Here is a 144179-nt window from a genome sequence, read left to right on the forward strand (position 1 = left end):
CTCAGTAATACTAAGGAATGCATCGATCGCTTTGGGAAAGTCTACATTCTCAGTGAGGCAGATATTAAATTCCACTTCCTTGGAGCGAATTAAATTTCCAAGGAAGGACACTGGTTCCACTTTGTCCCATTTTAGAGTATAACCATTCTTCCTGGCAAGCTCTAATCTATAATTATATAGGTTCTGGACCGTAGAGTCAGTAGTACTCTTACCCATCGGTATAGCAAAGGACATACTAAGTGGTAAGTGGTCACTCATTGCTACCTCGCATAATTCAAACGCACAAATGTGGTGAGAATATCATTTAGATATTAGGAGGAAGTCAATGACTGAATTACAGCCCCTTCCTATAAAGGTAGAATTAAACGGAACTGGTGGTGAACAAAGTTCATTTGCGAAGCCTAAGTCCAGGGAAAAAAATATGTCATTTAAGTGGTTTCCCAGGAAGGTATGAGAAAAATGTGCTGAAGGAAGGCCTTCCCTCTCCCCCAAATCGCATATGTTTTGATCACTAAATGGACATAAAGTGTAATTAAAATCGCCAAGCCAAATCACACAGATATCTGAGGGTTAATTTTCATCTATATCGTATATATAGGGTCTCGTGTAGTTCTTTTAAGGTCGAGGCCCATAAGTCTTTTGGGATGTTATTATAGAAGTTTATCAAGTTTATGTGTTGTTTACTCCCAAACGTTATGTGCAAGACTTGATAAAAAGCAGAAACTGGTAGAAAGGATATCTTTGTTTCCATTAAACAATTTGAAACATAGGTGCATAAGCCCCCTTTGTTTCTCCCTCTTAGAGTGTGTATTGCTGGCGTATGATAAGTGCGATAACCATTCATATGAATGGGATCTACTGACCAGCATTCCTGAAGGCAGATGATCGAATACTTTTTTAGGAAAGAAGTTCAATTTATATCTCTTAGCCTAGAAGACAGGCCTGCAATGTTCCAAGACAAGAATGTAAGAACAGAACCTGTATCACCCTCTGGCAAAGAAGGAGCAGTAGTAGTTTCACGGGGGACGGCCCTTTCAGATGTTCCTCTGTTAGGCCGTGTGGAATTGTTTAGTATCTCTTCGCCCGCGGTGTTTATAGTGGTAATTTAAAAATTGTCCCTAGGGGAATCTAACAATTGCACAGGCCATTGATCAAACAGTGGTAGTAAAACGTCATCATTTGCAACCTCCCCTACAAAGTCAGGTACATGGGGTTTTAAGGGTAGTCAGTCGACCATATCTAGGCAGGTATACCTATTTGTTCTTGGGAAGGAGTCCAACCAGCCCTGTTCTGTTGGGACAAGCCCACCTCTTGCGCGGTTAATATTAGAATTGCCTCTCCCTACCTTAATCCACATATCGTTATTTGCTTGATAAGGGTAAAAATAAGCAAGGGGTAATGGAGTAATGTTGGTGTGATGCAGAGAAGGTCATGCCTGTAGGATGTATTTTACAGCCTGTATGTTATTAAAATTAACAACAATACAGTCCCCCGATGTATCTTTATTACTTCTGCCCACCCAGCTAACTCTCCGGACAAACAAAATCTTAGCATGGGTACAGGGAGGGAGTGGTCGGTTGGTATTGAGCCAATGCATTGTTTTGTTCTTTAACTCATGGTATGACTCAGTAATTTTTTCTTCAAGACTAGGTACCCCCGTCAGTACAACTACGTATGGTGCAGATTCTGGTGGAAGATCTATGGTGGGTAATTTATAAACGTTACCATGGGAGTAATCAGTTCTGTTCACCTTTACATTTATATTCTGTGCCATAACGTAGTCAGCTTTTGCATTGACATTAGAGGATTTCTGCGGGGGCATGACTCCTGTGTGTGGGTTTTGAGAACCGCTAGTATTTGTGATGTTTTCAATACAAGCAGTAGCCTCGCCTTTGTCCCGAGATGTTCCTGACAAGGGGGAGGAGATTTTCTCTTTAGGATTGCTTACAGTGTTAACAGGAGGAGGATGTTTACAATGCTCACTATATGAATCTGTTTTCATCAATTGATTAAGTTCGAGATTTGTTAGAGCAGTTTGTTCTAATTTCTTAAGACGCTCCTCTATCTTAGTGAGTCTATCCAAAATCGGACGGGTTGAATATTCAAAGACTTCCCTTATTTTTAGATAAAAACCATCATCTATTTGCCTAGATAGATCTGAAGTAGCTTCGGTCAAGGGTAGGTCAGCAACCCCCAGAATATGATTAGGTGGAAGTTTGACACTTTTTGGTTTAGACGATCTTGGCTGATTCCCCTTTTTCCCACGCGGGGCAGCCTTCTGTTTTGGCTTAGCCCCTAAGATTGGGGCAGGGGAGGATGAGATAACCTCAGAAGTTGCGTGTGTTTGAGCTCGAGTAAGTACACCTTCTGGTTGATTAGTTGCAACATCAGCAGAAATAGATTCAAACCTGATAGTGCTTCTAGTGCCTTTGTCCCTTTTCCTTTCCGAAGTTAAGACCATAGAAGAGTCAGTACTTTCCCCCTCACTAATCGTACAATTAGTTGAAATAGAATTTGTATTATTGGCCACAGGTGTAACAACTAGAGCAATTTTCCCTAAAGAGGAACGTTTGGCGTTAAGAGGATCCAACGAGAGACGACGCTCTGTAAGATCAATTTCACATTCTAATAAATTAGTAGCTCTTACGATGAAATTGTCCAAAGTTCCTGCCATAGAGGTGCCAGCAACGGTACTCCTGGTCCTAGGCATTCCTCCCGCAGTTTTCATCATGATTGCCTCTGTCAATTAAATTAGAAACATGCACGGGGGGAAGCCCAGCCCAGCGTCTCCAGTCTCGAACGGCCTCAAACGGCCCGCTCTTTGCCCGGTCTTCGCCCCGATCTTCGACCCGCACGCGTCCCGCTAACGCGTGTGGGCGGTAGTATAGTAATGAAGAAGAAGAAGGCGGAAATAGGGGAGGAGTCGGGAAGAGGGCCAGGTGTAGCTGATGTGCAGCGCGCACAGCACCCTGGTCCTCGCAGTCCCGAGTGCGTGATTATCCGATGACAAACTTTCCCCTTTGGCAGAAAGCAGCAAACAGCGTGGCGTCCTTCAAAACGTAATGGCCGGTATAGGAGAGAAGCCCCAGTGTTCAGCAACCAGGTCCAAATCCTCGAGCGGCACCCTGACTTGAAGTTCGACACAGCATTACCTTTAACTTAGTCAGATCATAAGGCTGTTGGTTTTCGTGTTAAAACTCTAGCTCTGAATACCACTATTGCTAGGACTACACTAGTCAATATGCTGGCATGGAATAAAGTGGCCACAAATGAATTTAGGAGTACTTTGGCCACCACACATCCTCACTTGACTATTAAATCCAATGTGGACACGACTGAGCATGTGAATTGGATTAGTTTAGCTGTATCTGAACTGGCACCTTGGCCCCTATGGGAAAAGTAAACAGTCACAGAATGAAACCAATGGCACATTGGTTCTCTCCTAATCTTAGAGAACTTAAACAAGAATACCGGAGACAAGAGCAAATTTGAAGAAATAGCTATAACCCTACGGAAAAGACTAAATACAAAGAATTTCTACAAGAATACAAAAAAAGTATTATTAAAGAGAAAACCAAGTATTTAATTGAGAAGATTAACCTAGCTAAAAACTCAATGAAAGAACTGTTTAAAACAGTGAAAAAGCTTTCTAGCCCCACTTTACCTTTTGCTGTTTTACCTAGCCAGCTGTTATGTGACAGCTTGGCTAGTTTCTTTAGGAACAAGGTTGAGGGTGTTGTTAATGGTTTTGACTTGAATGGCAGTAGTCATCACTATCCTTCCGGTGACGATACTTTTAAGCCCAGTAACCAAGAGTTTAGTGAGTTTCCGCTTCTTACTGTAGACAGGATGATCAAAATCATTGCCCTCATAAAATCAGGCACGCCTTCTGATCCTTGTCCTCCAAAATTTATACAGGACTTAGCTCAGACTGTTGTTCCTACTTTGACAAAACTAATGAATAGTGTTATCACTATGGGTCAATTCCCTAATGAATGGAAAAAGGCTCTGATACTCCCCCTTCTCAATAAACCTACTCTTAATCCCAATGAGGAGCAAAATTATCGCTATATCTGGCTCAAATTCTTGAAAGGCATCTTAACATCGTCCTTTTAGAATTCTTGAATAGGTATGACCTCCTAGATGAAGCTCAATATGGTTTTAGATCTAACCATAGTACTAAAACGTCTTTGGTGTTAGATTCAGAAGAGATCAGAACTATCATAGATACTGATTGAAAGGAGGCTGTGATTCTCCTTGATTTGTCTGCAGCTTTCGATATGGTGAGTCATGGTGTCCTCATCAATCGTTTAGCCCACATCGGGATTCGAGGAGGTCACCAAGAGTTTGTATGTGTAAGATGGCCAAGTGGATGAGGCTTCATTGTCTTAAGCTAAATTCTGACAAAACTGAGATTCTCCTCGTTGGAAAGGACACCTGGTTTTGGAACTCTTCTTGATGGCCTTCATTACCTTGGTAATCTCCCTAATCCAGTGCTGAAAGTCACGAATTTAGGGGTGATGTCTAATGCCTACCTTACTTTTAGAGACCAGTTTAGCAAAATTACCTCATCTTGCCTTTTCATTTAAAACATCTTAAGTACATTTCTTTCCAGAGCTCTGGCAATAACCAACTGTAACAAAGTCTCATGGGGAGGCAGGAACTTTGTGTACTCCACATGCAGGTTGTGGAACTCACTCACTCTGGAACTTAAACTTCAGTCGAAGTTTTAGAAAGCAACTTAAAACTTGCCTTTTTTCAGCCTCTTTTTAGGACCGTTTTTTCAGTGCAATCTACCTGTTCTGATGTCAGCACCAAGACGCCTTCGGGCATTTGTCACGCTTAATAGAACTATATCAATATCAATGCATGCATCAGGCAGAAAAACTGCTGAAATTAGTTACGCAGAGGACCTCAAGACCAAACCAAACACTGTGAACCACCACACAGAGACAACTCTCTGGACAATCCACATTCATACGGGTCAGGTAGCAAGGTGAAAGTCCAACCTCCTTTTACAGAACATCTCTTTCTAATTGCAGGCCTATCTCTTTGCTTTCACTGGAAGTTTAAATCACTGGTGGCATTTTAAATCTTCAACTGTCATTTTATTTGGGAAACCATCTTTTTTTATGCGCTTTTCAATCGTGAAGATCACTAATGGCATTGGTATGTTACTACATGCTGGTGGTGTGGCAGCTTTAACTATGTTAGACCTAACTGCTGCCTTTGACATGGTGTCCCACGAAATTCTTTTAAATCGACTCTGAGTCATTGGTGTCAGAGGCTCAGTTCACAACTTTTTCTGCTAACCGTGTGCATGCTGTGTCTCTTTCCAGCTTCAAATCCTCCTTCAAATCCATCAAGCCAGGGCTTCCAGAAGGATCTGCCCGAGGCCCTAAGCTTTTAAATCTTTATATAACTCCTAAGGCTGACCTCATTGACTCTTTTGGGGGACATTTTTTTGCACATGCAGCTGACACTCAGCTCCTTCTTAGATTTGGTCGTGGTCTGTGGTAGCCGCAAAATCACTTCAAGAACTGCCTTGGTGTTATTGCTAACTGAATGAGGTCAAAATAAGTAACTCAGAATGAAGATAAGAGAGAAGAGTTAGCCTTTGGCAGGCATCCTTTATCGGCCTCAGACTGGGGTTCTGCTATTTTTTAGGGCCTCTCCCAACTCCGACCTCGTCTGTTCCCTCCATCCACCATCATCTTCTATAAGAAGTTGTCCTGTGAGGTTCATATCAATAAAGTGACATCCACCTGCTTTCTTTCACTTAATATCATCAGGAAGATTTTGTCATTTTTGCCTAATTCTTCTAAGAAAGCTGTGATGTAGGCTATGATAACAAAAAGACTAGATCACTGTAACTCCTGATTTACGGCTTCTCACAGACTTCAGTTGGTGCAGAACGCATCACTCCATTTGGTCATGGGGCTTAATATAATCACACACATACCTTGTCTCACATAATTCGGCTGCACTGGCTGCCAGTACAAAATCATTTTTAGGTCGAGCATTTAAGACCTCTTGTATATACTTTAGTATATACTTATATGTGTATGTACTTTGTGGGCTCTAGAGATCAGCCCTAGGACTAGTCTCCATCCGCTTAGTGACTTTTTTTCTGTTCAACTGCCTCTATTTAACTCTCTTGATAGAAAACTACCAGCAGAGGTCAGTAAAATACCAGAATTGCTTTCTGCTGAGGGACTTTCTTTTTTAAATTTTTCTGGCAACTGCCTCTATTTAACTTTCTTGATAGAAAATGACCAGCAGAGGTCAGTAAAATACCAGAATCAGTTTAGCATCCTCTAGATTCTAGTCCATGGAAATTGTCTTCCATGAGCACCCGTAGACAATATTTTTTTCAAATCTTGTATTTTCAGTGATATTACCACCGAAGGCCCTGATTTTATATAAAAAACAGAGCTTTGGACTATACCATTTCCAGCTGAAAGGCAATATTTCTCTCCATGTGTTCCCATACCTGGCAGGTCACACAGTTTGGTGCTTACTTTCCATCCTTGTTAAAGAACAGTTGATGTTTCACCATCCAGGCTAATGTGCTGCATAGCTAAATACATATAAGGCCCCAAAGGCGAGACCGATTGCATTGCAAATGCTTGTTTAAGCTCTTTGTCTCCGTCATGAAGCCATTTATGATAATCCTTTGAGCAATTACATGTGTTTTCCCATTTATAACCCGTCAAGAACCGTTCAGGCTAGTTCAGTCTCTGTGCCTCGGTTTAGGGGCTCTCATTGCCTTGGTTATGGATAAGCCCTGGAATGTCCTCCCTCCTAGAACTCCAGCTGAAAGGTGCATCACCAAATTTCGTAAAGTTTTAAAAACTCCCTTATCTTATCTGCTGTTTCATTGTAAGGGTTTTTGAGGTAATCACACAAATTTCAAATTAAATCAACTCAAACATGTCTGTGAAAATAACACCCACCCTCCAAACCACACCCGACACCTTTGTGGCGCAGTAAAGAAATCCTTTGGTGAAGCAGCTCTATCGTATGCACCACAACCACAGGGCAAGGCCTGCAGAAAGCCACCACTGCACTATATAAATAGCTACTAACAACATAGCATTCATTTTTCCCAAAAACAAATCATAGTTATGTCAACAAAGTCTTTTATAAATATTATAAAGTGACATTTTGAAGTGAGATACTCAATTAAAATGGTTTCTTCTAGATACCTCTCGTTACCTCTTTAAATACATCGTTTTTTAAATAATAAAAATAATAACTAAATTGCATCAGAAAGTACTCATGTACCTTTCTTGACAGTCTAACAATGTTATGAAGCAACTTTTGCAACTACTTACATGTTTTCATTTCACCCATACTATTGCTCAAGCATGTTAATCCCCCACAGAGGCAACGAAAAAACCACAACTAAAGAACTCCTATATTTTTGCTGACTAGCATATTCAATAAAAGAAGATTAGTTTCTCCGACAACTAGCATATTATACAAAATCGGTCGCCTTCTAAAGTACGGTTTATCTGATTAGCTGAAACGCTGCTACACAATGTCAAAATGTCACCCGCTTAACGAACATGTTACTGATTAGTTCTTTTGATGTGCTGTCACTAGGTCCACATTTGAACTGCAATGTCTTTGTCTGTGACATGGATTTGTTAAAGCATTTTTCATTAGGTAGGCATGGTTCTTTTTTTGCTGAAAAGGGACCGCAGGAGTCAACTCAGTGCGTGGGGGTTGTCTCACGGTCATGCATCAGGGAATAAACATGTATGAGTCTGCACTGACCTTTCCGCCTCTTGGGAAATGTTGAAATCCGAGCCCAGCTTCTCAGTCACACCAGAGGACATTATGAAACCCCTCCCAGGTGGGCGAGTTTCCACTCCTCCCTGGCCATACCATGAACCTTCCCCCCTTCAAATCATTCAGGGGACCACAGTTTATGGTACATAAAGGCCGCGGTTTATTTAAAAAAACATGGATCATTTATTTTGCAAATTACTGGCTGGTCATTCGAGACCCATGTCAGTCAAAACGTTGTCCCAATGGTTTTACCCCAATTTCTGGCTGACAGCACTGACCCTGCTCGATGGCCCCTTTTCCAGGTGTGTCGGGTTCCGAAGATTCTAGGCTTCCTGCTCATGACCTTGTGGGTGGCCGTTCGACCCGGCCCAGTCTGCAAGTGCCATGTCCCTGCCGTGTGGCATCCCAAGGACACTGTTTGAGCATCTCTCCTACCTAGGATACTATTTCCTCTGGGTCTCTTTCTGTGCTGCCTCCACCTCGCTCTTCTCCACTGTCCCTACAGCTGCGGCTACTGCATTCTTTTGGTGTGGGTGGTCAATTGTGGTTCAAAAGGGGCCCATGCCCTCTTTTGACCTCCTTGGCCTCCCCGCCCACTTTTCTCTATTGGGCGGTTCGTGATTTCAAAAGACTTGTCCAATTGGCGTGCATTTTTTTTCACAGGCTTTTACTCACAGTGCTTTGGAGTTCCCACCGCGGGTAGGGGTTTCCTGCGGGCCCCTATCCAGTCCAGCTTTGCCTTTCCGGCCAGCATCACAAGTGGCCGCCATTGAAGATCCTGAATCCAAATTACAGGCCTGAGCTGCACCTTTAACTGCCAGAAGAATGAAATGGAAGGGGTATCATGTTTTTAGAACATACCACCGACTGAGGGTAGAATATTCTAAATCTAACAGGGAAAAATGTAAGAAAAGTGTTGAAATGTTGTAACTGAAGGCCTATACCAATTATCATTGATTATATTCAGAGGACCTCTCAACATTTTAACATTTCAGCGTTATAATTCATCCTTGTTGTCTGCTGTAGCGGACTATACCGGCTATTAAAGGCTCGCTCCTGCCTGTAGGCCCGAGCCGAAGGCTAATTGTAAACAATAAATAACAAGAAAACTTAACACTAATGTTGTAAATATCAGAGACCTCATCATTTTGCTCTCCACTGTGTGATCTTTGGCAACTGATTGTTGGACAGCAGTAGCCTCCACCTTCATGCTTCAACAAGAGATGTGGGTGATAAGTTGTGGGTCCTTGAGCAGAGATCTTGGAATGAAGTCATAGCCCCTCTCATAAAGAGACAGTGGGTCAGCAAACAGCGCCTAATGCCTGTGAACCGAAGCATGAGCACGAAAAACAATGAGCCATGCTCCTCTGACTTTGAAGGTGAGATGATCAATAGTTATGTTCAACTTAGGCAAAGGAGCACTTTGTTATCAACAGCCTACAGGTGGAAGTGCAGGAGGCAAATACAGCTCAGCTCCCTATGGTCACAGTGCATTGATAACTAGGTGACGATTGACCCTCGCGTGATCTAGCTAGGCTGCTAACAGGAAGCTGCCCAATCCCAGAGTACTGCGAATCATTTAGTCAAAATAGATGGATGGTGAAAAGTTCATCAAACTTTTCATTATTCTTCTGAACCATAAGGGACAGTACACATATATCGAGATGTAAGACAATCAAGGGTGCTGTCTATTCGTGGACCGTTTCCTTCTACTATCGGCAGTCAGCACACTTTAGGTAGAATGGCCACTGTCCCTGCTACAATGGCTAAGATGGCCTGAGTCAAGCTCATCTCTTTAAACCAGCTGTTGTCTGAATCAGAGTGCTGCCATGTGTTTATCCCAGTATACAGGGGTGTAGTGATCAATAGTGCAGTATGTGCAGCGTCACCGCGGCACATGGATGTGAGGAGCCCTCTGAACCCTAATCGTAGCTGGTTTGTACTACCAAGCGAGGGGGCGGACACACATTTCCTTGGTTGATTTTGAACCCTTGGCACCTCCTGTGGCACTGCCAATAGACCTCCTACACTGAATAATGATTTCAACAATTAAACATTATTAAGCAATAATGACCAGACTTAAAGCTACAAGAGGAGTAACTAATGCAGCCATCCATTTGGCGTTTCACAACTTCCTATGGTGTTAACCATGTGTTTGATGTCATCCAATTAGAGTTTAATGAGGTGTTTTGATGGACTCACTACTCACCAGTCTCCTTGACCTTACAGGCTCCAGCGATCTCTGTAATGGAAAGATTTCACAGAAGCCTGCTGTCATCTCTTTACTTACATGCACTATATTGTGTCATTAGTTTCAGTGCTGCTCAGATCTCACCAAAGACTACAGCCCAGCAAAGCTCACCCAGGAAACACAGATTCAAGTGAATATAAGACAAGAGCACAAATATCATATCCACACCCTGGCACCCTGCTCGGCTGAGTGCCGGACCAGAGTGTTCACCTTCTTTCTGACCTGTTTATAACCGGTCTGATCATTGCTGTATTAAAGTTCGGCTTTCTTTTTATTATGCGCTTAGTGCCAGATTGCTGCGATTGTGAGCTGTGCAATCAGGGCCAACAAGGTCCAAGTCTATTTCACAGTCAGTGTTGCCAGATTCTGCGATTTGTTTGAAGCACAAGAGGATGCAAAAATGAGGCACATGTAAGCCCAATGAAATACCACCCACTCAACACCAGGACAGTCGCACTGCTAGGAGGATCAGCTCCAAATATGAACCTTTATCTAAAACACCCCTTCATAGTTCAGCCCCACCCACATTCCTGGCGCATTTTCTTGGGGATATGATGGAGTCAGAGGGGTAATGGGGCAGGCTTCACTGAAGGAGAAAGGTCTCTAAGGTAGAGGTGAGGGTGCAAGTGTCTGGAGGGTGTAGATCACTGATGGGCGCAGAGCTCAGGAGTGTAGCAGTCAAATATATCGAGCAGGCCTTGTGGCAGGGCAGCAATCTCAGGAATTGTGGTGTTAGTCTCAGAAGTGGTTCAAGATCAGGAATATATACAACTCTCGGGGTTGCCAATTACAGATCAAAGGGTGTGGTGCAGATATAATCGCCAGTGCTGATCCAGGAAGTAAGGGGCGTATCTTGAGAGTGAGGTGCATATGTATGGGGTGGTTCTGCAAACCTTAGAAGTGGGGTGGCAATCTTACGGGTGGGTTACAGCCCTTGGCTGGGGTACAGGTCTCTATTGGGTTGAGGGTCTTAAATGGTGAAGCTGATCTCAGGGTAATGGAGCTAGTCTGTGGATGGGGCCCCATCTCTCCTTGAGGGCACCAGCACTAGGGTGTTGTATATATTTCATAGGGTGCTGGGGGCCTGAGGGCTCAGAGGCTAGGGGATAGGTGTCAGGGAGGCAAGAAGGGTGATTTGGGGCCACGTCCCAAGGCATCGGCATTCAACCAGCATTATTCATCACCCATGCCTAGAGCTGAATTGCTTTCACTGAATTGTCCAGCATAAGGTGCCTCCCTTGCCCTCCCCCTGTCTCCAGGGAACACTTCTGCCTTCCTATCTTGCTGTGGCCTCTGAGGTGCTGTCCAGGAACCACACTTTCCTGGTGGCCGAGTCCCTCATGATCGTGCCCCCCAAGAATATACATCCCATCCACCCCAAGTGAAGACGCTGGTGGGGTGATACATATGATTCGATGGTATTCTGCAATTAGCCGAGGTGATGTGTTGATTCTGTCCTCCGTCAAGTATCCAATAAAGTAACCCCAGCTCTGTTGCCCAGGATGGCATGAGTAAGAGAGGGGGAGAGAATGATTTGAGAGTACGAAACAGGGGGAATAAGAAAAAAAAAGGGAAGAGAAAGAAGAACAGTGGTTGGGAAGAGTCAGGGCAGAGAGGAGGACAGGTGGCAGGCTTGTGAGATACACATGAACAAGAAAGAGGAGGAAATTTGGCATGGGGGTGATGAGAAAGGGCAAAGGTGAGAAAGAGTGGAGGCAGGAAAGACATGCCAAGTATGAGAGGTGTTAGACGGCCCTCTCCGCAGGGTCACCCTCAAACATTTTGCCTTCACCCTCCTGTTTTCTGAAACCGTTTTTGTTGGCTTTTAGGACTCTATGCACTTTACCACTGCACACAGTGCTAAAATGTTTGTGGTCTCTTCTTTAAATATGATAACATTGACTTACACTCATTTGGCACATTTAATTTAATTGCAACTTCCTAGTAAAGTGGTACTACATGTAGCCAGGACCTGTAAATTAAATGTTACTAGCAGGCCTGCAGCACTTATTGTGACACCCACTTAAGTAGCTTTTTTAAACAGGTCTCAGGTCGGCCACTGCAGCCTGAATGTGCAGTTTTAAACTGGATTTCAACCAGGCAAAATAAACCTTTTGCCAGGCGTAAATCTCTAGTTTATAATACATATGCCACCCCTAGGGTAGGCTCTAAATAGCCCAAAGGGCAGGGTGCAGTGTATTTAAAAAGTTGGACATATACTTTTAACTTTTACATGGAAAAACTCTTACATTCGTTTTTCAATACTGCAGGGCCTGTCTCTCCCTTAGGATAACATTAGGTTATCTTATTACATTTAATAAGTGATAACTTTCAATTGGGAGGTGATGGGAATGTCTAATTTTGGCGTCTACACAATTGCAATTTAAAACTCTCTTTGATGGTAAAGTTAAATTTTAAGGCCCAATTCTGAAAATGCCACTTTTAGAAAGTTTGCATTTGTTTGTCCCAATCATTTGGTTCCTGTAGCCTGCCACCTGGGTAACATGACTAAGTAAAGCTGGCAGATTGTTTTTGTGTATTGCTACCAGAAAGTGCACATAACAAAGACTCACCCTCAGCACACTCACAAAGGGTTTCACAACAGTCTAGTGTGCTTTTAGACACGGGGCCAAGGCAGGGAGCCAGGAAATTCCAAACTCCTCCAGAACCTTCTCCTACTTCAAAGCTAGCACCATATATAAGCATTAGACCCTTAGACACAACTGGCACCTCTGGACCAGTGGAAGACTCCGAAGGACTGCTGTGCTTCTTTGCTGCAAGATGGACTACTTCCCTGCTGCACTGCTACTCTGCTGTCCTGCTGCCTGAGTGAAAAAGACTTGACCTGCATCGTGAACCCGGGACCACCAGAGAGATTCCAAGGGCTAGCTGGCTGACCTCATTTTCAGAGCCTCAGGGAGAGCAAAGTCTCCAACCACCTTGAACCCAGCACCTGAACTCTGTCTGCTGTGAGTCTTCTTCCCCAAGTGGTGCCACCCCAGTTCTGGACCCTTGGAAGTTGGCCTGATAGGGCTCTGCCAGCCCATCTGTGGTCTCTTGGGCACAACCGACGCAGAGTGGTGCATCTCTTTGCAGACCTGCATCAGAACCGCCGCTGCGTGACACATCTCCAAAGCAGGACTTTGCATCACAAGCCTTGTCATCAGCTTACTCGGATCCGCTGCTGCACGACGCAGCCTCAACGCAGGACTTCGCATCACAAGCTCTGTCAATGGTTTCTTCGAATCCACCGCTGTGCAATGCATCCTCAACGAGGGATCTTGTAACACTCCACAACCAGGATTTAAGGTACTTTGTTCAGCGGGGCTGACTTGATCCCCTTTTCCGGCCAGTTCTCCATTATAGTTGGCCTGAACTTGTGAATTTGTCCCAGTCTGGCGAAACCAGATAACCATAGTTGGAGCCTTGTGCTTCTAAGCACTTTATTTGTCTAAATCGTTGAAATTGTGTATCTTCAGTTTTACTGATTGTATTTTTGTTGTTTTAGTCTCAAATAATTTGTTAAAATGTATTCTATTCTTCTCAATTGATGTGGGATTTTACTTGTGTTTTTAATTTATTACTGTTTGAAGTGCTGTATAAATACTTTACACATTGCCTCTCAGTTAAGCCTGACTGCTTTTGTGCCAAGCTACCAGAGGGTTATGCCCAGGTTAATCTGGGGTTGCTTGTGACTTCACCCTGATAGGAATTGTGATTGCTTCTTGACTAGGCTTCAGCAGGGTGTCAGGCTGAGGTGAAGAGCAGATAGAACTAGAGGAGTCAGTAGTGTGGCGTGTGACTGACTGTGAGGTCCTGTCCTACTGCCCTACTGGACTATCAGGTGCATCAGCTTTTCACAGCAAGCTATTTTCAACCAATGGGTCAGTCTGTTGCTGATTCCCCCATTCCCTTGGTGCCCCTTCCACTCCTTTCCCCTCCTATCGCCACAGCCTTTTACAGTTTGACAATGATTTCGCTCACTCAGCTCATGTTTTTGCTCTTAGAGCCAAGCCAGTCCCCAGATTCTGCTCTTCTTTAAATTCTTAAGCTCACCCACCTCTACTATGCACATGTACTGTGTGAAGGCAGAAGGCAGGGTCACAGGTGCCTACTGCTTACCCTGCAGTAGAATGATGGGCCGGCTCTAGCCTTCCTTCTTCAACTCCACCTGGATTGTATTGGGATGGGAGCAAGCTAGCAGGTTACAGGAGAGCTGCCAATTGCATGTAAAGGCCTAATCAGTGAGGTGGGCTTGGCCAAAGAGTAAAACTGATTGACAGCCTATAGGCAGCTTGACAGGGAGCATAAACACGCTGCTCAGCAATCATCAAGAGCACAGAATCCAGTGTGTGTACTCCTTAAAAAAGCAATTACATGGGTCTAATTAAAGCCCAACCTTTAGACAGTCACTCAACTGAGTTTTTTATTCACACAAATGGGAAAAATATCACTCATTTCAGAGAGAAAAGGCACAATCTGGGACCACTGTTCACTTTGCAAATTGCAGTAGAGAACTACATCCCCCTGCTTGCAACTGCTGGCTCCTATTGCATAACACAGTTCATGTCATTGTTGAGTGACATGGCCCACTTAGGGGTCATTTAAGCAGCCAGTGCTGCTGCATAAGCCTATTTGTGCCTGGTAGGGATCAATTAGGGCACAGAGCAGAGCATGCTCCTAGAGGTATGGCATACAAGTCTCTCTCTGAGGTAGGATCCCTCTCTTGGTTGTACTCATCCTTCACTATGGAGTATATTTAGTTGATGGGACCGTGCCTCTATTAATTGTTGGCTACTGCACTGATTTACAGCTGTCTGCAGTACACAGCAGTGGCGGCACCTCCGCAAAGGCAGAGGGGCGTCGCCGAGTGATCGTTGAGCAGTGCAAAATAAAAATAAAATGATAATAACAAGAAGTTATTATCATTTTATTGTTCTTTGTGGTACTTCGACTCCAGCCAGGTCGGGCGGGGCCAGGACCCCCAACGTAAGAGGGAGCAGAAGTGGTTTGCATTCCCTCCCCAAGTGCGCATGATGGCTTGGTCATCCCTCTGGGGCCGTCCAAACAGTCATGGGCACTTGGCATGTTCTCCGCTGGGCTGTGTTGCACAGCCAAGTGGAGACCATGACCAGAATCCCAGCTACAGCCTGGACAACCGTTTCGGGCGCTCAGACCAATCACAACACTGCTCCTGCAATGTCGGGACTGGCTGGGAAAGGCCGGGAGACTGGGTGCTTCCGGTGCTCTGCGAGGACATACATGCGGTGGCGGCAACGGCGGCGGCAGTGGCAAAGAAGGTAAGTTATTTTTTTATTGTTATATCATGCCTTTCCCCCTCTGCGCCCCAGCCCACCCCAGTACAGAGGCAGCCACCACTGGTATACAGAGATCCAGGACATATTTGGTTTTAAACTTCCTAAATGAGAATTAAAAATAAAGACTTGCAGAGTAACCACTGTGTTAGAGAAATATTTATCTATAGCACAGGATGAAGAGAGAAATGTTTGCAATGCTCACCCAGTAAAGAGGCTGAACCTGGAAGGCTCCACTTCCACTAGTGACACAACATATGGTGCTAGTATCCATCTCAACCTTTCCCAGGGCTTGCTCCTCGATAATAACCTATCAAGAAAGATGGACCTGGAAAGTTCCATCACCCCAAGTGTCTATAAAGATGGTACAGTCACCCACCCTTCATGACCTCTGGTCCATTCCAAGATAATCAGGCTAATGGGTTTAGTGCTCAGGAAAATGCAATGGAACCAGAGGAACCATCTAACACTGCCCTTATGGAATTATGCTTCAATGGTCCAGTTGTCAGTTTTTACATTATTTCCGCAGCTTCCTGAACTGCAACACACTTTCAGGTTTTCAAATTTTGCTAATGATGATGATCTTGCCTTTCAGACAGCTTTCTCAGGAGACTATTGTTTTCCATAAAAATAGACATAATAGACATACATGAAGGGCATTTGGTCAGTAGGTTTCGTCCATTGGTCTATTGAGTTGTCATTCACTTTTTGCTTCCACCCACCGCAGGACCACTGGATCCTCTCACTTTGCTCCTTGTCTCCCAACACTATGCGTGACTGCACAAAGGTTGAGGACATTGTTAACACACACTTAAAAAGTGTTTCTCTTCAATCACAAAGCTCTTTCAAAGTGTGTCTATTTTTCTTTTTATTTGTATATTAACTTTACAAATGTCTCCTTATTTTGCTTGCACTTCAGGTGCCCTGTTCGATAGTGGTTTATTTCCTATCTCCTTTTTAAAGTTGCTGTTATAAAGTGTGTAAGTAAAACCAAAGGAAATGATGGACGGAGTGTTGAACATTGCAAGCACTCACCCCCAGTCAACTGATCTGGGTTTAATCCATCACCGTTCTTTAGCCCACTCTGCCACCCCAGTTCAGACATGGCCATATGCAAATCAGTCTGACCCTGTGCCTCATGGGTACAGTCCAGCCCGAACTGCCAAGCCATGTCTTCCCTGGACCGGAAACAAGCTTCCTAGGACCGGTTTCTGGCATTTCAGCCATCTTCAGCCAGGCTTGCTTGAATCCAGTGGCTAAGTGAGCAAGGGACTCACGTCTGAGCATACCCTGCCAACTTATGGCGAACAAAGCAAAACCAAAGGAAATGATGGATGGAGTGTTGAACATTGCAAGCACTCACCCCCAGTCAACTGATCTGGGTTTAATCCATCACCGTTCTTTAGCCCACTCTGCCACCCCAGTTCAGACATGGCCATATGCAAATCAGTCTGACCCTGTGCCTCATGGGTACAGTCCAGCCCGAACTGCCAAGCCATGTCTTCCCTGGACCGGAAACAAGCTTCCTAGGACCGGTTTCTGGCATTTCAGCCGTCTTCAGCCAGGCTTGCTTGAATCCAGTGGCAAAGTGAGCAAGGGACTCACGTCTGAGCATACCCTGCCAACTTATGGCGAACAAAGCAAAACCAAAGGAAATGATGGACGGAGTGTTGAACATTGCAAGCACTCACCCCCAGTCAACTGATCTGGGTTTAATCCATCACCGTTCTTTAGCCCACTCTGCCACCCCACTTCAGACATGGCCATATGTAAATCAGTCTGACCCTGTGCCTCATGGGTACAGTCCAGCCCGAACTGCCAAGCCATGTCTTCCCTGGACCGGAAACAAGCTTCCTAGGACCGGTCTCTGGCATTTCAGCCGTCTTCAACCAGGCTTGCTTGAATCCAGTGGCAAAGTGAGCAAGGGACTCACGTCTGAGCATACCCTGCCAACTTATGGCGAACAAAGCAAAACCAAAGGAAATGATGGACGGAGTGTTGAACATTGCAAGCACTCACCCCCAGTCAACTGATCTGGGTTTAATTCATCACCATTCTTTAGCCCACTCTGCCCCCCAGTTCAGGCATGGCCATATGCAAATCAGTCTGACCCTGTGCCTCATGGGTACAGTCCAGCCCGAACTGCCAAGCCATGTCTTCCCTGGACCGGAAACAAGCTTCCTAGGACCGGTTTCTGGCATTTCAGCCGTCTTCAGCCAGGCTTGCTTGAATCCAGTGGCAAAGTGAGCAAGGGACTCACGTCTGAGCATACCCTGCCAACTTATGGCGAACAAAGCAAAACCAAAGGAAATGATGGACGGAGTGTTGAACATTGCAAGCACTCACCCCCAGCTTTTCGCCCTAAGTGGGATGGGTATTCCCAGACGTGGGACCCGTGCTCACTACGCTACTGGAGTCAAGCTATCCTGGCTGATGACGGCTGATAGCCAGAAACCGGTCCTAGGATGCTTGATTCCGGTCCAGGGAAGACATGGCTTGGCAGTTCGGGCTGGACTGTTCCCATGAGGCACAGGGTCAAGACTGATTTGCATATGGCCATGTCTGAACTGGGGTGGCGTAGTGGGCAAAAGAACGATGGATTTAACCCAGATCTCTTGACTGGGGGAGAATGTCTGCATTGTCAGCATTCCGTCCATCATTTGTTTGTTGTAACGCTTTTCGCCCTAAGTGGGATGGGTATTCCCAGACGTGGGACCCGTGCTCACTACGCTACTGGAGTCAAGCTATCCTGGCTGATGACGGCTGATAGCCAGAAACCGGTCCTAGGATGCTTGATTCCGGTCCAGGGAAGACATGGCTTGGCAGTTCGGGCTGGACTGTTCCCATGAGGCACAGGGTCAAGACTGATTTGCATATGGCCATGTCTGAACTGGGGTGGCGGAGTGGGCAAAAGAACGATGGATTTAACCCAGATCTCTTGACTGGGGGAGAATGTCTGCATTGTCAGCATTCCGTCCATCATTTGTTTGTTGTAAATAAAGTGTGTAAGTAACATTGTAGCTGCCTGCAATTTTAGTGCATGGTTGAGTGATGATTTCTTGTTGTCGCCTTCACAATACATAATAGCATGGCACAGCTGAAGCCTTTTTACTAGTAAAACAGCTGTATGATTGAATATATAGTTTAGCATTGTTGTTGAAAGCACATCCTGGCCACTTTCAGGTGCTGGCGTATTCATTTTTTTCTTGTAAATTTTGTGGCATATTCTTGCATTAACAAAAGTAACAAGATACCCATCACACCAGCATGCGAAGGCCAGAATTGCTCGCTTTGCCAGCGCTTGTTTGATTTTGTTTTTGATTGCTAATATCTCACAAAGTAAAAATTCTTCCATTCAGAAAACTCTTGAGAAAGTTAGAGCAGTTGAATGTACAGAATTTAAATTTACATTAATATATTCGAATTTTAGTTATACACATTCCATGATCAGAAATATTCCTCTCAGAAAAATGTCTAGATTTGTTGTACATTATAGAAGTTTGTCTCACCAAAGCATCAGGTCCTGCCTTGTTACTCGAAATCGCAGGCAACTATGGGATACTTATGGGCAGATAAGACACAAGGGAAGGGCGTTAGGGTTGCAAATATCTACATAATGAGCCTAGCTGTATATCACGTACAAGTGAGGACACCTACTCCATCCAAACAACTTCAGAAAACCACCCACCTAGACAGAACAAGTGTGTCACCAGGCAATTCCTTGACCTTGGTCTACCAAATAAACATCAACAAACTCGAGTGCTAGATTTGGAGACCTAAACCTTTAGTTTAACATTTATAATGATGTGTATGCACAGGATTTATAGAACTCTCATGGGTACCACAGATTTCAGCAACATACAGGGGGGCCTCCACACAATCTAGGATGTACCCTAGACTGGTGTGTTTCTGGTGTGGGTGTTGTGGTCCACACAAACTAATCGACTTTATGTTAGTTTGAATTCACTCATCGAATAATATAAAAGCTGGGGAAAAAAAGCCTAAAATTCAGAATACTAAAGTAAATGTGAAGTAAATATGGGTCACAACTTGTTAGGAACGGTATCCTGAAAAATAATACTCCTCATGTACTTCACGCCCATGAATAAGTGAGTCAAAAAGAACTGAAAACGTTGAGGAAACTAGTAGGGCCAGGCAGAAAAATTCTAAAAATGAGAAGCTGAGCCATATTAAGGAATTAAGGTGCATGTACAAGAAGACAATGCAAAAAGGAGTAAAACCTCATGAAACTCCACATGAAAACTGTTTAACGCTTAAAAACGTCACTCATTTGGTTTTTGAGAGTAATCATTGTTCCCCCTCAGCTGAATGGTGCTGAAAGATATACATATAATGTTACTATAAAATCGCAAACACCTATCAGAACTTCATGAATGGATTCAGAACCACCAAGTGAGACACAGTGACACCTCAAGCAGTAAAGAGAAAAGAACAAGGGGACCCGTTCTGGTAGCCTAGGGACCTCGGGTAATAACTTATTTTAAAGAACAAAGGTCCTTGGCATAAGAGGAGATAGTTTGAATGTTTCAACATAGACTACAATGAGCACTATGGAGGTTCTTCCAATGTCCAGCCGGACAGAGGAATATTTATTCAAGTAAGATAACAGGATGGACAAAATACAAGGCACAACAGAGATGGCGAACGGCACAGTCCTGTACCGAGCGTTTGAAAAGAAGGTATAGGGAGTATAGACACAAGAAGGAAACAGCAGGCAAAAAAGGGGGGAAGAGCAAAAGGCGGCTTACATTTACATAATAATACTGTGTAAGCTCAAACCAACAAACAACGCACTCATTTTGTCACAATGGTTAAATAGTGGTGTTTGCTACAAAGGTCGACGTTTCGATCCCTAGCTCTCAATACTATGGGATCATCATCAGGACTAGAAATTGAACTGTTGCCTGATAGATAGTGTCAAGGAGCCTGTAGGGTAGTAAGACAGGAAACAAAGAAACAACAAAAATTGATAAATAAACAATAAAGCAAGTCCGCCTTACTTTGAGCATATCTAGTCAGGAGACCGTTAGAGGGGTGTAACAATTCGCTACGTGAAGAGGGTGAGTGCGTGTGAATGTGATGGTACACATGCGGAAGGAATTGGCAGCGTTGTTGGGTGCAGTGGCGCACATAGTGAAGACACGACCGAGGAGGTCAATGACGGTGAGGGAGCAACAAGAGACGTGAAGATTGCCCGTAGGGATCAGTGAGAAAGGATGTTAACGATGCGTGACCCAATAAGGAAGGAGGTTGCGGCCAGAAAATGATGTGTGTCATACCGAGAGAACCGAGGGTAAAACCACTAATGGTGGAACGAAAGGGGGTGGCGCAGTGCTGTAGGGAGCGAGTTGGTGCTGACGAGGAGGGATCCGTGTGAATTTAATGGACACGGCTCAAGTATGAAAGGGGTGGTCTATGCTAACCTGGGAAGCAGCTCGGAGTGGACCTGGGAAGGCTCGGTGGGTGCCAGGAGCAGCTCAATGGGTGCCTGGAGCTCGTCGGCAGTAAGCGAAAGCCCCACGAGGGCGTCTGGATGCTGGAATGAAGGAGTAAAGAAGGGGTGAGCCTGGTAAGGGCGTGGTCCGTAGGATAATGAGACCAGGGAGGTGTTTACCTTGATCGTAGTCCACAGTTGGTCGTATTATGGGACAGTGGGCGACGGATGAACCAAGCGTTCAGGAGGGCTGGAGCTGGGGAAGGCAAGGAAAGTGTTGGCGGGACCCCAACCAATTTCGGCTAGTAATTTCCGGGGCCGTCATAAGAACGGGCTTACCTTGTAGATACAAACAGGGCGCAAGGGGCCAGAACCGAGTGTTCAATGGCCAGAGGTAGAGAGTATATGCAGCGGGTAGGGCTGCCAGACAGCGCGGGACCGGAGCTGGGAGAAAATGAATTTAGAGTTATTACAGGGAGGAGCACACAATTTGCGCTCTAGCGGATGGCGTGTGGAGCAAGGCTTACCTCTCGATGAGTAGCTGGCGGCCGGAGGAAGCAAGGGTCTGCTTTTCCGTTCGGCGTGATAGCAAAGGGCAAGCGGGACTGTGGGTGTTTTAAGGCGGGCCAGGGGGGTGGGCGAAATCGAGGGAGGACTAAGATAGGGATCGAGAAAGGCCGGGGGCCATGATGGAATGGGAAGGAAAGGTGGTGAGGGGCTATGTGAGCATGCTTTTCGGAATAGCAAATTGTAACTGGAAGTTGATAGCTTGAACCAGTTGGAGAAAAGCCATAGAGCAAGGGAACACATAAAAGGTAATCACAGTTTACCTAGAGGTTAATTATAGCAATTGTCAACGGTCGGGTGCAATAGGGTTGCGGGGGGGAAAAAAAGACAGCTGAACATTGTTTGCATAAATTTACATTTTAGGTTTAGGCATGGAGTTCCAACAACGATAGTCAGGCTATCTTAGAGTGACTGGGGCGAGGAAAACAGGTGATTCACAAATTGCACTTGATTACAGTAAGGATGTCCAGTCTTCTGTCCTATTGAGTCCGGTGTTGATGGAGTTAAACAGAATGATTGTCTTTAGTTCCTCTCTGTTTAAAAGTTGAGCCATATTGCCACCTCTTGGAGGCAACTTCAGTGATTTGAGTACAGTCCAGCGCAAATCATCTTCATTGTGATTGGCCTCAGTGAAATGTTCGACCAGGGGGGCGTTCTGTGTCTTGCATCGGATACGGCTTCTGTGCTGACAGATTCTGGTCTTGATTCTTTGGGTGGTCTGTCCAATGTATATTTTCAAACAAGGGCATTGGATAAGGTAGATGACATTGCAGGAATTACAATTTGTGAAAGCTTGACAATGCACTGTAATGTTATCAAATGTGAAACTTTTTCCTTCAATGGTGAACACACAGACATTGCAAGAGCCGCATTTTGAATGACCAATGATGGGGGACAGACCCCAACTGGCAAGGAGAGTAGTATTGGGAGCGACAGGTAGTGCAGCCCTGACAAGATGGTCCTTCAGATTCTTGCTTTTTTTGAAGGCGAATAGTGGTTTATCAATAGTGAGATTCCCTGCATTTAGAATGGGCCAGTGGTGCAGTATCGCTTTTCTCAATTTGTTGGATACCAGAGAGAAAGTGGTCACACAGGCAATTCTCTGCAGCTCTTTTTTAGGTTTAGGAGTCAAAAGCACCTCCCGGGGACAATACCAGGCTCTTTTTGAAGCATTTTTTACGATTCTTTTTGGGAAGCCTCTGTCTTTTAGTTTGGACGCCAAAACAGCTGATTCTCTGAAATAGTCAGCCCTACAGGAGCAATTTCTCCTTATTCTCAAAAATTGAGAGTACGGCAATGAATCCCTTAGAGCCCTAGGGTGATTGCTGGTGTAATTTAAAAGGGTGTTGCGTTCTGTGGGCTTGCGGAAGAGGCGTGTGAGTAGTTCACCATTGTCATGAAAAATCGTAAGGTCTAAAAATGCTATGGAGGCGGTGTCAGTGGTGGTGGTAAAAGATAAACCAGAGCAGTTGTTGTTCAACCAATGTAAAAATTGGCGTAGAACATCGACGTGTTGTCTCCAAATGATGAAGATGTCGTCGATGTATCTACGCCAAAACACGATGCCTGGGAAGAACGGATTGGAGGCAGTCAGAATGACATTAGTCTCTAGTTGGTCCATGAAGAGTATTGCCAGATTTGGGGCAAAAATAGCCCCCATTGACGTGCCTTTGATTTGCTGATAGAAGGTGTTATTGAAGCTGAAAAAATTACGGGTTAAGCAAAGTTCAAGAAGCTGTAGTATGAAATTGCTGGGGACAGCATGTGGGCGTGGACGAGAATCTAGTGTTCTTTGGATTACTAGAAGGGCAGCAGTCTGAGGGATATTAGTGTACAATGACTCAACATCCATGGTACACAGAGTTTCAGTCAAAGGATCGAATGGATGATGCTCAATCATGTTAATCATTGCCATCGAGTCTCGGACAAAACATTGAGTGGTGGGGATAAAGTCTTTAATGAAGAAATCTACATAAGACCCCAGTGGTTCTAAGATTGAGCCGCAGGCAGAAACAATGGGACGGCCTGGAGGGTTTGAAATATTTTTGTGGACCTTGGGGAGCGTGTATATAACGGGTGTACGTGCTGACTTGACATTGAGAAAATTAAACTCCTTTTTTGAAAGGAAGCCAGCATGGAGACCCTCTGTGGTTGTCTTGAGGATCAAACCCTGAATCTCTTTAGTGGGATTCGATGCTAACTTCAGGTAGTGTTCTGTGTTGTCAAGTTGGCGTTGGATCACCTTAAAACACCCACAGTCCCGCTTGCCCTTTGCTATCACGCCGAACGGAAAAGCAGACCCTTGCTTCCTCCGGCCGCCAGCTACTCATCGAGAGGTAAGCCTTGCTCCACACGCCATCCGCTAGAGCGCAAATTGTGTGCTCCTCCCTGTAATCACTCTAAATTCATTTTCTCCCAGCTCCGGTCCCGCGCTGTCTGGCAGCCCTACCCGCTGCATATACTCTCTACCTCTGGCCATTGAACACTCGGTTCTGGCCCCTTGCGCCCTGTTTGTATCTACAAGGTAAGCCCGTTCTTATGACGGCCCCGGAAATTACTAGCCGAAATTGGTTGGGGTCCCGCCAACACTTTCCTTGCCTTCCCCAGCTCCAGCCCTCCTGAACGCTTGGTTCATCCGTCGCCCACTGTCCCATAATACGACCAACTGTGGACTACGATCAAGGTAAACACCTCCCTGGTCTCATTATCCTACGGACCACGCCCTTACCAGGCTCACCCCTTCTTTACTCCTTCATTCCAGCATCCAGACGCCCTCGTGGGGCTTTCGCTTACTGCCGACGAGCTCCAGGCACCCATTGAGCTGCTCCTGGCACCCACCGAGCCTTCCCAGGTCCACTCCGAGCTGCTTCCCAGGTTAGCATAGACCACCCCTTTCATACTTGAGCCGTGTCCATTAAATTCACACGGATCCCTCCTCGTCAGCACCAACTCGCTCCCTACAGCACTGCGCCACCCCCTTTCGTTCCACCATTAGTGGTTTTACCCTCGGTTCTCTCGGTATGACACACATCATTTTCTGGCCGCAACCTCCTTCCTTATTGGGTCACGCATCGTTAACATCCTTTCTCACTGATCCCTACGGGCAATCTTCACGTCTCTTGTTGCTCCCTCACCGTCATTGACCTCCTCGGTCGTGTCTTCACTATGTGCGCCACTGCACCCAACAACGCTGCCAATTCCTTCCGCATGTGTACCATCACATTCACACGCACTCACCCTCTTCACGTAGCGAATTGTTACACCCCTCTAACGGTCTCCTGACTAGATATGCTCAAAGTAAGGCGGACTTGCTTTATTGTTTATTTATCAATTTTTGTTGTTTCTTTGTTTCCTGTCTTACTACCCTACAGGCTCCTTGACACTATCTATCAGGCAACAGTTCAATTTCTAGTCCTGATGATGATCCCATAGTATTGAGAGCTAGGGATCGAAACGTCGACCTTTGTAGCAAACACCACTATTTAACCATTGTGACAAAATGAGTGCGTTGTTTGTTGGTTTGAGCTTACACAGTATTATTATGTAAATGTAAGCCGCCTTTTGCTCTTCCCCCCTTTTTTGCCTGCTGTTTCCTTCTTGTGTCTATACTCCCTATACCTTCTTTTCAAACGCTCGGTACAGGACTGTGCCGTTCGCCATCTCTGTTGTGCCTTGTATTTTGTCCATCCTGTTATCTTACTTGAATAAATATTCCTCTGTCCGGCTGGACATTGGAAGAACCTCCATAGTGCTCATTGTAGTCTATGTTGAAACATTCAAACTATCTCCTCTTATGCCAAGGACCTTTGTTCTTTAAAATAAGTTATTACCCGAGGTCCCTAGGCTACCAGAACGGGTCCCCTTGTTCTTTTCTCTACACTTAGCGCAATCGCTGGATTGCAAGGGTTTGATTCCCTCCCCACCAATCTCTTGGTTCGGCCATCCTAGTTTTTATGAGTGTCTTTCAATTTAACCTTCCATTTTTGTTTCGAGTCCCCTTCCTTACACCACAGTATGTCAGCTTTTGCACCGTTGTATACTGATGATTACATTAAACAACTTTGCTCAGGTCCATCGTTACTCTCAGATGCCCCCGAAATACCCACCCCTTCCAACTCCTCAGTCCCAGATCAATTGGAGAAACTCAGAAAGAAGCAGGTCCGTTTACAATTAATGATCCTCATGCTCACAGATTACCTCAAAGCAGAAGTCATCCCTCTAGGTCTTCAAGTACGTAATATCCCTGGGATCTTTACCGACAACCCTAAATATATTTCCAACTTCAGCTACATCGGAACCACATGTTCCCGCCACTGGCTAGTACTCGGAATAGATATCGCCACTGAAACTCTGAAAGAGCTAGAGACCGAGATCTCAGATATACTCAAACAAATTCAAGATTCTAACGCAACCTCTGATGCCAAAAAACTGTTGGAACAGATTGAGAAAACTGTTGCAGATTTCCATAGAATCGAACAGAACAAGAAAGCTAACAAAATAAAGAAAGACATAAAAACCTATAACATTGAGACTACCTACCCTTACTTGCAAAAAGACTTCTACACTAATAGGTCCTACTCTACACATCAAAACAACCGTCCGTGGGGCCGCTACAACAGACGCCACAACCTAGTAGGCTTTTCAGATACGTCAGCTGATTCATCCGACAACTCGGACCCAGGTGAGGGAACTAGTACCACCAGACGTGGAGGCTTAAATCAAAACACTTTTTTAGCCAGGGGCCAACAAGATCAACCCCAACGAGGCAGAGTGAAGAAAACTCAGCGGTGGTACAATCCACCGGGAGAGAGACGCACACGCAACAATTTTTACCAATGGTAATGACAGATACTTCTGCCAACCAACATACTGACGTGATTCCCATCTTCAATCTCTCTTCTCACTCATTGACCCCCGACGAACTTTCTCTCCTTAAAAAAGGTTTATCCTTTGTTCCTACAATTCCACCCAATTTCATGGACCTTCAAACTGAGCTTCTCAGATTTTTCCGGCGCATCCGCCTACAAGCATTTTTCCAACTGCACCCTATGCCAGATCAAGTGGCCAATACTCCCTTCCGGCCCCCATCCACTTTCTCACCATCAGCCAGTATGGTACCCCCAGAGGTAATCACCTTTGAGAAAATGTTATTGAAAGATCTCTCTAATCTACAGAATAACAAAAGGTTCATCCCATTTAACATTACACGCAAAGAGAAACAAGCTATCACCCAGTTAAAGAACACCGACTCCTTGATAATCAAAAGTGCAGATAAAGGTGGTGGAATAGTGCTCCAGGAAAAAACAGCGTACATATCGGAGATCCAACGCCAACTTGACAACACAGAACACTACCTGAAGTTAGCATCGAATCCCACTAAAGAGATTCAGGGTTTGATCCTCAAGACAACCACAGAGGGTCTCCATGCTGGCTTCCTTTCAAAAAAGGAGTTTAATTTTCTCAATGTCAAGTCAGCACGTACACCCGTTATATACACGCTCCCCAAGGTCCACAAAAATATTTCAAACCCTCCAGGCCGTCCCATTGTTTCTGCCTGCGGCTCAATCTTAGAACCACTGGGGTCTTATGTAGATTTCTTCATTAAAGACTTTATCCCCACCACTCAATGTTTTGTCCGAGACTCGATGGCAATGATTAACATGATTGAGCATCATCCATTCGATCCTTTGACTGAAACTCTGTGTACCATGGATGTTGAGTCATTGTACACTAATATCCCTCAGACTGCTGCCCTTCTAGTAATCCAAAGAACACTAGATTCTCGTCCACGCCCACATGCTGTCCCCAGCAATTTCATACTACAGCTTCTTGAACTTTGCTTAACCCGTAATTTTTTCAGCTTCAATAACACCTTCTATCAGCAAATCAAAGGCACGTCAATGGGGGCTATTTTTGCCCCAAATCTGGCAATACTCTTCATGGACCAACTAGAGACTAATGTCATTCTGACTGCCTCCAATCCGTTCTTCCCAGGCATCGTGTTTTGGCGTAGATACATCGACGACATCTTCATCATTTGGAGACAACACGTCGATGTTCTACGCCAATTTTTACATTGGTTGAACAACAACTGCTCTGGTTTATCTTTTACCACCACCACTGACACCGCCTCCATAGCATTTTTAGACCTTACGATTTTTCATGACAATGGTGAACTACTCACACGCCTCTTCCGCAAGCCCACAGAACGCAACACCCTTTTAAATTACACCAGCAATCACCCTAGGGCTCTAAGGGATTCATTGCCGTACTCTCAATTTTTGAGAATAAGGAGAAATTGCTCCTGTAGGGCTGACTATTTCAGAGAATCAGCTGTTTTGGCGTCCAAACTAAAAGACAGAGGCTACCCAAAAAGAATCGTAAAAAATGCTTCAAAAAGAGCCTGGTATTGTCCCCGGGAGGTGCTTTTGACTCCTAAACCTAAAAAAGAGCTGCAGAGAATTGCCTGTGTGACCACTTTCTCTCTGGTATCCAACAAATTGAGAAAAGCGATACTGCACCACTGGCCCATTCTAAATGCAGGGAATCTCACTATTGATAAACCACTATTCGCCTTCAAAAAAAGCAAGAATCTGAAGGACCATCTTGTCAGGGCTGCACTACCTGTCGCTCCCAATACTACTCTCCTTGCCAGTTGGGGTCTGTCCCCCATCATTGGTCATTCAAAATGCGGCTCTTGCAATGTCTGTGTGTTCACCATTGAAGGAAAAAGTTTCACATTTGATAACATTACAGTGCATTGTCAAGCTTTCACAAATTGTAATTCCTGCAATGTCATCTACCTTATCCAATGCCCTTGTTTGAAAATATACATTGGACAGACCACCCAAAGAATCAAGACCAGAATCTGTCAGCACAGAAGCCGTATCCGATGCAAGACACAGAACGCCCCCCTGGTCGAACATTTCACTGAGGCCAATCACAATGAAGATGATTTGCGCTGGACTGTACTCAAATCACTGAAGTTGCCTCCAAGAGGTGGCAATATGGCTCAACTTTTAAACAGAGAGGAACTAAAGACAATCATTCTGTTTAACTCCATCAACACCGGACTCAATAGGACAGAAGACTGGACATCCTTACTGTAATCAAGTGCAATTTGTGAATCACCTGTTTTCCTCGCCCCAGTCACTCTAAGATAGCCTGACTATCGTTGTTGGAACTCCATGCCTAAACCTAAAATGTAAATTTATGCAAACAATGTTCAGCTGTCTTTTTTTCCCCCCCGCAACCCTATTGCACCCGACCGTTGACAATTGCTATAATTAACCTCTAGGTAAACTGTGATTACCTTTTATGTGTTCCCTTGCTCTATGGCTTTTCTCCAACTGGTTCAAGCTATCAACTTCCAGTTACAATTCGCTATTCCGAAAAGCATGCTCACATAGCCCCTCACCACCTTTCCTTCCCATTCCATCATGGCCCCCGGCCTTTCTCGATCCCTATCTTAGTCCTCCCTCGATTTCGCCCACCCCCCTGGCCCGCCTTAAAACACCCACAGTCCCGCTGGCCCTTTGCTATCACGCCGAACGGAAAAGCAGACCCTTGCTTCCTCCGGCCGCCAGCTACTCATCGAGAGGTAAGCCTTGCTCCACACGCCATCCGCTAGAGCGCAAATTGTGTGCTCCTCCCTGTAATCACCTTAAATTCATTTTCTCCCAGCTCCGGTCCCGCGCTGTCTGGCAGCCCTACCCGCTGCATATACTCTCTACCTCTGGCCATTGAACACTCGGTTCTGGCCCCTTGCGCCCTGTTTGTATCTACAAGGTAAGCCCGTTCTTATGACGGCCCCGGAAATTACTAGCCGAAATTGGTTGGGGTCCCGCCAACACTTTCCTTGCCTTCCCCAGCTCCAGCCCTCCTGAACGCTTGGTTCATCCGTCGCCCACTGTCCCATAATACGACCAACTGTGGACTACGATCAAGGTAAACACCTCCCTGGTCTCATTATCCTACGGACCACGCCCTTACCAGGCTCACCCCTTCTTTACTCCTTCATTCCAGCATCCAGACGCCCTCGTGGGGCTTTCGCTTACTGCCGACGAGCTCCAGGCACCCATTGAGCTGCTCCTGGCACCCACCGAGCCTTCCCAGGTCCACTCCGAGCTGCTTCCCAGGTTAGCATAGACCACCCCTTTCATACTTGAGCCGTGTCCATTAAATTCACACGGATCCCTCCTCGTCAGCACCAACTCGCTCCCTACAGCACTGCGCCACCCCCTTTCGTTCCACCATTAGTGGTTTTACCCTCGGTTCTCTCGGTATGACACACATCATTTTCTGGCCGCAACCTCCTTCCTTATTGGGTCACGCATCGTTAACATCCTTTCTCACTGATCCCTACGGGCAATCTTCACGTCTCTTGTTGCTCCCTCACCGTCATTGACCTCCTCGGTCGTGTCTTCACTATGTGCGCCACTGCACCCAACAACGCTGCCAATTCCTTCCGCATGTGTACCATCACATTCACACGCACTCACCCTCTTCACGTAGCGAATTGTTACACCCCTCTAACGGTCTCCTGACTAGATATGCTCAAAGTAAGGCGGACTTGCTTTATTGTTTATTTATCAATTTTTGTTGTTTCTTTGTTTCCTGTCTTACTACCCTACAGGCTCCTTGACACTATCTATCAGGCAACAGTTCAATTTCTAGTCCTGATGATGATCCCATAGTATTGAGAGCTAGGGATCGAAACGTCGACCTTTGTAGCAAACACCACTATTTAACCATTGTGACAAAATGAGTGCGTTGTTTGTTGGTTTGAGCTTACACAGTATTATTATGTAAATGTAAGCCGCCTTTTGCTCTTCCCCCCTTTTTTGCCTGCTGTTTCCTTCTTGTGTCTATACTCCCTATACCTTCTTTTCAAACGCTCGGTACAGGACTGTGCCGTTCGCCATCTCTGTTGTGCCTTGTATTTTGTCCATCCTGTTATCTTACTTGAATAAATATTCCTCTGTCCGGCTGGACATTGGAAGAACCTCCATAGTGCTCATTGTAGTCTATGTTGAAACATTCAAACTATCTCCTCTTATGCCAAGGACCTTTGTTCTTTAAAATACCTCAAGCAGTAAGACATCTTTGAGTAAACAAAGATAAGTTTTCAATGGGGGACTTGAACGTTGCCAAATCAAGTAGGCCAGTAAAGCCCCCTTTATAGCACATTTTGTCAACGAGTGATTTATAATTGGGGTGAATTCTTTCTTATTCATCTGAATTAGAAATATTGTAGATAACACCTTTTAAAAACAATTTGGATCCATCTGACCCACAGAATTGTCAAATTATCCTTCATATTCAAGGAACTTGAGAAGGACGCCACAGTCCAAAGACAGGTATATCTGGGATCAGATCAAAGTTTGGGGCGGTGGAGTAAAGTTTCAGGCCAAACATAGGGTCAGGTACAGAGCTGTAGGATGCACAGAAAACCATGCTTAATATCATGGACTAGCACAAACCTACCTTGATAATGCTGCGAGACCGCTAGACATTTAGCATCCTCGACCACAGCAAACTAGTGCCACCGCTGTATGAGATGGTGGGGGTGTCGGGCAGCACGGAAATAGTTGTAGGGCCTAGAGCTGGCTCTCTCAAAGTACACAGACTTGTCGTGCCATGCCTTCTAGGAACAGAGGGCTTTATTGATAAATTCCTGGCAGCCATTAAATAGGAGGAGGGAGCTGATAGTGGGAATGTGTCCATTTCTAGTTCAGCCAGTAAAGCACAGTGTCCCCTTCACCCCATTGATATTCTCATTAAGGAGTAAAGGGTTCAATGTCAGAATAGCTCAGACGTATAATTATAGCATCCCATACTACATTTGACAATAACACCAATGCACCTATGTCACTGTTCCACTTGATAGCTCAGAAATGAATGATAACTGAATTTCTGAATGAAGTACAGCACCATGAACAGACATCAAACTAAGAACAGTAAGCAGTGTTAAAACACCAGAACTCATGTAAGAACAAAGATGGACATTTAGACCGCTGTAGGTGGTCCATGAGGGCGCCAGTGAATTGGTGGCTTCTCTGTTCACTGTCGCAGTGAGGACCACCCACCAACAAAAGTGCTCCTTACAACCAGGCTGAGCACTTCAGCTTTCATTATAGCTAAAACACAGGCATGTGACATATCATAGTTGCTGATTGGCAAAGAAAAGTGGTGTGTACCAAAGTGCTGCTTAAAGTTTCGTGCACAATCCTGAGCAACTTTCTAGCGCATGTGGGAACTCATCCATTTTCTGACACACCTACTGAGTGGGCCAAAGAGAATTTCTATGCAGCAGCTAGTTTCCTATTGGTCATAAGTGCATTTGATGGTGCAAATATTCTGCACGGTTCATTAAGCAAAAAATATTCAGCATCAGATGGATCAGCACTTTCTGAATGCACCGACAGTGCTAGATGCAAATTGCATAATCACAGATTTAAATACATAATGTACATTTTAAGTGATAGTTGTTCATGCAGACCCATTTTAAGTGAGGAATTAGGAGGTTATATGTATGTACTTAGGGTAGTGTGCTAAAGGAGATCGTTTGAGATTGCTGTGATGCACCTATTGTATGTTTCATGGGTATTTCCAGCATGAGGGCAGCGGATGGATTGGCCGTAGGGGAGTCTGGGAGCCTAAGCCTGTGCACAGCAGAAAAGCAGCGAGCGGCAGGTAATATTTTTGTTGTAGTTTGTTTTTTGTTTTATTATTGGCCTCCATGCTGCCTCACTAATTTTCCCTGACACCAACCGCTTCTGAATGCAAGATGAGAATGGCAGCTGTCAAAAGATAAATTACAAGGATAACTCCACCCCCACCCCCACTTCTCCTCTTCTGTTTTATTTGTTCTCAGACACTGTCTGAGGAAAATAAGCAAGGTTTCCCATCAGAGACAGAGCCCTATAGATTGTATCTGCCTGCTGTCACATAGGCTGTACTTATTGCAAGCATTCCTCCCATCACCCTTTATGTGTTTGGCTGATTAGAATTAGGCTGCTGTTCACCTGACAAGTATCAGCTGGACCTGTCCTCTAGTTTGTTGACCATCGATATCTGCACAGAACCTGCTGTGGTTCATTCATTGCAAAAGATCTTCTGGGCTGTTATGTTGCTAAGCTTCCCTGTCTGGACGATGCTAGCCAGCCCAGGAGTCAAGAGATGCAGACTCAATCACTGATGCTGGAGCAATTTTCAGACTGGCGGTGCTGCTATCAATGCAACATCACTAAACTCATAGGGATTCTTAACTGCTTGAGTGCTCATGACGAGCTCAGCTCGTCATGAGTCACAGTGGAGCTGTGCTCATGACGAGCTGAGCTCGTCATAACTGCCGCGGCCCGCCCATGCACGATTGATTCCCCGCCTGTGCGGAAGAATTAATCAGTGGGCGGGGTCGTGACGAGCTCAGCTCGTCATGAGCACAGCTCCACTGTGAGTCGTGACGAGCTGAGCTTGTCACGAGCACAGCGGCGCCACGGCCCCCTCCACCCCCGCACCCTGGGGGAATTACCCCCGCAGGGAAGGGGTTAAAAATCTAAGCATCACACAAAGAGCACGTGTAGTGGCACAAATGAGCCACACCTATTCAGCAAGAGAGTAGAGCACACTGTCACAGATATATTTGGAGCCAGGTCGGGACGGGACGGGCTGACCACAATGAGGAGGGTTTTTTGCACTCTCGGGTCGGCAAAACAATCATGCGCACTTAGCAAGTTCTCCACAGGGCTGTATTTCACAGCCCTGTGAAGCACATGCCCAGGCTTCCAGGTACTGCCTGAGAGGCCAAACAGGCCGCTCAGACCAATCATGACGCTGCTCATGCTGCATCGTGATTGGCTGGGAGAGTCCGGGATCCTGGGTGCTTCTGGTGCTGGCGAGGAGGGGCGTGCGGCGCCAAAGAAGGTAAGGGGTTTCTTTTTTTAGCCAATTCCTGCCCCGCCGCTCCACCCCCGTTCCGAAGTAGCCGCCACTGATTAAGGGCTCTATTTTGATGTCGGTCGGACCAACATGTTCGGTTTCACTTTCGAACGCCGCATTACAATGCCGTCAGTCGAAAGTGACACCGGCTGGTTATTCCAGCTGGATTCCAATGGGCTACGGACCCCGTAGGCAAGTTGGAGGCCTAAACGTAATCCCTGGGGATGGCGTTTCTGCTGTCGGGATTACGATGTTGTTTTCTGACAGACTTTCCATGTCGTGCGTTCTGAGATGGAAAGCCTGTTGGAAAGCGACTTAGGGGCCTCCATGGCCTCCGGTTGGGGTGCCCCCCTGTTAATCCCTGAACCGCATGGCAGGCACCTTGAGGTGGTCATACATTCCAAGATCAATATGCATAATAAACATATAGGATGCACATACACTGTGACTGTGATGGAGCCCACCATATCCTACATACTTCCCTGCACCCCATCCAACCTGTCAAACTATATAAGTCCACTCACCTGAAAAAACTGGTTCTGCAGGAGCGTAGAGCAGCGGCCCACTCACCTCCAGGTTAACCCTCCACATGCAAGAGAGGATCGCAGGTGCTAGCAATTAACCTCAAGGGGAACGGGGGTTTAGATGAGACAGAAGAGGAAAAGAAGAAGGCTGATATTCTGTGGCTTCTTAGGCGGGTCAGGTTCTCTGGATTCTTAGTGCTCCATCTCTGTTCTCCCTCCTTTGGGTAGGCTTTAAGTTAGACTCACTATACATGAAAACTAGAGAAACATCAATTAGGCTCAATATCACACAATCAGGTTAGCACAAATGTCAAACTCAATATTGTACCAGAAACAAGTATTCCTATATTCTGAACAAACACTGCAACACACTCACTTCAGTTTGCGCAAAGAAGTCTGTAAATCTACTCTGTACTCCTATTTCTTCACAGTAGAGTTCTTGTGTGCACATTCTATTGTTCTGTCCACCTGGCAAAGAAACACCTAGTTGATTGCCCCTACAAGCACGCTGCGATAGTCTTTTGTAACAATAAGTAAGAGCCTTTCTTTTCCAGGTTGGATTATTAAGACATTCAGTGCACTGAATTTTCTTGTGTTGCTGCTAACTCTCCTCTGCTTTCTAGACGGCACCACTGAGGGCGAGAAAGATGAAACCGAGGAGTCGCCTGAACACAGGGAGTACAGCCTTGACCTGGAGGAGTCTGCGCTGAAGTGGGGGTGCTAAAATCAGGAGAAGTAGCTTGAGCACACGACGAGGAGGCTCTCTCTCAAAGTAAGTCAAGCCAAGCAGGGTCTTAGGGAAATGGGTGCAGTCTAAATAGATCCAAGATGGCTGCCAAATCCCACAAGAGCATGAACTTGAGTCCCCATGACAAGCACAGGAAAGGGCGGGTTGAACAGGCAGGGGGCCTGTACCTATATCTAGAGACTGAGTTGGGGAGTGGAAATAGGGGAAACAACACCTAGTAGGGCATGTTTATGGAATGACTGGCCATGGTGGGGCAGGCCTAGGGGTTCATAAAAAAGAAACAACTAGACTGTGATAGGGCAGGTTTGGAGGAACCGCAGCCATAAGGAACTGACTGGGAAAACCTAAGGGGGTCCCAGAAGAGAGTAAGGATGGAGCACAAGTGGAATCCTTGTGGCCTTCTGTGGTATACAACACATGTGGAATGTGGCATAACACAACCGTCCCACACCCTTGAATGCTTCCATGGGCATCTTCTGTCTTCTTAAATCGTTTTTCCTGAATACAGCATACTTCCGTACATAACCTAAAACCAGAGCCTGTATGTGGTTCAGGGTGCGCAATGTCTTTCTTCCCGACTACAAGGCTCAGTCTGATTTATGCTTTTTTTCTACATGCATAAACACTTCGTCATCCAATATGTTTGCAAGAGCTATTTTGGAAGTAAGATAGGGTGGTCTGCCAGTGTGGCACTAAGCACTTCTTGCATAGAATTCCAGAAGGAATAGAATACACTGCAACTCCATGTAACATAAAAGAGGACTCTTTCTGTTGCCCCAAAACAGAGGCAGTCGAGCATAGAACTTCTATTCATGCACCAAAGTCGGGGTGGGGTCAAGTAGAAAAGTGCAAATATTTTATTTGGATCACTCTGACAACAGCAGCCTCTCGAGGAGCCATGTATACAAGTGTCCATGCAAAGCCATTAAGTGGGCCTAAATCCTGCTCCCACATGTCTGAGATCCAGAAAGGAGTCTGGAGAGTGGATGATCAGTCCCTTATATACACACCTCATTATAGTTTAGACGCAGTGGAATAGAGAGATTTGCCCAGAATCACACATTGTGGGTCAGACTGGGATTACAGAGACCTCGGAGCTCACTCATAGAGGGGACCACTCACCCCAGGCTGACTCGTACTTGGTGAGGAGGAGAAGAACCTGACTGCCAGATGATCTCCACTGCTTCTGACAGCTGAGGAGGATGCCAGGAGTTCTCACACCGCAAATGGCATCTTCCTGTTACCATTTAGGAGGGAAAAGATAATACCGAGAGCAGAACTCTCTTCCAGTACATGAGTATGAACTATTTTAGGGGTTAAAAATCCCAAAATTGTTTTATTTTGGCTGACTCTCACTTGAAATTGTGTCTCCTTCAATAGAAGCCAATGGGAGAATTTTTTTTTTTTTTAAATCTCCCACTTTCCTTCTTTGTCCTTTTTTGTTTCAGTTTTGCCATGTGATCTCGATTGGAGCTCTGCGTATGAAAATGTATACATTTACCCTGTGTAATGGTGTAGTTAGTGTTTACCCGCGCTGGGGGCCGGGGATCGTCGTATCACCTTATATGTGATTAAGCGGTTTCACAGACACTTCGGGAGCCATTCAGAGGTGCCGGATGTTGCACCACCTCTTCTGAATATCTGGTAAGTGGTGTCAGCTGCATGGTTTTCAACCCATACTGCGTTCTTGATATTTTCTGCCACCGTCATGGCAGCTGTTCCAAACATTTGCAGTGGTCATCATTTCCACCAGCATGCCAAGCTCCTTCATGCTGAACTTTTACTTCCTTTTCATGGCTTGGGGGTGGGCTTTACCTCATTCGCTCTTCACTTTTCTGTGGTATAGTAAATGTTACACTAAAATGAGGAGCATTTATTTTCCTTGCTGCACTTACCTATTTTCTCCTTGAAACATTTGCGAGTCGGTGTTTGAGAATTATTTTTCGCTATCAGCAATGGCTAACCTTGTTTTATGAACATTTGTATTTTGCATTCTCCAACCTCTGCTACATGAAATTATGTGGCTCTGCGCATACGAGCGTACTCAAATCATGTTTTAAATGTTCTCCACACATTTCACAGTTGTATTTTGGAGATTCACATTTTTGGGGGATTTGCAAACGCTAATGTTCAGTTACTTCGTACATCTGGTCCCAAATCGTTCTGCCTTTCAGACTTTTCCGTTCTGCCAGCAGCTCCAGGGAATGGGCAATAATCATAATGTACGTACATACTGCTGAGACAGCTTGTCTCATTACTCTTATGAAGAGAAGAAACTGATGTGCAAAGGGAGAAAATGAAAAAGCATCTTCGTATTAATAATTTAAAATCTGCACATGGAAGTCTCCCAAGTGGTGATGTCAGATCTCGCTAGGGCAGATGAGAATTGTTTACATCATTTTGTAATTTTGAGTTTCAGAAAAATGCGGGTCTGGGATGCAGTGAAGGGTGTTAGCTGCAGAAGTCCATGCATACCACTGTAAAATGCACATGGGGTACTGTGTTATTGATTATTTGAATATGATCGATAAGCTGTGCGCCTGCTTGGCGGGGATCTCAGTGCTCTGAAGGGAGCCGACTGGCAGTTGCCTTCACAGCACTGCAGGTTTGCAGAGGGAGCACCATGTTTAAATCACCTGCTCAGCAAACATTGTCATTTCTAGAAAATAAACTCCCAACGCATGAGGCCCCGAAGAGCAGGGAGTTTTCTCCCTGTGTGTGGGGGCCATTCTGCATTTTCCCTGCAGGTGTCTGCCAGGGGTTTTCACAGACAGCACTGGAAAACAGCGTGCTGGTTACCCTGCCCTCAATAAAGCAGGATAACCATCAGTGTGACCCGCCTCGCCCTTGGCGGCGGGCGAATGGGTGAGAGGATTATGCTGGCGGCACCAGTGGAGACTCGGTGATGTAAACCTGGTGCTTCCCATCAGGACCGGTTCTAGGATTTTTGGGGCCACAGGCATAAAGAGCATGTGCGAGGTCCCTCTAATTTACATAAGTGACACATTCAGGGATCTGAAAGCTGCTTTGTGGGGACTCCTCCTGGGCAGCAGCTCATCCTCTCAGCCACCTACAAGCACCACTTTTACAGCTCATATCGGGTTGAAGGTGTGAGAATTGCCTGGGGGCTGAGAGTTAAACCTGTGGGGACGCTAAAGTGTTGGACAATGGGCGTCCCACAGTGTCTCTGAATGGGCAGCCGGTCAGGAGGCCTAATTGAAGGACAAACCTGCAAAGTGTGTCTCCTTGCAACTGGGACAAGAGGACGTTTCTCCCTCCCCTAGTCCTCCCGACACGATCCCTGAGAGGCCCAGGGAGGGGGGCCCCCTCCCATTGGCCGAATTGTAAGGAGACACCTTTCTTTTAATTGGACAGGCAGGGGTACATGAGCACCGGTGGTGTGTTGCCCCATGCTGGTAGGCTAAGTTCGAGGCCCTGGGCAGCTCCCCACACTGCCCATGCCTTGCGCGGGCCCTGCTTCCCATGACTCTAAATAAAGTAGGGGATCTACAATTTTTGCGGGCAGGATAATGGGGATTTATGGTGATGCTCAGGGCTTCAAGTGGGCCGGGGCCTGCCGGTGCTCAGCAACGACAGCTCTAAAAAGCAGAACGAGTCTCTATTGGGCTCTCCATTTTTTCACTCAGGGTAACTTCAAATAGACTGTTATAATTCTCTCAAAGTCCTATCATTTCAGAACTGAAGCATTTTTAATATTCTATACAACGAAGCCATAGTTGCTGCTTATTAAATACCAGTCGGGCGGCACACTATGCTAAGCACAGATTTTTAGTTTGCGTATTTTTAAGCCACACCCTTAATTACATCGGCCATGCCCCTTTTAGAGACCCCTAGTTTTTTCATTCCACTTAAAGCCCTAGTGGTGCTCTCATTCTACTAAATCTAAAGAAGGCCTAATAGTGTAAAGCATAGAGAGATCCATGATGTCAACTGCAGAAATGGATGCTGATTTGACGTTGCTGTGTCCGGCATGATGTGTAATGATGTCATAGATAATGTGGTTGGCAGTTCTTTTTCAGAGAATAGTTCAGAAATGTGATTTGCATCTACCAGTGGCAGACAAACATTTCCCCATGCAAGGTCCAACTCTTCATTCAAATAAAGGGTTACAATGATCTGAAAAAGACCAATCTCATGCATGCTGTACACAGTGAGAGTCTGCACTTCCAACACTATCCCAGTAGACTCAGTGGATTTAATGTGGAGCATGGACAGCCCTAAATTTCTCCATCTATCTGGGGAGTTTGGTGAAGAGAAGGAAAGATAGATATTCACATTGACTGCATATATGGCACACTTGTGCTGGCATATTACTTCATGTGCACGGCAAGTGCTTAATTTGTGAAGAAAAGAGTGCTGGTGGTCGAAGAGCTGGTCAAAAGTCTGTGACCGGTGCAATTAAATGTTGGCATGTGTAATACCAAGGCTGGGAAGCCTTCAAACCACCTGATGCTGCCTAAATCTTCAACCAGGCATTCCCTGCCCATTTGTCTCATTCTTGCAGGCTTCTGCTTTCCCTTTGTGGCAGTTTTTCCATCTTTCTCGCTTTATAAACCACAGTGTGTAAGCTCTGTAGTACAGCGATGTTGTTTTGGCGGTGCACATGGTGAGGAGTTGGGAGTGAGAGCTGACTAGTACAAAACGGTGGAGGATTAGCTTTTTGTTGGTGACTAATTCGTATTGCAATTTGTTGGGTATTCAGCATAGGAAACATGGGGTCATACCTATGGTCTCACAGTTGTCTGTGCTGTGTTCAAGATGTTCAGCTTATTTTTTGAATTGGTTGCTGAGTAAAATGTTGAGTTAATGTGCGGTGAGTTGGATATGGGGGATGGGGGACTGATGAGAATGTTGGGACGGATTACAGGAAGATTGAGGGTGCCATCGGATCTGGTCATAGCTGGAGGCCCAACACCGCCATAATGACCCTGGCCATTAAGGTGTGATCCACGTTTTGGTGCTTGGGCTGTGAGGTGAGAAGCTCTGCACATTCAAACACGCAGGGAGTGCTTAGAGAGGGAACACTTCAAAATGCACAAATACAACAAAGCCATGAAAGTGTAAGTTTACATGCAAAAAAGTATCGTCTGGAAGTGAGACTGGCCATGTAGAGAATGGGGAGGCCATCATAGTACCTATTTAATGGGAAAGTACGAGGGTACATGCTGATTTGGCATACTTTGGCAGGACTTTAAAATTAGGGCTCCCGGTTTTATGGTATTTATTTTTTTGCCATTTCCGTCTGTATTTATTCATACTTATTTTTTGGGCATTTTTTCTGTATTTATCCGCATTTATTTTTGCCACAAGCAAAAGACGACGCTACAGCTAGTATTTTTCCACATTGATTTCAGTCCCCAAAAACAAATGTGCAACTGCTTGTACACGGACACAAGAGCCGAGGGAACAACAAACTAAATGGCAACAAACTCAACACACACCGATCACAATGCAAAAGGGAGACCACAAGCCACCAGGCCGCAGACAGACATGGGGTTAAATGTGCGTCCAGCTACAAGAGTTGGATCTAGGACTAGTTGTTGCAGACCCAGAACATTGAAATTACCAGCAAGAGCCAGCGTCCAACTGCTAGTGAAATGTGTAACTGTATAGATTATGCCCATAATTTACAATGCTGTTACCTGTTCGTTGTAACTGTTTTATGACCATATATCTTAAGGTCACATTTAAAATGGCCATGGCCTTACAATCCTACTCGGTAGCATGATTGGAGGCCCGTGGGCAGAGTAGCATTATTCACAGTAAACAAAGAACAAGAAAATGAGCTCATAAAACCGAATGCACAACATGTATAGCTGATAACCCCTATAGGTCACATGAATTAGCTTCCTAATGGGACCGAGCTCATTTACCCATTTATAGAGTGGAGGCTGAGGGCGTAATTTACAGCGGGTAGTGAACAAACTCAGAGCGCTGAGGGACACAAAAAACACAAATTAAAATGCCAGGATATAGGCATGGACATTAAACACGCGCTTCATCGTATACATTACAATTATTATTAATGATTTATTCCTTTCACCTAGCGCTACCTGTTCACTACCACAAAGCCTTACTGGCTGAATTAAAACGTCGCCTGCTGTTCGCAGAATGCAAAAAATGGTTTGAGAACGTGAATCAAATTATACGAATAAAAAAATAATGGAGCAAACAGAATAGTGTGCATTTCAAAATGCCGACCCGGTTGACGCTTCTAAGTATCATTGTATATCATTGAGCAATACAGACCTAGGTAGCTAAATAATGCACTAGTGATTATATTGAAATAGTTTTGCCTCCTTTGTGCTGTGAAAAAAAATATATCAATATTAATAAATTATGCTGTACATTCAGGTGACGCTCGTTACAACCCCCTCACAAGAATAACAAATGCTGTTCGCCCTGTTTCGATTCAGATTGTTGCACTGCTGGTTATCTATGGAGCAAGCACTCATCCCGCTGAGCTACCTTACAGAAAATATCATAAGGTGTTGTACTAGACTTCAAAAACATTGGGAAGTGGGTTCAGTTGGAAATCTGGTGGTGCTAGTCGAAATGGAAGTCTAATACGGAGGTATGCTTATGCTCTATCCCAGAGGAGCCGTTTGCTACTGAGAAGGAATGATACTCATTACAGCGCTGCGTCCTGCCGAGAAGCGCTGTGCTAGCTTTCAAATCTAAGCAGCGCGTACACATACTACCTGACACAGAGGCACAACTAGAGCCAAATTTCGGGGTGGGGGCTACGAAAACTTTCAGGAGGTGGGGGCTGATTCTCCCTGCAATATGCAGAGCGGAGATGCAGCGATGCTAAGAAGGGGTGAGAAAACACAACAATGCCTCGTTAGCAAATAAATGGTCTTTTAAAGACCTGTGAAGTACTCAGGTGCGGCTGATTGTGTGCCCGGGAAGCTGTCTCAGCCCAGGCTGACACACACGAGGGGGGGGGTCTGAAGCGCTTTGAGCCCAATGGCGCTGCGCACCATTAATCTGTCCTCTGAGGCCACAGACATACACTTGCCGAACAGATGCCGAATTCAAAAGAAGAGCTGGAGCAGCAAGAAAAGGAACGGGGGGTGGCAACTCTGGGTTGAAGCACGGCAGCCCGGCAAAATGTACTAGTATTTTGCCATTTTTACATATAAATACAGACAAAGGAAAAATTGTTTTCCGTCTGTATTTATATGTAAAAATCAGTTTAAACGGACAACCGGGAGCCCTATTTATAATGTGAGGCAATGGTCAATCAATCAACAGGATTTATAAAGCGCAGCTAATCACATGCAAGGGTTTCGAGGCACTGAGGTTGCAAGGCTTCTCACTGTCCTTGAAACCTTTGAATTTTTTAGAGACCTTAGGATTGCAATGGTCAATTGGTGGTTCTTTGGTGTGCAGAATGGTGGCCAGAGGTCCAGAAGACCCAGGGGCCATGGCTGTGCATTATTGCAATTCTTTCTAGGGGCCTCAGCAATGAGTACTCTGAGAGAAGAACTGAATGAACAGAGAGCAACTTTATGTCAGACAATGCAGTAATGGTGCTGGTGAATCATACACAACAACTAGCCACAGTGGGTGTTGTGATTTGGAGGGAGTTGGTGGTGCCAAACATGTTCTGTTTCAAGTTTGTGCGCTTGGCTGCAAAGGAAGTATTGTAGGCAACTTGGGCAATGGCAGAGTTGGGTCGGCGGGGTCAAGGAAATTTGCTGCTGATCTGTGGCAGATCATACCGGGTTCTGTACTGGCAGACATTGGAAAACTTTGGTAGAAGTGGAGTAGAAAGAAAGAAAGGGAACAAGCAAGTAAGGGAGGATTAAAGAAATGCAGTGGTGGATGATTTTTGGTATTGGTTGGAAGAAATGTGGCAGCTGTAAAAAAAAGCTGGAATAATTATGGCTGGCTGACAGATTATTTTACATCCACTATATTTAGGGGAATTTGGATGAGTGGGGGGGTCACTATAGAAAATAGGTTGTAGAAGGCCAGGTTGGAGACAGGGTGAGCACAGACACTGGAAGGTCTGTCACAAAAGCTAATATGAGGGAAGTTGTGTGAATGACTAGTTTTCCAGGCAGTACTACTATGGCAATGATAAATGAAATTGGGCCTAGTTGATACCAGCAATATAGGGGCTGGAGAACATACCTGGGGGCTTAGCCCAGGTGCATAGTAGATTCTCATGGGTGACATTGATTCGGTTCAATTAAATATACTGAACTAAATTAAGATGCTGTAACTGGATGACACTAATGCTGTATGGGCCGAGGTACATGCTGGTGACAGTGGAGTCGAAGAGAGTGTGGAGTGGCTAGTGAGATGATGCTGTTATTGGGTCCAAAATGAAAGGGACTGGGTAAGTTAAGTGTTTTTTTCATAAAGCATGAAGTACCGGGTTGGACAGTTACACAGATATTGGATCAAAATAAGTAGTTGGCATGATGGAATACATTTGGCCTCTCAGAGAATAGGATGTACATAATGTTTTGAATGGTGTTCTTGGGTTTTGCTTACTGATTAAGGAGACTGAGAGAACACCTCAGGGGTGCACTTTTCTGGTGATGGTAGGAGAGCTTGGATTAAGAAATAAGTTGAGGAGAAACTTAATGGTGGAAAAAACAGAAGTGAGATCAGAGATAAGAGGAAACTTGGAAGGCAACCCTGAGCGTGTAATATGAAGGCTATTATGAACGTAGAGAATTCCCAATAAGGTGCAAATGATTTATCAAAGTGGTTAATAGGTCCAGGATAATTAGAAGGGAAGAATTTGGTTGAAGTAAATTAGAAGGGAGAAAAGGGGAGGGGGTCTTATTTAGAAGGTGGGGGAACTTAGGGCCTGATTTACAGTTTGGCAGATGGGTACTGCATCTCAGACATTGGATAGAATGCCCTTGTATTATGGCGCATTGGATATCCGTAACATTTGTGATGGAGTAACCTGTCAGTCAAACTCTAAATTAGGCCGTTAGTGTTCAGTATTTGAGCTGTTTGTTTAGCAAAATGCTGTGATTTTGTGAACTCAACATTTTGATGTCCTTTATTTATTTCCCCCTAGTAACAGTAGAAAAGTGTTCAATTGATTTTTGCAAAAATTTTTACTTACTTATCCCTTTCAGAGCTGCCGTATTTTGGGATCCTCTCACATTTACGAATTTAATCAAGTTTTCTTGTCTGGCGTCTCTGAAAACTATGCTACGGCCAGGGTGGTAAGTGTGTTACTAAGCAACTATAGTAATCTCAACAAACCATACACTAAATACTGAGACTGATAAGAAGCCTAGAGCAGATTCAAGGGGTAACAATATTATAGGGTTTTCTGTTACTGATGTTTTAAATCAATTGCTGTTTCTAAGCTTTCTTATGAAATTAGAATATATTTAGCATTTGTTGGACTTTGCCCTTTTTGCAGGGTCATCCCTGAACTTTTTGTCTTCCTCGTGTATTTTTTCTGACCTGTTGTTGGCTGTTTTATGACTCTGGGCACTTTACCACTGCTGATCAGTGCTAAAGTGCATATGCTCTCTATTGTAAATTGGTGTATGGATTAGTGACTCTATGATCGGCTTATTTGGTTTATTTGTCAGACGCTAGTACAGTGCACTGCGTGTGCCCAAGGCTTGTAAATCAAATGCTGCTGGTGGGCTTGCAGCACTGGTTGTGCCAACCACAGAAGCAGCTTGTAAAGTGTGTCTCAGGCCTGACATTGCAGAGCCTATGTGCAGTCTGGTACTGCCATGTTGATTAGCCAAGTGCACCCACTTGCCAGTCCCTAAACCTTCCCTTTTCTTCATAACAGACACCCCTATGGTAGGCCCAAGGGCAGGGTGCATTGTAAATATAAGGTAGGACATGCCCTGATGTGTGTGGCATGTCCTAATAGTGATTTACAGCCATTTTCGTTTTTCACTATTGCAAGGCTAACTGTTCCCAATAGGCCACAATGGGCAGTTTGATTATTACATTTTATAATCCTAACTGACTCAGGGAACTAGGTAGACATTTGAGTTTAGTATACCTGAACTCAGAATGATAAAATAAATTTTTTAGTGAAGTTGGTTTTAACATTCTATGTTTGAAAATACCACTTTTAGAAAGTAGGTATTTTCTTGTCTAACCATCCAAGTCTGCCTCTGCTAGGTTGTGTATTCCTTGTCTGGAGTTTGAGTGACAGGGGCTGGGGGTTTGCAGGAGTCAGGGTGAGAAAGCACAGGGCTGAATAGAGAGATCTGCATGCAAATGGGTGGGAGGAGTTGCACCAGGGACCTGAATAGGGCTGTGCCTTCCCTCCACCTCCTGTGGTGCGTCTGATGTTCCTGGCCTGCACTGTGAAAGGAAAGAAGGAGTCTTGTCAACAAAGTGCTCCAGGACTGACCAGAACTCGTTTGGACTAGGCAAAGGCCTCTACCTTCAGACAACAAAGAGAAACTGTGCATAAAAAGGGGGACTCAGACCCCAGAACTTTAGATCACTTTTGGGAAACAGGAAGAAACCTTTGCTGAGGAGAGGAACCAGAGAGACTGAGGAGAGACTATTCCTAAGCTGAAGTGCTGCTTGGGGGATTGGCCTGCAGTGGTTGCCTAACTGCCAAAGAGAGTAGAGAGGAACTTTGTGTGTACTTTCATCAACTTGTGAAGGATCTCCAAGGGCTTGAGAAAGAGCTTGCCTCCTGCTGAAGTCTCAGGGACAAGAGACTTCACCAACCAGCTCCCCAAGAGTCTTTTGGAAGTGCCTGCTGCTGTGCGGGGCTTTCTGAGGGACTGTGTGTCGCAAGGAGCTGGAAGTGCGACTCATGAAAAAGAAGTGTGGCGCTGCCACAGCCGCTGTCGTCACATCGCCGGAGAAGAGGATCGATGTCGCATCAGATGCCGCCGCATCAACGGAGAAGCGTGTCGCCCCCGCTTCAGCTGTCGCATCATCGCCGAAGCGCCACGCATCACTGGAGAAGAGGATCGATGTCGCATCAGATGTCGCCGCATCACCGGGAGGCGTGTCGCAGGGCCTGTCGCGGCTCAGAAGTATTGTTGAGTCGCCGCACAGCCGTCGGGCGTGCACACATCGTGTCGCATCAAGAAGAAGACGCCACGGAAGTGCAGTAAGAAACCGACGCATCACCTCCCCTCGCAGAGAAGAACGGACGCATCCCCTACGCATCAGTAGAGACCCGATGCATCACCATTCTTGCGTGTAAGGAACCGACGCATCACCTTCCCTTCAACACTTTTGTTGTATAGCGTTACGCATCCTAAGGTACATTGAACTCAAAGTGTCGCATTTACCATCTTAAGAGAACTAAACTATTTCTACCATTTTTAAAGTACAGTATTGTGGATTTTTGTTGTTTGTGGTCTTGTGTTAAGTCTATATAAAAGATACTTATTTTTAATAAAAAACCTGTGTGGTGTCCATCTGTAGTGTTGTCACTTGATTACTGTATGTGTAAGCAAATGCTTTACACACTGCCTCTGAGATAAGCCTGTCTGCTCGTGCCAAGCTACCAAGGGGGTGAGCAGGGGTTATTTTAGGAGTGTACCCCCCCTTACCCTGACTAGACGCAAGGGTGCCTGTTTGGTCAAAGGTACCTACCTCTGCCAACTAGAGACCCCCAAATCTAACATCATTTATATTTTTATTTTTTGTATTATCTGACATAGTGATGAACACCAGATGATTAGTTATGGTTACCCCTGTGCATCATAACCCAATGAAGTCTACCTAAAAACATAGTGAGGCCCCATAACAGCCACAGCACCGATCACAGGTTATCCCCCCTACACTCTGGCCATAGAAATATTTTAACTTTTAAGCAATATATAGTCCATGAAATTCTATGACTTTTTGACAGTTTCCATTTTTTAATTTCATTGCAATTTAATGTATCAGATCTATGTTCATTAAGAATTAATTTCAGGACCTTTGGCAGATTCATCAACCATGAAAAGGGTGGGCACACACTACCTCACATCCCAGCCCTCAGTTTGCCCCGATGTATCATAGATTCTTCAACTATTAAATACTGCCTTTCATGACTATAAATTACTGAAGTCCTACTCCTTTGAACCACAGTGCTTTTTTATCAGACCATAAACTAGGCCAGCACAACACATCACTTCCACAGTGCCACACTTGATCATTATATTTCCCACTCCTGAGAGAGAAAGATTAGGCTAAAAGGGTGAAAGACAAACAAAGGACTCCATTCCCTTCTAGGTGGATTTGTCTCAATCAGTGGAGGTTGCTGGGGACCTCATCTGAAAGATACTAGGGATTTCAAGGTATTCAGGAACAGCTATGAGGTAAGTGACACACCGCAGTTTTGAATGTAGGACAACAGTACACTATAAAGAATATGGTTAATGATAGAACAAGACTTACCAGTTGAAATGGCGGATGGCATGGTAACAAGCTCCCATCAGACTAAGATACCAGGCGGGAACCCCAAGATGCCAGAGATGGGCAGGTCACAAGGTGAGGGACCAAATGGGTAAGCAGGGCTCAGTAGGGATCAAAGACATGCACAAGTACACAAAGAAGGTAAACTCTCTAGATCAGCTGATCTCTCTATGGCCACCTTGCCACGTATCTGCAAGACCTGAACAGGAGGAAAGTCCTTCTCCTACCTCGCAACCAAGGCCTTGAATGACCTCCCCGTCCACCTCCGGTAAGCTCCTACATTGCCACAGTTCAGGAAGGACCTCAAGACCTGGCTCTTTGGATGACCCCAGCACTCAACAGAGCCCCCACCTTCCCCAGCACCTTGAGACCCTCACGGGTCAGTAGTTGCGCTTTACCAACCCTGATTGATTGAATGATTGATTGATTTATCGGAGGCCAGCACTTACCTTGTACTGCTGGTCTTGTGCAGAGGCATGTTAGTTAGATCTGCCTAATTATACAAACTCTCTGAAGCAGGAGAGGCTGGTGTTATAAGCAAAGTGTAGGTGCTGTCTGGAAAGATGCTTTGTCTCGCCAATGGATTCTCTAAGTGTTTCACATCAGTGAAGCGAAGGAACACTACACGTTCCATGAAGCCACAGGACTTTCACACGACTTGCAGATACTGGCGGTAATCCTGAACTCATACGGGGCTATTCTCAAAGGTAACTTACACTTGTGAGTAAATGTATGTGTTTGAGTGGACATTTACTCAAAAGTGTTGGCTTGGATGTCTCCACCCTTTGAAAAAGTCGATGGAGCCTAAATTACAAGTGTAAGTTACTAATAAAAAAACAGTAGTAGGAGGAGGAGCCTAGCGCGCAACCAAGATGGACGCGTAGGCACAGGGCTCCCCGGACCCTTGCCGCTCCTCGCAACTTATCCTGACATTATCCTGGATTTGTGAACGGATTCTGGAAGATGAACCTTGGCTGAATCCATAACTCTTTTCAGAACGAAAATCGGACCTGGGAGACCTGAAATATAGCGTTTTGCATTTTGGAGGCCCACCTGGAAGCTGTGCCCGGTGCTTTGGTGAACTGTGGGGCCGGGGAGTAGTTGAACAATAACGGCATCGGAGCCTTGCCAATGACCGTGCCCCCACTTTCGGTTTCACTTTTGCACTTCTGCATGGCCTGATTGAGGAGCTGCTTCGCGCGACTCGGGCGTCCTCCGGCCTTTGTACTGGACTGATTTGTGCCCCTTTTTCTCCACTTTTCCGAGCGGGCTCTCGGACAGTCGTTGTCTGGTCTGCTGGCACCCCTTTGCTATCGGTCCTGGCGGACCCCTCCGGTGAGCATCGCTTAACATGGCGGGCAAGGGGGACCCCGAGAAACGGAGGACCAAGACATCCCACCGTGGGGGACCAGTCCAGAGTAACATCATGGATCGTTATATCCAGGGTAAAGGATCCCCCGGGCCAGCAAGTGTCGCCGTGGAGGACTCTGGTGGTGGCCCGTCCGTGCCCACGGAATTGTCGCTGCAAGACGTTATGGGTGCCATCAACGGCATAAGGGAGACCATCGCCCTGCAGTACGAGGCTCTGGCCCGTAAAATTGACACGGTTGGCATTGATGTCACGCTAATTCGGGCGGATCTCTCTAAGACTAACGAGAGGGTTCAATCGCTGGACTTGAGGACATCCACGCTTGTCATGGATGTATCAGACCTCCAGGCAACTCTTGGCGATCTAAAGTCGGCGAACGACATGATGTCCCGCCGGCTGGAGGATTTCGAGGGTCGGGCACGACGCAATAATATCCGCGTCATAGGTGTGCCGGAGACTCTCGACAATCGTCCGGTGGACCTCATGGTCGAAGATCTAGTCCTCAATCATCTTGCTCCTTCAGGCCTGAGCAAGTTCTTTGCCGTGGAGCGTGCTCATCGTGTCCCGGGCGGTAGGCCTCGACCAGGATCTCCCCCGAGGCCTATTATTGCAAAACGTTTTCACTACAGAGACCAGGATGCGATCCTGCAGGCCTCGAGGGTACACGGCCCAGTTAACTATGAGAATGCCTCCGTTAACTTCTTTCCGGACTTCACCCAACTCGTTCAGAAACAGAGAATGGGCTTTCAGGGGGTGAAGCGCCGTCTTCGAGATTTGGAACTTAAATACTCTATGCTTTTCCCTGCCAGGCTTCGTGTGGAATATGAAGATCGGACTATCTTTTTTGAACGCCCTGATATAGTGAGTGACTGGTTAGACTCCCTGCCGGACCGGGGCGAACGATCTGGGCGTACTGGCGGTGCTGAGGGCGGAGGGCCTCCGCAGGAATGATTCTTGGTCCTCTACTTTGACATTTCCTTCTGCGCCCAGCCAGGTTCTACTTCAATTGTATATTTTGTCTATTAATGTGCTGTTTGGATGCGGGCGGGGACGGGTCCCTTCCCTCCTCTAGGGTCTTTTTGTAGCATGGGATTGTTAGGGCGACAGGCACACTGCAAGTTGGGGGGGCTGTATAGTCCGCAGGGGTGCAGGGTGGGGGGAGTTGTAATGGCGTGTGGGTGGGAGGGGGACAGTGGTTGTTGGGTTGTGTGTTTTTTCTTTTCAAGGCGGTGTGTTTGTTTCCTTTCAGTTTTAGGTGTCTGGCTGCGTGCCCGGGGACTCCAGCTTCTTGTGTTGGGATGGGGGGGGATGGGTTGAAACTCATGTCTTGGAACGTCAACGGATTGGGGGACCGTATCAAACGTGGGGTGGTGTTGCAATTTTTGCACCGATTGGCCCCTGATGTGGTATTCCTTCAAGAGACGCACTTGGTGGGTAATGTATGTCATGCCATGAAGAGGGGGGGCTACCGATTGGTTGCGCATTCTGGCTTCACCACTGGATCCAGAGGGGTGGGTATCTTACTGCGATCTTCCCTCCCGCTTGAAATTGACAAAGTTACTCTTGATGATAGAGGGCGCTATGCGTCCTTGACTGGACGGTGGGAGGGTCAGACTCTTTCATTGGTCTCGGTCTATGTTCCCCCGGGCCTCCAGACCTCCACTTTCTCTGATGTGGGTCGTATGTTACTTGAACTTCCTGATAGTCTCTTGCTTGTGGGTGGGGATTTTAATTCCGTGATTTCTGGCGAGTTGGATCGTTACCCTCCCAGAGCCCTCTCTGCCGCCCAGGCGTGGCTCGGCGGGTTCTTGGTCACTTTTGGCCTAGTGGACTGCTGGAGGTTGATACATCCGACACAGAGTCAGTACACATTTCACTCCGGGGCTCACGGGAGCCTCTCCAGACTAGATTACTTTCTTATGCCAGCGGCCCAGACCACCCGGGTCCGGGAGGTTAAGCACCTGGCCCGGGGCATTTCCGATCATTCCCCATTGTGGCTCCTCTTCGATGCTGGGATGCGATCCGCCGGGCGGGTCGCCCCCATTAACCCCTGGTACCTGCGTGACCCCAAGATCCGCAAGGGTCTCATTAAGTCGCTTGACCAGTATTTTCTTGAGAATGAGGGGTCCGTCTTGTCCTCTGTGTCCTTGTGGGAGGCTTTCAAAACGGTTCTCCGAGGACACGCCCTATCCCTGATCGTGGAGGCCAAGAAAGCTAAGAACGGGGAGGTGGTTGCGTTGGAGGCCGAGATATCGGGGTTGGAGGCTGCCTTGGAGACGGCTGTCACTCAGGACGGGCTCCACGCTCTCAGCCTGAAGCAATTCGAATATAAATCCCTTGTTACGGAGGCTGCTCGAACCATGTATAGGGAACAGCAGGGTAGACTGTATGATGCTGGGGATAAGGCGGGTAAATTGATTGCTTGGCTTGATAAGAAGGAGAGAGTGAATCGAGTGGTCCCCGTGCTTCAGACGTCGGAGGGAGTGAGTGTGACTGACCCTGGTGAGATTGTGGAGTGTTTCGCTGATTACTTCCGTGCTGTGTACTCCCCGGTGTCTGATAGGGATGAGGCTGACTCCCGTCACTTGTTGAAGGATATTGCTTTGCCCTGCCTGTCGGTGGATGAGCGTGAGCAGTTAGATGCCCCGTTGTCGGTCGACGAGATTGCTACCGCGATTCGTTCCCTTCGCTCAGGCAAGGCTATGGGCCCCAACGGACTCCCTATTGAACTTTACAAACTGCAACCGGATAAAATTGCGCCATTTCTCCGTCGTATGTTTTCAGAGTCACTTGAACTTGGTTCTCTCCCTGCTGACCAGCGCTTGGCCACTATAGTCGTGATTCCCAAGGACGGTAAGCCTCGGGACCGTTGCACCTCGTACAGGCCTATTTCTCTGTTGAACGCTGAGCCGAAAATCCTTGCCAAGGTTCTTGCTAATCGCCTGCTTACTGTTATCTGTGACCTGGTGCATCCGGACCAATCCGGTTTTATCCCGCACCGGAATACGGCCCTTAACTTGCGGCGCCTACATGGCGTACTTGCAAGGGCGGAATATCTCTCAGAGCCGGCCATCTTGGTTTCCTTGGACGCCACGATGGCCTTTGATACGATAGAATGGCCGTATCTTTGGGCCGCCCTGGCAAGTTTTGGACTCGGGGCGGGATTTATTAGTTGGGTTAAACTCTTATACGCTGCTCCGTTGGCTCAGGTTGTCGTTCATGGAAGGGTTTCCCGGCCCTTCGTTCTTGGGAGAGGCACTAGGCAGGGGTGTCCGTTGTCTCCCCTGCTCTTCGCTCTGGCTTTGGAGCCGCTCGCTGCTTGGCTTCGTTGGGAACCGTCGATAAGAGGGATCCGGTGGGCCCCTGGCTTCGAGGATCGAGATTCATTGTACGCGGATGACATTCTTTTGTACCTCACCTCACCACGTCAGTCACTCAATGTGCTCTTTGACATCCTTACTTCCTTCGGCAAGAACTCTGGTTTGATTATTAACTGGTCCAAATCTTGTGTCTATGCTATATCCGGTGACTTTCCTCTCTTGCCTTCTCGTTTTCCTATTAAGGCGTCCCACTCCGGCTTTACGTACCTGGGGGTGTACGTCTCATTGGACCCGGCGATCCGCTACGAGCATAATCTCCTCTCTCCACTTCGGAGATTGAGGTTAGACGTGGCCCGTTGGTGTAAGCTTCCCTTGTCTCCCCTCGGTCGTGCGGCGCTTTTTAAAATGATGTCTCTTCCCCGATTCCTTTACGCACTTCAGAACTCCTTTGATATTATTCCGGCGGCCTACTTCCGGGAGGTGGAGAGCTTACAGAGGAGGCTTGTTTGGGATGGTCGCGCACGTATTGCTCTTGCAAAACTGACTCTCCCCTGGTATGACGGGGGCATTGCGCTCCTGGACATTAGGAGGTACTACTGGGCCTCCCAGCTATCTGCTATTAACCATGCAACGTACGCACCTGGTCCGAATCCGGCTTTCGAAATGGATGGATTTTTGTTGCCTGGCGGCAACTTTAACAGAGCGCTTTACTCTCGATCGGCTGGGAGGAACTTAACCGGTCCCACTAAGATTGCTGTGCGCGTGTGGAGGGCTGCGAATGTGGCCATGGGCTGGAATGAGCGTTTGACGGGTGCGACCCCTCTGTTTGCGTCTGAAAGATTGGGAAGCCTCTGGACGACGAAGGGCTTCGAGCGTTGGGACACGATTGGCATCAGTAAAGTAGGTGACCTTTGGGTGAAGGGTGCGGTTAAATCCTTTGCTGCGTTGCAGAGTGAGTACGAATTGAGTGAGCGGGAGTTCTTTCGGTACGTCCAGGTTCGGCACGCCTTGCTCTCGGCTTTCGGGGCTGGGACTGCAGTCCCTGTGTCTTCGCCACTCGAGGACCGCATACTTGACGGTCACTTGCCCGACAGTACTATTTCCCTTATCTATAAAAAACTAATAAACGTGCGGGCGGATCTCCTCGTGCGCCTTCGGGAGGCGTGGACCGGGGATGGTGTGGAACTGGACGATGAGGACTGGCAGTCTGCGCTGTCCTCCCCTAAGGAAGTGGCCATACCCGCGCGTCTCCGTCTTGTCCAGCTTAAAATTCTCCACCGTGTCTACGTGACGGGCCCTCGTTTAGTTTTGATGGGTTTTTCTGAAGACGGGCTCTGGGAGTGCTGTGAGGTAGCGGAGTATTGGCGCCGGGTGCATGCTGTCATGGAATGCGTCACTGGGGTCGCTTTGTTGCCCGAGGCTCGCCGATGTTTGTTGAACGTGTGGGAGCCTAATGACTATAATGCGGCTCAGACTCGGTGGGCGGCCCTTGGGAACATGATTGCTAAGAGGGACACCGCACAGCGTTGGGGTTCCCGACGGCCTCCCACCGTGTCAGTATGGAAGGAGAGCATGGATTGGTGCATGTGCAGAGAGAAGACTGTGTCTCGGGGTAAGCCGGGGGCGTGGGGTAGAATCTGGGGTCAGTGGAACGCGTACCGAGGGAACATCTGCACGCCCCCCCTCGTGGACACATCTGATGCTGCCTTGTCCCCCTGATCCTGAGGTTCCCGGACTATTACATTTTACCTGTAGACGGTTGTGGTTCTCCCGTCGCCCCCACCTCCCTCTTGCTCATCCTCATTGTCCACCTGAGGGTGGAGTATGTATTGTGCAGTTCCCCGGATGTGGTTAGACGCCCCCTTTTTCGATGGTTTCCGCCTTGCTTTTTGGTGTTATTTTCTTTTTCTTTGTTTGTATTTCTAAAAATCTATGTATCCAGATAATCTCTGAGGTGTACTCAGTAACTCGTTAATTCGGCTGGGCCCCAGGGGGCCTGTTGCTGCCCTGATGTTGTTGATCATGTACATATTAGCGGCCGGCCCTGGTGGTTGTAGGCCCATGTTTGTATTGATTTTTATGTACAATAAAGGTTTTCGCAAAAAAAAAAAAAAAAAACAGTAGTAAGTCTAGCTCCACACAAGGCCAACCCCTAGAAGTGCATCACCCTCTAATAGAAAACAGTGGAGGTAGGGACTTAAATGTAAAACCCATATGATATAATGGTAATTTACGTTTGATTATTTCAAATAGTTGAAATGTAAATAAATATAAGTACACATTTTTAATTTAATTATGAAATATTTGAAGAATTTTGCTGCATTTAAACATAAATGTAAAAATAAATGTTATCAAATATAATTAAATGACTTATAATTAATTATATAAATCACTTTTAATAATTATAAATGCATATTGTTTTTTCTTAATTTTGGTTTAATTTATCTTCAGAAAAATTATTTCATGTAATTTAACATATTTTAAATAATTAATTGTTTTAGTTCAACATTTATTTAACAATGCTGTAGTACTTTTTTCTTCAGTTCTACATTTCAAACAAATATTAAAAAATAATTGATATTATTATTTAACAAGAAAATATTTTTACCCACTTTTACAATGTTGGAAACACATTTTAACTTTTCCCCTATATGTTACCATGCAGCGATCTCCACCACTGGGATGATTTCCCTACAGTAAAGTATAGGGACCTTTTCCATATACTTTGCCAAGCAGAAACTCCACCCAGACTGAGGAGATCTCCTTATTTCAAAGTCCTCCTCTCATCTTTTTCTGTACAGAGATGTCTGCCTGACTGAAGAGTCTCTGCACAAATGAATATACGTTTTAGTAGTAAATGTGGGAGGGACAGAGGGGAGTGAATGGAAAATAGGAACACTTACTACAAAAGTGGAGGGGATTACAGAAGAGTAAGGAGGGGTTTACGGAGGGTTAGGGAGGAGTCTGTTGATTAACATGCACCCACCCACAAAAGAATAAGCCCGTTGCAATTCACAGACTGAATTTATAAAGTTACTATAGCCAGAAAGTGATCCAAAACTGTAGAAAATTACTCCATCTCTGAGTTGGAATAAGTACAGTACCACACATGGCCAACCACTGGTACTGCTTCAACCCTTCCATAGATAATATTGGATGATGAGTCTTTCCCAAAGGACATAATGTGAAATTAAATTATTTAAATTAGTTTAAATAAAAATAAATATAATTTATTTTTGAAATAATCTAAAAATAATAATCTTTATTCATTGTAAAATATTTTAACAACCATTTATGCATTTAAAATAATGCAACATTGCATTGTATTAAAATATAATTATATTACTTTTAATTAATTCTGTACAACAATTTTAATAATTATTATTGCATAATAAAAAGATTTTTTTAACCCAAGTTGAGAATTTATTTTTTATATAAACCTCAACAAAATTATAGCATTTGTTAATATATTTAAATTAAATATTAATAATTAAAGATTTAAGCTAATAGTACTGTTGCATTTTTTCTTTTCTTCTACATTTAAAGTAAATACATATAATTAATGTACATGAATATTTAACATAACATTATTTTGAGTTGAATAAACTTTTACACTTATCCCTATACTTTACCATAGGAAGTCTCAGTAGTCAGGTGAAGATCTCCGTATGGTTAATTTGTAAATAAAAAAAGGTTGTGAAAATATTTAATAATTAAATAATGAATATTTTTTAAATATATTTTTACTATTACATTATTTTTACTTCACTAGAAAATTGTTCCTAACAAAAAAACTCAACAATAGCCTCTCAGACTCCTCACACTTATGCCATGGAGACCAGCATGGCTCAATATCATATCCAACTCTCTTTAACTTGGACTTTAAACCATTGATCGCACTGCTAAAAAACTCAAACTTATCCTATATTCACTATGCTGATGACATGCAGCTATACCTTAAAAGTGCCTCTTCTAAGTGCATAAGGCCAGATGTACACAAGGACTTTGGGCCTGGTTTACGGCCTGATAACGAGCTTGGCAGTGTGGGAGCAGACCACAACGCCGGCAGCCCACTTCTGCACCTCCAAACCTGTGCGCCCATCAGATTACGAGTTTCCTCGTGCCTGGCCGGATTTTTTGGGCACTCTTATGGTGGTGCCTCTGAAAATGGGCCCTGAAATGGGAACACCAAAAAAGGTTCTTGCACAGACTGTAAAGTCCATGCCATGCAGGAACTGGGGTGCATACACACAGGGGGGAACATGTTGTCCCCTCTTGCATGCATCCCTGTGCAAATGGGCAACAGGAGGCCCTGTAAGGCCCTTTTGTTTCAGGACTGCCAGCCTTTTCATGGAGGAAAAACCTCCATGACATCACTGGTGGTCCTGAAACTCGTAATATGCATCGCAGTGCCGCAGAGGCACCACCAGCATATTACTGAGGCCCTGACTGCCACGCCACCACCAGGGAATGGCAGTTCCCTGGTGGGTGCGGCAGTGCAATGGAGGTACGACAGCCAAAGTTGTGATATGGCAGTCGGACCGTCGGTGCGGTGGTGGCTGGACCGCCACCACCATGCCCCCACGAATCTGGTGGTCCGAAGACTCGTAATTAGGCCGTTAGAGTTTGGCGGAGAGTTTTACTCCATCACAAACATGACGGAAATCCCATCCCCCGTATTACAATTCCTTTATAGCCTATGGGATCATAATATGTCAGATGGAATATCCGTCACGTTTATGACAGAGTAATCCATCCGCCGAACTCCAAATCAAAAAAGTTTTTCAAACTTGTAAGATGGGTTTAGTGACCCATACCAAATCGCAATCTGGAAGTGATGTTTGTTGAGACGGAAATGTCCTTCGCATGATGATGGACGTACCCCTCTGCCCTGAGTGCTACAATGGTAATTATGTATGCATCCCGGATGCAGATTTTTTGTTGTCATAAAAGAACAGGGATTATCCATGTGCGCTCAGACATAGGCCTCTCTCAGGGATTGTTGTCTTTTTGGGCCAGGAGGGGCGCTCATAGCGGTGCACTGTGCAGCTCCTCATACAAGTGGGGGCCTCATATTGTTATCCAGGGTGGTCCGGGGAGAATGAGTTTACCGGGAATTAAGCAGCACGTGCGTGGTGTTGAGGGCATACCTCTCTTTCCGCAGGACAGTAGCAAAACCATGTGCGTCGTAAACAGGCGGAGGAGCACTAACATATTAGATTAAACAAGCACGTGGTGTGAGTCTAGTAACAGCCGTCAGAGATCTGCTCTGACCTACACTTGATAAACTAAGGGTCTAATTAAAAGGGTGGAGTGCTACAAGAATGGAGAAACAGAAACACAGCAGTTACCTGACACAAAAAACTAGGAAAACAAGTAATAATCAAAAAAGGGAATATTAAAGCCAATTTCAGCGATCTTCAAACTGTGGCTTCTTATACTAGTGGGGGCCTCATGTTGCCGTCCAGCATGGCCCAGCAGGGTGACTTTGACATTTTACATGTCGATTGTTAAGAACATAAGCAGCAATTTGCAAAAATGAATGTCTGAGTGAAGACCTAAAGTCATCCTTAGGAGCCGGCTGTGGTTACCAAATACTGGGGTTGCCAAATACCAAGTCACATGATTTTGATTCCACATCATGCCTCTCTATTCCACCACCTCAAGTTTCCTGCCTCTATCTCACGCTGGCTTGTTATTTTACATCCATGCTTTCTCCCTTTCTCACTGTGTTTGCAACTTTCTCTTCCTCCTTCTTTCTGCCTTTGCTCCCTTCCGCTCTCTTCTTCTGGGTCAAAGTCAAGTAGTGACACACAGTTGCCAGTCCCAAAACATGATTGCGGGAGCCCACCCCCTACAACCAACAGCAAAAACGAAGCACAGATCCAACCCAACCTTTATCATGTGAGTGACCAAAGCTGCAAAATGTTGGTAATAGTCAATGTACTTACACCCAAGAAATCCAGGTTACAGTGTAACTATTGTGTGAGTGTAAGAGTCCAAGCGGGCGCCTGCCGACCCAGACTCAGAAACCCTCAACAAAGACTCTTATGATGAAGAATACATGGAGAGGCTATGAAGAGAATCAGATATCTCTAAATGAAATGCAGTCACTCCGAAGTGAATTATTTACACTTACAGCGCCCATTTCAAATATTGATTGCAGGATTGTGAAAATTATGATTCTGAAACAGCAGCAGAAAACATGTTGTTTTTAGATTGTTGAAATACATTCTATCAAATGCCCATCCTAAATATTGAGGGTCGGCCTAACTAAATTAAAATTATCACAATTGTGTAGGCCTATTGTGTGCTCGGCTTGTTTTTGCCCACCAATAAACAATAAGGATTTTTTGTGCTATTTGTTTTACGTGGGAACAATATGAGAGCGGTCTGTTCAATTGGCAATTAATTGCAGACTCAATGGCCACTGTGCTTCTCTGGGCCATTCACTTGGGCTGGTAAACACCTGTGCCTGTCTCCTTTGTTGTACCATTTCAATGTTACTTTTGTTCACAGTTTCCCCATAAAACAAGCACAGCTCGTGTGGAGGATGTTTTTCATCCATGGAAAAGCTGGAATAAAGGGCCCCCTCTGCAGCCCCCGGCGCATCCACGTGACGTCCAAAACAAAGCACAAGCTGTCAGGATATTTCAGCACAATCCTCTGGTTTGTGTTTTTGCAACAATTTGGCAGTCACAATATTGCATTCTTCCATACATTGAAAGGGAGAGTTGCCAGAGAGCTGATATTTTGTTATGCCAACGAGTGCAACTGCATTGAACACTAGCAAAACAAACACGCTGTTTTCTCCAGTGTCTCCTTATAGGCATGCCAGCCCGCCTGCCTCCGTGCCAACTGCACCCCGGTTTAATGGCACCAGCCTTTCTTTTTAATTGTGCTCATGCTTCTGGCACGTCTGCAAAGGCACTTCAGAGCCAAGATAATGCTTCTATCTCATTTCCAATTCGGCCTCTTCCTGTCCCAGGCGTTACATTATAAGGATGAGTCATGTCTGGCGTAAAGGAGAAGTCCTAGTCCTTAATTTACACAACATTTTTCGATCTTTCTTTTGGCATGACGACACACATATGTGACCTTTCACCCGGAAGTCCTGTTTTTCCTGCCTCTCTCTGTCAGACTGACCTGGATGCTGCTCTGTATTCAGCAATCGTCCCTTTCTTTGTTTTACCATTAGCTTTGTTTTTGTTTTGTTGAAAAAAGATACTTCCTTTGCACTCTACTGTGTAATGTTAATATCCACACTTGCCTGAACCCACTAACAGTCAAACAAGGGATACTATGCTGGTCAGCAGTCCAACCTGGAAAGGGGAATGGGACAAGAAAAAGAAACAGAGTCATAACATATCTTCACTCTGCTTGTTCTTAAAGGTGGGCATAACCTGTACTGCAGAATCACTGGTATCTTAAAGTAAGATATAACTCTTTCATCATTTGAATTCTAATCCACTATTTGTAATCGTGTATGATATAAACCTTTTGACAATCTCTGTATTTCCAACCCTGTGTAATTGATAGTAACTATGTGACTTTCTAGAGATGAAATAAATAGAAATACAACCTTTCTATACTAAGAAGAAGAAATAACCAGAAATATAATACACATTTCTGTATAGATAACGACCTTCAGTGATTCATAAATTAACTCTGTGTTCTGAATGATTCTCAGTGCAAGAAAATAATCAACTGTAACACTATGAATGCACATTAATATTGCACTTTTTCTCCTGACAATAATAAATCACTTTCCCACCACGTTCAATACTTAATACCATATATGACTCAAAAAAACATACACTAAGTCTGTACAAGTTGAGGATTCCTCTTGTTCCTCTTGTGAAAGCATGCATGAAAATCAAATGTTATACCCTTTGGAAGGATGACTCCTATAGCAGCTTGCAAATATCAAAAACAAAATCTTCAATATCTAATTTTATACCAGTACCACTCCTGCACGCGACCACGTGATCGCAACACAGGACACGCCTCCCTACGTTAATATGCATTACCTGATCCCATAAACCAGAAGACAAGCTCATGAGTACGCGGTTTGCTATCGAGCACTTCACATCATCCCTGTCGTGCCGATCATGAAAACAGACCGACGCCCTCTAATCCTAGTAAGTACCATTCTGATCGCTAAGGGAACTATTGGTCTTTACCTTTAATCCTTAAACAGCCCAGTTAACTCAGATATGTATTGCTCCCCAGATATCCCCTACTTTGCCCAACACCTCAAAGATGAGACATTTGAAAATAGAAGTTGACGGTAAGTCGGGCGGTATTCCTATACTCGCAGACCGAGCTGCTATCGGTATGATGTGATCTCTTGAACATCCTGTTATTACCTTATAGGCATCAGGATCGACAGGGGGTTGTCTCACTAAGGAGAAATTACTATATTCTCTCGTTTGAGCGGAACAGAATTTTAAAGAACAAAATTGCACCAATTTGTGACTTTTCGTACTAACAGAGTCACCTTGCACCAACTAGCATGTCAAGGGTTTGGTCTAATTAAAATACCATCCCCCTTCCCTCTCTGGGGGTTATTCAAGACTTGTCATTTGGGAAGATTTGATCCAGCATCCTGGCTCTGTGCTTGCCACCAGGAGCACAGCTGCCACATGGTTAAGCCTTACTAGCTTTCCAACCGTGGCCACATCCACATATTCATAAAAAAGAATTTTTAATTCAATGCCTTTTTGCAGTTCCCAGGAACTCTTGTCCTGAAAAGACCCTCCCATTGCAAGTAGGGTCAAAAACGTCATCGGCAGCACCTAAGGATAGTTGAATAAAGCACACGAGAACAATCTGATCCTTTGTCTGAAATATTGAAATAGAACCACACAGACATCCTAAGACATTTTAATAACCTGTTATTTGATTTTAAATCACTATATGTTCTTATAAATATATGCTTGGTTATGGTCACTTCACTGAGGTCTCAATTGTCACTGTTTTCCTTTTTATAAAAAACCTTCTAAACACTGCTTTTTGTGCATTGTATTTAAAATATATATGTGTCTATGATATGTGTTAACTAATGAATAAATGTATTACTCATTTCAGTTGAATTGAGTATACATTACTATATCCCTTTGGAGACTTTCTTCTCAGAAAAAAGAACTATAACTCATTGCTGTAATTGATTTATGGCACATAGATTCTGCCATATTGTTAATTTTCTACCTTATTTGTCTATGACTAAACCAACGCAAAGTAAAAACCTATGATAAAAAAATTAGTCTTGAAAATGAGTTCAATGTGAACATTTGTTGCTCGATAATAGCCAATACCCAGTTCGCATGGACGTATGAGGCACTCTTGTTCCTTTGAAATATAAAAAAAAATACATCAAGTCTGTACAAGTTGAGGATTCCTTTTGCTCCTCTTGTGTAATCATGCATGAAAATTGAAGTTTACAACCCTTGGAAGGATGACTCCATCAACAAGCAAACATCAACAAGCATTGGCATAGCCAATAGGTCTCGCCTTTTGGATGTTATACGTTTTTAGTTATGTTTTATATTATTGTATGTGCCTTGTGAGACGGGCAACTGCAGCATATTTTCTTAAATACGCCCCTTGACGGAGGCTCAAGGGAGGCCCATTCCACTGGTAGGCTGAGAAAGTCGAATAAGGTGTGAACCAGCAAATCTATCAGCAGCTCCAGCAAAGCATGCGGCCATCTTTGAATGGAAATCATCCAAAAGAAGCATCCACCAGGCAATATAATCATATATTTTTTTAATTTCAGATTTCATTAGGTTCTTCGCAAAATGACTTCAAGAGTCACAATATTTACAGAAACACACTGTATTAAGGCACCCATTAAGTCTAGCGAATATTATAAAACAGGTAATTTACAATAACTTCTAAAAAAGAAAGGCGTATATGATCGCAAAATGAGATCAGGCCTCTATTCAAATATTTAGAAAAATAATTCTAACCATGGCGTAAATGTGCACAACAGTCGGAAACTCTACAAAATGATGTCCAACATGGCCGCCTAGCTCACACTCAGGAAGCTTTCCCCTTGCCTACTATTGGTTAATCAATTGACCTTTCCAACTCTCCCCGGCAGCTTACATGCACAATCAAATTGCAGGCTGCTGTTCCGGAGCGCCGCAGTGAGGCAGGTACGTCCCGACTACAACTCCCTTCTGCCGTCTTAATTTACAGCACAAATGGCTTCATACACCACTGGAATAGAGCAATCTACGCTTACTGAGTAGAAAAGAACCGCAAATTTTACTCAGGCAGGCTGAGAGCATGGGTGATTTCCAATCCCAACATCATTAATACAATTAAGGCATGAATTCAACCTGATTCTTTTGGACGTTACTCTGACGTGACAACTTATGAATAATGCATGCCACAAATACACACAGTTCAGTACATCGGCCAGTTAAAATAAATAAATGAGTAAATACAACATCTCTGCGTCAACTACCATTCTCTCAAGCTCTCAGACAACTGCCACACCCGTATTGAATTAGCCTTGTGCAACAAAATAACTGCTAATTGTTGCTTATGCGAACTTAGACGGAGTTATAGAAGTTTCCCAAATATGTATATATTAAACTTAAGGTTACAAACATCAATCGTCTCATTTTCAGAATCACAATGTACATTTCTTGATTTGTAGGTGGCAATGACCACAAACATGAGTTCTATGAAAGTTAAAGGAGAAGACAAAGAGATCAACTAAACTTGTGCCAAAGCGCACATTTACCCATGAATAACTGTGCTCTTCTGACCCTGGACTCCTGCAGAATTTGGGCTGTGCGTGTGTATGTGCCATGTGAAGGAAGGATTGGTTAAAAAGAATGGCACGATAGAGAAGTGGGGTGAGTGAGCAAGGCAGCGCGGCGAACGCGCTAATTAAAACAGATGGTGACATTACCCCTGACATAAGGCGCCCCTGTTCGTAACCGCAAGCCGTAGTCCGTGGGCGGATACATTTCCTGGGAAAGGTGGGATATGCACCCACCTTTGCCCAATTGCCAGCTGTCTTTTTAAAAAGACGCATGCAGAGCCCAATAGAAAAAATGCTAAAGAGAAACCACACGCACGAGCGTGTGAAAAGTCCAGAGTGATTCCAAGAGGTCGTTTTCCTAGCGCAGCGCATGAGCGCTACGCTAGGCTCGACCTAAAAACAAAATCTTTGATATCTAGTATTACCTCAGAAATTGTCTCCGTATCCAGTAAGAATTTGATAACTCCAGGCGATAGCATTTTGTGTTCCATTCTCTAGCAACAAGGATCCAGCAGCAGCAACTAATCATCTCAACTGCCCAGCACCAAACACTCTAAAACATGAGAAATTTATACTCCATGATTCCAAGATGGCTGCCACCTTCGCAAGCTTTCTGAGAATCACATGGTGTTCTATTGCTTGTAGTCTGTCTTGACTTCCTTTGACCATTTTGTCTAGTACAAGCATCACAGATGTAAAGCCTCACACCCAGCATCTCCCACACTTTGCATGCACTCATTACCACATCTGCGTTCAGAGGAGCATGTCTACATGCCTGCCCAGTGTAAACAGGTGAGTGCGGGCCACAGATCCTGACAATACAGTATAATTTGGGCTTTACACAGGAGGGAGTCTATTCATTTTAAGAAGAAAAGAAGGTGAACATTGCCGTGCAATGTATGAATGCACCATAAATGATACGTATGTTAAAGAATGTATAGGTAAGTGGAATGCTGGGTGTGTAGGAGTGAACAAAAATTCACACATACTTGCGGTTTGCTATTTAGAAAATTGGTAAATTATGTAAATGAAATATTTGTTATGTGATGTGCAGAAGTTTGATTTTTTTTGACACAGTGCTCTATGAGGAATTGGGAACAACAAAAGTAATTGGAGGAGGAGTCTTACATTTGGTTTCACTTTCAATACTGGACAGTTCAACAACAGCAGAACTTGGCAAATCAGGAAACAGAGGACTACCACTCAATCTAATGTCTAACCATGTTCTCCTGACAAATAATACACCCCCACCCGTTTTTCCCAAACCTCATGGTACATAATTCAGAATAGACTCCTTCCTTATTAGTGAAGATCTGCCACCAAAGGTGTCAGTATGTGTAAAAATAGAGGGTGTGATCAGATCACAGAAACAGTCCTGGCAATTGTGGCTTCCACCAATAGACAATGGAGAATGAATACCCTAAAGTATAGGAGGCCGGCAATAACATAACACCTGCACCAACACATTAAGAATTGCTTGGAATTGAATGAGCATTCAGTGCCCTATCCTATGGTTCTTTTGTGCAGCTGCTAACACCAGGGGATCTATAATGAGGGACTATGAAATAACTTGGAGGGAGGCAGAGCCAAGAAAAAAGGCCATAAGAAGAAAGTGCAATTCATTACAGCTCTGTACTGCAGTACAAAGCAGAGCTAGCACTGCATACATTTAAGATACAGCATGCTAAAAAAAGAAGTGAAGGCAGGTCTTTTGTTGGAAATGCAATTGGATACAACTTTTGCTATGTCAGCAATAAGAAATAATAAAGATTACCTGTTAGCGCATTCAGTATAGATATTTGAAGAAATTGATACTTTGCTCTCTGAGCTACACACGTCTGAAGATAGTCAATACTTGGATCAAAAAAGATACTTTTTGCAAAGAATGTAAGATTGCTTACACTAACAACGGAGTAGGAATATCCCCACGGAAGATTACATCATAGCTGAATTTACCGCCGAGCCCTTCCAACCCAACAATACTGCAAAGGTGCCTGGGAAAGAAGGCTTTCCAATTAAATTTTCCAAGATGAACTCCAACACAATCGAACTTTTACCATGCAAGGTATCCAAGCATGCAATTTACAGTGGATGCCTTCAAATGGAATTCAACATGTGTGATATATTCTTGACCCCCAAGACTGTAAAAGACCCACTTGAACGTGTCTGCTACAGGCCTGTTCTAAATTTTAAATTCAGGCATTAAAATATTGGACAAAATACTCGCCTCAAGACTGCAGAGTTTAATCCCAATACTAGTACTAAAACTATGTGAGCTCTGTCTCAGGAATAACTTAGAGACTTCAAATAATGTATCATGTATGATATACATATCCCTGGATGCCAAGAAGGCTTTTGATTAGGTTAAGATGGGCTACCTTTTTCAGAATGTTGAAGAGGGCTGGACTGGGCCCATACATCAGACACAAAGTTAAATCGTTGTAGCAATCATCAACATCATCCAATTTCCACTTTTCCTGTTAAATTTAGAACCCCTGGCAAGTGAAATCAGACGATCAGAAAAGGTAAATGTAATATTTCCCCCTGCCTCAAGAATCAGAACTAATGCTCTATGCAGACAATATTCTGCTCAGGATATCCAGACCTTAGATCTCAATACCTGCACTGCTCACCATTGTGTCAAAATTTTGAAGGTTCTCTGGATACAAAAGGAACTGGCCTAACAATGAGGTGATGCCCATGACAACTAATACCACAGAACCCTCACTAGGTGGACACCTGCTTCAATGGTTTCCCAGGAAGATTAAATACTTAGGACTTTTATTAAATCACATTTTTTCTGAACGAATACGTGTTAGAGCTGGCAAACTTGGCATGGTTTCCCTCTGACTTTTTGCCTCCTGACCTCCTGTTTTGCTGACTTCATTTTTGCTGGCTTTAGGGTTATGGGCACGTTCCACTCCTAACCAGTGCCAAAGTGCATGAGCTCTGTACTTACAACATGGTAACATTGGCTTATCCAAAATTGGCATATTTAATTAACTTACAAGTCCCTAGAAAGTGCACCATATGTGCCCAGGGCCTTTACATAAAATGCTACTAGTGGGCATGCTGCACTGATTGTGCCACCCACTCTGTAGCCCTTTAAACATGGCTCAGGCCTGCAATTTCAGAGCCTGTGTGTGTAGTTTTAAACTGCCAGTTCGACTTGGCAAGCAAACCTAATTGCCAGACCCAAACCTTCCTTCTTATTACATGTACGTCATCCCTAAGATAGGCCGTAGGTAATCCCATGGGCAGGGTGCAGTGTATTTAAAAGATAGGACATGTACGAGTTTTACATGTCCTGGTAGTGAAAAACAGCTAAATTCATTTTCACTACTGCAAGGACTATCTCTCCGATAGGTTAACATTGGGATTGCTTTAAAACATCTTTTAAGTGTAATTTCCTATTTCGAGGAGATGGAACATTGGAGTTTGGTATCTTTGGACCCACAATTTAAAAATACATATTTTAGTAAAGTTGCTTTTTACATTGTAGGTCTGAAAAAGCCACTTTTAGAAAGTTGGATATGCTGGCAGCAGGTGGCGGGTCCAGCAGTTGGTACCCCCTGCGGGAGAGTTGGCTGCACTGGGAGAGGGTGTGCCAGTTTGTGCAGCGCAGCATCCAGGTTCGGCGCACCATCCAGCAGATAACGCATGCTGGGCGGATATCCTTGGCCAGGAGCATGACCTGCTCGCCATGCTCGGTGTCGATATTCCGGGGCTTGGTAATTGTTAATTGTTTGCTGTTTGTGCTCTACAGTGCTAAAAAAAAAATCCAAATAGCATGCTGCTCACACTCAAAGGTAAGTTACGTTTAGTTTCCGTTTGAATATTATTATTATGCGATCCAGTTTCAGCTATGCAGATGTGCTCGGAGCTATCTAATCGTACTCATTTGCACTCACTTTGGCTGAATAATTGAGAAGCCATTGCAGACTCTTCTATCCTGCTGTTACGATAGTGAATCAGTGATATTAGTGAGCTAGCATTCTCTGTGACTATCTTTATGAAGGTCATACAGTCCCAAGCTATTTTACAGTGATGTGTAGTATGTATCTATGCATTGCAAAAAAGCAGACTGATTTGGTTCATTAAGGAGGATGAGAAATGAGAATAGAATTAAAGATCATTCAATGCAATGCATTAGTTTCAAATGTAGGTTTTGTTAAGGAACTTTGGAATAGGGATTTTAGAATTAGTATGGCCAACTCAACGACAGTCGATAGACTCGAATTCAGTACAATAAGTGATCTGTTTTAGATAAGTACAACGTGACTGCAATTGCCTGTTATAATAATTTTGTGGAGATTAACTCCACCACGCATCTATTTTTTTTATCTTCTTCATTTCTTACATCAGCACCCAAGGGCAAAAAGAGGTGCAGTTCAGAGGAGGGTCTGGGAAGAGCTGAGGAGCAGGTGTCGACCGTCAGTGCCACCGCTGAGGGCTCCGCTCAAGCTTAGAAAGTCCTATTATTTATTATTAATATTTCCCTAATTTTGGTTATCATGATTGTTGTGGGCTTAGGGTAGAATCTTGGGGTATTCGAATGCCAGTGTTGGTTCCAGGACGGGAGCTGCTTCCTGGAGGCTGGTGTTGTTGGAGAGAAATAAACCCTTACCTGCCGACTTCCTTTCACATCGCGACAAGGACGGGATATGAACCCACGAATGCAGAGCACAATGGATTAGCTCTTTTTCCTCTGCCCACTATGCTACTTTTAAATTTTGCCCTGTTTATTTTTTATACTGTCTCATTTTTCCAACTCTCCTACCCAATTTTTTTCTTCATTTTTGTTTTCTCTGAATTATCTTTTTTTCCTTATTTCATGGTGTTTGTTTTTAGTAGCTGACTTTTTCTGGTCAATACTAGTCTCTAATTCACTTTCCTTCCGCTTTGTTAGTTATCTTTCCCTCTCTCTATATATCTTGTGGTACTGTAACAGTAAGAACAGATTTTGGTACTCTACTGTGAAGATTCCAGGATCAAGTAAGGTAACATTATAAATAATATTTACCATGTATGTTTGTTGAGAAGCCTTTCTTTTCCTTGCTCATGCTCTAACAGTTAACAAGAGAGTGGCTATGGTCATGGACCACCCCGTACTCCCCCAATGTTGTGCTGTGTAATTCATTTATGCAGTATACCAGCAGTTTCCATGACAGTGCAGCATGGCTGGAAAATATGAGATCCTATTTCATTTGCCAACCAACAACCATTATTCCACCCCTTCATTGCATATCATGACTAGTCATCATGATCATCATAGACTGTAGCTCTGCCCCTCTAGTATGAAAGGTTATTGGCTGGCTTCACTACCTGGTTTTGCCCAGAGTGAAAACCTTGTTAGAAGACACTACAGTGGATGGTTAATGGATTGGACATTTTGGTGAAAGACTGGGTGAGAGAAAGTAAAACTTAAACCATGGTGGTTATGGGTGAATATAAAAGAATGAAGGGATGAATGAATAATTGGATTGCTTGGATGAATGAGCAAGGGAGCTCTTCTGTAGAGGGGCATGCTGCTCACCTAATTCGCTTACTTTGTTTTATGGTTATCCAAGATATGGTTCAAAATGGGGGTATTTTTAAAACTTTTGTTCTACTCTCTTGACTTGCTATATCTGTTAAGCGAGACAGATATGTATCCTACCCATCATCATTCATCACCCCCCTCCCTGTTCGTGGCATTTCGCCTCACATGACCGAAGTGCAGTATGTTTCAATTTCGTAACTGCGGTGTTGGCTGTGCAATGTGAGTCTGATTTAGTTAATGCAGCATTTACACATTTCTCAATGCATTGCAAACTGAACACACAAGGTGTATTTACCTTTGCACACTCAGTCATATCTAAGTACTTAACTCCTTTATTCTTTACTAATTCCTCCGTCAGTCATCTCTAAGTACTTAAGTCCTTTATTCTTTACTGATTCTTCCGTCCCAGCCTACCACAAATTGAAAAAAATCCATTCTTGGCATGTGCCACATTTAATGGCCATGTGAAGTGATTCCAAAATATATTTCATGGTTTCCCATAACTGAATTATTTTACACCTGATCAGATTTTTCCCTTTTGACTTTGGTCAACTTCAGGGGCGTAACAAACACCCCCGCAGCCCCCGTGGTGCGGGGGGGGGGCCAGTCTTTGGCAGGTGAAGGGGGCCTCCTCAGCTCTTCAGTAAAGAGCTGTGAGTGAAAGGCTTGCTCTAGAAAGCAGGTGCAGTCTGCAGCTCGCTCTGAGCTCCTCCTGCTGACCCAGGGCAGGACTGAAGAGAAACAAAGTAGCAAGTTACATTGTTTCTCTTCAGTCAGAGCCCCGCTGGAAAAAGGATGGGGTTGGGGGCCCCAGAGAGCGCATTCCCCAAAAGGCACAGCCTCTGAGAAGCGAGGAGGCAACACAGAGTTGGCAGAGCCAGGAGAAGGTTTGCAGCTCCAGGAACAGGACTCTGCTGGGACGCATTGGAAGGTAAGCAAGCATTGGAAATGCAATTGACCTCACATTTGTTTGAGTTGGAGCGTCTCCCTGGATGGCACAGATTGTTTCCTTAGTGGCTGCAGTGTCTCCGATGCTGATAGTGAACATGGAAACGTTCCCAGGTCTCCACAGAAGAAATGTAAAAAAATGGCACAAAATGTTTGAAAATGGATGTATGTGTAAAAAATGACAGAGAGTACTTTTTTAAATAGTTCAATATAGCGCAAGCTCGCCCCCAAGGTATTGAAGCGCTTTACATGAGCACCAGTTACATCACACAAGGCCACACTTATTTTTTAAGCATGGGGATATTAAGTGATTTGCCCAGAATCACAGGATGTTGAACCAATGCTGAGACTCGAGCATGATCCCCCAGTTACAAAGCCAGCATCTCTGACTGTTATGCCACATTTCATTTGTATCAGTGGTCTTCCCAGTTGCAAAGGAAGGGAGAACATGTATGTGGTTGTTGCACATTTGAGCGACATTTGAGACCAAGTGCAAAACTATCTGGAGCCTTCAGCAAAATTCTATTTTTAAGTTTTTTCTCCCTCCTTGGTATAAATGGGTAATATTTGATGCTTTTGGTGTCAATTTGGCACTGTTTGGTGCTGGCACCCTAGGCACCTGCCTAGCATTATTGACTCGCTTTATCATCAGCCCTTTATTTACTTTTAGACTCTGGCCATGGGCATACGTACCAATGGTGCAGCATGTGCAGTGGCATTGGGGCCTAGGAATGGGAGGGGCACACTGACTATAGCTGTCTTTCACTACCCAACCAGGAGCCAGAGGGCCATTTTCATCTGCTTAAATGAGGGCGTGTGAGGCTCGTGCTACGCCACTGACTCTAGCTTAACTGAAAAACTCACATTTTAGGGGCCTCTGGGGTACTGTAGAGTTGGGGAAAGTCATTCCCAGGTTCGACACCACAGAACCTTCATTTTCTTTAAAAAAAAAAAAAAATAGTTATTCAGTTTTCACCCATGCTGTGCACTTTTTATTTTTATGTTTGTTTTCCTCTGAATTCTATTTCTTGTTAGTCACATTGGTAATATTTTTTATTGAAGAATCCAATAAAGAGCATGTTATAAATTGGTACTTAAAGTCTAATGAAGCATAGAATGAGCCCCCAGAACAGCACCGAAATGCCAAAAATAATAGAGCTATATTCAGGGAGATAAATGGGACTGGAGTGTAGCAAACTGTCACCAGAGTCATATGGGGGAGAGTAGGACACACATAAGAAGGGAAGGACATTGTGGGTCGGAAGGGGAGAATCCATGTAAGATGTCATATTAAATAAGAGTTGGCAAAGCCAATAGGTCTGACTTTGGTTGCAGAACTATTGGCTGTACCAAAGTATGTTTCTTTTGCTGTAGTTTATTATGACTTTATTATTCCAAGATGGCTAATGCAAGCTGAGAGAAGAAAGACATGAAGAAATCATTGAAATACGAAAGGGTGTAAATAGAGTGGGTGGACAGTGGTATATGAGAGACATTGAAACACTACAGGGTGTAAATACAGCGGGTGGACAGTTGTGTATGAGAGACAATGAAATACGAAAGGGTGTAAATACAGTGGGTGGACAGTGGTGTATGAGAGACAATGAAATATTAAAGGCTGTAAATACAGTGGGTGGACAGTGGTATATGAGAGACATTGAAACACTACAGGGTGTAAATACAGCGGGTGGACAGTTGTGTATGAGAGACAATTAAATACTACAGGGTGTAAATACAGTGGGTGGACAGTGGTGTATGAGAGACAATAAAATACAGGGTGTAAATACTGTAGGTGGACAGTGATGAATAAGAGACAATGAAATACTACAGGGTGTAAATACAGTAGGTGGACAGTGGTGTATGAGAGACATTGAAATACGAAAGGGTGTAAATACAGTGGGGGGACAGTGGTGAATAAGAGAATGAAGTACAGGGTGTAAATACAGTGGGTGGGCAGTGGTATATGAGAATCAATGAAATACTAAAGGGTGTAAATACAGTAGGTGAACAGTGGTGTATGAGAGACAATGAAATACGAAAGGGTGTAAATACAGTGGGTGGACAGTGGTGTATGAGAGACAATGAAATATGAAAGTCTGTAAATACAGTAGGTCGACAGTGGTGTATGAGAGACAATGAAATACGAAAGGGTGTAAATATAGTGGGTGGACAGTGGTGTATGAGAGACAATGAAATACTACAGGGTGTAAATACAGTGGGTGGACAACGGTGTATGAGAGACAATGACATACAGGGTGTAAATACAGTGGGTGGACAGCGGTGTAGGAGAGACAATGAAATACTACAGGGTGTAAATACAGTGAGTGGACAGTTGTGTATGAGAGACAATGAAATACTACCGGGTGTAAATACAGTAGGTGGATAGCAATGTATGAGCGACAATGAAATACAGGGTGTAAATACTGTAGGTGGACAGTGGTGAATAAGAGACAATGAAATACTAAAGGGTGTAAATACAGTAGGTGGACAGTGGTGTATGAGAGACAATGAAATACGAAAGGGTGTAAATACAGTGGGGGGACAGTGGTGAATAAGAGAATGAAGTACAGGGTGTAAATACAGTGGGTGGTCAGTGGTATATGAGAATCAATGAAATACTAAAGGGTGTAAATACAGTAGGTGAACAGTGGTGTATGAGAGACAATGAAATACGAAAGAGTGTAAATACAGTGGGTGGACAGTGGTGTATGAGAGACAATGAAATATGAAAGGCTGTAAATACAGTGGGTGGACAGTTGTGTATGAGAGACAATAAAATACTACCGGGTGTAAATACAGTAGGTGGATAGCAATGTATGAGCGACAATGAAATACAGGGTGTAAATACTGTAGGTGGACAGTGGTGAATAAGAGACAATGAAATACTAAAGGGTGTAAATACAGTAGGTGGACAGTGGTGTATGAGAGACAATGAAATACGAAAGGGTGTAAATACAGTGGGGGGACAGTGGTGAATAAGAGAATGAAGTACAGGGTGTAAATACAGTGGGTGGGCAGTGGTATATGAGAATCAATGAAATACTAAAGGGTGTAAATACAGTAGGAGAACAGTGGTGTATGAGAGACAATGAAATACTGCAGGGTGTAAATACAGTGGGTGGACAGCGGTGTATGAGAGACAATGACATACAGGGTGTAAATACAGTGGGTGGACAGCGGTGTATGAGAGACAATGACATACAGGGTGTAAATACAGTGGGTGGACAGTGGTGTAGGAGAGACAATGAAATACGAAAGGGTGTAAATACAGTGGGTGGGCAGTGGTATATGGGAATCAATGAAATACTAAAGGGTGTAAATACAGTAGGTGAACAGTGGTATATGAGAGACAATGAAATACGAAAGGGTGTAAATACAGTGGGTGGACAGTGGTGTATGAGAGACAATGAAATATGAAAGGCTGTAAATACAGTAGGTGGACAGTGGTGTATGAGAGACAATGAAATACGAAAGGGTGTAAATATAGTGGGTGTACAGTGGTGTATGAGAGAATGAAATACTACAGGGTGTAAATACAGTGGGTGGACAGCGGTGTATGAGAGACAATGACATACAGGGTGTAAATACAGTGGGTGGACAGTGGTGTAGGAGAGACAATGAAATACGAAAGGGTGTAAATACAGTGGGGGGACAGTGGTGAATAAGAGAATGAAGTACAGGGTGTAAATACAGTGGGTGGGCAGTGGTATATGAGAATCAATGAAATACTAAAGGGTGTAAATACAGTAGGTGAACAGTGGTATATGAGAGAAAATGAAATACGAAAGGGTGTAAATACAGTGGTTGGCAGTGGTGTATGAGAGACAATGAAATATGAAAGGCTGTAAATACAGTAGGTGGACAGTGGTGTATGAGAGACAATGAAATACGAAAGGGTGTAAATAAAGTGGGTGGACAGTGGTGTATGAGAGAATGAAATACTACAGGATGTAAATACAGTGGGTGGACAGCGGTGTATGAGAGACAATGACATACAGGGTGTAAATACAGTGGGTGGACAGTGGTGTAGGAGAGACAATGAAGTACTACAGGGTGTAAATACAGTAGGTGGACAGTTGTGTATGAGAGACAATGAAATACTACCGGGTGTAAATACAGTAGGTGGATAGCAATGTATGAGCGACAATGAAATACAGGGTGTAAATACTGTAGGTGGACAGTGGTGTATAAGAGACAATGGAATACTAAAGGGTGTAAATACAGTAGGTGGACAGTGGTGTATGAGAGACAATAAAATACGAAAGGGTGTAAATACTGTAGGTGGACAGTGGTGAATAAGAGACAATGAAATACGAAAGGGTGTAAATACAGTGGGTGGACAGTGGTGTATGAGAGACAATGAAATACTACAGGGTGTAGATACAGTAGGTGGACAGCGGTGTATGAGAGACAATGAAATACAGGGTGTAAATACAGTGGGTGGACAGTGGTGTAGGAGAGACAATGAAATACTACAGGGTGTAAATACAGTGGGTGGACAGTTGTGTATGAGAGACAATGAATACTACAGGGTGTAAATGCAGTGGGTGGATAGCAATGTATGAGCGACAATGAAATACAGGGTGCTGTAGGTGGACAGTGGTGAATAAGAGACAATGAAATACTAAAGGGTGTAAATACAGTAGGTGGACAGTGGTGTATGAGAGACAATAAAATACATATGGGTGTAAATACTGTAGGTGGACAGTGGTGAAAAAGAGACAATGAAATACAGGGTGTAAATACAGTCAGTGGACAGCGGTGTATGAGAGACAATGAAATACAGGGTGTAAATACAGTGGGTGGACAGTGGTGTATGAGAGACAATGAAATACGAAAAGGTGTAAATACAGTGGGTGGACAGCGGTGTATGAGAGACAATGAAATACAGGGTGTAAATACAGTAGGTGGACAGTGGTGAATAAGAGACAATGAAATACTACAGGGTGTACATAAGGTTGCACGACATAGACCATGAATTAACACAGGGCAGTGAGTAAACACAGTGGGTTCTGAAGTTGTGACCCTCAGCTGTCCTGCAGAGAACTGTACGCCAGTGCCCCATAGCCAATTACAGACCCAGCATCATGCATATAGGTCAAGCTATTTTTATTCTCTAAAATTTCTTCCCATACATTCCTAAATAAGTAACCATTCCAGGATGGTTGATATGCATTTGACCTGTAGAAGGGTACAGGGGACATATGGGTGTCCTTGTGTACTGTGGGAAGGGCTGTGACGAGAGTGGGTGGACTGTTAGAGACAAACAAGGAAGCCGTTCTTATCTTGTTCTCTCTTTTCCATAGTGTCTGCGACATGCCTTTGTGTAGAAAAAACTATCACTAGGTAAGCTTGTCACGGCCACTAGTGAGACTCTACAGAGCTACCCCATTTCAACACCAGCAATGTTCCATGATTGATTGTGTACTTAATAAATAAAACAACATGACATAATGTTGGCCCTGCCATAATGGTGGTACATATCGGCCCAATGTGCTCACCCATGGTATAATGGTGCCCAAACAGGGTAAAATGCGGGCCCTGGCATAATAGTGGTAATTCCTGTCTGACTGCGTGGTGGTGCACAGCCCTCATGCTAGCTTCGGCATAATGGTGGTAATTCTTGGCATAAGATTGGCGCATATGACATGCAACTATGACACATAGATATTCAAGGCAGAATCTATCCATGTGTTGTAGTGTTTGATGACAATAATTTAACTTTTTCGCACAAAAAAAACTTCTTGATTTAGAGAATTTACATTATTTTTCAAGAATGCAAAGCTAGTATTTAATAGCAAAACGTGTCTGCTTTCATAAACCGAAAGGCTGATGTTTTGGAGTCAAATGACTGAATTTATTTAAAGCTGAAATTTGAGTGGTTAAAGGGCCCACTTGGGAAGGCCAACCCCGAACTCTCCTCTTTCACTTTGGTATGCTTGCTGTACTCACTTGCTCCTTCAACTTGGATCTCAGCTTTTCGTTCCACCACTTTTAGGATCCACCAGCCTCCACTGGTGCATGCGCAGCAGGCCCCTGACTTGAGAGCTCCTCACTGAATCCGGAGCGTGGGGGGCCCCCTCCATATTCTTTGCAGGGGGACCCCTCAAGTTTCGTTACGCCACTGGTCAACTACAGTGACTGAATAAGCTAAAACGTAATAGTCACATGACAAATCAATGATCTGTGACACCCCTTTATTCTATATCAAAAGCTCTACCTACCCGCCTAATGAGCCTCATTTACAATAGAATGGCCATGAGGTGCCGCAACCAATTTTGCAGCAGCACACTGCGTTATTCTCAAAAAGTGCAGGAATGTGCCGTATTTACAAGAATACCATGCACTCCTGTACAGACCCCTGAGCCTGCGCTAATAAAGCAACCTAGTGCCAACACAGGCACACATGCGCCATGTTGCAAGGGTGCCTGCGTTGCGGGGAAAATGGATTTTGTGCAAGAAGGGACACCTTTCTGCACAAAAACAATCAATGGAGGTGATTTCCTCTTTCTATGTGCGCAGCAGATAAAACGATCAAACGGCACCTCTGGGGTTGCATTAGAATCTGACACAATCCCAGGTTTATGATTCCTGGTAAATCTGGGAATGCTTCAGATTCCATGGGTGTTGCGTGGAAACTCCCACAGTAAAATTTATGGAATGACCCTTTCACAGAGTGTTCTGCATGAAAGGGGTACATATTTGAAAGGCCATGAAAATCTATGTAAAATGGTTTTGGGTGGCCTTGTAAATATGCTGCAGCACATGGTGCCGCCAGAGCATCAAAAAAGTGACGCTCCGGGAATGCAATGCAAAAGTGCCCCAGGTGCCGGTCAAATGAGGCCCAATGCCTTTACCTTACCCAGTAGTAGAGTAAGTCAAGTTTCCTTTCCTTACTTCCAGCAAATGAATTTGTTGAAAATAAATTGTGGTGGCGGGAGAGGCCAGTGAGTAAAGTGGGACTGCGTGCCTGATCTGATTTCAACTTCAAGTTTGCCGTATTGAATACTCTGTGATGAACGTGCCAAATACAATCTATATAGGTCGTTCCTTTCCCTGCAGTGCAGTGCATCGTTTTCCCCAATGTCTACTTACGGCATACAGGATAATAATATTATGGCTTAACTATGTGAAAGGTGCTGGACTCGAAAGCGCAATATCGGCCAATCTCATCCACATAGTGGTAGCCTCTGGTAACAAAGTCATTGCACGAAGGGTGTGGCTTGAACAGCCAAAATGGTGGACACGCTCTAGCGAGGATTCGCCAACTACCCCGTTAATCTGTTCATCATCATGATGTCTGCTGCCCATCTACAGCAACTGGACCCCCGCCCTCTGACCCAGCACTACCGCATGTTGAAGGTGATGTTCCTGGCCCCTGACTGTGCCGATGCGAGCTGAGATGGAGCGGGGTCTGCTTTGGCCTTCCCAGTGCCTTGGATCCCATGGCCAGGCCTGAAGCGCTAAAACCCTACAACGATGAGAGCCGGCAGTTGGTCGCCGCTCTGACCGAAGGACTCACAGGGTGCACCGGCAGCCATGATCTCGGAGGCCAAGACTGTGGCATTTGCCTGGAGGTGACTGTGAGGCGGGAGAGGACGGAAGAGCCTGGGGCCTTGCTGACGTGCTCCCGGCCTGGTGGTCTGCTCCCCGTCAAATTAATCGGAGGGCAGCCTCCGCTCCTGTTGATGCCTCTGTGGTGCAGTGTGCTGCCTGGCTGGCTCTGGAGAAACTGTGGGCCTTCAGCGTGTCCTGTGGGGTCTGTACTGAACTCGGGCACCTGTGGGAGGTGTAGTGTGAGGCCTCTGCCTGTCGGGATTCCTTCTCTGCGACGACCGCTTGAGAAGCAGCCGGGTGGTGTAGCGGGGCGGCCATGGACACTGGGGGGACAGTCCTGCAGTGGCACCTGCCATTGCCATTGCCCTGTACCTGTTGTGTGGGTGGAGCCTAGCCTTTGCTGGATTACGACTGGAGCTGCCTTCCCCCTTCCTTTGACCACTGGGCCTGCTGTGTGGGTGCACCCACAGGAATTACAGTCCTTGGCAATATATTGCTGGCGTCTAAAGTGGGGGCACAAGGCCCAGGCGCTGCTTGGCCTAAAGACTTGTTGGGACTCTGAAGTTGGGAAAAAACTCCTTGAATGACTGCTTCACTGATGAGTGCCCTGACTGATCTATCGCAACACCCACAACCATCCTGATACCTCAGCATTTCCGTGCTGGCGAGGGCTGCTCGTGCTGTGGTGCTTGTAGATGGACCTGGGTACTCACAAGTGGGCCCTGAGCAAACCCCGGGGCGCGGTCCCCCTGGATTCACGCATCATGGGAAAAAACAAATCTACCAAGCAAATGCAGTCTAACAAAATAGACAATTATACCTGCATGGTTACTCCAGCGGGGCATGCAAATGGAACCTCTTTCTATACTACATCGTTGAATACTAGGCCTCAGATTCATGGTTTTCCTTTGAAGTCAATACATTATTTCTTCTAGCTGTTGATGAGGGAGTGCCACCCTGAGTTCTTCCATCCTCCTCCTGATTCCGATTAACTCTGTCTTAGTCACGACCCTAGCAAGTTAGACGTATAGTGCACTGCTGTTGAAGAAAAAGTAGAGAAACAGAATTGCAGTATTTTGTATAGTTTTTGTTTGTTAACTAAATTGACTGTTTTGGTTTCTGAAGAACCAAAAAAAAGAGTGGACTCTGCAAGTAAATCTGGCTAAGTGTGAAAGGGCCAATCACCTCCAGGAAAAAATCATCACCCATTATTCAGGCCCCAAACATTACAAATCATCTCAATCAAGTTCCCAAATTACAGTTGAACACCCTCACTAACTGTGTGCCACCACATGAATCATCAATCATCACTCACAATCACTGTTGCAGTAGTTGTAGTTACCTCTTTCAATCCAACACAGGTAGGTTAGGTAGTAGGTACACAAGTGCATCTTTGACGTAGGCAACACATGGTATTGGCACTCTTGTAAATCATTTATCTTCTGGGGCAGCCCTGCTAAGTGATGCAAAAAAGGATAGACATGTGAGGGAGGCAGGCATTGTCTCCAATCTCGTGAAGGAATTGTGGAGACTTCTTCACTGCACACTGATCCAACCGCAATCCGGCAATATATGTCACAAAAAAATTGTGAAGAAGCATAAATCTAATAGAAACATAATGTTCCACTAGCTATGTCTTTTTTTTTTTTTTTAACAAAGAATGACGTTGAGTGAGAAATAATTTTAAAATTCTATGGTGGCACTGGCTTACTCCATCCGGGAAGTAGAGTTTGTCCTCAAAATCTGGTGCTTCACCCAGAAGTTAGTCAGCTAACAGACTTGATTCTGACCAATCCTCCTCCTCCTGTGCTGTTTTAGGAACGGTGTAATTGTGTGGTATGAAATGTTAGTTCATTTTGATCATAGTCAAGCTCTCCATGATTTTAGGTAAGAGACTGGTCCTTCTAACTGTGACAACTGCACCAGCTGCATTAAACACACCGTCAGCAGACACCGGGCCACCGGACAAGCTAAATACTTTATTGCCAGCCTGCTGATCTCTGGCCATTGGTGCATCTTCCCATACCAATACATCAATGGGTTTTGATCCACAAAGACCTCTCGTGGATCAACCATATACTCCTGGAACATCCTCTGGATGGTCATTGGTGCTACTACTTGCTCGACCTCTTTTGCCATCACCTCTGTACTGGACATAAGCCCTGCCAATTGAAACCAATCCAATGCAGAGGTTGGGTCCGGTCCTTCTGTTGCTGTTGTTGCCAGTGTTCTGGTTGATGGTGTTGTTGGCTGCTGTGAGACAAGACTGCCCTCTCTGGAAGTTGAAGGCAGCAACCCAGAACTGTGGGTGGGACTCTAAGTTCAAGCCGTTCTTCTTGCAGGTCTCCGGCTTGCCCAACAATCCTCTTGTATTTGGAAGTATTCCCTTCAGAACAAGGAATGATAGTGGTCAGAAATATTTTATACTGTGGATCAAGTAGTGTGGCACAGATGTATTCTTTGGATGAGATGATGTCATGTTGCAGCCTTGTACTAAGCCAAGTGAAGGATTAAGCTCTCAACCAAGGCATGCACTTCTGTGTTTTCATTCACACATGTGAGGGTATAATCTTTAAGACACCTTTTTTGGCTGGTCCTGTAGCAGATGCAACAATGGGATGGCTTGTCCCATCGTACTGACCTCCTTGCTAACTTCCCATGTGAAAACCTCAAAAGGGAGTAGCATCAGTGTCAGGCATTTGACTAGACACCATTTGTTCGCATCCATGGTCGTAGCTTTCCCAATTACATCCCCTCCTCTCGGAATGACATAATCATTGATCTGTTTGTACAGCTCAAACAGATGTTGCAAATTGTAATAGGCCAAGTTCCAAAGTGTTGACACCTCCTGTATCAGGGCTTTAAGTGGTACTCTATAAGTATGCTGAATAATCCACAACTGCTTCTGGACTTTAAAAGAATGGCTGAAATGAGTGCAGATTCTTCTGCAGGTGGTAAGTATGTTGTTCACTATGTCTTCTTTTTTGAGAAAGTCGTGCACCACCAGGTTGATGCAATGGGCCAAACACAAGACCCTGAAACAGCCACCGTCTGCCATGGCCTTGATTTGGTTACTGCCATTGTCTGTGGCAACAAATCCAATTCTGAAAACTCTGGGTCGCAGCCATTCAGACACCTTGCTGTTAAATTTGTCCAAGATGTTTGCAGCTGTATGTGATTTCTCAATGGCTAACATGGCCACTGTTGCATGCCAAGATACGCTCATAAAACCTTCTTCAGGGCCAAGACCTGTAAATATCTTTTGCTCTTCCTCCACAAAAGAGATCCAGTATGCAGAGATGCATATGTAATCAGTTGCCTGAAAACTGGTCCACTTGTCTGTCATCAGGTGGATAGTGTGAACAATACTTTGCTGCAAAGATTGTCCAACCAACTGCAGCACATCGTGATGCACCACTGGAACTTGGAACCTTCCATTTTGGGCAGATGTCTGTCACAAATTCTAAGAATTCCACTCCTTCCACAAAAGAAAAAAGGAGGAGGCCCAGCACTAACATTTTTGACAGCTTCCCATTGTACAAACGTGCCATTGGTTGGTTGTGGTCCTTGCGCCCCTCCTGCCTGAACATGGCCGTAATAGTAGCCTGTGTTTTTTTCTTCTTCTCTGGGGCCACTGACACATGTGACTTGAGAAGTAGGTAGTTGTAGACTCAGTTCATGTTGTGATGGGGAAGCCACCATTTGCTGTGGCGTCTACATTTGACTCTGAGTCTTGTGCCATTGTGCCATTGTGAAGTCGCTGAGGCTGGTGAATCTACTGGTGCACTGCTGGGGACAGGGCTGCTTTGCGTCATCATGTCACCCTCTTCTTCCTCCTCATCACTTCCCACCTTCATTGAACTTCTACCTGATGTTCCCGGGTTTCCTCACCATCCCCGTCACGACCACGTTCAGCAATTTTTTTAGGTGCTCCTAACACCGTATTGTGTGTTGTTTTTTAAATGGGTCGTTGGGCCTCCAGTGGGAAAAAAACATGTTAAAATAAAAAAATGTAAATCCATTAAAAAAAGGAATTTAAATAAAAAAAACAAGATTTTTTTTACAAAAAGTAAAAGCATATATTCAAAAACTTACAAGAAAACCCATGAAAATATTTTACATTTAAATAAAAAAAATCAATATTTGCTAATCTTTGTATGGGAGGATGAGAAGAAACCTGTTGTGAGGCAAAGAAATGCAAAATAAAAAAATGCATGTAATATAGAAGCACTTTTCATCAAAATCATACTACAATGATCCTCACACACAGTGGTGGCTGATGACATTCAAAAGTGGTGAGCCTAAAAGTTGGGTATGACTTTTATGTAGCAAGCAACCTTAGCAAGCTTTATTGATGAACATTGCCGAGAAAAAAATTAAAAAAGATTGACAACTGGTGCATTTTAAAACAAATTAATTTAGTGATAAAACAAAGCTTATAAAGCAGTGGAAATGTATAGCCTTGAAATATTAAACACATTAAAAACAGCCCCTTATCTTATTACATTATATATTCAACAGTTAATGTAATGTGCAATGCACGTTAAGTCACAATCTAAGTACAGGAGGGAAGCAAAACCAACTCACCTCACACTGAAGGCGTATGGAGTATACCATGCGGTATAGGCAGATTTGACAGTAGAATACCAGATACTGTATGACAGTGCCACATTTATTAATGCATTATTTTCATACCTGGACTTACAAGAGGCAGAGTGCAGTTGCTTCAGCTAAATATTAAACCAAATAGTCCTGTGTCAGCAGTGCAATCGAGCATCAGCCTTTCCAGATTAGATCAATTTCCCTCGTCTCATTGCGATTTTACGCTGATATTTCCAGATTATGTAACCTGCGCTGGTGCTGGGGCAACTTTATACTGGGATTATCCTGCCTGGCAAGTTGATTGATACAAAAGCAATGTTTTGCATTTGTTGGCCTGCCCTAATGTCAGTGGGAATTTACCCAAGCTTGCACCAGTGAAATATGTGTTCTTGCCCAATTCTGGTAAAATAGTCACTTCACAAGAAAGTATTTTATGCCCGAAAGCACAGGGCAGCCAGTTCAGCAGCGGACGTCTTTGATTACATTTTACCAAAAACCCAAAACACACCTCACTGTACTTCCCCTATCAGAAACCCACTTAAAGAGTAGGTCTCAGGAAACAAATGTGACCGTGGGTCCACCCCGCATCCCTCTGTAAGAAATGCATGAGTGGTTGTGAATGACTCCTGTAGAAGCCCTGCAACATTTTAGGGTAGTTCAGTGAGTTATAAGCTTAACGCTGTAATAGCATGAGACTAGTTCAACTCACGAGAAGCCAGGGTCAATTCAGTCGTTCGTGCTGCTGAGTCGGATACTACTGCTAACTTGGCTGATAGTTGCACTTGTATACCATATAATTACAAAAATGTAAAACTGAGTTTGCAGGTGGTATACAGAAAACAAATTTTATAATCAGATGGGCGGTGTCTCTTCTTTATGAGCATCCTACAATGACATCATGAAACTAAAGATCTAATAGGATAGTCAGCTGTCTGCCATGTGTTACAGTCCTATTCAAAACTGCTCAACTTTTTACTATTATAAAATTAATTCTAGGTTTAGGATCGCGTTGGGGGAAGCCTGCATGAGCCCTGCTTTCTTTTATTTGGGTTTCAGCAATTTCCCCAGTGCAAATACACGAGTGGAGGCAGGTGTTATAATGGAAAAAAAATACAACAAATAAAACTTACCGTCCCGCACCATCTTCTGGATGGGTCCCGACTCCCGCCGTCCGGTCCTGACTCCTGCTGCGTTTTCCAGTTCCGGGCCGGCCGGCTGCAGTTCTCCTCGTCATCAGCCCTCCCTCCCCTCCGCCAATCACAACTTGTGAGGCGAATCTGAGAGCGCTCCACCCGGGCCATATTCTCTATGTAGGCTGCTGCATGCAGCAGCCTACATGGAGAAAAGGGAGAGTGGGCGTTCCTGCTCGAGGGCAGAGGTGGAGTGGCTTGCCCATTGTTGTGCATACTAACTGTTTGGTCGGCCCCAGGGCCGACCAAACGGTCAGTATGCACAACAGTGGGCAAGCCACTCCCCCCTGCCCTCGAGCAGGAATGCCCACCCCCAACCAGACACTTCTGCTTTCTCGCAGTGCGAGAAGGCAGAAACATAAATGGTAGTTATTACCATTTATGTTTCTGCCTTCTCGCACTGCGAGAAAACAGGGGGGCGGCACCCAAACGCCTCTATAGAGGAGCCGCCTTAAACTGATATCTCACATCCATCCATGCAAGCCTATGGCAAAGGCACACTGGCTGGATGCACAAAATGGCTACCAACCAGTGCAACGTGGCCAAACAACAACAGCAAGCAGGGCGGCTTGGGGAACAAAGAATAAATGCAAGCCTATGGCGCAGGCACACTGGCTGGATACACAAAATGACTGCCAGCCAGTGCCACATTGTCCAACAGCAACAGCAAACATGGAGGCATGGGGAAGAAAGAACACATGCATGCCTATGACAAATGCACACTGGCCGGATGCACAAAATGCCTGTCTGCCAGTGCCACATGATGAAACAACAGAAGCAAGCAGGGAGGCAAGGGGAACAAAGAACACATGCAAGTTTATGGCAAAGGCACACCTGATGGATGCACAAAATGGCTGCTAGACACATGGTCAAACAACAACAGCAAGCAAGGATGCATGGGGAACAAAGAGAACACAATCAGGCCTATGGACACAGACTCCATAAAATGGCCCCCGACCACATGGCATGGAGAACACAGACAAATCAATGGTTACCATTAGCAAACACACACAAACATACACACTGGACAAACAAAGGAGGCATTGTAACACTGAAGAAAACACTACCATTAATTTAGCAATGCTAAAACGAAAATAACTGAGCTATACCAATTTTACAACAACACACATCCTCTCAAGGCATTAAGTATGGCCCCACATATAAAAAGCGTGACATACAAAAAAACACATTTTAAGTTTAATCCAATGCCATCTCAGCCCTAAATGATGTTTTAAAACAACATATACCACAGAAACAGTTGCTACATGTACCCATGACTAGAACTGGCCTGGGCCTTCCGTAAAGCCCCTTTGGCAGGCTAGGCCACATAGTAAATTAAATAAATTAAAATTGCAAATTTGTGATTCATGCAACATTGTTCCTTTACAAAAGAAGAAAAATGAAATGCAAAAATATAAATAAGCCCCTACTAAAAAAATGCAGGTCACCCACCACAATAACTTTAATATATCGACTAAAAGTACAACCAAATATTGGTGCATGCCGTCTATCAAACAAACAACACCCTTATACAAGAGGTTATGAACTTACTTGTGAAATCTAAAATAAAAAGTCCTTACATTAGGCCTGGGCGGAAAACTACGCTACGCTCGCGGAGTGTGTGTAGTTTGCGCAACTACGCACTACGCGAATTGCAAGTAGCACAGTGCAAAAACGTGTAGCGTAGCAGCCATTTTTTGCTCGCTCACAGTCCTCAAGGTCAAGTTGGCGACCGCGAGCGAGCAAAATCAACATCCCGGCGAGACTTTTTTCTCTTTCGCGAACGGCAACATCAAGTTGCCGATCGCGAGGGTGGAAAATAAACCTCCCGGCGAGATTCTCAACACGGGGAGGTCAGGTTTCTTATTGCGAGTGGTCGCATATGCTCACGACCGCTCGCGATGAGAAACTACCAGTCTGTGTTGAGAAAGCTGCCGCTGGAGAACAAATCTACTCGAGCGGCAGAAAACGACCGCTTGCACTGTGATGATGCCGTTTGCAATGATTGCACAGTGCGGCCAAGCATCCGGCACTGTGCAATCATTGCGAACAGCATTTCCCTACCGCACTACGTAGTGCGCGTAGCTGTGCGAAGTACACTTCGCGTAGCTACGCGTAGCGCTACTACGCAAACTACGCCCAGGATTACCTTACATCCAATGGCATATTGCAGCAGTATAGGAGAGTGATCCTTCCAGATCCAAATCCAAATGAAAAGTGACCAGGAGATGGACAAAGCACTGGGAGGAGCCTGATGGACAGGAACAGGATGTTGGAGACTCTGGAGCACTTCCTTCCTGTTGAGAAAAAAGGCTTCTCACACAAAATAACAATTCCAACGTTCCATTGGAGAAGAAAATCCACTTGAAAAGTTTCTTTAGTTGCATCTTGAGCACAAAAACTATTCAAGTGGTGCGTTTGTGGCTGCGATTGGCACTACACTGGTGCTGTTGGAGCCGGGAGTCATGCGAGCGAGCATAATGTCTAGCGCGCACTTGCTAGCGACCCGAGAGTATTGCAGCTCTTGGGAGCGAGAGTCAAAACAAATCTCAAGCACAAACAGAAAAATAACTCGCCTCCATGCCTGGAAGGTGGAATTCAGGATCTCCGCGCTCTTCTACAGAAGGTGGAGTACCTGAATTCCATAAACTTCACGAGTGGAGCGAAGTTTCCCTACGTGGCTAATCCTTAGTCCAACCCTCCTTGATACTACTCGTTTTAAGCATCTCACAGCGTGCCTGCAACCGTTTTACAAAGACCCGCACTGTGCGCTGATTGAAAACTACCTGTGTCTGCATTGCTGATCACAGACTGTCACAGGTGCCTGTTTTCCTCAAAGCTGCCTTGCCAAAAGAACTCAGAGTGGCTTAATGCACCCTGCTTCATCAGAGGAAGCAGGGCCAATCAATACACAGGTCCCATCCCCATATGGGATACAACCTAGGGAGACCGCCGCCCCGCTCTCCTGCCCTAATTTCCTTCAACTGCTGCATTGGACTCCAGCACTGCTCATCACCGCATTGCTGAAGCCCCCAAGGAAAAGTAAAGTGCACCCCAATCTACGCTCATGCAGGCAGCCCTAAACCAAGTGGTTAGTTCTGTCTCCAATAACCGTGATATGACATTCTTCCATTAATATCTTTAGGAGCACTGCCTTTTGGCTCCGACATCAAGGAAACCCCTATTACCTCTCCTGCATTACCGTAAAGTACCCAATAGAAGCTCATGTGTTCTCGGCACTACAATTGCATACCTGCTTTACATATTCATAACTTGAAAAATACTTATTGGATTTTTGTAATTTTGGTCTTGTTTTAACTAGATAAATATTCTTCATTTTTCTGAACCAGTATGGAGTCTTTTTGTGGTGTTTCCACTGCTACTGTAATTAATGTGTTGCACAAATACATTACACATTGCCTCTTAAGTTGAGTCTCACTGCCCTGTGCCAAGCTACAAGAGGGTGAGCTCAGGTCAATTTAGGGTGTATCTGTCTTAGCCTGACTTGAGTGGTGTGTTCTGCCTCGCTTGGGTGTATACCTTAAGAACCCCATTTCTAACAATGCACAACAATGCCATTGCTGCGATGGACAAATCAAATAGAGAATTTACACAATGGGAAAAACCACAGCTATCATTATGGGGAAAGGTTCAGATGATCAAGATGGTAGTGCCTCCAAGGTTAACTATGTGTTTGGCATGCTGTCAATCTCTTCACCCAAAAAACTGTTGGTAAACATTGATAAGAAAGTAAATATATTTATTAAGCTATGCTCACCCTCTGGTAGCTTGCCACAGAGCAGTCAGGCTCAACATTATAGTAAAGATAGTATGAAGGAGCACACTAATATCTAAAGCAATTCAATTGTCAAATACAATATAATCTTTTAAATCATGGCATTAATGAAACATGTCGAAGGGAGTCTTGATAGTTCTTGAATTCAGTTATGATGCTTTTATTTTCACAATTGGACGAATGAATACATGCATCAGCCCAGTCGAAAGAGGGTAAGGTCTATGAACAAAGAACAACAGTAAGACATCATCATAATACTCATTGCCCGAATATACACAATGATGTATCAAGTATCTACAGTATGAGTCACCAGTATGCCCCTGAGCTAATTTGCTTAAAGATAAAATTCACCAAAAGACAGTGTAAGTTCTTACTAATCTATGCTCGTAAGATTGAGGTCTGTCAGCGACAAAAAGTTCACACCAGCAAAGGCTGGTCCAAATAGTAATACCAAGGTGTTTAAGGTTAGCTTAAACCACAAGTATTAACAAACTATCTACCCATGAATAGCTAATTCATTATTAAATTAGCCAAGGAAAAAATGTTGCCCTTCATACAAAAAGAATTGTTACCCACAAAGAAAGTGTAAAGTTGCCAAAAGTGCGGTTATTAGCAAAAAGTATAGGCGCTCGGCTACAGTAAATCCTCTCACCTCCTGAGCAGGTATCCTCAGTCTTCTTGCCAGTACTCTATCTGTGAGTGAGGATTCCCCATCACCTACACTCCTTTTAAACCGTGACACAACCAATCATCAAGCGTTCATGTTGCTGCCAAAAATATCAGCCTATCAGAGGCACACTAATCAACCAAATACAACATCATGCTGAAAATCGGGTGCGGTTTTCTCTCTGGTCCACCATATCACACGGCCAATCAGAGAGCGAGTTTCACTCAACCATTCGAGGACGGTTCAATGTGCTCTCCACTCTAGTATCTCCTCCTATCAGATCAAAGCTCGGTCAAGCCTAGATTTAGCATAATAGTCATGCAGAAAACCGATAGAGATTTTCACTCTGGTTCCCCCAAATCATGCAACCAATCAGTGAGCGAGTTCTACTCAACCATTCAAACCAATAGAGGTTTTCGCTTTGGTCCGCCATATCACGTGGCCAATCAGAGAGCGAGATCTACTCAATCATTCAAGAGCGGTTCAGTGTGCGCTCAACTCTAATATCTCCTCCTATCAGGTGAAAGCTTGGTCAAGCCTAGACTTAGCATAATAGTCATGTAGAAAACCGATGGAGGTTTTCACTCAGGTCCGCCCAATCACCCAGCCAATCAGAGGACAAGTTCCACGCCACCACTGTGAGGGCTGTTACGTGAGCTATCCCACCTAAATATCTTCTCCTGTCAGATAACCCGGTAAGGGGTCCATTCAAGAACTCCGCGTAATTCTTCCAATCACTTGAATGTTCAAAAACAATGCTCCCATTCGGGGGCGAGGTTACAGTTACAAGACGTAATTTCCACCTGATATAAAAGCCAATCTTGATAATTGTGATTCTGGTCATTTTTTTAAAAATGCTAACAAACTAACAAAAGATTCCATATGATATACTTAATAGTGGCAAAGCGTTAATTCCAATGTAGAACAAAGCTGATCAAATTTAAATAAATTCTATAAACACTAACTCCTTAATAGAATGAATTAATTCCAATTACCCAATGGGCAAACATTAAAAAAAAATGTAGACCAAAGCGGAGCCCGACAAAATCACATATATAATAGCTCCACGACCTAAAATACCGACGAATAAATGAAAAACATGAATCATATTTCAAAAGGACAGTCCAAGTAAAAGTAAAAGGCCCAGAAGAAGCTCAAAATCATACAAGGTCCCATACAGATAACCGAGGGTCGTACATAGTATTGTAGTGTAGTTACTATATCCCTGATAGGCTCTGTGCATTGGAATAGCATACACTCTAGATTTGACATAGACTAAGGTCAGTATGTCTCTATCGAGTATATTAAACTTAATTACTTGTGTGTGCCAGCTAACTCAGAGGTCACTAGAAACTTCTTGAATATACAAGAAGGGATTAGTCTCTGACAACCGCATAAACATGACAACTTTGTTTCCCTCTAGAATCGGAACAGTCTCAGATTTGTGGAAACAAAAGATAACAGTTTCACTCTGTGAATCGTGCATGCTTCGTTTCTACAGAGTTGCACAGAAATAGAGAGAAAGGCGTTTCTATAAAAGGGTTTATTGAACAGTCTTATTTCTCATGCAAGAGATATGAATTGCTACAATCGTGGGACAGACCGCAAAGTACAATATGTACGAGGTTAGCAGTAAGATAAAATAATACTGCGATAGCATGGTGTGTAGCTATGACATATATTAATCAAATTACATACATAAATAACATAATGCTAAAATGTGATACTCATCTGATGCTTCTAAATTGTTCTACCCCAGTGTACCTAGCCTAAAGGCAGTACGAGGTTTGAAGGAGGTGTTATTTCTAAAGTATAGCTAGCTATGTTTTAGTTTAGCCAAGAGTTGCCAAAAGTTTCTCTAAGTTCTAGTCAGCTCCATACCTTAGAATGAGAGAGGTTGGAATCTCTTTTCTGTACTCGATAGTCTAATCCCCTGCAAGGGAAATCAGAGAGCGCTGGAGCTGGATTCTCTGCGAGGAGGATGGCAGCGTCAGGTCAGTGCATCAGGCTGGAACTCGATCTGCTTCGGAACTTGCAGTGGCGAACCGCGTAGTCTAGGTTGGATCGAATCCTCCGGGAACCGCAGTTTGCCAGGGCATGTGCTGGTATATTTATACCTTGAAGGTGTCTAGGAATGCCAGTATTGACGTAAAAGTCGGGCAGAGGAACGTCATGAATGAACCCCTAAAGAATAGATGTTCAGCATACTTAATGAGTTCTTGGAGAAATCAATATTCAAGCTGGGGGAAATTCCTAAAGGCTTAAGGGTCTGGTTGTCCAAGAATTTGTTGTGACGTGGATGGATGTAGGTGGCCATGCCTGTATTTGGTTTGTATGGACAATGTCTGAATAAGGGCCGGATTTCTATGTCCAAATAAGGGCAATGTGAATTGTACCTATATAAGGGCATAAATCGGGAAACCTATATATGGAATCTAAATCTGCACACAACAGTATATTTAAGTCAACCTAATCAAACATTAAAATATGTTCTAATAACAACAGAATCAAAGATGCTTATCATGAACATCAAACAAAAGAAATATATATTTTCACACATGAAATGGCAGTCACACGCACAAGTGAACAGCCACAAATCTATTGAAGCATAGTACCCAATAAAATCCAAAATTAGGGGAGTACTGCTAAGCTATGTGCTCTATATAAGAAGCACCATAGGCGTGTGAAAAACTGTGTTAGCAGTATCATTTCAAGCTCGTCATTTGCACCACAACAAGCAACCTATGTGTTCCAAATGTGGGACACCATAGGCTTAATGGGATAAGTATTAGCAGTAGCATTAAAGTTCATCTATCATGCCAAATGCCATATCATCATTGCTTCCTTAAAGGCTATAATCACCATTCAATCGATCATAAACTAATCACTAAGTGTATTTATACTACAAAGAGGCTAGTCATAAGTCTACATTAAGTCTACATCAGAATAAATGGCTGAACAGAGTCATAGTACACAATATCTTTTCTACAAAAATAGTAGGCTAAGAATCTTCTACAAGAAGAAATGTAGCTCATGTTCCACATTAAGGCCTATGGACATAGTTCTTAGTCTACTAATCCATTTGACTTCATTCTGTCTCAGCCTCTATTCTTTGTTCCCACCTCTATGTTCAGTCTCTAGCTTTTGTATTCCTTGGAACCCAAACTCCATTTGATCTAGGTGGTTAGCAATCATGTGTTGGACTAATGGAGTCCTGTCATCTTTGTTTTTTACAGCTCTCCCATGTTCCTGAATTCTTAGTTTAAGTGCTCTAATAGGAAATGCGTAAAGTATTTGTGCAACACTTCAAACAGTAAAACAGTGAAAACACCACACAAAATGATTCCACACAAGGTAAGAAAAATAGAGCCTAATTTAATAAATAAATTAAAACAAAACAACAAAAATCCAGTAAGTAGAACTTGAGATATTGTGGAAATAGCTCTAAGAAGCAAAATGCACTATTTGGTATATCTGATTGTGCCAGACTGGGACAGTCAAAAGTTCAGGCCGACTGCATTGGAGGGCAAACCAGCTACAGGGACCCAGTTAGGAATGCTTAACCAAAATACCTTAATCCTGGTTGTGGAGCGCTTGCGGGGATCCGCAGCGAAGATGGGTAGCACAGCAGAGGCGATGCATCGATTCTGAAATGTGATGAGGCTGCGGTGTGAGGTCCTGATGTGTTGGCTTCAAGGATCCTGTCAACAGGCTTGCAATGCGAAGGCCGGTGCCAAGAACGCTAGGCGCAGTAGAGATGATGTGTCAGTTCTGGCGAGCAGTAAAGTTGTGATGTGGAGGTTCCTCGTGGTCGGCAAGGCTGCCGTCGATGAGATATACGAGGAGCTTGCGCTGGGAAAAGCATCACTCAGTGTCGGTTCCAAAGGTGATGCTTCGGTCCTAGATGTGGGATGCAATGGTGATGTAAATCTTTTGCGATGGGTCCAATCCACGCAACAGTGGCAACGCATTCGTTCTGTTTGAAGATGCGCCGCTCACCCGAGAATATGTGTCTGTTCTGCTCGGAGATGCGGAGTTCAGCAGAGGATGAATCGCTTCCACTCGAGATACACCTTTGTCCCACTTCCAAGGGTCCATGACTGGGGTGGCACCACTTGGTAGGGTAGACTCACAGATGGCAGAGTCTGGGTGCAAAAGCAGGGTGGTTGAAAGTCTTTTATGCACCTGAGACTTTAGATCAGGAGACCAGCCAGCTAGCACTTGGAGTCACTCTGGGTTCAAGTGATGCAGGTCCAGTCCCCTTTCCCAGACAAGAGGGCAGGAGGCAGCAGGTCAGCATAGCAGTCCAGCAGAGTGGCAGGCCTTCAGCAGCACAGCAGTCCTTCTTCCTGTCAGTCTTCACAGGTCCAGAAGTGTACTGAAGTGGTGGTGTCAGAGGTCCAGTACTTATATCAAGTTGGGCCTTTGAAGTGGGGGAGATTTCAAAGACAAGCCTTTGGAGTGCCCTGGCTCCAGTCTTACTACAGGGAGGTATGCAGCCCTTTCTTTGGGGACAGGACACATCCTATTCAGGTGTATGTGAGGCTGGGTCCAGCTCCTCCCATTCTGCTACAATGGCCTATAAAGTCATTCTTAAGCTCCCATTGTGTGTGGCTGCCTAGGGGAAACACACAAAGTCCAGTTGTCACCCACCCCAACCATGTGATCAGAGACAGGCAGCAGGAAAATGCCAACTTTCTGGCATTTTCAGAATTGTAATTTAAAAATCCGACTTCACAATAAGTTAGGATATACAATTAGGATCCCAGAGACTCCAGACTTGGGGGTCATATCTCTTGCCAATTGGAAATTGCATTTATAAAATGAAATAAGGTAATCCTAATGTTATCTTATGGGAACGGTAGGCCTTGAAGTAGTGAAAAACGACTTTGAAAGATCTTCACTACCAGGACATGTAAAACTTAAAAGTAAAAGTCCTGCCTTTTAAATACATCATATGCTTTCCTCTGGGTTGTCCATGGCCTACGTAAGGAGTGATGTATATGTACAAGAAGGGAAAGTTTGGGCCTGGTAAAAGGTTTATTTTGCCAGGTCAACAAGGCAGTGTAAACTGCACACACAGGCTCTGCAAGGACAGGCTTAAGAGATGGTTAAATGACTACTTAAGTGGGTGGTACAATCAGTGCTGCAGGCCCATTAGTAGCAGTGAAACTTTACTAAGGGCTTATAAGTCAATTAAATATGCTAATCAGGGACAAACTTGTTCTACTATGCTTAGGGGAGAGCGCACAAGCACTTTAGCCTGGTTAGCAGAGCTGTAGTGCAGTAGTATTAGTCCTAATACGAGCAAAAACGGGGTTAGAAAAGTAGAGGAAGTTGGCAAAAAAGTTGGGGGGAAGACCACACCTGATGCACAGATGTAATGGCTCTGATGTTCATTATTGAAGAAAGAAATTCTCCTGTAACAAAAAATCCTCTTCTTAAAAGAGGTGGACAAGTGTGGGACTTAATTCATAAATCAGCAAAGATAAGTGGCTTCTTACTTTCTGATGCAACGTCTGGAAAAATGCAGATACAGGTAATAATCCAATTCATCGGACAGAATGGTCTGTTAAAGAGATCCTAGTTATAAAGCAACTACAGGAGTTTGATACTTTGAAATCCTTGGGGAGACTGAAAGAAGAGCTTTGAATATCTGAAAACCTACAAAGGAGATATTAGAATAAACCCCTTAGCTGCTAGGGCTTTTCGGGCTCCAGTGCTGAACCTTTTTCTGATGTTTGAAGCTTGTCATGCTTAAACCTTTCTAACATGTTTCCACAAATAATATTCACACATGAATCTTTTTTCCCACATCTTAGGAATTCTAACAGGTTTGTGGATTCCCCAGAAGGAACTGAGAAAATAGCCAAAATATACAAACATTTTCGAGCTTTCTGCTAAAAGTTGGAAAAAGTGCTGTGCAAGATAGCAAATCTTGTTCTAAAAAATAACATCAAGATAAGGTTTGCTGTCTACAATCACCATCTTCCTAGCTTTCAGAAACAAGCAGAGTTGTACAAAATCAATTTTTAGCCACAATTAATTTTACCTTTTTTGTGGTTTCAATGTAGTTTCAATTTGTGGTGGTAGCATATTCAAAGCCAAAGATGAATATTAAAAGCAATATGTTTCTGAAAAATATACAAAATTCAGAAATTCAGCAAGTTACCATTTTTGTACATCACTCATAGATTTTTCAAAGAAAATAATTATGAAATAAAAAAATCTGTACTTTTTTCCCACAATAGCTGATTTACAAAAGTAATAAACAATTACACCCTCAGACCCCTCAGGTCCGAAAGATACACAGTGTTTGTTGGTTGCCCAAAAACAAGCAGTATCCAGAGCCAACATCTGAGCTAGAGCTAGGGATGATTTTTCATTGTCTGCTAATAGCAATTCATAAGGTGAAATCTAATGAACTAAAAAAGGGTATTAAAAAATCTATGCATTTTATTTAATGTGCCCAAGATACCAAGTATATGAATAGTCTGTGTTTGTACAACTCTGAATTTGAAGTTACTTATACTATCATGTGATTTAGAGTGCATTTTGTGAAACATTCCCTCACAAAAATGGGTGGGAAATGTCTTGATTTTAGCAAAAGTGTAAGGTTAGCAGGGCATTTTGGGACAGAAAGCCTATAGGGATCTACACAAGTCATGCAACAATTGGCTCCCCTAGGTTTCATTTATCAAAAATGTTAAGGATTTTTATTCTTCCATCGGAGCTGGATAACACAGGGCTGAAATACTGTAGCCAACACAGAAGCCAATTTGGTATAGAAATTTCAAACATTATAGGAGATGCTGAATGTTCATTACCCTGGAGTTATAGCCAGACCAGCTGTTGAAAAAAGACCTGTAGCACAATGTTCATAGGTTAAACTAGCATTGATGTGGAAACTTATTTTAGGATTTCCCCTATAATGCCTTTCTCACTGTTGATTTTTCTTGTCCTAGAACACAACATAAATACTGGTAGTAAGTGATTTACAGATTGAGGCTGTGACCTTACTCACCACACTTATCACTAAGAAGGATACAATATCAACAAGTGGTGCTCTGATCTGGACGATCAGCCTCCTAATCCCTAATATGAGGATATAAATCCCTTAGCTATTTTAACAAAAATTATCAGCTTTCACTATTTATTCTTTTACAAAAATGATTGTACATTCCAGAGAACTTGAATCAAAGGATGCACTGACTCCATTCAAATTTGTTAAAAAAAAATCTTTCTTCATAGTCCTTTATTCATATTGTTCTTTTATCATATGTCATCCATCAAATGTAGCCGTGTTACATCTCTTCCTAGAGACTTCTTCGGAGCTACAAAATATAGACAATACATATATAATTTGAAATCATTTCACTTACAAAGCATCTTTTAAAAATGCTTATATTATTTTGATGAAATTCAAATAATAATACAATATTCAAAATACGAACACTGTTAAAATTCAAAACTGTTCCAAATCTGTTAGTGAGACCTTAAAAAAAAGATTTCATTAACAAATTGTTTCAATGAAATCCATCTGATAGCACCATGTTCACTTGCAAATTCAAAGCTGTTCCAAATTTATTAGTGAGACCATGAGACAACATCATCACAATTGCTCTTGTCATATACTTTAGAGTCACCGGATATAAAAGTCATCATTGGCGGGAACACTCCAAATTCTAATCCACGATCCTCGTCCTCAGATACTGTCACAGTGTAAGAACCTGAATCAGAGCTCTCCTCTATTACTTGAGTTAGGGCATAGTCAGCAGACATCCAAGATGTCATTTCTAATAATTGGCTTAAAAAAAGAAAGAAAACACTTTTCTTTAACTGCTCTGTGATGCAAATAAATTCCCCAAAGAAGCTAAATGAGAGAAAAATATATATTACTTGCAACTGATGCAATAGGGCAAACAAAAATGTTTTTGTCTCAAAAGACACGTATTGCCATGGTAGTCCATGGCAGTGAAAGGTATTACTTGTAAAGTGTATGATGTTTGCGGGAACTACATTTTGACATGCAAACCATATTAGAATCACACCGTAGAATGTGTTTAAACTGCTGCAGAAATGTTTTCACATAGAAAATGACACACAGGAAAATATCCTTGCTTTATAATGTGAAAGAATCATTTTCAAATGCACTATTAATGATATTGAAAATAATTACTTAATTAATCACACAGGGGAAAACATGTATTGCTTAAATGTATATGAAATAATGCAAAAAATGTTTTTTTGTACTGAGCTATCATTCTTAAATGTGTCCCTATACTTAGGCCTAAAAGCCTTTTCTTTCGACTCTTGCTCATAGTTAATAGATGTTGATTTAAATCATTTCGCCTAGCACCAGCATCTTGATTAAGAATGTGCTGACTTCAAGCTTATGTTTCTATGGCCCCATCATGCCACATTAGCTCATGTAAACTAAACAATGGACTATGCTGTGATTGTTAGAATAAATAATGATTTAGATATTTTATGTATGCTTCATCAGAACATTATTGCTTGTTTTGTCCCAGCATATTTGATTTGTTTTTGTATTCACAATGGACATAGAGCCCATCTTTTAGCTTAGGTAAGAAGGTTCTCATGAGAATTTTCCCCCATGTTGCAAGTGTATGAAACATTGTTTTCCTATACACCGTAGTGAATGTTTACCGTGGGAATCAACTGGAGAAGCATTGGAAGTTGACGACACCATCGAATGAGCCGTTTCCATTGGAAGAGAGCTATCAACAGTTTCTATACATTATTGTGTGATCTTATATTAATGAGTATTCCTAGCTAGTTAGTCAGGTCATGGTCATCGTCAGCGTTCTGCAGTCTGCAGTCATTGACCTCACACTTTCTCTCGACCTTTGCTTGGGACTTATTTTGAGACTCGAGACTTAACCTATTTTCCTCAGAAAATCGCTTGGAGGAGACTGTATCCTAGTAATCGATAGCTATTGCTAAAAGTGACTATTCTCTACCTTACCTAAACCCGTTCTTGATCAATGCTACTGCAACAATCATCCCTCCTTTACTGATGCTTTGACGGTCGCTCCTACGACTTTGGGAATTCAGCTGAGTTTCAAGAGTGACTCCTTGCTCTTTTCTGAAAAGGAACTCTTCAGGAGTTCTATTCTAGGGTAGATCAGGCTCTTAGCTAGCTTAGTGACAATTATCCTTTATGGAACACTTTGTATTGATTTATGCCTTTCACTAATCTTTGTAGTCAATAGTTCTGTAAACTGAACTACTCTGAATAAAGATGATAAAAATAATACTAATCCTTTAAGATAAATAAAGGTTTTGAAAACTTCACCAATCTCTCATCATTGGCCGAGCATTAAGAATCTGATAGTTGAAGATATATGCATGACTTGAGGTGTGGCGCCGCCGCCAGGGCGACTGACTCCGGAATCTGGGGATCACGGTTCGGGCGCCGGCGGCACATTAGCCCAGCACCATGTGACTCTGGGCAATTGCTTGCTTAATCTTCCCGACGGCCCTCAGCGCCTAAAGACCCTTACGGGTGATTGTTCGCGCTTTACAAAAGTGGATTATTATTATTATTCGTGTTCCAGCTCCATTAAACCACGATGGCCAAGGTCCATTGACCTATAAGGGAGCCATCAGGATTTCCAAGGGACGAAATCTGTAAGTTGGGGTGGTAGGTCTTTGAGACCCATCGGAAACTTTCCAGAGATTTCCTGCAGTTTCTGGTAGCAGAGTTATGGTCCACACCATAAATGGAGCATTAAAAAGCGGTGTCCAAAGGTGATTGGGTATTGCTGTGTGCAGTATTGAAGGTGTGAGTATTAATAGGGTCACTATATCATGGTAGAGAGTATTGTGGTTGTGAGTGTTTTTTCTTTTCAGGTTATATGAGTGAGAGATAGGGAACATCGAGTTGTTGAACAGGAGGAGTTGAGTTTCAAGCTTGTTGAAGTTGAAAGATCCTGGGATAATAACAAATATTTAAACTAGTTTGCAGGTGAATTAGATGTGGAGTGTGAGGTACCATCACTTCCACCAGTAATAATAGGGACAAGCTGTTGTGTTTGATAAATCTTGGTTATTGTTAGTGGAACCTCATTGCGCAAACGAGTGAAGCTGCATTCATTTGTGTGCATTTTTGCTGGGCGATGTTAGACCTGGCTCTCCAGCGGGCTTACCCCCACACTTTTTGCTTTTTGGTCTCCTGTTTTGTACCCTGTTTGTGTTGGTTTTATGACCCTGAACAATTCTGAAAGGGGCTACTGCTCCAGGTGGGAGGGTGCAGAGCCATAAGGAGGAGGATCCAGTGTGGGAGAGCTCACCCTAGTCCCCTGTCCAGTCTCAGAGTACAGACCCTGAGCTGGTGGGTCATCCTTGACCTGACAGTAGGGAGAGCGGACAAAGGGTGCCAGGCACCTGGGGCTACTGCTGCCCACTCTCTGACACCAAAGAGGTTTGAGAGCCCTAAGAGGCATAGGTCCTGGGCCTCATCACTAACAACTGTCAGTGGCCACTGTGGCTTGCTGTCCTGGGTGATAGAGTGGCCCGGGGGGCGGGAGTCACACACCGGGGGTGGACTGGGCCACATCACTGGGTTGGCCATGTGGGCACTGTCTGCCTGTGAGCAAGCTAAGGTTAGGTGCTGCAAAGATGGTGTCCACATGTGAGGAGAAGGGTTCGCCATGGGTTAGCTTACTGGGCCCCGAAAGTATGGACAGAGAGATCCAACTGGGTTAAAAAAGGCATAGAACCAGAACGTGCCCCTGCTGTTGTGCACCAGGTCTAGGTTCTATCGTCTCAAGCATGGAAGTCTATCAAGGGATTGATTAGTCTACCCTGGCTATAGGCTGGAAGGGGGTTGTGTTAGACCTGGCTTCTCCAGCGGGTTTACCTGCAGACTTTTTCCTTTTTGGCGTCCTATTTTGGACCCTGTTTGCGTTTGGTTTATGACTCTGGGCACTTTATGACTGCTGATCAGTGCTAAATTGCAGATGCTCTCCCTGTAAATTGTGTTTATGGATTGGTGATTCCATGATTGGCATATTTGATTTACTGGTCAGTCCCTAGTAAAGTGCACTGTGTGTGTCCATGGCCTGTAAATCAAATGCTGCTAGTGGGCTGCACCACTGATTGTGTCCCCCACACAAGAAGCCTTGCGATATGTAACTCAGATCTGCCACTGCAGTGTCTGTGCCCAGTTTGGTACTGCCATTTGGACCTGGCAAGTGCACCCACTTGCCAGGCCATAACCTTCCCTTTTCTTACATGTTAGTAACCCCTAAGGTAGGCCCAAAATACCCATGTGGGCAGGGTGCAGTATATATGAAAGGTAGGCCATGCCCTGATGTGTGTGGCATGTCCTTATAGTGAAATACTGCCAATTTTGATTTTCACTATTGAAAGGCTATAACATTTTATAAGTATAACTGCCCATGGGAATAAGATAGAAAAATAGAGTTTAGTATGCCTGAACTCAGAATATCAAAATGCATCTTTTCGTGAAGATGATTTTTATATTGTGTGTTTGAAAATACCACTTTTAGAAAGTGGGTATTTTCTTGCTCAGCCATCCTGTTTGCTTCTGCTGGTTTGTGGATTGACTGTCTGGCTATAGAGTGACAGGGGTTGGGGATGTGCATTTTCTCAGAGATAGCCACTGGGACGGATGATGTGTCTCCTCCCTTTCCTGAATGAGTCAGGGCTGGGCTGAATAGGCCTGGGCTGCATTCAGAGGAGGGGAGGAGATTTCTTTTACACCTGAATGGGCCTTGTCTGCCTTTGACAATGCTCTCTCCACCTCCTGCCAGGAAGCAGCACCAGAGATGACAGAATTGGTTTTGGCTGAGCACAGAGCTTCTCTATCACCAGAGAACAAAGGAATTTGTGCTATAGAAAGTGGGGCCCAGACCCCTGAATTTTAGATTACTGCTGAACTAAAGATCCTGCCAGGAAGAAGAACCGGAAAAGCTGCAGGAGGAGTACTGCCCCTGTGCTGTGTGCTGTTGAGGCTGGCCTGTAGTGGTTACTTCTGTCTGGGGCAGGGAAAGGCCTGGACTGTGCTTTTATTATCCTGCTATTAGAGTTTTCTCCAAGGGCTTGGAGTAGAGCTTGCCTCCTGTTGGAAGTCTCAAGGATAGAAAAGACTTCCAAGATCACTTCTGGTAATCAAGAGGAACCTTTGCCAGGGAGAAGAGATGTAAAAACTGAGGAGGAATACTGCCCCTGTGCTGCTTGCTATCTGGGTGTTGGCCTGCAGTGGCTACTTTCTGAAAAAGAACGGAGAAGGACTTTGCTGTCTACTGTGTCCCCTGCTTGAGGCAGATCTCCAAGGGCTTGAAATACAGCTTGCCTCCTGTTCTGAAGTCTCAGGACACAAAGACTTCACCCCCAGTCCCCCCTGAACTCCTTTGATGGGAGGTGCCTGCCAGTGTTCTGGACCTCTGGAGGTTGGTTTGGGACTGGAAACTACAAGAACTCTGAAATATCAACGCATCACCTGTTTCCGATGCATCACAGTGGTGCGAGAAGTATTATTAGACCCATCACCGGCACCGAAGAATCAACGCAGCACCTGCTCGCGGCTGAAGTGTCTGCCGTGCGATGAATCCTATGCACCGATTACCGATGTCCGAGATCACCATACCGATTCTGACGCAGGCCCTGTTGGAGAAGATCAGATGCTTCGAGGGGACGTGGCTGTAGTCATCACAGTGCATCCCGTGTCTTCACGCATCGCATTGTACCGGATCGTCAAGTCTGTCGGATCGCTGGGGGATGCAGTAAGAAACCAACGAATCACATCCCCATGCAGTAAGAAACCGACGCATCACCTCCTCTCCAGTAAGGAACCGACGCACCACCTCCCCTGCGCAGCAGTAAGGAACTGACGCATCACCTTCCACGTGACCTTTTTTGCTTGCATTTTTGGATGTATCCAAGGTACTTTGTGTAAAAGTGTTGCAACCAACATTTTCTTAGAACAGAACTGTTTCTACCTTTTAAGAATCATATTTTAGAACTGTATTGTGGATTTTTGTTGTTTGGTCTGGTTTTGGTTTAGATAAAGATTACTTATTTTTCTAAACTGGTGTGGTGTCCATTTGTATTACTGTATGCGTTCACAAATGCTTTACACACTGCCTCTGCGATAAGCCCGTCTGCTTATGCCAAGCTACCAAATTGGTAAGCAGGGGGTATTTTAGAAGTGTATCCCCCTTACCCAGACTAGGAAGAAGGGTCCCAACTTAGATAACGGTGCAAACCATTGCAAACTAGGGACCTTCATTTCTTACAGTCGAGAAGTCACTTGCGAGTGTAGGTTTATTCTTGAGTGGTTACAATACTAGAAGAGCAAGCAAGAAACTATCTGTAGAAGGTATATGAAAACTGTGTGTGAATGCGAAGAAAATTGTTAAGGAGTGAGAGCTGCTGTGAAGAGTGAGTTACACGTCAGAGTGATTCACGCTGGGATTGGAAGGTTATGTGTACTTTCACACTGCCATTGGCTAGCAGGGTTTCTGTGTCACGTTGTGACTGGACATTGTCGATTTCAGTGCTGTCTTTTGATTTGGTAAAGAATCACATGAAATTAAAGCTGTCATTTGATTGGTGAACAAACATTTGACGTATACGGAACTAAATCAAAACATTTGGCTTTACGTGAGAAATTTGGAAACACAATTGTCATTATGAAATGTTTAAATGATTTTTAAAAACATTGTTAGCGGAGATGTCACAATTCCTGTACGCAAAGGTGAAGATGCACCTCCAGAAGGTATTTCCACATATATTATGACTACCGAACATGGATTAAATTCATGTCCGTGGCTTCGACAGTGGAGTAGAATTAAGGAAAATGAGGGTACTTTAGGTTTTCGAATGTATGGGACATTCAATACCAGAATCCTAGATCATTTGAAGGAAAATGTGTATGAGATGAAGCCACCACCTCGACCCATGCAATATGAGGCTTTTAATTCTTGGGAAAAGGTTGCAAGGGAAAAGTAGAAGGAGAAATATCAGAGAAGAACTGGAAGAGCAATGCAGAATCATGTAAATGCTCACTGGGATGGAGAGCAGCGTAGATTGAGGAAAGATATTATTGAAGGAATTAGAGAATATCAGGTTCTCATATCAGAGCAAGGATACCGCTAATCAAGGACACTGTTACTCAGTAAGAAGGAGTTGAATCAGATACTGATTCAGGAGATAAAATATTAGAGCAGACGTCATCTTCCCTACCAACACCCCCCGTAAAATATACTGATCCATGAGGGAGATGTGCTAGTGCCCGTCAAACCATAGTTACAGCTCCAGTGGATACAGATCCACTTCCTATTGAACGACCCTTACAGGTTTTACAAATTGCTCCACTAGTTGTGAGACGACCACCACCTGTGGTCCCCATTGATAATGTTCCAGTTGCACCTCGAGTAGTTGGTACTGCATCACCCCAAATTGAGAGAAGACTGGAAGTCTTAATGATACCAGTTGTTGGAAATGTACTGAAAACTCAGAATTCCCTGTTAGTTCTGTGGAGATCACTACCAAATTTGCAGCCTCTATTAGATTAAAACAATGTATTAGATTTGAGTTCTTTTAAAGTGTAAAGGGAAGCCTTATTGTTGAAAATAGTACCTACCCCACATCTTTGAGTTATATGGGTTGGGGCTATTGATAAATATTTAGGATAAGTTTATTCATTAAAACCATATACGTATAGTGGATCGTTCCGATTGGACCACTTTTTGGTCCCCCCATTGTTATGCCAGTATTTATTTTCTTTTGTCTTCCAACAGAAGACAATCATGGTATGTCATGTTCCTCAAGGGTATACAAATAGTCCGTCCATTTTTAATCAGATCCTAAAAAGAAATGCCTTGCGAACCTACCCTTGTACAATACATTAATGATCTGTTGATAGCATCAAATACATGTGATGCTTGTAAGTACGACACCATTGCAGTTTTTGAATCACCTGGCAGAAAACAGACACAAAGGGGCATATTTACAATAACTGGCGCATCCCTGCATATCAGCAGGGATGCGCCACAGCTCCGCCACCATGGATGCGCCGCATTTATAATGCGGCGCACCATGGGGCAAAAACGGCACAGATGCGTCACGCATCTGTGCCGTAAAAGTGGCACATTGCTGGAGTTGCATCGCAAGCGCGACGCAGCTCCAGCAATGCTCTGGGGTCCCCTCTCTTGTTAATGCTGCGTCAATCCTTACGCCTGCTTCAGGCAGGCGCAGGGTTTTGACGCAGCATGGGCCTAAAAGTGACTGAGTGAAATCTTGTAGATTTCACTCAGTCACTTTTAGGAGGCGTTCCTGCGCCGAAACGCCCCCCCTGCGCAGGAACGCCTACATATGGCGCAGGGCTTTACAGTGTGACGCATCTCCCAGATGCGTCACGTTGTAAGTACCCCGCACCATGGCGCAGGATTTGCGCCGCCGCTGCGTCACAAAAGTGACGCAACGGCGGCGTAAATGAGGCGCAAGGAGCTTGTAAATCTGCCCCAAAGTGTATCCAGGTAAACTGCAGTACTGTCAAAAAGAATTCCAATGTCTGGGACACATCATCAAGAAAGGAGTCAGAAAGGTGTCATCAGAAAGAATGGAAGCCATTTTGCAGATGAATCCACCACGAACACAGAAGGAAATCCGGATGTTTTTGGAAATGGTTAGCTACTGTAGATAGTGGATAATAAACTTTTCCTTGATGGCAAAGCCTCTACTGAGGCTGACACAGCGAGATGTGTCTGATCCACTTACTTGGGACAACACATGTACAAAAGCGTTTCTAGAACTGAAAGAGAAATTGTGTTGCGTCCTGGCTCCAGGAATGCCAGATTATACAAAAGAGTTTACTCTATTTTGCAGATGGGGGTGCAATATCAGTTTTGACTCAGACACATGGAGGGGTCAAAAGACCTGTGGCATATTTTTCTACCACACTTGATCCTGTAGCGGCAGGACTACCCAGCCGCTGAAGGTGATTGCCGAGATGAGTGCTAGTTTGGAAAAGAGCAAAAACATAGTGCTGGGACACCCATTAATTGTCATGGTCCCAACCTCTGTGGAGTTACTGTTGACTAAAACTAAAACTTGTACAATGCATTAATGATCTGTTGATAGCATCAAATACATATGATGCTTGTAAGTACGACACCATTGCAGTTTTTGAATCACCTGGCAGAAAACAGACACAAAGGGGCATATTTACAATAACTGGCGCATCCCTGCATATCAGCAGGGATGCGCCAGTTATGGTGCGCCACAGCTCCGCCACCATGGATGCGCCGCATTTATAATGCGGCGCACCATGGGGCAAAAACAGCACAGATGCGTCACGCATCTGTGCCGTAAAAGTGGCACATTGCTGGAGTTGCATCGCAAGCGCGACGCAGCTCCAGCAATGCTCTGGGGTCCCCTCTCTTGTTAATGCTGCGTCAATCCTTACGCCTGCTTCAGGCAGGCGCAGGGTTTTGACGCAGCATGGGCCTAAAAGTGACTGAGTGAAATCTTGTAGATTTCACTCAGTCACTTTTAAGAGGCGTTCCTGTGCCGAAACGCCCCCCTGTGCAGGAACGCCTACATATGGCGCAGGGCTTTACAGCGTGACGCATCTCCCAGATGCGTCACGTTGTAAGTACCCCGCACCATGGCGCAGGATTTGCGCCGCCGCTGCGTCACAAAAGTGACGCAACGGCGGCGTAAATGAGGCGCAAGGAGCTTGTAAATCTGCCCCAAAGTGTATCCAGGTAAACTGCAGTACTGTCAAAAAGAATTCCAATGTCTGGGACACATCATCAAGAAAGGAGTCAGAAAGGTGTCATCAGAAAGAATGGAAGCCATTTTGCAGATGAATCCACCACGAACACAGAAGGAAATCCGGATGTTTTTGGAAATGGTTAGCTACTGTAGATAGTGGATAATAAACATTTCCTTGATGGCAAAGCCTCTACTGAGGCTGACACAGCGAGATGTGTCTGATCCACTTACTTGGGACAACACATGTACAAAAGCGTTTCTAGAACTGAAAGAGAAATTGTGTTGCGTCCTGGCTCCAGGAATGCCAGATTATACAAAAGAGTTTACTCTATTTTGCAGATGGGGGTGCAATATCAGTTTTGACTCAGACACATGGAGGGGTCAAAAGACCTGTGGCATATTTTTCTACCACACTTGATCCTGTAGCGGCAGGACTACCCAGCCGCTGAAGGTGATTGCCGAGATGAGTGCTAGTTTGGAAAAGAGCAAAAACATAGTGCTGGGACACCCATTAATTGTCATGGTCCCAACCTCTGTGGAGTTACTGTTGACTAAAACTAAAACTCAGTTCACGATCCACAAGGGGTTAATCAGATCCAAGCAAAATTTGCTAGCATCCGAAAATGTTGTAATCAAGCGATGTAATGTTTTGAATGTTTCTGCTCTTATGCCTGTGACTGAATATAGCGAAAAATTTGATGAGTTTGATCATAATTGCCTAACTGTCACTGAACTATGCACTTAGCTGAGACCTGATATTAAGGATAAACCACTAAATGAGCCCAACCATGTCCTTTTGGTTGATGGTTCATGCCAAGAGGCAATAAATGCACACTAAGAGCAGCATACGCCGTCTGTTCCATAAATTATGTGATCAAAGCTTCCTGGCTTCAGTCTGTTTTCTCCACACAAGTTGCCGAGTTAATTGCCCTAACACAAGCTTGCAGTTTGACTGCATAAATGAGAGTCACCATCTTTACAGATAGCCAATATGGTTTTGGCATAGTTCATAATTATGGGCAATTATGGTCGCAAGGGGGATTTCTTACCTCCACAGGAATGCCCCTTCGAAATGAACAGCATGTGAAGAATTTGCTTTAGGCCCTGCAGAAGCCAAGTGAAATTGCTGTTGGAAAATGTTCAGGACATCAAACAGGCAGCGGGTACTTTGCCATGGGCAATCAATATGTTAACTCCATAGCCAGGTATTTTGCACTGCTAACATGCATATTTAATGGAGTTTTCACATGCGAATCTGAGGAAGAAAGTGCTTTTGTAACGATGGTAGAAATAACTGACATATGGGAAGAATTGGAAAGAGTGCAAGAAAATGTGTCCGAAGCAGAGCAGAATGGGTGGATCATGGCAGGTTGTGTAAAGAACGCCAATGCCATTTGGAAGTCAGCCAATGAAAGGCCAGTGCTGCCTGATAGCTTGTTGTTTCCCATGACCTGTTATTATCATGGGGTCACACATTGTGGGAAAGATTCCATGGTGAGACTTTTTTAACAAAGTTGGTTTAATCCCAGGTTTTGAATGATTGCTGATGAGAATTGCTAAAGATGTGTCACAAGTTAGCAGCTAAATGTAGGAAGGAAAACACACATGAGAAGTACACACCTATTGGCCCTTTTAACAGACTACAGATGGACTTTAATGAAATACTTGTGCACAATGGGTTGAGCATCTTGTTTTCTCGAAATGGGTGGAAGCCTACCCAATGAGGAGAAATGACAGTCTTACCGTAGATAAATTGTTACTAGGTGAATTAATTCCAAGATTCAGGATGCCAGTCCTTCTTGAGTCAGATAGGGGAAAACACTTCAATATTGAAGTGATGAACATGCTATGTGCTGCTTTACAGATCAAACAGAAGCTACATTGCAGTTAAAGACTCTAAGTGTCAGGCATAGTTTAGCAGATGAATGGAACACTAAAATCCAGATTGGCAAAGGTTTGTGACTCAACTTCACTGAAATGGTCAGATGCACTACCCCTAGTATTGCTGAGCGTTCGAAGTATCTCAGACAGGAAGCCAGAATTATCACATGGTATCATTTTGGACTACTGCAAGACACTCGTTGATATGGTTCATTCTGCCTCTCATCAGGTATCAGCTGCTACTTGAGAACCACACCAAGAACAGTGCCACAACATCAATCCTGGTGTGTGGGTCGTGATCAAGAAGCACATTCGGAAGACTTATCTTGAGCCCACATGGAAAGGCCCCTTCCAAGTCATACTGACTTCAAACTCTGCTGTCAAATGTGCTGGAGTTTCGAACTGGATACATGTCTCACATACCAGGAGATTGAGTAATCCAGAAGAAGCGTCTTTGGTCTATGATTCAGAAAGAATAGCATTGTGGTCGCAAAACCGGCCGAGAGACCACCCAGACCTGCAAAATACAGCGAGGGGTACAAGGAGAAAAAGGGGTAAAGATCAGCAAGCTGAAAGACAAGTACAAGTGTCTGAGGTGACGCAAAGTTGTATTGTGGTCTCAGACAATGACGAAGCAGAAACTGAACTGCATGCTAAAAGCATCTGTGAAACCGAACAAAGAGAAGAACAAGATCCTGGAGAATGAACGAGCTCTGGGATAAAACAAATTAATTGTCAAGCAGAGTGGCCAAGAAATCACAGACAAGAAAGTCTGAAAAAAAGTTCATCAATAGCACAGATTCCAGAAACAGTGCATGAAGACGAAGTTGATCTTGATCCATATCATCAAGCTCTAAGGAAATCCAGAAGAACTTGAGCACCTTGCCGAAGATATTCTGCACCTGAGTGGTCTTACTATGTGAATGCCGCACTGAATGTCACATTGGAAGATTTGAGCAATATAAACCCTGAACTGTTGGAAACCCCTTGAACTGTAAAGAAATTCTTGTTTGAAAAACTCGATTGAACAAGCATGCATAGATGTTTATTGTTTTAGTTATTTATTTTACAGAAGAATAACCTAGGTCCAAGAAGAAAGTTACAGAAGAACATGGATAACATTTTAGAAGAACACAGAGTAAGGTTAAGGATTGTCTATTAGGGAACTGCACTAATAAGAAGAACAAAGAAGAAAAAAACTTGACATTTTTGTAGTCATGTGTCTAGTAATCTTCTACAGCAAGCTATTCTATTACTGACTCCTAACAATGTGTTGCATTAAAAATAAGTGTAAACGTATCATCGATAACGATTACAAAAGTACTTGTAGGATTTTACCTAACCCCTGATACAGAATTCCCCCAGTACTAATGTCACAAATATACATACACAAACTTTTAGGGATAGTGTATTCACTAAAACTTTTGTAAACTACAAGAAAGATGATTACTTTACTATTGTTTATTCTAGATTAGTACAAGAATACACTAATGCAATGGATGTTAAGGATTGCTATGTTTGTGAACACTTACCTACCTCTGTCTCTTAGGAGGTTACATACTATCACATTCCTTTGTTTTATACAGTTTCCTGTAGTATTCTGCTCTCACTAGTTCAAATATGTCTATTCGAACTATGATTTAGTACTATCTAGAGTGCCTTTAATTGAAAGCATGAATTTACACCGTGAAGCAAAACATTATGGATACCGCTTGGCATTACTTCTTCTCACACTTACCCGTAGAAGGTGTAAAGGCTTATAAAAAACAATCTAACATGTTTAATGCAACCCACTAAGAAAGCTTACATTATTGCTTTAAAGAAAAGATACATGAACATGACAAAAACTACAGACAGAAAAGAAACGCATTGCAGAGCATATGGAAAAAGGAAGTAATTTAATTCAGAAAGAAAATGGTTTATCCTAAACTCAGATTAGACAGCTGACACAAGGAAAAGATTTATTTGTACAGGAGACGTAAACTAAAAAGGACTAGAAATGTAGGGATCAGTAGTTGTGAACACACATTTGAATTAACAGGGAGAATATGGCAAATATCACAGGGAGATGAAAACACAAATCCAGGGGTTTCTTACATTAGTTGACTAAATGCTTATTTCTTATTCCCTTCTGATTGGGAAGGAACCTGTTACGTAGGCATGCAAATTCCAGAGATGTATCATGTTACCAGTTTAGAAGTACTAACACTAGTAACAGCACATAGACAGAAATGTAGCACTAGTGAAGGAGCTGGTTTAGTAGGAGACTTATTTGGAGCAGTGATACCACCAGTAGGAATAATCCTGAATGATGAAAAGATTAGAAAGTTAGCTACTGTAGTTAAAAAAATGGCCACAAGGACTTCTAGAGTTTACTCTTAATTAACACTGAATTAATTGCTATAAGGTCCATGGTTTTGCAGGGCCGTCTTGCTTTAGCCATATTGCTCGCTGAAAAAAAGAAGAGTCTGCCACATGCTGAAATGAACTCATTGCTGTGCATTCATACAAGACAAGAGTAACCAGATAGAAAGTTTTGCGACAAACATTTCTGGTTAAGAATCTGAATTACACGAATTGGAAACACCAAGTTTGTATGAGAATTTTGTGAAAGGCTTGAGCACCATCAGAAATTGGTTTTCAACAGCTGGGAAGGGTATACTGAAAGCAATAATAATGGAAATAGTAATATTCCTTTATATTCTATTTCTGAGCTGTAAATACTTTATGCTCGAAAGACAGGAAAATTATCGAAAGAAAATGTACGAGAGGGACATGGGATTATGAGCAATAGTGAACGATGACTACATGAAGACACTTAAATATAGTAGGGGATTCAAAAGAAAGAAACAAGACACATTTGAAGACGAGAGTGCTTTCTAGACTTGAATTTGAATGTGAAACAAAATTGTGTGATGATTTAAAATCATCAAAAGGGAGGGAATTGTGGGAAATACTTTTAAAATCAATTTTGTACTTGCAAACCATGTTAGAATCACACCTTGGAATAAACTGGTGCATACATGTTTTCACATAGAAAATGGCACGTAGGAAAATGTGCTTCCTTTCTAACGTGAAATTATCATTTTCAAATGCATTATTAAAATGATTCATAAATTAATCACACATAGGGAAAATGTGCATTGCTTAAATGCATTCGGAAACTCACAGTGAAAGTAGTCAATGACTGACAATAGCCAATGGGTGAAGTTGGCTGACCCTAGGCCCCATATTGCATGCTGTGTTCTGCAAAAACAAAATGTTAATGACACAATAAGAGACCACTGGGTGAAGAGGGGTGAATCATGGCCCCAAGCTGAATGTTGTGGTGGACAGGGGCAAAATGTGAATTACAAAATAACTAATGGGTAAAGTGGGCTGACCTCGGAGGGGTTGCCCTCCACTGCAAGGGGAAGCAATCTCACCCTGCCAAAACAGCATAGTGGCCTAATGGGACTTAAGGATAGTGTTCCCAACTGCAATCCCTAAGCATGAATACATGTCAGATTGGCATTATTGGAAAGGAGAGGCTCCCATTTCCAATTGTACCCCTCATATAAAAATTCCTGCTCAACATGGTAGGCTGCATGCAGCCTATATAGAGAAAATGGCCTCCCTACAGGCGCCCGGCTGGGCGCTGTCTGGACCAATCACAACGCTGCCATTGCAGCATAGTGATTGGCTATGGGGAGGGGAGGGAGGATGCCTGTTCCTGGAAAGCAGCAGGAAAACACCAAACGCGGACCTGGCCAGGAGCGGAGACGGCGCAGGACCCGGTAAGGTCATTTTTTTTACCGTGCCCCCACGCAAACCCCCGCGTGACCCCCTCACCTGCCCCCCACATGTGAGTCATGCAAGCCGCATCTGCAAGTACAATGAAAAGGGAGTTAGTGTTGCTAAGCATTCGTGGTCACCTCAAATGCACCACAGCGATCATAGCTGGGACAATAGGCTGGTATTTGGAAGGTGACCAGTTGAAAGAAATAGCACACTGTGCAACATTTTCCAGATTTTAAGATCATTTCACAAGGACAAATAAATTCCAACATGAACATGCGTGCATGGATTCACACATAGAATCATTCACTCTGTCAGTGCTCCACCAATGGGTTCATGTGTGTACAGAATCAGAAAACATTTTTTTCTGCCTTTGGTTATAGTGTTGCTTTTCAACACATGAGGCAGGTGAGTTGAGTCTGCGTTTGTCCAGATTAGAATAGAGTATTACTTGGGTGTGACTGATCATATGGTGCTGGATAAATGTTGAAAACATTAGATGCAAAGGAAAAAATAGAAATCCTTCCACCTGCTATAGGGCAAGAAGCTGTTTTCACCATAGAGCTTAGGAGGAGTTCAGGTTGACTTAGCTACAGCAACATTGCTCAGGGAGTGAGACTGAAAGTATGTTACAGCGCCAATAATTAAATAAATGGGAGTGTTTATATTTCACTGGCATTAGACATCCAGTGCTTGTATAATGCCTGGATTAATGCAATACTTGAGCTGTTGAAAATAGGTCTTCACTGACGCCAACATGTTTTCTAGCTCTGGTAGGCACGCACACCTTCAACAAACAGAGCATGTTTATTTTCTCATGAAATATGCAAACAAACAGCGCGCACATCTTGGCTGTATGCGTTCCCTATTAACTCCTGGGCCACTGTGCAAAAACAGTGTGGAAACATATTCACAAGCTTCACTAAGCGCCCCAGAGACTGAAAAACATCCATGCAACTTTATTAAACGGTGGAGTATGCTGAACAGCAAAAGAAATTCATGTGCCAGGAACACCAACACAGAGATCCTGGTTTTGGTGCTGTGCAAAATGGCTACCGGTGACCAAGTGCGAAAAATAGGGCCAGATGTATCAAGGGTTTTCCCGTTCGCAAACGGGCCAATTCGCAGAATCGGCCCAATTGCGAATGGGAAAAAGCCTTTTGGGATGTATCATCCCAAAAGGCCATCGCAAAATAAGGAATCGCACAATTTGCGATTCCCTATTTTGTGAATGCATTTAAGGAATCACAAATTGCGATTCCTCAAATGCAATTTTGAAAGTACCCAAAATTTGCGATCTGGCCTTAAGGAATCGCAAATAACCACTAACTTCAAGTTGGTGGTAATTTGCGATTTCCTATAAAAATGCACTTTTTTGCATTTTTCTAAGTGCCATGTGGCGCACATACATGCCCTCAGGTGTGCAACAGGGTGTCCTTTTGGCACCCTTGAAATTGCATATGCAATTTGCGAGTACCTATTGGGTACTCGCAAATTGCGAATGTCTTCACATTCATTCCTATGGGCCAGTAGGCCCATAGGAATGAATGGGAAGGTATTCCTCAAATGCGATTCGCAATTTGCGATTCGCAATTAAGGAATATGTAGGAATCGCAATGATTATTGTGAAACCTACTTACATTGCATTTTGAGAGTCCTTAATAGTGAATCGGTAATATTCGCTATTAAGCAAAATACAATGATGATACATCTGCCCCACAGCCTTCTAGTATCTATTCTGGAGCCGTGTTTCATCCTCCTGCAGGCTCAAGGGCCTTTTCTGCCTTGGATGGGTTCGCTGAAAATACATTTTCATTTACGTGATTTGCTCTATCCTGGACGGCAAGAGAACTGCTACATCCCTCTCATTGCTGGTTCTAGGGGCAGTCTCTGGTACTGTTTGGGTCTATCATGATGGAATAGATGTTCAGGGAAGTAGAATGTCTGCTGTTCCCTTCCCCCAACAAGCAGTAGACATGCCTGAGTTCTCCCTCACATGGATGTCATGCCTTCTTGGAGGACACAGAGAAACTATGTATCTGTGTCAGGTGAGGTATAATAATCATAAAACCAGGACAGGTCAAAAGAAGGTATTTCTCCAACATAATCAGTGCCACTCTGAGTTCTGCCCGAGCCCTGTTCACTGCACTCTGGCTATTCCAGAACCTTTAAATAATGGCACTGTACTCTCAGCGTCCAGTAAACAGTTTACATTCCTTTTTTTCTGTGATAAAATCAATAAGCTTAGAATACTTTCCCATCACATGACTTTAGGGTATCTAAAAAACCAAGAACTTGTTATGCAGGAGGTAGAAAACTAATCAAAAACAAAAAATGTTCTGGTTGTCTTCATTATATTTTGTCTGGGCTGTTTTTCAAAAGCAGCTGGAATTTTGAAAGCCCCCCATTTACTGCAGATTACCAGCGCCTCCTTTGTCAGGATTAACACAAGATAATTTTAGGTATGCACTGGTCCCCCCCCCCCTTTGAAAAAAATCAAATTTTCGCATTTGTACCTGTTGGATCAACTCAGTTTTAGACTTATTTCTTTACTACCCTACCCTAAACTCCTGGAGAGAGATGTGACTCGTCATCTTCAGGAGTTTGCAGAAATATCAAGAATTTTGGATAATATTCAGATGGGCTTTTGACCAGGGTTAGGCACATATAAGTTCCCACCATGGTAGTGGATGAGTACACAATGAAGGCTGATTGTGATGGTGTTGGAGCCTGATCGGCCTTCCACACTGGTGATTCCCGAATTCTGCGAGAGCACCTTTCATCCAGCACTATTTAAGGGCAGGCGCTAAACTGGATATCCTCATTAAGCAGAGGGAGAAAATAGACAGCGCAGCTGGCTCCATTCTCGCAGAGCCCAAACCAATGCCTTGGGCGGTCCCCCAAGACTCTGTTCTGTCATCTCTCAGTTTCTATGTATACCATATGCCTTTAACTGATCTATTTGACTCAGATTTATTTTTAGTTTTTATGTATACTGATGCCTCCCTGTCACTCCTTGATATTCAAGAGAAGCTTCTCAAGGGCTCTTTACAGCTCCCCCTCATCTCTTGATGCAGTTTTCATCTGGGGGGACAATAAAGTTTCGTAGACTTAACCTGTCTACGACAGAGGTGCTGCTCATTGGCTCAGATCCCAATAAAAAGGATCTCAATTTTCGCCTGCATCTCTTTTCCATCTCCTCAGCTCGTTCCAGTGGTTTGGAACCTGGACATTATTCTGGATTTGAGTATAATCCTCCCATATCAAGTAGCATCAGTCAACAAATCTTGTTTTTATCAATAGAGATCTTTAGGCAGAGTTTCGCGTTCTTTGTCCTTTGCTCACTGTCAACTAGCTGTAAATCCCTTTTCCCGTGCAAGACATGATTTGGAAAGCACAGTTTATTCAGCCATTGCTATGAAACTTCTCCACAGATTGAAATAGTTTCTAAATTCCCCAGCATGTATTATGCTACCTCTAAAACAGTTTGTCAGCATGTCAGGAGTCTATAGCCAGGTATATTGGCAATCAGTCGAAAAAGCGAGCTGTTTTAAAATCTTCCTGCAGTATGCATCACATTTTTTTTCATAATTAAAGGTCACAAACCTTCAGTATAACTTGTAAGAAATATTTACAACCCAGAAACCGAACATCTTCAGCCTACTTACTTTTTATGTGTTCAGGTAGAATCTCAAGAAGTGGGGAAGCCGTGCCTTTCAAGCACTGTGACCGCTCCTTAAATTCTGTAAAAAACTGAAAACATGTCTGTACTCCCAACCTTAACCTAGCATCACATTCCTTTGAGTTGGGAGTTCAGAAGTATATCTACTACTCCAGGAGACTTTATATAGGTTGAATGCAACACTTTATAAAATGCCCCTCAAAAATAAATAAATACTCTCACAACATGGCTTGACCCGTTTAGTGGGCAGCCAGTAAAGGGTGCAGCCCTTAAATCACTGCAAAAGCCCAACTAGGCCAGGCCTCTGAAGCCTCTGGACGCAGGACACTATGGACCAAGGTGGCATTCTCCCTCATCTGGAAACAGTGTGCTGCTAAGGGAACCGTGCGGCTCCAACAGGGACTTTTGTTTAAGAACTAGAGATGATGCTGCAACCCATCCAAGGTACGCATTAGGGCAGCTCTGGGTGGGATGTGCAACCTTATTGAGTCCTCCAGGAGAGAGTGGCATGGGTGAGAGCAGATGTAGTGGGGGCATCAAACAGGCCATGGGGTCTAGGTGGGCCCAAAGGCCAGGCACCATGCGGCCACCCTAAAGTGAAGATTCTTGGGTATGAGGAGTCCTCTTACTTCGTTGATGGCAGCAGTTGCTTCTTTGTCATTGGCCTCCTTTCTGGTTGGGCGGGGCAGAACCAGAAATCACATTTCACCTCTTGCCTCTGTTGAATCCACTTGTGCTGCAACTTAAGCACTAAGGACTTACGCATAACATCAATGCAGATATCGCCCCCTCCCTCCCCCAGTACTCACCCTCCTTTTAGTACTGCTTGGTGCTCAGGGAGAGACATTGCTGCCTGTTGATCTTCACTCATGTGATGCTCCTATAGCCCTGTCTCTAAATTGCTGCACTATTATCTCCTTTGGACAAGCTCAGTTTGATTATAGTAGGAGTGTTATGTCTGCCACTGATGTCAATGTTGTCATGTAGGATCAGGGGTTGTCAGAAGTGCTGGATACACCTGTAATTTCTTTTTATTGGGGCAAGCTTTGGTCCAAGCAGTCTACACTGAAGGCTACAATGGGCTTTTCCATCCTTCTTAGGAAATCAGTCAGTCACATTTATGGATGATAAGATCTGGACAAATCCATATGGATGCTATGCACTGGTCTGTGGGATGGGAAATATATGGCAGTCAGATTGACTCACTTACTCTTTACATTACAATCACTGGGCTTAGAAAGTCTGGCGGTATTTCTGCCAGCAACAAAAGATTTTATTGAAAGCAACCCTTTTTATAGAGACACTCCAGTTCTTTGCCTGTTTGCAAAATAACTTGCAAAATCAGCCTGAACTTTTTACAGAAAACCCCCAAAACTGGTGCTCAGCCAGTAAAAGAGGGTGGAAAGGAGAGAGGTATTTTCATCCTCTTTGTCCTGCACTGTGTGGCCTGTGTAGGTGTTAGCTGAATCTCAGATGCTGACGCTGCAGCACAGCAAGGAGCAAAACCCTGCTGGAGACTGGGACTCAACTTTGGCAGCATTTCTTGACATTCCCCCGTGCTACCAAATCTCATCCCCCACTCCACCTGTATGGTTATGACACAAGGGTCCCCTGAAGCTTAACTATACCCTTCATTGCTAAGCAGGAGAGTTTGAAAATAGTGTAAAGTTTGTGTATGGTTACATTAAATAATGTGGGAAGGGCCCGTGCCTGCTCATTAAACTCTTCTCTGCTAGGCCTTTCCCCGTGCTAAGCCTTTTTCTTGGCTATTTGGGGTAGTTTGCGCTTAGGCCCCTGTAACGTTTTGGCCACATAAGGTATATATATATGCCAAATTTGCATCCTTTTCTTCCAACATCTTGAGGATCCAAAAGTACCCAGGGTTAGTGGATTCCTGTGGTAATGTGTTTCTACTAGGTTTCTGTAATAGAATGCAATGAGCTCATGGAGCGAGTGTTCTGAATGTTGTGTTAACATTCTGAATAGGTCAGTTGCTCCTGAGCCCTTTCTTGGTTGGTTGTATACTTCTAATAAACCACTTTTTACCAGCAAATATTGAGTGGTACATCTCTACAAATTTGGCGACGACCGGGATTGCTTGAATCACTAAAGACCAAGAAGGGGCAAGCGGTTAAAGCGGTGCACTCAACTGAAAGACTCAAATCGTTCGTTTTTTTTTTCAACCAGCACCTTGGACCTTCAATGGCTCTCGACAAGTGAGGTGAGAATATCCCAAATTTCTATTGCCCCGCTTTAAAGAAGAGCAACTCGACGTGAATATTTCCACTAAGGGAGTCGCTGTTGCCATGGTAACAGATCCGTAACAGCTCTCGGTCATTTAAGACCGAGCGAAAAAAAAACGGACTTAAACAAAGGCGCGTTCATTCCCTAATTGTCCGAGCTGTGATTACGTGTGTATTCGAGTCTCAAAGTCTCGAGTATTGGTTTGTCTTTAATTGGAAAGAGAGGCGATCTGCGCGTGATCGTTCTACGCGTGTGTATGCAGCTCGTGCCCTTCACTGTGAAGACTCTTTGCGCGCTTGCAGCTTCAGCGCGTTTGCAGCTATCCTAACATCTTTCAGCCTACTCGTATCCCAGTCACCCGGTTCACAACAGATGAAGGAAGCTCCTACCTACCTCAGCTTCTTCTCTGTTCCATCTTCGATTCGGGAAATGAGACCATAGAGCTTTTACAGCACCACGAACAGTATTATTTGGTGACTGCAGCACTCCCAGTGGTATTCATAGTTATTGCAAGCATCATTCTTCTGTGACGTGCACACATTCACTTGGCAAAAAAAAAAAAGGGAATCTTGTTGGTTTTGTGCACACAATTCAAAGAAATCATTATTTTTTTTTCTTTCTCTGGCTTTTTGATGCTTTCATTAATCCTTCAGCAAGAGCGGGCTGGTAAAAGGATTTGGAAATACAGTGATGTGCATACTTGGAGCCTGGTATAACACTATTTAACAAGCATACATCTAAACAATTTTTTTTTTTTTTAAAGTGTGTTTTTATTGCTGATATGCAAAATATTACAGCGCCAACTTCGTTTTTACAAGATCCAGGAGATCCACCCTTAGAATGGAAACTGTGGATTCGTTCTTTTAAAGCTTATTTAGTAGCCATTGACGCTACCAAGTTTAAACCAGACAGAAAAAAAGGTTTAATGTATTATCATCTTGGGGTTGAGGGGCAAAATGTTTTTGACCATCTTCCTGACTTTGATGGTTCTGACGAGGATATTGATGAATTTGATGCAGCTGTTTTTCAACTTGACAAGTACTTTGCTAAATCCAAGAATTTGGTTGTTCACAGGTTTAAGTTTTTTACTAGAATACAGAAACCGTCGGAGAGTATTGATTCATATGTGACTGCCCTGAAAGTTTTAGCTTCGACATGTGAATTTGAAGGATTTACCTCTCAGTTGATTAGAGATCAACTGGTGGCTAGATGCAGTTCAAAAAAGATACAAGAGCGTTTACTTACTTGCAAGAATCCATCCCTCGATAAAGCTATTGATATAGCAAAAAGTATTGAGGGATCGGGTCAAGACGTAAAATCTCTTGAGGAGTCACTCAACAAAACTTGCATCTCGGGGGCTGTTGTAAATAAGCCTGCGACATCTGTTGATCAAAAAAGACAGACCAACACAGCCAGACCAGGTCCCCAAAATTTTGCACAGAGGAAATTATTTTGCTTCAAATGTGGGTCGCCTAATCATGTTTCTTCCTTTAGGTATTGTCCAGCACTCGGTCAACAGTGTAAGAAGTGCAATAGATGGGGCCACTTTTCAAAAGTTTGTAGGGGTGGTAGATTTAATAATCCTATTCGCTCTGTGGTGACTGAAGACAATGAAGTGGAAAATGAAAATTCTAGCACCAATGTTGAATTAATGTTGGGGGTCAGGTGTGTAAAAGAACTGATTCTCTCTTCTGTGGTTGATCCTGAAGTGGAGATTTGGATTGATGGAGTGTCTATCAAACTCCTGGTAGACACTGGTGCCCGCATTACCATCATTGATTATAAGAAATACACATTTTCTTGGAGTGGTCTTTCTTTGCTTCCCCCTGATGTCTCTACTGTAGCATTTGAGGGCAGCAAAGTGGATTTGCTTGGCTACTTTGTGGCCAATATCAAGTTTCTTGATTCACTCATTAAGGGCAAAGTTTATGTTGCTCGCAAGGGTATTAATGTTCTAGGATTAATTCATCAGGCAGAGTTGAAGTTAGTTATTAGACCTGGTTCCACTAATCCTGTCACTGTTGAGAGACCTGGCTGTTGCTGTTGTTCCGTGGATTCGTCTGGTAACATTAAGGCACAATTGAGGTCAGATGTGAAGTGGGAGAGGAAATTTGAAAGGGTTTTCCAAGACAAATTGGGGACAATATCGGATTTTGTTTTTACAATAAAAGTCAAACGCCAAGTTGTTCCAGTCAAACACAAGTTACGCAATATACCTCTAAGTGTGAGGAAAGAACTTTCTGATATGCTCCTGCAACTATGTGAACAAGGCATTATTGAGAAAGTGGAGGGTACCCTTTGGTTGTCTCCCATAGTTCTCGCGAAGAAAAAAAATGGAGAGCTTAGGATGTGTGTGGATTTGAGGTGTGTCAATGAGGCGATTTGGGTGGATAATTTTCCCCTGCCAAGGATTGAGGATCTCATTACTAAAATTGGTCACTCTTGCTGGTTTACAAAGCTTGACCTTAGGTCGGCTTATCATCAAGTGGTATTAGATGAATCTTCGCGCCATCTGACTGCTTTTGTTACGCCAGAAGGGACTTTTCAGTTCTGCAGGATGCCCTTTGGCATTGCTTCTGCAGCAGCAGTTTTTCAGAGATTGATGTCAAGCATGTTTGATCACTTATCTCAAGTAGTGGTTTTCCAAGATGACATTTTGGTGTTTACAGAAAGTGAAAGTGAACATGACATAGTGGTAGGAAATGTTTTGAGTATATTGGAAGTAAGAGGTGCCACCTTAAGGAAAGACAAATGCATTTTTAAAACCAGGGAAATAGAGTATTTGGGTCATGTTTTTTCAGCCGAGGGTATCAAACCAAAACCTTGTCTTGTTAAAAGTATCTTGGATGCCCCTGCGCCGAAGAACAAAGACCAATTACTTTCCTTTTTGGGTCTTTGCGAGTTCTATGCTAAGTTTTTAAAGAATTTTGCAAACTTAACAGAAGCATTTAGGCCTTTGCTTAAGAAAAATGCAGATTACAAATGGTCTGATTCTTGTGATCAGACTTTTAAAGTTATAAAAGAAAGAATCATCAGTGCTCCTGCTCTGCAATCATTTTCAGAAAAAAGGGACACTGTTGTCACTGTGGATGCTTGTGAATATGGTTTGGGGGCTGTCCTTACTCAAATGGAGAATGGACGTGAGTTCACTATTGGTTTTGCTTCACGTACCTTAAGGGATGCAGAACGAAAGTATTCAGTGATTGAAAAAGAGTTGCTTGCATGTGTGTGGGGTGTGGAGAAATTCAAAGCTTATGTTTGGGGCAGACATTTCACGCTAAAAACTGATCATTGCCCGTTAGTTAATATTCTGTCGGGAAAGAAAATCAAACGCACCACAGCCAGAATTTCAAGACTTGCTGCTAAATTGTTGGAATTTTCATTTACAGTAGAGTAAATTCCAGGGGGAAAAAATTCACGAGCTGATTGTCTCTCTCGTCTTCCCATTGATGAATGTGACAGTCATGATTGGGAAGACGAGATTGAAGAATGTTTTATTGCATACATAGGAGACGCAAGTTTTTCAGAAAGTGAATGGACTTTTGCACTGAATTCAGATTGCACGCTACGTGAAGTCATCACATTTTTGCAATCTGGTTGGCCAGGAGAATCGTCATTATCTAAAGAGGTACAACCTTTTTGGAAGGTTGCGGATGAATTGTCTTTGGAAGGTAATTTGCTAGTTCGTGGGGAGAAATTGGTAGTACCTTCTTCTCTTCATCAGCAGGTGATTAAGTTGGCTCACAGTGGGCATTTGGGTACTACTCTTACTAAGAGGAAGGTCAGGGAGAGGTTTTGGTGGCCTCGCATGGACTCACAGATTGAAGATTTTATATTGAACTGTACTAAATGTAAGTCTAGTGATAAGGTGTTAGTAACGGAACGTGAAGTTGAGTCAGTAACTTTGTGTCCAAAAAGTGTGTGGCAACGTGTTAGCGTTGATTTTCTTGGTCCATACCAGGTTTTGCCTCATAATCTGAGGTACTTTATTGTAATGGTAGATCATCTGTCCAGGTGGGTTGAGGTCGAACCTGTATCAGAACCTACTACAAGGAAAGTGCTTGAATGTTTTTTGAAAGTGTTTTCTAGAGAAGGTTTCCCAGCAGAACTTTTGACTGATAATGGTGTTCAATTTGTTTCGTCTGAAATGTCTTCTTTTTTAGAGAATTGCAAGATTAAACATTTGAGAACACCCCTTTATCACCCCCAGAGTAATGGGAAAGTAGAACGTTTTAACAAGGTCTTAGTGGAATGCATTCAAGCTTCCATTAAGAGCAATATGGATGTGGCTCAGTCGATCCATGAACTGGTGTGGTCCCACCGCACTACTCCACATTCTGTCACTGGAAGATCTCCTTTTGAACTCATGAGAGGTAGAGAGGCTGCTACTGAACTATGTCCGTTTTGGATTCTTAAGGTGTTGCCCAAACCAGGGAATATTAGCACTTGGTGTGAAAATGCTGTATACAATTCGAATTTGTTCAGTTCAAGAAAATTGGAAAACAAAAAGGAGTCGGTGATGAAACCTGGCAAGCTAAAAGTAGGGGATTGGGTTCGCGTCAGGAATCCTCTCTTGGTGGGGAAGGGGTTGTCCAAGTTCAGAGATCCTGTTCAAATTTGCGAGGTAAGGAAAAATGCTGTGAAGCTTTCTGATGGTAATTGGTGGGGTATTTCTCGTGTTGCTTTGATCCCGCACCATGTTTCTGGTCCAAAGGCAGTTGCAGATTCACCAAGAGGCGAGTCTGTTCCACGTAGGAGTGATCGCATTCACAGAAGACCCACGAGATTCAATGATTTTGTTTCTCGTTAAAGTTTTAAAGGGGAGGGAATGATGGTTGGTGTGTTTTCATTTATACTGTTTAAAATTGGTGTTCTATTCATGTTATTTAGGAGATGTCCGCATTGGTTTAAATGTACTGTTATTGGGAATTGTATGTATTAAGAAATATGCAGGTGGTGTTTCTTTCATATATTGTTTCCTAAATTGCTTGTTTTCTTTATGTTAAAAAAGGGGGATGTGTGGTAATGTGTTTCTACTAGGTTTCTGTAATAGAATGCAATGAGCTCATGGAGCGAGTGTTCTGAATGTTGTGTTAACATTCTGAATAGGTCAGTTGCTCCTGAGCCCTTTCTTGGTTGGTTGTATACTTCTAATAAACCACTTTTTACCAGCAAATATTGAGTGGTACATCTCTACAATTCCCCTGGAGGAAACCAAGATATTGGCCAAAAAACAGCTAATTTTAGTTTTTTTTAGGAACAATGGGAAAAAGTGCTGCAGAAGAAAGCGTCTGTTTTTTTCCATGCAAAAGGTATCAGAAAAGGGTTGGTGGTGCTAAAATCACCATCTTCCCAGCTTTCAGGAACAGGCACACTTTTGTCAGAAAACCAAGATTTTCTAACAGTTTTGGCATTTTACTGGGGCACAGCCTATGTTTCCAATTTTTTGTGATTTCAATCGCCTTCCAGTTAGTGGTAGAAATGTTTTTGAACGCAATAATGGATCCTGGAGAACTATATAATTCTGAAAAGTAGACAAAATTCTAAATTCAGCAAGGGGTCATTTGTGCACATCCTTCAAGGTTTTCCTATAGAAACTAACAATTGAAATAAACAAATATTGAATTTGAGTTGGAAAAAACAGCCATTTGTGCCAACATTTTCACCTGCAACTTCTTCTACGTATGACAGATTTTTTAATGCAATATACCATTGCGTCTGCTGGACCCTTGTGGTTGCGGGTATATATAGAACTTGTAAAATCACTAAGAACCCTAGGTACCCAGAGCCAATAACTGAGCTGTGTCTTGCAATGGTTTTTGTTGTGTACAGGGTATATAGCAAATCATTTGTTAAATATAAAGCGTTAAAAATGGGTACCAAGGAAACCTATATATTTCTGAAATGGGAACAAAATATAGAGTTTAGAAGCAGTGGTTATTTGCACATCTCCGGAATTATGGGTACCCATACAAGCATGTGAATTAGAGGACCTTTTTCAAAATGACTTATTTTTTACACATTGTCTTACATTTGGAAGGCAGAAAGGCAAAGCAAGTCAATTGGTAATAACACGTGTTCTACAATTCTGTGTTTCACTAAGTCTCCTGATAAAAATGGTGCCTCACTTGTGTGGGTAGGCCTAGAGCCTGTGACAAGAAACGGCCCAACACACATCGTGGACACATCACTTTTTCCAGTGGAAACTGACCCTTTTTTCGCAATGTGCCTAGCTGTGAATTTCGGACCCTAGTTCAGCTGCCACCTGGGGACATCTAGGAAACCTATACATTTTTGAAAACTAGACATCCAGAAGAATCCAGGATGGGGTGGATTGTGTGGCTCTCACCAGGTTCTGTTACCCAGAATCCCTTGCAAACCTCACATTTTGTAAAAAAAAAAAACACACATTTTCCTCACATTTCTGTGATGGAAAGTTCTGGAATCTGCATGGATCCACACATTTCCACCCACCCAGCATTCCCCAAAGTATCCCGATAAAAATGGTACCTCACTTGGGTGGGTAGGCCTAGTGCCCATGACAGGAAACGTCCCAAAAAGCAACATGGACACATCACATTTTTCCAGTGAAAACTGAGCCTTTTTTTCAATGTGCCTAGCTGTGGATTTTGAACATTAACTCAGCCGGCACCTAGGGAAACCTAGCAAACCTTGACATTTTTGAGAACTAGACACCCAGGGAAATCCAGAATGGGGTGACTTGGGTGGCTGTCACTAGGTTCTGTTACCCAGAATTCATTGCAAAACTCAAACTTTGTCAAAAATAAAATTCTTCTCAAATGTCCATGATGGAAAGTTCTGGAATCTGCATGTATCCACAAACTTCCACCCACCCAGCATTCCCCCAAGTCTCCCGATAAAAATGGTACCTCACTTGTGTGGGTAGGCCTAGTGCCTCAGACAGGAAATGGCCCAAAACTTACTGTGGAGACTTCAAAGTTATTGATTACAAAAATACCTTGTTTTGCGAGAGAGTCACCTGCGTTTTTGATCCCGGGCTCGGCGGCCATCTAGGGAAACCCATCAATCCCAATATTTCTAAAAACTGGACACCTGGGGGAGTCAAGGGAGGGGTGACTGCAAACCTCAAATTTAGCTCAAAGACAACCAAATTTTTCTCACATTTTAGGGGTGGGAATGTTGTGGGATCACTGGTCTGACACAAATTTCCTACCACCAAGCATTCCCCCAGGTCTCTCGATAAAAGTGGTACCTCACTTGTGTGGGTGGGCCAAGTATACGCTGCAGGGAAAGGCCCAAAACATATTGTGGAGACATCAAAATTATCTATCACAAAAACAACCTTGTTTTGCATGGGGGGCACCTGCGTTTTTGGTTCCAGGCTCGGCGGCCATCTGGGGAAACCTACCAAACCCACATATTTCTGAAAACTAGAGACCTGGGAGAGTACAGGGACGTGTCGCTTGTGTGGATCCTCCAATGTTTAGCTACCCAGAGTCCCCTGCAAACCTCAAATGTAGCTAAAAATATCAAATTTTCCTTCCATTTCTCTGTGGGATCACCGTGCCGGCACAAATGTCCTACCACGCAGTGTACCCCTTGGTCTCCTGATAAAAATGATATCTCACTTTTGTGGGTGTCCAATGCAGAATCGCCTAAAACGTATTTGTTTGATAAACAAATTTTTATTTTCAGATAAGCATCACGGTCAAAAAGGACATACAGCAATTTGAATAACTTGGCATCAACCAAACCTGTCGCATAATCTTTGATAATCAGTCGCATGAGCTTTCTCCACCACCCCCCCACCGTACCCCTAAAACGTATTTTTAAAGAAATATAGCGCTTAGAATTCACTGTGCTATCCCCTCAATCCCTATATTTTTGGCCCTCCCTGGTCAGAGGCCCTTGGCCCTCCCACACAAGTGAGGTATCATTATATTAAGGAGACTGAGGGGATACCTGGGTGGTAGGAAATTTGTGTCAGCCCGGTGATCCCACAACTTTACCATACAGAAATGTGATTTTTTTTCCAGCTAATTCTGAGGTTTGCAGGGGATTCTGGGTAAGAAAACATTGGGGGATCCACGCAAGCCACACCTCCCTGGACTCCCCTGCGTGTCTAGTTTTCAGAAATGTCTGGGTTTGGTAGGGTCCCCTAGATGGCTTCCGAGTCTGGGACCAAAAAATGTTTTAGGTACCGGGTACCAATCCTAGACATTTCTAAAAACTAGAGACCCAGTAAATTCCAGTGAGGTGTGGCTTGCGTAGATCCCCCAACATTTTCTTACCAAGAATCCCCTGCAAACCTCAATTTTAGCTATGAAATCACAGAAATGCCTGGCATTGGTAGGCTTTCCTAGATGCCCACCGAGCCCGGGACCAAAAACGCAGATGGCTCCCTCGCAAAACCAAGTCTTTTAGTGATCGATATTTTTTTAAGTCTCCACAGTATGTTTTGGGCCATTCCCTGTCACGGACACTAGGCCTAACCACACAAGTGAGGTACCATCTTTATCGGGAGACCTGGAAGAATGCTGGGTGGGTGGAAGTTTGTGGCTCCCCGCAGAATCTAAAACTTTCCATCACTGAAATGTGAGGAAAATGTGTTTCTTTTTGCAAAGTTTGAGGTTTGCAAGGGATTCTGGGTAACAGAACCTGGTAAGAGCCACACAAGTCACCCCATCCTGGCTTCCCCTGAGTGTCTAGTTTGCAAAAATGTACAGCCTTACTAGGTTTGCCTCCGTGCCGGCTGAGCTAGGTTCCAAAATCCACAGCTAGGCACAATGCAAAAAAAGGGTTGGTTTTCAGTGGAAAAATGTGTTGTGTCCATGTTACATTTTGGGATATTTCCTGTTGCAGGCACTAGGACTACTAACACAAGTGAGGCACCATTTGTATTGGGAGACTTGGGGGAATGCTGGGTGGGTGGAAGTTTGTGGCTCCCCGCAAATTCCAGAACTTTCCATCACAGAAATGTGAGGAAAATGTTTTTTTTTTTTTTACAAGATTTGAGGTTTGCAAGGGATTCTGGGTAACATAACCTGGTAAGAGGCACACAAGTCACCCCATCCTGGACTCCCATGGGTATCTAGTTTAAAAAAATGTACAGGCTTGCTAGGTTTCCCTAGCTGTCGGCTGCGCTAGGACTCAAAATTCACAGCTAGGCACATTGCAATAAAAAGGTCAGTGCCCAGTGGGCTTTATGCCAACCTGAGGGGGGGCAGAAAGACTGTGGAATTTGTTTTTGGGGGGTAGAGCCATTGGCATGCCAATTCTGGGCAGACCCCACCTCAGAATTTTGATTAAAAAAACCTAATCCCTGGTGCCTAGTGGGCTTTCTGCCCCCTGGGGGAGCAGAGAAGGTGCTATTACCCTCATCTGCCTCCTGGGGGGCGGCAGAAAGACTGTGGCATTTTTTGGGGGCGTTGGCTTGCCAATTCTGGGCAGCCATGACCCCTAAACTGTGAAACAAATAATCCCTGGTGCCTAGTGGGCTTTGTGCACCCCCGGGGGGGGGGGGGCAGGTAAGGGGCTATTACACTAATGACAAATTCCTGTGGCAAAGAATTTGGCTATCAATAATGCCCATTTACTGACAGTACCTATCTGTGTGGGCTAGCTTCAGCCCTTCATAATGTGTGTTCCAAAACGTATGAACATCGACCATTCCTTTCTCAGTATAGTAACCTACAGTGCTCCTATGCCATGGTTTTTAGAGACTCTCAAGTAAAAAAAAGGGGCAACCCTGTGCTCCAGAGAACCTAGGTAATCAATTGTACAAAATAACAGTAGTTCCTTTGGAGGAAGCCATAAGCCTGAGTTGCCATGGCACAAACAATCCACACGCACACATAATATGATTATAATAGATTCTACAACTATTTTAAAGAAAGAGCCTCATCTCTCATATTATACTGCTCAGCAATTGAACAATGGGTGCTCGAATGGACTGCACAGTGAATGTGACATAAGTGAATAAATTGTGTGCTTGTTACAATTGTGAAACGATCCACAACAAAAAGCTGAATCAGTCAGCAGAAAGCCATGAAATCCAACATCAATTGGATGTGAGGGGTTGGTCATGAAACATATCAATCTGCTTCTGTGTTTCTCCTATCAATCCACAAAGGAAGATATTCATTTGGGATTTTAGGACCGGAAGGTGATTATATCCATAATGTTTACATAATTGATGCAGTGCTACGAACTAGTCCTCATGAATACCCCCTACCCCCAGAAATAACCTATTGGGGTTGAAACATCAGCGAAACCAACATGTGGACTGCGATTTATTTCTATTCGTCCAAACTGTACTCTAAATATCGGTCAAAACTGGGGAAAAAATTGTGAATATCTGTACAGTGTTTTTTTGTTCTGATGCTTTTCAAAATCCCACCTAGAGCACAATTTATTCACATACGTCACGTTCACTGCACTGTCCACTGAAGCACCCACTGCACATTTCTTGAACTCTATAGTCATATTGTGCATGCATGTTGTTTGTTCATGTCACAGGAGCTCATGCTTATGGCTTCCTCCGAGGGGTCCACTGTTATTTTATACTGTGGGTTTTAGAGGCAGCATGAGGTATGAGCTGGAGACTCTGTACATAATAAAGTTATGTGGCAGAGACTGCATCCATAGTACATGCATATTCTGAAAACCTTAACATCTCAAAGAGTATGTTCACCTGAAATCTATGTGCCAGACGTTACGTAGGTGAGATGATTCTGTGCAAGAAAATTTGACATTCAAGAATTCCTGTGCTAGTGATTATGCCCCATTATAAACATGTCTGCACAAGAATGTGTTTATTAATAATTCATGTGCCTTGGCTGCTCACAAAATACATCTTATGCCAGAGATTGTTCCATGCAGAATTCCTGTAGTAAGGATAATGTTGCTCCAGAATTTATGACCTTTTACCTTGTCTGCCCCACCTTGAGTCTTAAGTACAGGTTATAAGAAAGTAGTTCTGTGGCAATAAGGTACTTGCTAGTATTCAGATGTTAGACAAATAGAGGGAGTTGCCATCCCTGCAGAATTTTACTGATTGTTTACTCGTAGTTCTATTTTGCAATATTTTTGTAATCATTGCACGCTATTTGTCTGGCGCACCTATGTAAGGTAGTCAAACAGCATAATATGACCTGTTTAAGATGGCTTAATTTTTTATAAATTAAAGATTAAAAGCACATTATTCTTGGGTATGTTATCTTGCTAACATTTAATGAGCTACATGTGATAGTCATAGAACATTTCTGAGATTATTTAGCCACACTTTCAACTGACATCAACATAGCCTACCTGGTGAATGAGTTAAGCTCTGTATGTGAGATTGGCAACTTAGCTCTACTATGTGCTGTTTTTTTATAATTTTATTCTCCCCCTATTCGAAAGGATGAAAACATCTCCCAGTGATGGGAGTACTTTTATGGAGTTTGACAGTGCTCAATACCTTCTGGACACCAGCAAACTCCCAAATAAGGCGGCCCAATGCTCACTTCCAGGTCACCACATTAATAAGTGTGTGACCTCAATAGTGATGTCACACACCCATTGTATTGACCTGGGAGGGATTTTCCTCACAAGGGCTCTCATTGACCTTGGTTTAGTCCGTTACTGTTGTAGGCACTAGATACAGCCACACAAGTGGTGCAGTGTTTTTATCAGCACCAGTGGGGTAACGCTGGCTGGGAGAAATGTGTGGATTCCTGAGAATTCCAGAAGTTTCTATCGCAAAAATGTAAGGAAATTGTGTGATTTCAGGCAAATTATGAGGTTTGCAGGGCATCGTGGGTTAGAAAACATCATGGGATCCACACAATGCACACACCCTGGAATCCCATGGTTGTCTAGTTTTAAAAAATGTCTGTTGTTGATAGGTTTACATGTGTGGCACCACAGTACAGCCCTAAATACTGCAGCTATCCCTATTGCTTATCTCTCAATGTAGCACTTTAGGGCCTTTAGTGTCATGGTCTCTTGGCCCACCCACACAAGTAGGGTATTGTTTTTAACAGGGGACATGTGGGAACGCAGGATGGTAGGAAATGTGTGGCTTCCTGCAGAATACAGAACTTTCTGTCACAGAAATGTGAGCGAAATGTGTGTTTTTTACCAAAGTTTGAAGTTTGCAAGGGCTGCTGGGTAAAATTACCTAGTGAGAGCCACACAACTCACACATTACTGGACTTGTCTAGTTGTCAAAAATGTGCAGGCTTGCAAGGTTTCCATAGGTGAGGCTGAGCTAGGGTGCAAAATCCACAGCTACCCACTTTGCAAAAAAAGGGTCTGTTTTGAGTGGAGAAATGTGTTTTTTAATCACGGTTTGAGGTTTGCAAGGGATCCTTAGTAAAAAAAAAAGCTGGTGGGACCCAAGAAATTTACCACAGCTTGGATTCTCCCAGATGTCTAGTTTTTAAAAATGTGCATGTTTGCTGGGTTTCCCTAGGTGCCAGCTGACCTAGGCCCCCAAATCACAGCTACCCTCATTGGAAACAAGCACCCAGAGCCAATGCTCTGTTACTCCTTTGTGTAACCACAGACATACATAAACAAGTTTACCATTTGATAGAGGTGCAGTTGCAAGACAATGGAGACCAACAAGGGGATTGCTGATGTACTGTGCGCTGTATTCTAAACCACAAAACTCTTACTATACAGATGCACTCCAATGCCTACGAGTGGAGTTGGTGGCATGTGGCGCTTTACAATGATCATCAAGTGAATTAAAACAAGTGTTTCCCGCAGCCTGTTCAATTAGTACTTAGCGAGCCGGTTATGACGTGTACCTCTTTTTTGTAACTATCTCAGGGTTGGGGGGGTGGGTGAGAATGAGTGTGTGAAGGGCAGCTGAAACAAAGCAGTCATGTGTTGTGCAAGACAATGGAGACCATGGAGGGTTTGCTGATGTACTGTGCGCCTAAGTGTGCAGTTGGTGGAACTTGGCTCTTTACAATGACCTTCTGGCAGGAGTGGCCGGTCCATTGGTGCTGAGGGGCCATGCCCCTCCAACTTTCCTCTATCATGAACTGTGTCTGTCAGGCTGCACATAGGTCAGCCTGACAGACACTGATCACTTTCAGTTCAAGCAACCAGGAGCAAGACATACGCATTTAGCACAGGCACCTGGCTGCCTGAGCTGGACTTTGCTGGGCTGAGGAAGTCACTGCTCCTGTGGGTGTGACCTCGGCAGCTCAGCAAAGGTCCCTGACGCCATCCCTCAGTGACAAGCGGTAGCATCACTGATTTCCACGCACCTGGGCACTTCAGTTTTGAGCCCTGAAGAGCCCAGGGTCGAATGTCAATCAGGGACACTTAATCACGGAGTGGGGTGGGGTCAACAGTCACACTGACCCCATCCCACTCTGTGATGACGTTGGGTCTGCTACCTTTCCGAGGGAAGGCAGCCGTCCCAAGCATCCTGGAACCTCTGAGGCAGAGCTGGCTGCAGGTAAGTGTTTGTTTTTCTTTTTTAAACTGAGTGGTGCGTGTGTGCGTGTATGTATGAATGTTTGGTGAAGTGTGTTGTGAATGGATGTGGTGCGTGAATGTATGTATGAATGTTTTGTGAAGAGTGTTGTGAATGGATATGGTTGTGTGCGTGCGTACATGCGTGTATGTATGAATGTTTGGTGCAGAGTGTTGTGAATGGATGTGTTTGTGTGCGTGCATGTGTGCATGTGTGTGAAAACATGGCTTTGAGTCTTATGTGTATGTGTGCATGTGGGTGAGAGTGTGTCCTGTCCACCTCCTACTTCCAAAACTTACCGGCCGCCACTGCCATTTGGTAAATTGAAACAAGTCCTTCCCACAGCTTTTTTTATTAGTATCCAGCGAGCCCGTTATGACGTTTTCATTTTTTTGTAAGTATCTAAGGAGTAGGGAGGGGGTTGAGAATGACTGAGTGAATTGCAGCTGAAACGTAGCAGTCACATTACTTTGCAAGGCAATGGAGACCATGGAGGGGATTGCTGATGTACTGGGCTCTGTATTTTAAAGCATATAATGCTTACCATATAGATGCGCTCCAGCTCATTTGTGCCTCGGCTGTACAGTGACGGACTTAAAGCACTGTAATTTCTAAGGGAGGGTTTCTTCCTGGGAACAAGTCGTTTTGACTGACAAAAACCAGCCAGGTCAGTGAGGTTGAAGCTAGGGATAGTGTATCCTACCAGCTGCTTCCATTGGACTTGGTGCAACATTGATGGCTGGAGGCACGGAACGTCTTGAAAACTAGACTGCAACTCAGCAATTCAGCAGCCATGTTGGAAATCCATGGTTGTAAAAACATCAACATCATATTAACGAAAAAGCCACTTTTTAAGTTTGTTCACATACTCCCAACATATCTGTCATGCATTTGCTTATTATTTTAGCAGTCTAGTGTTTATTTCTGTTCTATAAGAAAGGAACTTGGGATGCACTAGGTAAGAGTGCGAAAAGACAGGGTTAGGAGCAGCAGCAGAGTTCTACTGTGGTGGCTCGAATCCCATGGTTACATACATTGTTTGCAAACATGATTGAGCGGGGGGGTGGGAGCCTGATACCGGTGATCAGATGAGGAGTCCTCAATGTTGCTGTGAAGGAGGGGCCCGAGGCTGGTAATACCCCCTATAAGGAACCAAATCTCTCACCAGCTATGGAGACGGCGTGCCAGGCACTTCTTGTCCGTTGCCTGCCCCAAGAATTTGGGGTGCTCTAGGTAAGAGTGCAGCAAGGCAGAGTAAGGAGCAGCAGCGGAGCTCTACCATAGTGGTGGTGCCAATCCCACAGCTGCGTACATTATTTACAAAGATGACCGAGAAGGAGGGATGGGAGCCTGGATACCGGTGACAGGATGAGGTGACTTTGATATTGGTGTGAGGAGGGCGCGGGAGGGGTACCAGACTGGTGGCAGAACAAGAAACAAGATAAGAACATGATTTACAGGCCTGTTTACTGAAACGGCACTCGGAGGAAGTGAATACATGACCGCTCCTGAGGTGGACCCTTAAACAAAGAAAAAAGAAGTTCCTAAAATGTTCATTAAATGGAAGAAGTGGCTGGATAGAAGTAATTAGTCCCTGCTCTCGGGGAGGGCTAAACACAGGAAGAGGATTGACGCATGCATGCAATGAACAAATGGTGAGAATCATTAGGAGAGCTATGATGGAGCAATCAAATGGGAAGCCTAGGGGTGGGCTTAAGACCACAAAGTATATACAACATGTCTCTGTCAAGATAGCGCATGCACTGTCTTGAGCCAAGACCTCAAAAGGGTCTGTTTTCAGTGGAAAAATGTGATGCTTTCCATGTTGTGATTTGACCCTTTTCATGTTGTGGGCACTAGGCCTACCCACACAAGTGAGGTATAATTTGTATTGGAATACATGTGGGAGCATAGAATAGTAGAACATTTATTATTATTTATTCGATTTGCTGCATTTGTGCCTTCCAAATTTAAGCCAGTGTGAATGGAAAAGAAGACATTTTGAAAAATACCCTCTAAATAATATACTAGTACGGGTACCCACAAATTCAGAGATGCACAAATAACCACTGCTCCTAACCTCCATATCTTGTGTCCATTTCAGAGATATATCACTTTCCTTGATACTTATTTCTTACTCTAAATATTTCACCATATGAATTGGTCTTTACTCTGTACACAATGAAAAACCATTGTACAGTGCAGCTCAGATGTTGAGTGGGGATAATTAAGTTCTAGGAGAACCTACAAAGCCTATACATTACTGCAACCAGAAGGGTCTAGCAGATATAAGGATATATTGCTTTTGTAACTCGGCCATCATGACAAAAAGTTACCAAAGAAAATGTTGTCAGAAATGGCTGTTTTTCCTAATCATTTTCAATATTTCTTTATTTCAGCAGTTAGTTTCTTTGAGAAAACCTTGAGGGATCCACATATGTTACCCCTTGCTGAATTTAGAATTCTGTCAACTTTTCAGGAATCTATAGCTTTCCTGAATCACCCATGGGCTTCACACTGGTTTCCACCACAAACTGGAAGTAGGTTGAGAGCACAGAAAATAGGAAAAATGGGCTACGTCTTTGAAAAAGGTCAAAACGATGGTAACCAATTTTTTTTCCAGCTCTGCATGTCCCTGAAAGCTGGCAAGATGGTGGCTTTAGCACAGCAAACCATTAATTGATGCCTTTTTGGCAAAACAACATACACTTTTATCAGGAGCACTTATTTTCCTATTTTTCCCCCAAAACTCAAAATGTAGCTATATTTTGCCTATATTCTAATGCCCTCCAGAGGAATCCACAAACCAAGGGTACTTTAAGAATCTCCAGGATGTTGGAAAAAAGGACACAAATTTGGTGTGTATAAAGTTATGGAGCTCTAAGTGCAACTACCCCAAATAGCCAAAAGGTTGCTCAGCACTGGGGAGAAAAGGCCCAGCAGTGAAGGGGTTAATCTCAGAATGCTCCCAGAAATGCATTCAGAGAGAAAGAAGTTCTGAGTCTGTGCCCCAGCAAGAAATCTGGTGATGCTCGGATTTATTTTCTTAGGGCCTGATTTAGAGTCTGAAGGATGTGTTACTCTGTCAAAGAAAATATGGATAGCCCCTCCGCCATATAACAAGTGTATCCTATGGCACTTGTAATAAGACAGACAAGATATTCGTCAAATTTTCAACAGAGTACCCATCCACCAATTCAGGCCCTTAGCCTAAGACAAATGTGGCTCTTTTCTGTGACACAACCACACAGTTTTGTACCATTGTGTTACAGTAAGTAGACCCTTGTGTTTGTAATTAGTCTGCGACAAATCCAAACAGTGCCTTACTCATTTCTGGGCCACAGCACACAATTCTGAATTCCTACAAGGAGCCAGATTGTGTATGGGTTGTTTCTTAGCTTTTCGATTTTAAATGTTTAGTCATCTCCTAATCAAATATCCTTATTTAATAGGTTTACTTGTGTCACAAGGTTACTCTTGTTGCTGTGTTTCCAAATGCACTACCTTATTTATCAGCTTTTGTGTTTGCATTTATCACATTTTCCTCTGAGCTTATCCCCAATCATAAGACTCATGTTAATTTTTCTTCCCACGGAGCCTATTGCTATTTTATTAAGTTTTGCAAAAACAGTTTACTTTACCCCAACATGCTGTGTCACCTGTTTCCTATTTTTAATTGTTTACTTATTTTTACATATATACAGAACTTTATTTTTCTTCATTTCTTCAGGCTTGCTTACTTTTTCATTGTTTTCTTTCAGGTCTCTCATGGGACATAATAATAAAAACATTAACCTTTTGAAAAACAGTGCTTCGTAACACTGTTTTTTTCCATTCCGTTGAGCTTCACATAGCAGACCAGCCTATAGGTATTATTTCCCTATTAACCTTGGAAGTATACATTGCTCTATGGGCCATACCTGTAGTCAGTCTCAAGGCCTGATGGCCTCATACAAATGGCAGCAGTGAGCAATTCATTTCCAAGCCATCTGAAAAGATTTTCACACCACCATTGTCTATGCAGAATGTAAGTCTAAACTTTGCGCTGGTAGTCATAGCCACAGTGGGCCCTGTAGCAGAGGCAAAGCAAAGGTGCCAAGAGCGCTAGTGCAAACAAGGGAAATGCCCCCGCCACTGTTTGGTAGTATAATACAACAATCATCGGACTTCGGTTGCTCCCTCAGACCACTGGTCCCCGAAAGGACTGCTCCTGTAGCCCTGTTTATAACTTAGCCCCTACCCCATAGTAGGCTCTAAAGTCTGCTTGGTATAACGCCCTTGCTCTTTGTTCCATCACACTGGAATTTTTCCCTATACTGTCGTTTCGCGCCTATCTTATCCTTTGTTGTTAACATATGCAGCTTGAAAATCGATGTCCCAAAAGAGGTTGATGGATACTAAAAATTGAAAACTCAGCTGTTATGGCTTAACCAGAACTAAATATTACACTTCTGGGGGAGTGACGGAAGAAAACTGGATCTAGGTTGATGGAGCGTAAATGTTATCTGACGGCTACCTTTATCAATTCTGAACTAGTAAAAAGATCATTGCGACAATAAATTCTTGATGAAGAGATGTTAACCGGTTAAGTCGCAAAACGTGAGAGGTACATGATGCATTGTAAAAGCATGCAGAGTGTTCTAACACGATGATGCAAAAATGTAAACAATTGGAGAAACAATGAGAACTACATATAACTGCATATACTTGTTGAGAGAAAATAAAATATATGTAAACATAGAAAGTTTTGTGATAATAACATTTATATGTGCATCAAAATATGAAAATATATATACCTGCATTGTGAGGATATTGTAATAAGAGTTACTTATTTAGAAAGATTTGACATAGTGCAAACGTGAGTTAATGTAATGTTTATGCAAAATATACATGCATCTCAGAGTGACACGTTAATGATTTGTTTTGAAAATGGCAACGTGCAAGTGAGGCTTATAATGAATATTTTAACAGTTCTTAATACGGACGCATAGTTCTTAAAGAAAACTAATAACTGAAATAATGCACATAATCTAAATGCTTTTATGAAATGTGTGATTAATAATGATGTTGAAAAGCAGTAATTGAGCTAATTTTCATGTAGGCCTTAAATGCAATTAATGTCCTGTGCAAATGTAGAATCATGTGAAGCAGTCACTTTAGCCACTGTGAGAACTTTTTGTGAAGTTTCTTGTCTGTATTAGTTAACAAAGGACTCACGTCCTGCTGAGAAACATACTTGAAAGAAATGTAACAATATTATTGCAAACACAGGGAAAGTGCCTGGGAATGGACAGACTGTGAGCAAAGTAAAGTTCCACCCACTTTTGTGGAAGTGACGAAATGGGAATACAATCGAACTTAATGAATCTTAATAAAATTTGCAAAAAGGATTACTTAATTCTTCCGGATTTTAGTGATGTACCGATCACCCCAGAAACGGCCCGCTATGAGTGACAAATTAGAACCCCATGGACTGATGAAACTGATACATTAAGGGTGTAACCTAGGAACTTTATGAGGTATAATTACCCCTTCGGAGGAGGAGTGGGGCTGGTTGTCATTTTCCATTACCCTGCCTGGCATGCTGTCGGACTGACTTTTGATTCCTATTGACTCCCTTATCCCATCTATACTGGGTGGTAAACTCCTTAAATGAACTTAACTATTCCTAACTGTGACCTTGGAACCTGTACTTTGCCAGCTGGTAAAGTTGGGCAGGAAATAACCTTTAAGGTGAAGAGTTAGCTGACTCCTTCTGTGGCAGGAGATGCTGCAGTTCAGACTTGGCTAGATTTATTTGAAGGCGAACGGAATCACCCAGCCTTGCTTTGGTTTGTATGATTGATAACTGAATCTCGAAACTCATTTTTTTTCTTTCCACAAACAAACATTTAGCTGTCTTTTAATGCTTGTACTGCATTGTGAGGCTACATGTACTAGTGATTTTGTCATTAAACCTGATTTGAAATACAAATTATTGATCTGTCCATCCAAACTGAGGTTTTAGATGAATGTTTTCCACGAGTTATCTACATTGATTCTGTTTCTTGTCAAGGTGTGTATCTGTGTCTGGAAAAAGCTATGAAATAGGTTTTGAGATAACAATTATTTTATTCCAGATCCTCATAGAATAATTGTTTCTCGTTCTCCAAGTATTCTAGTCCCTGTTAGCTCAACAAAAAGATCCCTTGGAGGACCTTGGTTTGCGGTATTCAGGTACACAATTGAGAATTCTGTGTGGTCATGAAACAGGATGAAATGGGACTAATGATTTAAATTTTGGTTTGATGTAAAGAGAAAAAAGTAGTAAGCTTCACGCTGCAACAAGGTTCTCCCATGTACTTTAACTCTATCTCGCCCATTTTCATAACTCATAGTCATTGACTACAGCTTCTGGAGTAATTATAAGGCAAAAGAGGAGCTTTTCTAAAACCTCTAATAATGAAACAACGATAACAGGAAATATTAAGCACAATAAAATAAAAACTTAAATTAATTCAGTGACAAAAAAAACACACAGAGAAGAAATGGGTAGGAACTGGGTATATCTATGAGCTTAACAATAAATACAATGCTTATTTATTTATTATAAGTGCTCCTAACAACTCTATTGGTAGCCTCAAAGCTCTTAAGGGATAGAAGCAAATGGGTGAGTGGGAGGTGCTGGATATAGTAGTGTACCCCAAACGGGCCTTCCATTACTAATGTCGTACCCTAATGAATTCACATTCATGTCAAACCGTGTGACATTCCAAATTCCAGAGCCCAGGTGTAATGAGCAGACTGGTTTTAGGCCTCTGCTGCGATTTACTGCTCCTGGGCAGGGATTATCTGAATACAAGAGTAATCAAGGTTTTGGGAAAATGCATGTGACTTATTATTCCCAATATCTCTCATCAAGTATGTAAGAGTAGCTACTTTAATTGTTCCAATCAACACTCTATATGTCCCATCCCAAGGTCATAGCATTACACTGCACAAATATAACCTTGTAACACTGAGCAGAACAAAAGCTCCCAAGTAATCATTGTTAGGAGTGCTGAAGATCTGCAGGTTTACAGTGCATGGCAGTGTGCTGCCTAGATAAATAAATAAATAAGGACATGTTTGAGAAGGTACATTTCTCAGTGAGTGCATTCAACTCTCTTTGCTGGAACGTGCCTCAAAAGACGTAGATCCACTAACTACTAGAGCAAGAAAATGACACCTCTCAGAAGCTATATTTTGTTACCATTTTCCGCACCCAAGTCCTTTAGTTAAGGCTGATGAAAGAGCGAAGAGATAGATGAAGGAGGGGTGTGAGGTATTGGAGGAAGAGGGTGCCATTGTTACATGGCAAATAGCTACCCGACTTGCAATTTCCAGAACATAAACAAGTTTTTTTCCAAGTTTTAAAGATGAAATATTTCAGAGCACAGCTCTGCTAAGACTGAACCTTCTACCAAATCCATGCCATGCTTGTATCCTGGCCAAACAGAGGAAAGCAGCCTAGGTCTCATTTGCTTCACCGTTGTTTGCCCTTCGCTAATGATTTTGTGCTCTCTCTCTCATCTTGAAATGTCATTCTCTACTGAAAGAGAAGGTATAGAGGGGTGTTAAAGGAAGGAAGGAGCATTCCAATACATTTACAGACAAGAGTGCAATCACTTCTAGGATATAGGGTTCTCCATGTCGGTCCTGGAGGGCTGGATTCCATGCCAGAATTTTAGCATACCCACATTTAGATAAATGTAGTTATTTTAAAAATCTGGCTTGGATCAGGCCCTTCAGGACCGACATTGGAGAGCCCTGATCTAGAGTATAGTTTTTGCCTGGTAGGAAGGACTGATGATGGTGAGTGATATGGGGTGTGCTTTAGCCTACCAACCATTTTGTGTCTCATCTGGTGTTCACAGGGTGCCACTGCTGCTAAGGTGTCAAGCGCAAACTGACTGGGTCTCAACATGATAGATATAGTTTGCCTTTGAAAGCCTCAGGAAAACAAACCCTATTTAAAATCAGACTCTCTCAACCCACAGGAATTAGGCAATACCAGCTACATAGATTCTACTCATTTCATTGTCTGAATTACTGAGTCTGTCATAATATGAATGTGTTGTTTTAGGAGAAGGAAGCACAGTGCTATGAGATATTTCTCCTATGTAAATAAATCCCACAGGACACATTCAACTACTTTCCACCATTAAACAACACACACATAGCCCACATGCAGCCTATGAACATAGCACAGTAATGATATGCAATATTGTTGGCTACGACCTTGCGCTAACATCATTTACCACAAAGTTATATCACAGGCAGAAATTAACAGGGCCCTTCAGACAGACAATCTCACAAACACAAATATAGTACCAAGATGCCACATAGCTAGACTAGCGATAGCTGAAGATTAACTAGAACACAATACTCTGAACAAATTACCACAGGACGGGTTAGAGTCTGGTCTGCGATGGAAACCCCAGATTCACATACTGGGGCACTGCAGACAGTGCCCTGCAAAGAAGCCAAAATCTAGACATAACCCAAGGAAACTGGAAAGTATATACAATTAGAAGACAGTGAAAATGTAAAAAAGTAAAAAAGTATTTGGGCAATGTTGACATTAGAAAGAGGGGGGTAAATTTTAAATATGAGTAAAGTTAGCCATGATCCTAAAGAGTGCTAGTATAGCAGTAAATGGTGGAGATAAAACCCTGTAGATGTATCAGTACTGAAATAGCATTACATGGTACAATTTAGGATGGACGACAAAGAGTAATATAATATTGTATGTTTTTTAAGGGCCATGTTTAGTGGAAAATGTGTTACTGATGTTTTAACATTCATAACCTCTATGTCTCAAAACAATAATAGATCATTGTCAGCACATTATATTGCAAATGGCCGTTGATCTGATTTTCTGTGCACCAGATAAAAATGCCAAATGTCCCTGCTGGAGTGCAAAATTGCTACATTGTAAATGTACTTTGTGACTGGAATAAGGTAGCACCTCCGTCTTGTATCATTTTTCCTGTAGCAGATTTTACATACATTGGCCTGATGTCATTCTCTCCCCTCCTTCCACATTTTTATTTTTATTCTCCTCCCTGACACCAACAGATTAGACGCCCAAAAGGAGTGCTGCAACTTCTGGGGAATGACAAACTGGCTTCTTATACGGAGATATTGCAGGTATAATGAAAAAACACACATGCAGAGCCCTAAACTGAATAGCCTGAGACAGAGCAGCCTAAAGAGGCAGGCATTGTATGGGCTATGATTATGTATCTGATGCAGGATTTAGTAGCCAATATCACAGAGTCTGGAACTATGAGACATCAAACACCTCAACGGTCTTTGGAGAGTCTTAATCCCTCACAGAACCCTGCAGTTCACTACCCGGTTTGTTTGGATAGTCTATGTAAGACCGTCGAGGCAAGTTTTTCCTGAGGTCTATGATTTATTCGACCATACGAATATACATTTGCACAAAAAGATTCCATCTGTGTAACGAAAGAATTATTCTTCTACCACCTCTAAAGATTCCAAGTCGAGTGTTTGTTTGAAACACCATTGGAGTTTGTTCAAGCATATAGTTGGTCTTGATGAGAATCCCCGCAAGCGAAGGGATTCGAAACGCGTAGACCTATCTACTCTATATAATATAAAACCGAGTGTAGCTTTTTACAATCATGATCAACTGTTGTCTATTGATGGCCTTGTTGTTTATTAATTGAATTTAATTTGTGTTTTTTTGTTCAAATGTTAATTTGATATAAATGTTGTTTAGTGTGTGTGTTTGACTAGCGAGTATGAAAACCATGTGTGGATGTTTGTGTGATATGATTGGGGGTGTCGATGAAGCAAATAAAGAATGAAAAATGTTAAAAAAGGCTGTGTGAGAGAAAAAATGGTTTATGTTGATTTCTAAACGTTGGTTGATTTCAGGTTTGTTCAATAGAGAATTAATGTGATCTGAAAAAATATCTTGGATTAAATCCAACTGAAAAAGTAGTTGACAGTGTTATTGTTTTATTCAATACACTTTGTGTAAAGTCTTGTTCGAAAAAAAGTGCAGCATTGGCACCTTCTTGTTCATTGATCTTCTTAGGAATGGCAATTCCCGCCACTTGAGCAGGTGCGGAAATTGTACCTGTTTATAAAAAGAGCTCACCTCTTCTCCCTATAAATTATAGGCCCATACAGAGGGTTCTTGATAAGTTTGACGTCTTCTGCAAGGAAAGGGGGCTTGAGATTAACCTACAGAAAACAAAATTTATGGTGTTCAACTCAGGCAACAGTACCCTACCAAATCCGTGCCTGGAAGGCAGACCGCTGGGGAGGGTGCCTGTTTTTTAGTATCTCGGCATCACGATTACAGAAAAAATGGACTGGGGGGCACAAACTAAAAAAGCCAGTCTGAAGCTAAACCAGACAACGGGAGGCCTGACAAAGGTATTCCGAAATTCTATCCACAAACCTGTGGGCCCGGTAGTAGAAATCTACAAGGCACAAGCTAGAGGTGCTGCCTTATATGGGTATGAAATTTGGGGCCACTGTCTCCTTGACAGTTTGGCAAAAGTTGAGAATACCTTTGCTAGGCAATTATTTGGTTTACCACGTAGCTTGCCCCTCATACCGCTTCGACTAGACATTGGGGTCAGATCAATTTCAGAAGAAGCTGCCCTTAGACCACTTCTATTCTGGCGACGTTTGTGGGTTACCCCACAATTAGCAGAGTATAGGGAAGAGCCGAAAAAGGTGTTGAGTATACCAGGGGTGGGGAAACTACCATGGCTGGCTTTTATCCGGGACACCTTTCTAACTATGGGAAGGGGTAATTTGTGGCATAACCCAGAAGTAACTTGCCACATGGTATCAAGGAAGGAACTGAAGGAGAGCTATTGGGCGAACAAACTGGCCCACCTCCAGGGGAGCTCCACAATAGGTAAGCTCACCATAGTGTTCGTAGAAATCAAAGAGCAGTACAGATTAGAGCCCGTACTGGATGATATCAAGCCAGCTGCTGCAAGGAAGCTATATCTGCAGTTTAGGCATGGGGTACTGCCACTACGTGCTTTCACAACTAAATGGGCAGGTTCACAAATTTTGGGCTGCCCAGCATGCAATAACGCAGCAGAGACAGAATATCATGTATTTTTTTTCTGCCCAGGATACAAGATGGTGAGAAAACGATGGCTGATTCAGCTATGCAGAAATCTGGGAACCAGGCGCTGCCTAGAGGCTTTTAGGATATTAAAATATGATACGTGCCTTCCTGTATCATTTTCGGTAGCAGGTTTTTTATTCTCTATGTGGTGTATACACAGTGCATTATTGAAGTTGACCCCCATAGACTCTGGCTGATATTTGTTATATATTTTTAAATGGACTCTGGATGAATTTTTACTTGTATGTAACATTAATGAATTTTATGAGCTCTTTTTTATTATATGTACATTTGGTTTGATGAACAGTGCATAAGTGCGTAAGACCCCCAACAAGTTGAATGGTGGCTTTTTGGGCTTAGGTGTATGCTCATGCTTATAGTTTTTAATTGATAAGATACAAGCACTTTACAAAAAGCTGCTGTAATGGATACCCATTGTGCTAGAGCCGGGGCTTATTAGGCCCGGCATTGCAAATTGCACAATACCGCACATGCACTTTAATGAAGTTAGTGGGATTGGACTGACTGTAATATTGAATGTCTGTATGCTACATCTACGTGTTATACAGGCATTGATACATGAAGAATGGATTTCCTGTCACTGTTTTATCTTTGAATTGAATGAAATGTTATTGTATATATACTTTTATGGCCAAATTGGCAGAAATAAAGTTTTATTGATGATGACGAATAAAGCAGAGCAATGGTAGCCTTGTATTAAAGGTAACGGGCAGTTTATTTTGAACCTATTTTTATACATCTCACTTCATGATTATTATTTAAATGTTTAGCATGCACCTGGGATATTTGGAATTATGCAAAAACTTTAGTTTTGTAAGGTATGTTTCCATTTACATCTGTGTTAACAACAAATTGTCACGCTGTAGTCTCCTTTCACACGACAGTTACTAGTTTCATGTACATAATTTCACTCCCTAGCAAGAGACAAATAAAAAAGATCAAAACAGGGTTTGCCAGCAGTTTTTGAACCAAAGCCTTACATTTTACATTCTGACTTTGTAAACACAGTAAATGCCCTAGTTTGTGTTATTTCCGAGAAACTTTCCAGCGTAAATCTCAAATCCTAATCCAAGGCTTTGCATCTGCTGGAGTAAGTTTTTGATACACCGCACCAGGCTTGATAAATTTGGCCCTAAATTAGAAATGACAAATTGAGAGATCACCAACAGCTGGAGAGTAGCTCATTAGGTCGGCCAGGAAGTATCGCCCCTGCACTCACATCTCACTTGAAGCAGTTATATGCCCATTTGTAAGAGGCAATGTTTGGGGATTCAACCAAGACTGCAACAATACCTGGAACTCCCCACACTGGGGTTTATGAGCACATTTTAATGATTTATTTTTTTACATATTTATGGTCTGGCTTGACAGTGCAGCTGTCGCCAGACAATTATGTGATCATCACTAGAGAGGGGCTTTGGCTCTGCCAACATGTTGGGAGTCAAAACTCCATGTTTTGATTGGGCAGATGTTGTGTGCTTCCAAAAATAAGTACTTTACCTCCACACAGCTGTGATAATTTTGCTTATTTATCCAGCTGTCGAAACTTGAACTTTCAGGGTTACACACATGACATTGATTTGCTATTAAAGTCTTAGATAACTAGACAATCTATGTTGTTTTTCTCTGTCAGCAGCACAAATGGGAGGAGGGCAGTCATTCACCTACATTGAGTTTTAGGTCGGGCTTCACAGTGCAACTGTTACCTGTCCGTATACCATACACTAACATTATTCTACGGTTCTTTGCTTCAACACAAATACATATCTATTCTTATGTTATTTACTTGTAATACCGCACATTACCATGCAACATTCCTTTAAAACCAGATCTGTCTTGCCAATGCTTGTATTATGATCTCCAGGTGGTCCAGATGATATCAGCTTTGGTCTTTCATGGGTTTGTACAGCTTCATGTCTTAGGGACATTGGTTGCTGCATACCATGTGGATCACCAGGCACATGATGTGCTTGTAGTCCAGGGTTGGTTTGGACAGTGGCATGCAGTTATTCTTAGGTGTGGTTAGTGTCTGATATTCTTGGTGATTGGTGGGGCGCATGAACGTGGAGACTGCTGAACCTAGTAGTACCTGATCTACATTGCTCTGCCCTTTACACTTTTTAGGTGACAGCATAGAAGGATGGTTTGTCATTGTATCATGTACCTGCTGCTTGTGTAAAATACAGTTTACTTTTAGTGAATTTTATTTTATAAAGCTCTCTCAATTTCCCAGGGAACTCAAAGACATAGAGAACCTGTAACAAAGAAATATGTAATGGTTTGCCCACTGAATAGAGGGAGTGGCAAAGCTGGGATTCAAACAAAAGTTATGAAGCTTGTCATGTATATATTCATGTCCCTAGTCTCATCAGCATCCATCACCCAGTACAACCAACCAATGTTTGCTTCTTCCGACCATTGCACAACCATCCTCACCTCTTCAAACCTATGCCTGTGTGCAATCTCCTCCACTACTCAGCTAATCCGCTCCTCCTTCTTTTCCGAGGCCCTGGTGCTGAATTGTTTTCTGCATGTGGAGAATGCTGGAAGCGTTTTGGGTCCAACCTATGCGACCCCTTGTTAGTACAGATCTAAATGCAGCAGATTCAGTATGTTGTGAGCTTTCAGCAATGGCAACTCTCAGGCATCAATAGAGTTGAATGTGGCCCTCTTTCAGGTGAAGACAGAAGTTCATTGGTGTGATGGAACTTAGCACCTTGACTTTGACTGTTGGTTTTGAAAGAGAATTACACGTGGGAGTCGGTAAAGTTATACCTGGAGGCTGGATTTGGAGGAGGACTGAGGCAATGTAGAAAGATACAAAAATCCTCCTCTATCCTTCAAGTCTGCACTGTTACTATCTAATTTCCTAAACAAAATGCCTGTCCCCATCTCTCTTTGTGCAGGTAAGTTTCAGAGAGTGTGCAATCCTGATGGGGGACATTACTTTGGCTGTTGGTCTGGATATCTCTCTATGGTTTTCAAGGTAAAGATATGAAGGGATGAAAGGTTGTACAGTGGTTTTAGATGAAGTGTGTAGGGGTTTCTTTGAACACAGCCCACTTTGCCTGCTCCTGGTCTCTGAACATTACAGTCTGTTACTGATGAGGTCTAGTCTTTCCACATGAATGGCCTTCATATGCTGTAGCTCAGAAAGTGAGCTCATGTGGGAAGTAGTTTAGACAATGTGACCTCTTTTGTAATCTGACATTATCCCTCATGTGGACTTCCATTATCGTCCTTGTGCATTCTCCTATAGAACTATTGAAGCTGATTGGGAAAAGAGTTAGGTGGACAAAATCATGATCATTAGAGAAGACCAGTTGACACTGAAGGAAGACCCTAAACCTTGCAAACACTAAAATCAAAAACTGAAGACAAAATACTGTAATGAAGGTATCACATGTAACACTTTACGGAACAGGTATGAATCTCTTGGTTAAAGGATAAGCAAAAAGTAGTTCATAAAAGAGTTGTAGAGGGGCAATTGCATGCATTGCAAGTCGGCTTTCCCCGAGGCGTGAGGAATGAAAATCATACACTGGTAGGGCCATGACTGGGACTTGTAGATGAGTTATGTAATGTTGTGGGCATTTGTTGAAAATAGGTTTTATTTATCAGGTATTGAAAGGTTGTAGTTATGTTTTTGTTGTATCTTGAGATACCTTGAGTGATTGATATGAAAGCATGTAGTTTAAATAACCCACCTTATACCATAGCCTTAGAGCCGACCGTAGCTGGCTCTACCAGCCATTAAAGGCCTGTTCCATCGTTAAAGGCCCGAACCGAAGTCAAGGGCCTTTAACAAGGGAGCAGGCCTTCAATGGCTGGTAGAGCCTGCTACGGAGGGCTCTAAGCCTATTAGAAGATTCCGCCCAGATGTCAGAATGTTCTAATTAGTAAACACAAACGTCTCTCGGAGCCTGAGGAGGTTTAAACCCCCTCGGGCTCCCAGAAGCCTTTGTTCAAAGTAACAGCTGTGAACAAAGTAAAACATTGGAATGTTGAAGCTCCATGCTTCTACCAGACATTGGAAGCCTCGAGTACTACTTATTTTCAAAGGAGCTCCCAGCATTCCAATGTTCTAATATACATTAAGTCAATTATTGTTTTATGAGAAATCTAGTCGAGATATTACTCTTTTTTTTAATTAATTCTATCATGGATGTGAAATACATGTGAATCAATTCCTAAGGAAGGAGATCATTTATCTCTGAAATGGAATATTGTTAGCACCCCTGATTGAATACCTTTAAAGCAAATTATTTTGATATGTTTGTGACCATAACAAATGAAAATGTATGCATAAAATATGTTGACCTTTTGCAAAAACATGTATGGAAGATAGACAAACATGCTAATATTGATAGGTAGTGCCACATACATCTTTTATATGGCTATTCCTTGAAGACCATTCATCAGC

This window comes from Triturus cristatus, chromosome 2_1, assembly GCF_964204655.1.
Source record: "Triturus cristatus chromosome 2_1, aTriCri1.1, whole genome shotgun sequence".
NCBI classification, from domain to species: Eukaryota; Metazoa; Chordata; class Amphibia; order Caudata; family Salamandridae; genus Triturus; species Triturus cristatus.